The sequence below is a fragment of the Limanda limanda genome, chromosome 16 (assembly GCF_963576545.1).
Source record: "Limanda limanda chromosome 16, fLimLim1.1, whole genome shotgun sequence".
Lineage (NCBI taxonomy): Eukaryota > Metazoa > Chordata > Actinopteri > Pleuronectiformes > Pleuronectidae > Limanda > Limanda limanda.
The window spans coordinates 15601667-15744776 of record NC_083651.1 but is presented as its reverse complement, the minus strand read 5'-3'; the positions used below and the strand labels follow the sequence as shown (position 1 = coordinate 15744776).

Here is a 143110-nt window from a genome sequence, read left to right as displayed (position 1 = left end):
ATGATTTGCCTCATCACAGCCCTCGTGAACAACTACAATCTACAAAAGCATTGTTGAGCAAATGCACAAACATGTTTGTCAATACTTTATTCGGAAGATGACTTTGGTTTAGTTTAGATTAAATTTGGCATCTGCAGAGAAGCTGCCATGTTTGTTTGTTTTCAGTTTGAGAATCAGAAGAAGAAAAAAAAACCAGTGGTCAGACCCCAGTGGGTGCAGCGTAAATTGGGGCTCAGTGTAAACTGGGACTCACCCCATGGGCAGAGCACACCTGTCCATTAGGTCCACTGGGGCAGGTGCTCATGTTGAGTGACTGGATGGGCAGACACTTGTGGTCAAGGCACATCATTGACGGCCCACAGGGAGTCCCGTCCTCCACGTAGCCTAAATCAGTATCATCGTCCAAAAGGACGTGGCCACCACTGTGAGGAGAGGAGATGAGGGAAGGAAGGAAACGGGGAGAAGGATAGAGGAGAGGTGAGGAGGGAATTTCCAGTACATGAACATCTTAAGTGATAAAGTAAACATAAGTTTACCTGCAATCTATCTGCACATTTTTATGGTTATAGAAAATGGTGGTTAATTCCCCTTTCATACTTCCGATGCGTGGGTTGCGGCCAATGTTCGTACACAAAAGGTAACCGCAGAACACGTCACTGGAAAGACAAGAAGACATTCATCTGTACTGATAACGGTGAATTACTTAGTATAAACTATAACTGGTTAGGTTTTTATCCTTCTGTTGCCACTTAGAATTCTGTGTTAAGTCCCATCTTCTTACAACCAGCCCTCTAATTAAAAAACATCTAACTATACTATATTTGTATAGTTCTCTGTTTTTACTAAAATATTTCTTCTTTTTTTAAATTTTGTATCATTTGTTTTTATTAATAAAAAAAATTAACTTATTGACTTTTCATTATATATATATATATATATATTTATCCTTTCACAGTAAACCGAACTGGAATCACTTCTGCAGATGAAATTATAATATGGCAACATGAAAACTGAAATAAAGTTGTTGACAGGAAACTCATAATTGAAAACATAGTCGAATACTTCTCCAATAGTGTTCTAAAACAGCTGCAGTTTCATGTGTGGAAAGAAATAACAATGTTAACTCTGTGGTCCAGGCCTGTTGAAATTGAATTCAAAAATGTATTAGAGGATTGCAAGAAATAATAATGATAATCATATATTTTGTAATACAATAATATAAAATAATAATGCTCAATATAAGGACATAACAATACTGTACATAATACAGTACACATAAGACATAATAAGGACAAATAAATATGTAGTAACAGTAATAACACAGATTTTTTTTGTAAATATTGCACAGTGGCCTACTAACATTAAAACAAAACTGCAGGAGGAAAATATTTATGATGAACATCTTTCATTCTCTCTGTTGCCCTCTACTGGTTGAATTCAAAACTTCTCTCCTCACTTGTCACTAATAAAAGATCATAGGGATCAGCCTCCATGCAGAAACAGACAGTCCTACCTGTCTGACCTGTATGGGCGAAAAAAAACATTGTTAATGTAATTTGATCTTTCTTTAGAACTCACTGCTTGCTACACTGGGTCCATTTCTCTCCATCTCTCCCACAGTTGCCCTTCTCAGATCCCTCCGTGTTGAGCTTCTCGTAGCAGAACTTCTCCGAGCCTCCGGCCTCTGAGGAACAGAGAGCAGGGATGAACTGCTGCACGGCCCCCCGGCCACACCAGCAACACTCTGATACTGAGCTAATGTGAAGTGTTAATCTTACTTGACCCCCAGATGTATTTACACTGGTTCTCCCTGGTCTTGCACTCTCCATTGTAGCAGCGGCCCTTCAGACGGTTGGAGGAGAAACAAAATTAATTATTTACATTTTCTGTCTGCTGCTTCCAAACGGCTATTCTGGTACATGGGTGCTCTTGTTTGGAGAAGTAAAAAGATCCATCAGTCTGCGTACCTGGTTGACCTGGCAGAGGTACCCATCCTGTTTATGTAGGTTGGGAGGGCACTGGAATGAAAGTGATTAACATGTGACTTTATAACCATGCACATTAATGTAAAAAGGCAAAGAATGACAGAGATAAGCTCAAATAAAGAAATGTTGCAGTGCTACACAAGAACACCTGTCCAGAGTCTCCAGAGCAGGTCTCTGAGATATCACAGTCGTTCACAGCGTAGCGGCAACTGTAACCTCGTGGATAGAACTGGCGAGAAAAGAGAGGAGAAGTCTAAATTCGTGTTTCAGAAATGCTTATTTTGTGCTCTTGATCTTTAAGAAAATGCAAAGCTCATACCAGACATGTGTTATTGCAGCAGGGGCCGTCGCTGCAGTGCGCCCCGTTGGAGAGGGAACACTTCTTGCAGCATTCCTTGTAGCACTCCTGCAAACAAACAGGGAACAAGCTTCACCCATCTGAGCAAACACCACGACAGCAAACAGAAGTGAGTCGCTGAAGTGAAAACACACTCACCGCTCTCCCTCCGCAGTCACACTCCTCTCCCACCTCGACAAATCCATTCCCACACTCGGTTGTCTCGAACAGCTGCACAGGAGAGGACCAGAGCGTTTAGAGGATAAGGTGAAATTTATGACTTGGGACACGTGAGGAAAGGGGAAGAGTGGCGCAGCCTCTTACCTTGGTCGGCCTGTTAAACAGACAAGAGCCTCCTCCTTTCAAGAGGAACTCCTTGTAGTCCGAGATGCTGCATTTGGAGAATCTCCGTGGGTGTTGGACACTGAGGAGACAGAATATTAGGTGATAATTAACAAGAACTGGAAGCAGAGATAAACAGAACAGTGTGTGTGTGAACAGAGGAAACAAATTCATTAATGATACTGTACATATCATCTCACTGGTTGACATGTACTTTTGCTGACTCTGGATACCCAAACTACTTAAACTGCTTATAACACTGCAAAAACAACAAGAGTATAGTGTTTCTGATGAAAAATATGTCAGCACATCTATCTACCACATCTTCAGTTTAAAAGTCTGATAAAATCATTCCCACACTCCCTACTAAATTAATGAATGTATGTGTGTGTGTGTGTGTGTGCGTGTGTGTGTGTGTTTGCGTGTGTGCGTCTCAAAGGGACATGTTGGACATTACCCAGTATCCTCCATTATGCAGCCCGTCCACGTGTCAGCACAACCACATTCCTCTGCAAGAAGAACAAGAGAACAGTTAAAACCACAGAGATTAAGGGAGATGTAACACGGTGCAGGAAAAAGACATTACATTCCGGAGTGAATATTTAAATAAAGCATATTGAAATTGGTATATTTCCACTAATAGAGAATCAGAGCGAACTGAATTCAGCACTTGATTTGTACAGCTTTCTTTTCTCATACTTTCCAATCAAGAATCTCCTACATGGCATCTGTTTCACGACACCGCCTCAATAAGCTCTGTGATATTAAACGCTGACGGCACAAATCCTGACTCTGCATCATCTAACACTCGGACAACTTCTTCAAGGACAATCTGTGCGTCTCTCCATCTGTCACTCCTGGCAGTCGCCTGCGAAGAGGCACCTTTTATGTTTTACAGGCGCCATCTGCTGTTGTGAATGCTTAAAGAGATTGAAATGTTTGGACTTTAAATATCTATCAACCCCACAGTTTTCAAATATAATTAAGAGAAAAAGCTGCTTTCATCGAAGTGAGACGTTCAGCCCTTGCTAATGGTATGTATCTGACCACACCAGCAATTTGAGTTTATTTGCTGAAGTTGTGAGATATTTGCTGTCACACCGATACAATGGAAGTTAATCGAGTGAACAGACCAGAGCTGATAAATTCTGAAGAAACATTCCTCTTTGAACAACCATGTCCCCGATTAAACAGATCTAACCACAAACCTCTTGTGGACAATTAGACAAATACTTTATACTGGACATTTCAAAATATGGAGGGAAAAACAATAGATACCTCATTTATCTCAAAACCTCAGGAAACAGTCAATTGGCAGACAAATTTGTACAAAACAACTTAAAATAAGTGAATTCAAGAACTAGATGTTGTCAAGGAATAATAGAGGACTAGAGTTCATTCCACCACAGTGGATTTATGAGAAAGACGAGCATCGCCTAACCATGGCCCCTGAATGAAACATGGGTGAGGGGATTATTTGGGGAATGTGAAGGACCTGAACCTTGTTATTTTGGCTCTGAACATAACGCCCTCTCTGGCTTGCTATATCTAGATAAGAGTGTCTATTTCATGTATACTTCTCCTGGATGCTGGGTCCCACTGGATGCCCAGATTCTGCGCCAGGCTCTGGCACAGAGACACTGCCATGGACCCGGTGGTGCCGTACTGTGGACACACACAACAGAGACCTGGAGATTAGTCACTCGCAAACACACGCTGTGACACTTAGACGTTAAGACGGCAAATCTGACCTCATTGACGCCGACCCCGCGGCTCATAGAGCACGTGCCCCCGAAGTACGCCGCGCTGCTTCTGCGGTAGTGGAAAGTCACATTCCTGCAAGAATAACAGGAAACAAGGAAGAAGGTGTGAACAACAGATGAAAGATAGAAAAACATCAGAGAAAATCAGATCAGTTGAAAAAAGCCTAATCCAACATGTATCATAACTAAATGGGAACTTAGAGGGTGGCTATTTTATCACTATATTGTATATACATACATTATATATACCATGGACACAGACATTAAATGCAGAACAAATGTCCACTCTCTAATATAGTTGAGAGAAATATTTGTTACAGTAACTGAATAGAAATAATTCCCCTAAAAATACTAGTGGATCAACCAATTTCACCAGTTCATAGTTATTGACTGTTTTTTTCACATTAAAATCTCTGCATTATTGTCAGAGAAATTCACCAAAATGATGATGATGAAAGTAAAATTTGTTTTCCTGCATCCAGCCCCCTTAATCAACTCTGATTAAAATAAAACAGAAATTACATCAACAGAGGAAAAACATCAACCTCCATCATAACTAGGAGGTTCGAACCCTGGTAGGGCCTGGGTGTTATTGTGTGGAGTTTGCATTTTCTCCCCATGTCTGCGTGGATTTTCTGTATGGTCGGATGGATGGCTAGATGGATAGATGGATATCTGGATGGATAGATGGATGGACGGATGGATAGACGGCTTGAACAGTTCTTTGCCAAGTATGTTTTCCTATTATCCCATTTACGTCCCTTTTTTATAAGTAAACTAAATACACATCCAGAGAAAAATAAATGCAATGGAAATCGTAAAGTCTGCTAATGTTTTTTTTTAAGCACATGAAGAAATGAGAGTTTTGTTTTCGCTTACGAGAAAAGGTGCACAGAGTCTGCGTGATGCTTGATGCTCAGCTGCCGGTACTTGGAGAAATCACGCAGCATCTCCAGCGGCCTCACGCTGATGGGGATCTGATCCTTGTCGGTCCAGATCTCCACGGCAACCAGCACCACACGTGTATGTAGCTGCTCTTTGAAGATCTGCCAATGAAAGGAATAAAGACAGACAGAGAGGGAGGCAGAGAGAGACAGAGAAGTGACAGCAAGGAAGAGGATGAGAATTTGTATCTGAGCTGTCGGAGCAGGACAGATGGGGGATACAGGACTGAGTAGGGACTGTTCATTTGTACATTCTGAAATGGATCTAGATATGTAATAATGATCGGAAACACATTTCTCAAAATGTAACTTGAGCATTTACTCACAGCATCCACAAGATTCACCACAGACTTGGCAAAATTCCTCGTGTGCTGCTTGGTCTTGTGTCGTTTATACTGCAGACACAAACAACAAGAACAAAAGAGAAGATGAGGAAGAGAAAGTGAGTGATTTGTAAAGGCAAACATGACATCTTCACTGACACTGCTCCCTGTTGTAGGACAAAAGCAGGGATGATTTAAAATATGAAATCGTTTTGAGATATATATATATATAGAATCGAAGCAGGCATTTCTTATTGTTGTTATTCCATTTAATGGTTATACGTACCATACTGTGGTCACTGACAATCATGATCTCTAAATATTTCATCTCCTCAAACACACTGCGAGGCATCTGCAAGTCAAAACCAGAGACAATCAGCCATAATTAGTATATTTCAAGCATAAACCTACATATTGTAAAGTTTTTTTTATTGTTAATTCGCTGTACAGCAACTCAAGGGTGGTGGAACTAACATTTGCTGCATTAAGTGAGACAGAGACTTACAGCTCGCTTTTTCCTGCGCTTCAGCCAGGACAAGTCATCAAGCTCCGAGAAGAGCCGCCCCTCCTCATCTGTGAACACACACACACACACACACACCCACACACACAAAAGGAAAGAATGACAAAACACATATTAAAACAATTTTACAAGTTTGGACGTTCAAGCCGAGAGCAACCGGATTTCACTCCTGAGAATTAAAAAAAAATTGTTTCTCTGAATTTCCAATTGAGCACTACGGATGCTTAACGCGAGTAGAGATATGAAATTTGGTATAATAGTAAATGCAGGAGCAACATAACATCCAATGCTTAAATCACCTGGTCTGATTTTTAACAACATCAATTTCTAAAACTTTCAGGTGTTATCACTTTTGTACTATATATGGATGGTGAGTTTCTGACTGGTTTCTATACACCTACTGGTTCTGGGCATGTACGTGTGTTTGCCTAGTCACCGTATTGCCTCCTCTCCCTGTCAGTGCCCCATCTGCTAATCCACACCACCCCCGACTGCAGTATAGAACGTCTGGTCGGATCCCTACCCCCTTGCCAGAATATCGTGGTACTTGGTTCGTGTCTGAATAATTGGACAAATTAGTGCCAGACTGGAATAATTCCTGTGATCTGCATTTTAAGTTGGAACAACATCTCAGAGAGTCTGCAAAAATGTTGGCACATGAGTTGCTGTTTTCCTAACTTTAGAAACCAATTAACATAATTGTACTTAGTGCTTCAAATAGTAGATTCTCATGTGAACCATTGTCCCTGAAACTGCTCGTCCATCTCTCAAAAGCAACGTGACACGAGGCTTTTTAGACAATACAGACGTGTTTATGATTATGTGCGTAGGTTTTAAATTATTAATCAGGCGGTCACACCTGATCCTTTTTCTTTGTTCTTTGTTTTCATGCAATTATTTTTTTTAAATGTGTCAAGGTGTTGTTTAAACGCCCTAAACGTAAACTCAACACATTTAGTTTAAAGGAAACGTGTTTTTTTCACATTCCAGCTTCAAGGCACATGAGAGCACAAAAGGTCAGAACAACAATTTCTCAGCAAGGGAAATGGGACCTTTCGAGAAGCATGTGAACCATAGATGTGAATGCACAGTCACTATTTGGCAAACTCTGGCTTGCTAGTATGATAATTGAATGCACTGCCTTCTTTCTGTGCCTGCCTGCTTCGCGCGAAACCTGTCTTGTCCGTCTGCCAGGATGACCCAGTCACGCTCAGTTCCAGTCACGCTCAGCCACCACCTCAGCTACACCACCCTTCTGGGCACTGTGGAAATCCCCTGGATCCTCTCTGAACTCTCTCTCTCCCCTCGGTGCCCCCTGGACTCTCCCCGTTCCTTCCCCACCCTTGCTATGATAGTTTCCCTTTGTTATAGGTCAGCCCTTCCCAGTGCACATTTTTCTGTTCAGCACATTTGTCATTGTCATTGTCATTATTCAGTTTGTGTTTCTGAGTCCAGCCATACCACCATACCACTAATCATAACAGACTAGGATTACCGGCCTGAGATTGCACTGCTTCAGCCACCACTGTAGTTTCAGTCTACATACATTTTTGTCCAAAGTCATGAGGTCACCATGACCTTTGACCACTGAAATCTAATCTTTAATCTTTAAATCCATGTGACAACTCTTCAGAAAATCAACTCCCTACAGGCAAATGGGAGATATCATGTCCAAGTTGGGAAAAACATGTTTTGTCAGACCACATGACCCTGAACTTTGACCTTTGACCACCAAAATCATATCAGTCCATTTTTGCTTCCAATTGAACATTTGTACAAACCTAGAAAAACAATTAAACGCAAGGCATTGATTTTTTGAGGTTACAATGACCTTGACGTTTTACCTTCGACCAACAAAACCTAACCAGACTTTCCTGAGAAACCATATACACATGAATGCATGTTGTGTCCTGAACACTGACTTTCCAAGGGAAAGGTAATGACAGGATGGAGCAGAGGTGTGGTGATAGTTAAAGGGTGGATGATTAATGGTGAAGGTCATATGAGATCATGAAGGAGAGTGATGAAGACCCTACCCTGCTCCTCTGGATCATTATTCCAGTGAAGGGAGGCTGCTCTTCTTAAAGTGTGAGGCCTTGCAGCTGTATCCTGCAGGGGAGAGGCACACAAGTGTTAAAAGATTGAACAGGCTTCCTCCTGTTAGTGACACATTAATTTCCTTTTCTGATGATTTCTGTTATTTTACGTAGTTCCAATACATTTAGTATAATAGGTTTGGTCATTTGATGTGATAAAAACAGGGTGAAAAGTTATCATTGACAGCTGAGACTGAATTGCAATTGGTCATGTGTGTATGGACGGGACCCCGCTACCGCACCCCATTCCAGATTAGTAAGGTGTAGACTCTGACTGATAATATCCTCGTAAATACTGGAATTGATATGATTAGCACACAAAGAGGTTAAATCTCTTAAATGCATGATATGATATTCATTTAGCTTTAGAATCATATTATGTGAAAATAATTAAATAATTATGTTACAGAAATAATTCGGCAGGCTACAGATGAGCTAATGTTATACCTACACATTGGAAAGCAAGCTTCATTACCTCCAACAAGGTTACGTTTTCATCCCCGTTTGTTGGTTGGTTTTATTGTTAACAAGATAGACTACACAAAAACTATTAAACAGATTTCCACAAAACTTGCTGTGAGGATACTGTATGGGTCATGGAAGAATCCCCTTAAATTGTGGTGTGGATCAGGGGCGGATGCAGCAATTTTTAATCACTTTCTTTAACATTGCAAGATTTCACTGATTTACAAAGGAATAATTCATGGATATTAAGGGAACTGATATTTAGAGTGTGTGCAAGTTGGGGAAGCTTGATTGAATTTAAGATGGGCTGTTGGGCCTTGGCAGAGGTATGTGTTGTACTGAGTTCCACTCTGTACTTATCTCATGTGTCAGAGCTCCTTCCTTCAAAAAAAAAAAAGGAATGTCTTTGGAGTGTTGAGGATATCCTTAGATACAAATGTATAAAGCGGAGCGTGTTGTGCATTGTGTGCTGACGCTACATGAGCAGAAAGGAACAGAAAAACATCTGAGTGATACATATTTGGGTTCTAGGCGAAGGGAATAACTTACGATCAAATGAGTCTGTTCCAAGGGCTCAATTAGATACACATAGACTCCATCGTCAAACATCCCGCTGCCGGCCAGAGAGAGAAGAAAAGGGAGAGAAGCCATTCGATACTGAGTCAATAGGAGGCTGAGAAGAAGCGCATCCACAGATATTCTGACACACGCAGCGAGGAGTGCACACAACCCTGCTGTTCACTTACTGCAGCCCGTTGCAGGTAGACAAGGCCACGTGGGAGTTATCGTTCCCTCTCAACTGGCCGTGGTAGTAACAGTGCTCACCGCCCTGAGGGGAAGAAAACACACACAGCGCTGAAGAAACATCATAGCAAACCAGAGCTATAAATAAAGCATCAAAACAACGCACAAAACTGTGTGTACCGGTCATTCCATGGTGAATGTGTCACTTCTGTAATTAATTATCTTGAGCATTTCATGACGATGGAACAGCCTGTCTCACAGATGTTGGGTTTGGCTTTTTATGCGGTTCATTCCTGCATTTCCGTCGATGCTTGTTAAGACGTCAAGGTGGGTCCTGGTCCTATCTGTGACTCAGCTGTCAGACCCGGGGTGAACAGAGGACAGCTACCCCCACCCCGCCCGCCCACCCACCACCCCCAACCTCTCCCTCTCTCCTCCTCCTCTCGCACACTTCATGCATCCCACGCTGCACTGCTACTGCAGAGTGCTCTCTCTCTCCCTCGTCACATGACCAGCGCTCCAGCAGGAGGCTGCAGGGGAGCGAAACCCTGCTGATTCAGCGACAGTACGCCCAGCCCAGCCCTCCGCCTGAATCAGCAGCAGCAGCAGCAGCAGGAGCCAGCTCGCATTCCTAACCTGTTTTCTTCTCTACCTCTGTCTATATGCTCTTATCTATCTTTCAACTTTTTTTTTATCTTTCTAGCTACCTGTCTTTTATTTCTGTCTTGTTAAATATCTATTGATGTATTTATCTGTCTACCTGTCTATTCATTCTTTCTGTTTTATTAAATGATAAACTTCCACATTCCTCTGTCCATCTATTCATCCATCTATCCACTGTCCTTCGATTTTATAAACACCATGTACTCCCATGTTCCGCTATCTATTATCCATCCATCTATGTGCATCGATCCATTCATCCATCCACACGCTGTCCCTCTGTGTCATGTTCCAATATCTATCTATCTATCTATCTATCTATCTATCTATCTATCTATCTATCTATCTATCTATCTATCTATCTATCTATCTATCTATCTATCTATCTATCTATCTATCTATCTATCTATCTATCTATCTATCTATCTATCTATCTATCTATCTATCTATCTATCTATCTATCTATCTATCTATCTATCTATCTATCTATCTATCTATCTCAGTCTTCATCTTGTACATTTTGTTCTTTTCCTCAGTCTAAATATATCTGCAGATTTATGTTTGACGTGTGACAGTTGCAGTGTTAATTTAGTGACAGATTTGCAGAGGGATAAGTAATAAAAGACCAAAGCAAACTGATTCACAGGCCGTCAACACACATCTGTCTTTAATTTCAAAAAGTTGTGCCTTCAACTTTACCAACGATGTACAAGACTTCAAGAGGAAACAGAAAACCACACTCCAGCAACAAAAGAAGATATTTTAACATTTTGTGTTAAAGCTACAGAAGATGTTACCTTTGATAGAACAGGTTTGCCCTCTTCATAATGGATCTCAACATAATCTGAAGACAGCAAGTCGCTGAAAAAGGAAAAACAGGGTTTGAAGTTGGTTAAATCGAAAGGATATGATGCAGCGACAGTAAAAACAACACAACAGTCTGTCTGTGTTTGCTTTCTCTGACTCACATAGTAGTGTGGTTTCAAACGGGCGGTGAGCACTGCTTTGGTTGGAGTTTAAACAAGAACACTCATAACCACAGTGCCTGGATTAGTCTGCACAAACATGACATGGCTCATGGCCTCTCAAAAGAGCACCGCAGATGGTACAACGCCACCCCGCCCTCAGGAAAAAAATTGGATGCACTTTACTTGTGAGATGCTGCACAAACAAGACTTTATTGGAAAAAATTATAAATCTTTCAAAAACATGCACATTCTGTCATAATAAGATGCTAAATAGAGACTCACATACAGTTACACACTCACTCTAAAAGTAGATTTACAGTAATTCAAGTTATTTAAAAGAAATTGGAAACGTTCCTCTCAAACTTCTTTTTACCAAACTGCGTCTTCCTCAATCTCCCCAAACTTAGATCAGTGGTTGAGAAACAGCACGAGTAACAGGAACCGAAACAAGTCATGACGTCTGAAATCTGCCTCACGTAATAAATGATCGTGAGCCACCGGCTTCACCTTGAACACAGCGGTCGAGTTCCCTCTGTTTGAGTCAGCGTCCCTCACCGCTACACACACTCAATCTGTTAGCTGACAGCTGATTTCAAGAGGTGGCCATTTTTTGCCACTACTGCGTTTTTTTCTTCTGAGTAATCTTGCAAAAAAAAAAAAAAAACACACCCTCCTATCTATAGAGATGCGGAGGTGTTGCGGCAGAACATAAAATAAAATTGAAAATAAAAAAAGATGCAAGGGAGGAATTTGTCTTGTGACACAATGGCAGCGTGACGCCGTCGGTGAGTGATGCTCGGCAGCGTGTGAGCAGGAAGTGCACTCAGATAAGGGGAAGTGTCGAGGCAGGGGCAGTGTGTGAGAGAGATTCCTGAGTGAGGGGCCTATTTTTAGTTGGACATAAGAGAGTAAGAGTGTATACCGGTGTGTTAGTGTGTGTGTGTGTGGGTGGTGGGGTGCACCGCCAAGCATGGAGGGGTAAAGCATTAGTGTTACGAGATGTGTGTGGGTGTGTGTGTGTGTGTGTGAGAGAGAGATCTATGAATCTGTGTGTGGAGGCAGCACTGTCCTGCCCTGAGGTTACTCGTCCAGAGGCAACTGAGTGCCTCAATGCAGCAGCAGCAGCAGCAGCAGCAGCAGCAGCAGCAGAGGAAAGCGAGACAGAAGCAAGGCAGAGATACAAAATCAAAAAACTGCAAGGGGGGGTGTTCTCCTGTCTGGCTCCACATGAAATGAAGCTCTGAATCCTGTCACGACACACAACGCCGTCAAATCACAATGTTTAAACTCTTAACAAATAGAAATAATCGTATATTTTTAGGGCTGGGCAAGTTAACTCGTTTTAATCGAGTTAACTCAAGTGATGAGGTAACTCGATTGTTTATCCGCCAATTATTTTATTTTTTCCTGTTCTGCAGCAGTCAGCAACAGACTTTCACAAAATAAAAGCCTGACTTTCACAATAAAACAATAAATAATCAAACCTGAGTTAATGCGAGATAAAATAATTAATCGAGTTAACTCATCACTTGAGTTAACTCGATTAAAACGAGTTAACTTGCCCAGCCCTATATATTTTATATATTAAATTCCAAGGAAGAGTCAGCAGCGAAAAAGATATTTACAGCAGGATGTCTTAAAAAGAACTAAGGGTCCATTACATGGGAAGCTACTGGTCCCATTCATGTTACACTACATGAAACGGGATGTGCTTTCAATCAATATATACGTCCTCCAGTGGGAAAACCTGTTTCCTCAGTTAACAATCCCAGGTACAGTGAGAGGTGAGGAGATAAAGAAGCGTCCATTGGCAGGTTGCAGACCTGTCTATATTTAGAGCCGTACTGTCGCAGCTACAACACCAAGCAGAATTCAAACCCCTGTTCTCACATGAAAAGAGAGGAACACAGGAAGAGTAAGGTTGGCTCATGTATCTCACAGATGACCTACAGTGCAGGCACACAGCTGGGAATCAAGGTCACACTCCCGTCCCCCGTTGGGCCTCCAGCAGTAGCCGCTCCCTTCACTTATGTGGCTTCTACAAAACAAATTCGACATTGCTGGAGCCTGTACCACGTCCATTTTTATTTATAAAGAAATGTTCTAGTCTTCTCCAACCAATCGAAGCATTTTTAGTCACATGCCATATTCATCGATTCACACAAACATTCATACAGTGATACTTCATGCTGCGCTTTTTCTATCATACAGCATTCGTGCACTGCTGTGAATTTGGGGTTCAGCATCTTGCCCAAGTACAATTCAGAATGCAGACCTGAAAATCCCGGGATCGAACCACCGACCCTCTGGTTAGATGAGCCACTCTACCTCCTGAGCTACAGCCGCCCCATCAATGTCATTTAACCCAAAGAAAAAAAATATTTGATATAACACTAGTCAGAAAGCTGCGCGATACCAGCTTCTATATTGGCACTGAAAAATACTGTGTGTCAGCAGTTATCATACAAAATAAAAATGTAATAATTGAACGTGGAATGGCAGCATTTTAGCAATAACTAGACAGTAAGATCAACATCTAACGACACTCAGACGTACACAATATAAAATTACAACATTTCACTGCAGAATCCAGAATCCAGCTTCAAATTCAATAAAAGCGCCCGAAATCCAATCAGCATTTCTAAGTCCCTGTACACATGCACATTAAGCCTTCACATATGTAGACCAGCTACTTTGTGAGGGGGGTAAATCAATATCATTGAGTGTCCAGAGCCTTGTGTCTCTGAGTGGCACAGTGATCACAGAGCATAGCCGCTCTGCTCCGTTATGATGGAAACCAATTAAAGATATAGACTCTTTCCAAGTTCTTTTCCCAAAAAACAGTTTGTCCTTGTGTGAAAACTGGCAGCTGAACTAGGATTTCTCTTAACATTTGCAGGATTCTGGCAACCAGTACTCTGCCCTATTTAGTTACAGCTTCCCTGAATACATTCCCTTAGACTGACGCTGAAATAATGACTAATCTGACATATAATAACACATATCAGTTACAAACAGCAGTCAGCCACAGACAGGAATCCCATGCTTGCTCATAAGCATCCTGCCCAGAAACACCCAAGGACAATCTGGTGGTGTTGGCGCCCAAGGTCAGACAACCACTGTCTCTACGGGATTTGATCTTCACAATAAAACAAGTTTGTTGTTTAGTTAAACTTTTTAAAATCTCGCTGTGATTCTGTTTTGTGTCATGGGGTTCGTCCATGCACATGTCTGATTACAGATTAGTGCGCTGACTTTGAATTCTACTCTGAATTCAATGATATTTTTTCAGGATTATAAATCCAATATTTATTTTTAGTGTATTGGAGAATATTTAAAAGCCCTGAATTAAAAAAGAAGAAAATTCGATATCATAGATATATGTTTTCTATCACATCTACAGTATCAGTGTGGGTCTGCTGTAGAATGGATATTCAGGCGTTTGCTGTCTTAACACTAAGATGAATACAGCTGCTGATGTTGTGCAATTTTCTACCATCTGCACAATAAAACATTACACCACGACCCTAACAGATGACACTGCTGAACTACACGTCCAAATCCCTCTCACAGCAGGAAGCTAAACCACAGCCAAACAGTCTGTTACAATCAACGACCACAGCGGCCGGCTTTCAGCTCTCAAATCAATCGTTTTAGCTTTAATGAATTACTGTAGTTGGTTAGTTAGATGAGGCGAAGAAGGACCTACTTGTTCAACTTTAGATCCAGGACAAATCTGGAGCCAAACGCCTCTAACTGGAAACTGGCCTGGGCAAGGTGGACTGCCTGTTAATGGAGAAGAGAGTGGTCACTGCAGAGGATGATGGCGACTTCAGAGTAGAGGATCGATTAAGTCAGTCTACAGAGCTAAAGTCCCCATCATCTAAAGTACAGCGAGCAAAGAGCAGATGGTCAGGTACAGTGGGAGAAATGCTTCCTTCAGCATGGTCCCTCTGACGTGATGCACACAAAGCATGTTTGTGAATGTGCTGCGTTTGTCTGTGGCTATATTTGTTAGAACAGAAGCCGTGCAGCAAAATGGCTTCAAAGACAGAATTACACAGGCTATAATAAGACTTACAATACTTCAAAACCCTCAACCACACAGCAGGCTGTTAGGTGGCCGGACTTTTGATTTAAAATATCTTCCCACCACACCCCAGTATTACCTGCCCCGGCTTACCTGGCCCTCGGCAGCCTGGCTCTGGACTCGCGTGTCCAGGTCATGGTAGGTGCTCTCCGAGTCCTCGTTCAGGTAGTAGATCAGCCGGGAGGGGTAGGTGATCTCATGCTCTGCTGCATGGTGGGTTGTGTTGTCTGTGGCAGGTGCTGCAGTCGCCTGTTGCTTCAGCAGCACGGGCACCGCATCCCTCTCAACCTTGTCCTCTACTCCTTGAGAGTCTGCAAAGAGAAATCCCCATTGCACCGCCGTGAGAAAAGCACACACACACACACATGAGCACACACATAGAGTATTCAAAGAGCCAGCTGTCATCCTTTATTCATGAAACGCATTGATAACACTGAGGCTAGTGGCCACAGCTTCATTGCGATTCTTCAGGACCCACTTCGGCAAGGTTGCACATAGAATAATAACATACTGACAACCACAAACGGCTGTTAGGGCGACTGGGAATAAAGAAAATAAGATGCTTTCATTCGCTGAAATCTACTTTTGATGTGCTGATCGCTAGAAGTGGAAAAACTCTGCACCAGACAGATATGAATGCAGTTTCCTGTTATGCAATATGAATCCAAACAGCCCCAGACAGTAACAGCAGATTACATTATGCACGTCAGGAAAAATCAGGGTTTGCAGTGGTTGTTCGTCCAAATGTGGAGATCATACATAATGAAGAAGCACTGTTTCATATCAGGCTGAACAAAAGCTGCTGGGATGCTGTGGTGTGCCTCAATGCACCATCATGTTCCAGAACACCGCATATTCAACATAACACATCCCTGTGTTTTTATCGCGGAGAGGAAACACAAAGCGATGCACCTGCTGTCCACCGCCGGTCAGCCTTTAAGTCAAAGTGGAGGGTGGAGGCTATTTCCTGACATCAAAGTGACAAAAAGGCAGCAGGACGCGGCCAATACGTACCGGATGACGCTAGAGATGGATGAAGCCAGGGCGAGAGGACGCTGACGAGCAAAGTGGCCAGAAATATCAAATGCATGATTCATATTTGAATAAGTGGAATATCTCGATATCAACACAGCAACGCAGTGGAAGGCTTGCGGCCCATGGCGGCGGGGAGGGAGCCGTGCGGGAGGGAGTTCTTCATGGATCCGGGAGGCACCGGGATGCTGCTGCTGCAGTAGCTGCTGAGGAAGAGGAGGAGGAGGAGGAGGAGGAGGAGGAGGAGGAGGAGGAGGAGGATGGATGGATGATGGGTGGGGGAAGAGGCAGAGAGAAGGCGGCGGCCAGTCACAGCTACTGGAAGTCAAGCTGCAGGCTCCTCCTCGACCAGAGCAAACATGTCCTCCCTCCCCTCCAGGTGACTTCCACAGGCATGGGCTGCAGAACCGAACAACCCAACGGGAGCTCTCTCTCTCTCTCACACACACACACACACACTAGAATAACATATGACACTCAGGGATGATAAATAAATAAATAATTTAGATAATAAAAAAAACATTGTTTTTCATTGTTTTCATCATATAGCATTATATAGGCTTGGAGGGATATGGCCAAAGAATTATATAAAGACGTTATCGATAATTACCACAATAAATAGAAAATGTCACATTATTAGGGCCGAGCACTGACAGGCACTGACAGACAGTGAGGCCCTATTGAAATTGTAAGGATTATTATTATTTTTCAGGCAAATGAATTGGATTTTTGAGGGCTACCAAAATTTGCAGAAACTTAGAAAGTAAAAGTACTTTTCATTTATTTTCTTATTTATTTATTTGATTTAATTACATTTTTTTATTTACCTCCTGCGCAGAAGCGAACGGCGCACTTCCTGCGTTATATTTGTTTATCTAAAATTGAATGGGATAGTTCACCCAACAATGCAAATTCACTCATTATGTACTCACCACTAGGCCGATGGAGGTGGTGGGTGAAGGTGAAGTGCTTGAGTCCACAAAACACTTTTGGAGTGTCAGGGGTAAACGACGTTGCAGCCAAATTCAAAACAACTGCAGAAAATGGAGACCACTTCTTTAAACGTAAAGGAACAACAGAAAAAAAAACTTAAATTCCCTCAATACTGCTCCTGTGGTGTCATCCAAGTGTCCGTAAGCCCCGACATTCACATTTGACTCGAAACAAGGTAATTTACACATTACACATTAAATGAAAGCTATACGACATTTTACAATTTTATTAAATCCTTTTTAGTTGTAGAATCACTTTTAGCAAAACCATATTGTAAAAAAACTCTACAAATAAACTGCGGCAATCATTATTTGAATGCAGTAGATTAAAATAATATCTTTCAGACCTTCATGTATACCTGGTCAATGTGGACCTATTGACCTTACCTTTCAGGACGTCAGCCACCTCAGAATATGAGAATAGTGTTTTTTTGCTAAAAAACAGCAACTCCATACCAGAGTTTCTCCTATTATTGTGACGGTAAGGTAAGGTTCGTGAATGCTATGTGTGATCAGTTGTTCTATGAAGAATGGCAGTAACACAGTGTTCTACATTACAATTTCTTAACTGTTCAATTTTGAAAATAATGCCTTCATAAGGGGAACAGACATGTTACATTTTTGGTGATGTTGCCTTGGCACAAATCAGAGTGTCATATGGACGATGTGGACTTTTCTGGTGTTGACTGGAGCATCAGTAGTGGATAGAACTTAAAAGCATTGATTAAATAACTGATAAGTTGATAAGAAAAAAAATTGTAATGTCATTTTAAAAAGAAAACAATTGGTGACTAGTTTCAGCCTCCAGGTTTTGGGGGTCTTAGATAATCGTCCATTTAGTAAACTGAAATGTTTTTGGTTTTGAACAACTGGTGACACAAAGAAAACAAGTTTAACCTGTCAGGTGACTCCTCAGATACAGTGATAGGCATTCACAATTGAAAATGTGACAGTTAATGAAATTGATAAATTAATAAAATGACTGGCCGGGGAAATCTATGGAACAAAATTGCTAATAATGATAATTTCTTGCACAATCATTTAAAAAAAGTCATTCGAATTTTAGCAGCTGTGTGTGACTTCCAACACGTAGATTAGGTGATGTGACTAAGCGTAAAATAGAAAAAGGAAGTGAGTGGATTGGAAGACAGCGTGTTGAGACAGTAGTGTACGTTCGGAAAAGCATGAACTCTGTTGTGTCGGTGATGATGATTGCTCCCAGTAGTTTCCTGAAAAGTCCCAGTGGGGACTGACGGAAAACACTGTTTGTGTCATTTTGAAGAAGCAGCATATCTCTCCAAGGAAGACTGCATCACAGCGGCGACAGATAATAATCAGTGCTTGTCATGACTTGTCATCTTGATTATAAGGGTACGCAGATCACGCAGACAGACAATGTGCACACACAGCGGAGCTATTAAAGGATTTGACAGCCCCCCCAACCCCCCAGGGCTGAATGATCCACAGAAGGATAGGATGGTCACTATGGGGTCGCTGGAGATTGAGACGAGATGGAGACAAGATGAGTGAGCACCAGCGTCCACATGAGTATTTCTTTCATCAACCTGCATCAGTTTGAAAAAAAAAAAGCATCTGTTGTCATTCAAATTGATGGATTGAATATGAACACATAAAAAATGGCATGACAGGCCCCCAAAAGTGAAGCCAAAGTTCATTGTCAATGTAATGAACTTCTTGTTCGGGGTATAAAAAAGGGAACTCCAAAATGAACTGCAAAACAGAGAGTTGAAATGTTCAACCCATAAAGAGGATCAGGCTAAGTCTCCATCAGGGACGTGACAGCAAGAGTCTGGTGTTGAGTGGGGTGTGGTCAGAAGAGCAACACTAAATGTTCAAAATTACACCCAGAGAGAGCAGTGTGGCAACAATGATGACAGACTTATTCTTGAGTAACAATAAACCTGTTCATACACCTTTGGTTTGGACATTTAGCGGGTGGGGGGGTGTCTAATTTAGGAGTCAATTCAACTGCGTTATGGGACTAGTAGGATGAAGCATTTTGGATCAAGACTCATTCAATGGCCTAAAAGTCATCTTTTTGAAAATTGTTTGATATATCTGTGATGACAAGAAAGTCACTCACAGTTACATAATCTCTGTTTTAACCATACATTAAATGCTTTGTCAATGTTTTAATCTGCATTCGAAAAGTCAAGCAAGGTTATGGGAATTCACCGAGTAAATTCACTGGTGTTCCCCTTATTAAACTCTGCCCTGTGGCTTTAATGGTCCGGTATCTGGAGACATGGTGGAAATATGGTAAATCCAGCTAACCTTTTATAGTGTAATCAAGTTAGTCTGCACATCCACATTCAAAGCACGGAGGCCTGCCACGAGTTGACTGTGTTTTAATGAGCAGCAAAGTGCTGAATGAACGAGTTCAGAAAGTGGCTGGTGGGAAGGAAGCAGATGCAAAAGCAGTTTGCTGAACAGGAAGTTTCTGCGTTTCTGTTGTTTTTGGAGAAAAAAAACAAAATCCCTGCCTGTCAACAAGAAAACCGGCTACAATAAAAAAAACTTTCCCCTTTACTCACAGAGCGGTGAATTGGGTTTTTACTCGGCAGCTTCTTTGAATGAAAGCTCTCTTCTTCTGCTCCGAGCCGAGCACCAATAAGTTCTCTTCATTCCGTTGGTCCAGTGACGCGTCGGGCTGGCGCGCCCACTGCACCTCTCCGCTCCTCCAGCCCTGGAACCACAGTTCCCAGTTTAGTTTGGATGAGGACTGCACATGCAACACAGAGACCGAGAGGAGAAGTCACGGATCAGACCAGGCCCGGCACACCCGAGCTAACCGAGGCTAAGCAGCCGTGCCTTGATCCACAAAGGGGTTTTTTAGAAAAGGGGGACGCTTCGACTTTTAGGTGAGAAGCCTCTTCATGTTTATTCCATTAGTATTCAAACAGTGCCTATGTGGCACTGAGTGAATGGTGAACTATGACCGTTTCTGTCATGGTAACTGATGATTGTATATAGATGTTGTTGTTCCAATAGTGTAGGCTCTGCTTTTCTATTTGTGCATTAGTTTTTAAGTCTCTAAAGTTTTTCTGTCCAGTCTAATCTTTCCATTTACCATAAATGTGTTGTTGTTTACGTTCTCTTTTAAGATTGTTTCCTCCTATTGATGAATTTTACATTTTACAATATATTTCAATATAAGTAAATTTGATCTATATAGATCAATAGAAATTGAGTAGAGTACAACAGAATAGAAAGTCTTTATTGTCATTGTACAAAAGAAAGCAGTACAACAGATTTAGAGGTGCTACTTCAGAAAAATTGGGACAATAAATACTGTTGTCTTATTATATTTTAATCATATTCTTATTGTTGTTGTTCTAATAATTACTTATTGGTTCTCTATTGCTTAGTGCTTGTATTTTTTCCTTATTTACAGACATCTTCATTATTATTTGTGAATTGCACTGATTCTTGAATTTAGCATTTTGTCCATGTAGTCTTTAACAGTTTGTCAGTTTTTATCTTTTCACAAAAAATGTTGGGCAAAGTTGCAGCTACTCCTCTGCATTTGAAGACGGTCTCTTCATGACATTCCTTTTCAGTGTAATGTCAGAGTAGACTATAGATAGAAGATAAACACTGGAATCAAATTGTGGTGGTGATGAGCTCTGTTTTGGCCTTGATGTCGATACCAATATTTGAGATATGTGCAAAAGTATGACTCTTCTTGCAGTTTTTTTCTGATTTCCTCCCTCGAGAAGATAAACAATGACAAACATGTGTTTTTTTATTAGCCAGTCAGTAACATTGTGCCTCCACATTCATAAATTATGTCACAATACAGTATGTGTCAGCTCTTCCATGTTTACTTACAGAACAAACAACATGAATCACACTTCGAGGGATCTGTTGATCTAGATGGATGTTGACTCTGTGTTCCAGGGTTTCTCGGGACACACCCTGTCCCAGCCTCAACACGCAGGAGCTGAGTGATTGGAAAAGAGGGGCGGGATACACATTGGGTCCTTTTGAGGAGCATATATCATAAAGGGTGTGAGGTGAGAACAAACGGCTTCTTTACGATACTGCATCACCATATTGAAAATAAATCTTATCATGACATCTTTTTGTCTTCTCACAGAATAACAATCCTTCCAGTAATGGAGGAATCCGTCGAGGACTATGGGAACTACACTTATGATTATTACCTGGAGTATGGCGACTTGGAAGATCTTAAAGTAGAACACAGGCAAGGGGAGACTATGCACATCATCTCAGTGGTGATCTATATTATTTCCTTTGTGCTTGGCCTGATTGGAAACGGGACAGTTATTTGGGTGACGGCGTTCAAAAGCAAGAAGACGGTCAACAGTGTGTGGCTGCTCAATCTTGCCATTGCTGACTTTGTGTTTGTGCTTTTCCTGCCCTTCTACATCGATTACATTCTGCGGGACTTCCACTGGGACTTTGGTTTGGCCATGTGTAAGCTCAACTCATTTGTGTCCGTGATGAACATGTACGCCAGCGTGCTCTTCCTCACGGTGCTCAGCATAGACAGGTACGTGTCACTGGTCCACCTCAACTGGTCTCTGAGGCATCGAACTGTAGAGAGAGCCTGGGTCACGTGTGGCTGCATATGGGTGCTAGCCGGCGCCTTGAGCTGCCCTGCGCTGATCTTCCGTGAAACCCTGCGCTTGCACGACAAGGTGGTGTGCTTCAACAACTTCCACACACAGGATGCACACACAGCAGCCTTGAGACACATCATGATAGTGGTCATCCGCACCACTGTGGGCTTCTTCCTGCCGTTTACCGCTATTTGTGTGACAGGCACACTGCTCACAATCAAAGTGAATCGTTCTCAGGGCTCGGTTCGCCTGTCTAGCTTCTCCAAAACAGTTACTGCTGTAATCCTGGCCTTCTTTTTATGCTGGGCACCTTTTCACACCTTTAGCTTAATGGAGTTATCAATACATTCCTCATTTTACCTGCACAACATACTGAAAGCTGGGTTTCCCCTTGCCACCAGCTTAGGTTTTTTCAACAGCTGCATTAACCCCCTGCTGTATATGCTCTTGGGTAAAAAGGTCCGTCACATCCTGAAGCGTGCATGCCTGAACATAACCAAGAGTTCACTAAGAGAGCTCAGCCAGTCCGTGTCTGCCACTGAGATGGAGTCTGTGCCAGGACATTATCAGGACAGTGTCCCAGAGGAGCCTGTGGAGTCATCAACTCTATGATCGCAATCGTCCTCAGACTCTTGGAGCAGTCCATGAAAAACATGAGGGTGGCTGACTGTTGCTTAAGTGAAATGGGGGAGGATCACACACCCATTCTTTCCAGCTGTAATGCTCAGATTTTCCCTGTTGTGTTTCATTTGGATGGAGTTACACCTACTTCAGCTATTACTCCCAATGGAAAAACTGAGGGAAACGGTATAATGTGCACATAGCTAGTATCTTTGCATATATTTTTAATTTGCAAGTGATCTCTCAAGAAACAGGCAAAATCAAAATCTATAGCTGAAACTGTCCTGATCATTAATTTGTTTTGTTTACAAATACAAATCCCTGCTTTTCTCTGGGTCCAGCTTCTCTCTTGTCTTCTGTGATAATAAACTGCATATCTCTGGTTGTTGGACAGCTGGTCAGAAAAACAAGCAATTTGCAGATGTGTCTTCAGGCTGTGGAAATGTGACCGACATTTTTTGTTAAACTATTTTTGGGGGAAATCATGAGACATGCATCTTTCACATTTGGATTGTACTCCTTTGAATCAAGGGTTTCTGCTCAACCATGCTCCGTTGGCTGTCTAGATCGTTACAAATGTGCATATAGCTTAATATGATTATGTTTTTATACAGTTTGATACTACAGTCATCTATTAATGTATTGTTTTTTTAATTAGATGAGAGTTGTACAAATGTTTTATTTTAATATATTACGAGTAAATACCCTGTATGTTAATAAAATAACTCCTCCGAGCACACACTGACTGTACTGTTTTTTATTATTTGACTTGATGTCATCGTGGTTACCTCATGATGGGGAAGGCTTTTGAAGTTTAACAAACACACACCAGGTTTCCAGCAGGATTTACACACTCCTCACAACTATGCACAAGCCCGCCGAGCGTCCAGATGTTGCATTTCCTTCTCCCTTTTCCTGAGGGTCTGTTTACAAATCGAAGCCGCGTCCTGTTATTCATCTCCTGTGAACTCTGACTCGTGAGGATTACATCAGTGTTAGATTAGAGACACACCGATATCCTGCTGTGGAGACACATGTGGAAAATGACACAGGAAGCATATTTGACCCCGATCTTCAATATGGAAGCAAAGGTCATTCACACCTCTGAGTCTGAACCACTTTGTTGTTACTGTGAATAAATGGCACATGAAGAAGAGTGAGTATAATCCACCTTTGTATCCAAAGCAAATAGTGAATCAGAGGGAAAGTTGCTGCCACATCACTGCAGACTGTCACAGTTAGGGTGTAGATGAGATTCTACTATGGAGATGCTACATTACTTCACCTGCTCAGCACTGACAGTGGAGCAGTCAGAGTGACGCAGCCCTCCTGTGTGGTGGATTACAGCAACACTGGATTACTTAATCTGTGACGCAGCAGGACAGCGACACAGTCTCCCGAGGACACAGTGGCACGTAAGTGACACCGCAAAAATCTCTGTCTGCTGTATAACGTGAATAACCTGGATGCTACCACCGCAATGTGTTACACTGTATTTGTAGCATGCGTTAGCCACTGGGGTTAGCCTATTGACGTCTGTCCCTTTAGCTTGTTTTTAGCCACCATGCTAACTAGTGGGTTTAACGTCTGTATTGGTTATACCAGTGTCACGCACAGTCAATAACTAACGTTGGAATATGAAGCGGCTAAAGCAACATTTGATAACGTCAACACACAAGTTTGTTGATATTTAACGAAATGTACAAGCTTTTACGTGCTGTCAACATCCGACGTACTCATGTAAACATGTAGAGCATTTATATACAAAGCATAGTGGGTGGTGTCTATATGTTGTTATTAGTAATTAGCCGCTCCCTTAGCAGCCAACAGCTACAAGTAGCTAGCGTGCTAACAGCTATTCTGCTGTGTTTTGGTGCTGGAGCATGTGTGGGTGAGCAGCACGCTTCTCCACGTTTTACATCACTACGCACACACAACTTTGAATGTGTGGTGGACACTGGGACAAAGTGCCTGTCAGACCAGTAACACGTGATGTCGCCCCTCTCCCTCCAGCATGCTGCGTTTGCCTGCTGTGAGTCGGAGTCTCTTTCCAGCAGCTGCAGCCAAAGGGGGTGCGGCTGCAGCCCATAATGGTAAGTAACCTTGTTTATATACATGTGCTACTCCATCGTCTTATTAACTGATCAGTTTGTGGCACGTCTCTATCTACAGAATAAATCATTTTGTTTGTTTTGTGCCAGAATATCCATGTAACCTTGTTCCACTGGTGGATTATAGGCAGGATTACAGATTGGCCTGGTACTAGGTTTGGTGCCAGGCTGCTGCCTCTGATTAGCAAATAATGATCAGCGTCACTACTCTGCCACCACGATGAGATATCCGGATTTCCTTATTGTAGCATAACGGATTCATTGTGTGGGGAATTTCTCATTTAATGACAACAGTAATCGTCCCTGTCTTCTGTCCTTGCCTGAAGCTCGTACTGCAGCAACAGCAGCTGCCAGCAGCTCCCTGGAGGTGTTTGTGGATGGGAAGCCTTTCATGGTGGAGCCAGGAACCACCGTGCTGCAGGTAACATGATGGATTCCTGTTTACATTTACATACAGCAATTCCCTGACATTTTGAGTATTCATAATATTATATTTGAAACATTGTGGCTGTATTCTATCGCAGGCGTGTGAGAAGGCAGGCATGCAAATTCCTCGCTTCTGCTACCATGAACGTCTGTCAGTGGCGGGAAACTGTCGCATGTGTCTTGTGGAGATAGAGAAAGTTCCCAAGGTAAAGTTTTAATTTGCATGTTTGTTTTATTTCTACTCCAGAAGCCAATGCATATCTGTCAGTCTTGTGTTTCTTCTTCATCATTTTACAGGGACTAAGAGATGCTTTTTAAAGTAATAATATGTCATATTTTTGCATGTACCTACCTTCTAGCCTGTGGCAGCATGTGCTATGCCTGTTATGAAGGGCTGGAACATTTTAACCAACTCTGAAAAAACAAAGAAGGCAAGGTAGGATCAAAGTCTCAACTAGCATCATTGTAGACTTAGAGATGATATACATTTTATGTAAATAATGCTCTTTAATTATATCCAATTTGTGTTATTATTGGTTACCTATATTTATATTATATCAGCTTTCTCCCAAGGAAAAAACAACGTGTATATTCTCTTCTTCTTCTATATGAAAGTAACCCGACATTTTTAATTTTCACAGAGAGGGAGTGATGGAGTTTCTGCTGGCTAACCACCCATTAGATTGTCCAATCTGTGACCAAGGAGGGGAGTGTGATCTGCAGGTAAATAAAAGATGACTATGTTTACATTAGTCAGTAACTGAGCGTGTACTGTGTACATCAGACATTTTTTTGCACAGAGTCTTGCTGTTATTTGTAAGACTGATTAATCGAGTTGAATATGATGTTGTGTGAAGGACCAGTCCATGCAGTTTGGCAGTGACAGGAGTCGTTTCACAGAGGGCAAACGAGCTGTGGAAGACAAAAATATTGGTCCACTCATCAAAACCATTATGACTCGCTGTATCCAGTGCACCCGCTGTGTACGGTGAGTCACACCTGAATATCTTGAGTAAGCTGAGTTGTTGCCTAACTAAGAACATTCAAAATTAAACAACTTTTTACTTACTACAGCTTTGCCAGTGAGATCGCAGGGGTGGAGGACCTGGGCACCACCGGCAGAGGCAATGACCTGCAGATTGGGACCTATGTGGAGAAGATGTTCATGTCTGAGTTGTCTGGGAATGTGATTGATATATGCCCAGTGGGAGCCCTGACTTCTAAGCCATATGCATTCACTGCTCGTCCTTGGGAGACAAGGTTTATTGATTGTTCTCTATTTTTTTATCAACTTACTTAAGTCTAAATTTGTTCTCCTCTCATATATCCTCATTGTTTTTCTACAGGAAGACTGAATCCATTGACGTTCTGGATGCTGTGGGTAGTAACATTGTGGTGACCACTCGTGGTGGTGAGGTGATGAGAATCCTCCCTCGTCTTAATGAGGACATAAATGAGGAGTGGATCTCAGACAAAACCAGGTTCCTCTCATATCACACAACACAGACCTATATTTGTGTCTGATGTTGGCATGTTGTTGACCTGTTTTTTGCTTCCGTCCCGACAGGTTTGCTTATGATGGACTCAAGAGACAGAGGCTTACTCAGCCGATGGTGAAGAATGAGTCTGGGCAGTTGGTTCCCACAACCTGGGAAGATGCGCTTAGTCAAGTTGCAGGAGCAGTAAGTGATTTATGATGAAGCCTCCTTCTGTAACAGTGTATGAAGACTTGAACAGTCCTGAAAAACATCTGTTATTTGACAGTTGCAAGGAGTTCAGTCAAATGATGTTGCTGCTGTCGTTGGAGGGATGGTGGATGCAGAGGCTCTAATTTCACTGAAAGATTTGCTGAACTGTTTGAACAGTGACCACCTGTGCACTGAGGAAGTGTTCCCAATGAGTGGAGCTGGGTAAGACAAGACAGAGACAAACTAAGTACGTGACTAAACTAGTTGAACTAGAGCTGATAATAGGTTTCTGTTTTGAACTTGACTTAGATCTGACCTGCGTTCAAACTACCTTCTGAATACTGGGATTGCTGGTATTGAAGAAGCTGACCTGCTAGTTCTGGTCGGCACCAACCCACGCTACGAGGCTCCTCTTTTCAATGCACGAATCAGAAAAGGGTATGTTTGATGTTGTTAAAACAGTGTTTCTGTTTAACTAACGATGTTGAAGTTGGAAATCTGAGGGCTCTTAAATTTAAAAAGCATGTTTTTTTATATAAATGTGTTGACTCTTTTTTAGCTGGCTGCACAATGAGTTGCAAGTGGCTCTGGTCGGAAAGGAAGTGGACTTAGGTTACACCTATGACCATCTTGGGGATTCTGCCATGGTTCTTCAAGAAATTGCATCAGGAACTCACCCGTTCTCACAGGTAATTCTCACTGCTGTAATGCATGTTATCAGTCAACTCAAATGTCTCTCTCTTATTTGTGTATTCTATCTCCTCTTGCAGGCCTTGGCTGAAGCAAAACATCCTGTTGTTGTGATTGGTAGCAGTTGCCTGCAGAGAGAGGATGGCGCTGCTATAATGGCGGCTGTTTCAACCATTGCTCAGAACGCTCGTGTGAGTAGTGGAGTGGAGGAAACCTGGAAGGTTCTCAATGTGCTGCACAGGTAATTGTCTCGGAAAATTTGAGGAAACGCTTTCCGTAGCAGGGCAGTGTTCCCGAGGGATATATTGATTGTAAAACATTCTGTTTTGCCTGTGTCCTCAGGTTTGCCAGTCAAGTGGCTGCACTTGATCTTGGGTACAAGCCGGGAGTGGAAACTATCAGGAAGAATCCGCCCAAAGTACTGTTCCTCCTTGGGGCTGATGCAGGCTGCATTACTCGCCAAGACCTCCCTAAGGATAGTTTCATAATTTATCAAGGTCAGCTGTCTTACTGCACAGCAGCAGAAGGCTCTTTCACAGCACCTCTCATTTACATCAATGCATGTAGTGAAGCAGTCTTAATTCCTGACACACAATTATTCGCAGGCAGAGAAGAGTTACAGAGAAAAACCCTGCGTAAATAAGAAACACATTGAATGCAGAGTGCACAAGGGTGTACTGTAAGGTTGATGAGTAATCACAACAGATAAGCTTTAAACACAAGCAGTAGACGGTGGAGGTTTACTTGAGAATACCTCTCCAAGATAGTTAATGTCAAATTTTCATTAAATTTGTCAACACTCTGTATATATTCATGTGAGGGTTACATTTCAATTCTCTGTGCCCTAACTGCTCAGGTCACCATGGCGATGTTGGTGCGCCCATTGCTGATGTCATTCTCCCTGGAGCTGCATACACTGAGAAATGTGGCACCTATGTGAACACTGAGGGCCGTGCCCAGCAGACCAAGGTGGCAGTGACGGCTCCGGGCATGGCCAGGGAGGACTGGAGGATCATCAGAGCAATTTCTGAGGTGAACTTCAACACAAGATTTATGTAATATAAAGCAGTAAGAAATAAGATTAAATGCTGTGAAATCTCTTTTCTCATATAGCTTGCTGGAGTGTCTCTGCCCTATGATACTCTTGATGAAGTGCGTGAGAGACTGGCAGATGTTTCCCCAAATTTGGTGCGATATGATATCGTTGAGGAGGCCAACTATTTCAAGCAGGCAAATGAACTGTCTAAGGTCAGCTGTTTTTTTTTAGTGTGGGTTTAATTAATCGTAGAGAATTGCCTAATTAAATGTGTTCTTGCACAGTTGACCTCAGTTTATTTCCAGCTGTCTTGTTGATGTTAATGTCTGCCTTATTTATTTCAGGCAGGGAACCTGGCTTTCCTAACGGAACCATTAGTCTCTCCACAGGTTACAGTCAAGGACTTTTATATGACCGGTGAGTCACTGATACTTCAAGTGTTTCTTCTCTCACAAAACAAAATCTCCATCTTCCTCATCTCTTTTATTTTTTTTCAACTTCAATATCATCCATTCTCCTTACTATATCAATATTTGTAAGTAGATATTATTATGTAACAACACTTATAATGCCACATTAGGTATTTATAGTCTTAAGCTCATTTGCAATGTGCCCGTCTTTGCATTTGTTTACTAATGTTGATTTTTTTTTTTACCAAATCAATTAAAAATTCTTGCAAAACAAATCATTATTGCTAAATTAAGTAACAATTTGATAAGTCATTTTTTATAGTCGCAAGGAAGGATAGTATAGTAACCCTAACCCTGACCCATTTTAATTATTCCTAATTTTCAGATTGGCAGAAGTACTTTGACATCATACACTTAATCTATAGTTGGAGAAAACAAAGACATCTGGTCATTTTGCTATTCTCAGAGCACCACAAATAAATCCTGCTGTGTTGTGGGGTAACGTGGTCCCTAAATCAATAATTTACTTCATGTGGATTTTAATTTGTGGTCAGCACTTTTAGTTGCATGATACACTGTATTTTGACAAAGAAGCAAAACCACAAATTACAGAAAAAAACAATTACTTTTAAGGAAATATTTAATATTAATAAAATAATGTGATCATAGAGGCTTTTTTGTAGAGGGAAATAAAAGCTTTATTTTGTGGTTAGACATCATTTCATATATGGTTTTAAATGAATATTCTTATGTTTAATTTAAATGTGTAAATAATACTTATTTTTAACAAACACCCAGTAATTTCATTGCAAATTTGAAACCTGCTTTCCGTCTTCCCCCACAGATCCAATAAGCAGAGCCTCGCAGACGATGGCCAAGTGTGTGAAAGCCGTCACAGAGGGAGCACAAGCTGTCGACGAGCCATCCATATGCTAATGCACACAATGGATAGACATCCAGTTCTTTAAAAGAATATATACGCACAACTTCTCTATTTGCACAATGCCAGGAACATATTTATTTGCACTTGTGGTTTACTGTAGCAGATGTATCACTATAGTTTATCCTGCACTTTACTTACCTGCAGTATCATGTGTAATGCCTAGTGAAAATGTAAGCTTATGTTTGACAAATCTCCAGATATGCAGTTTATGTTTGCACATGTGTGGACATTCTCTCTTAAGTAGTTGCGACCAAAGGTTCAAAATATTTATCTTCCAAAGATAAATCTAGAGAAAATTTAAAAGTGTTACATTTATATTTTTCTAAAAGGTACAATGGGTTTTAGTATTGCAAATGTAGCTATTTGTAAAAGTGATATTTAATAAATCGGTTTTCTGTAGTAAGCCTTAACTAATCTTTGCAAACCCCCTATTTAACTGTATGTTCTGTGTTTAAAATGAATGTAAAAAGTATTAAAAATGTTGCACCGCTCCCATAGGTGATATTCTCATGTTTTGACACTGAGCTCCGGGATGTGAGTGACACGTGGTCCATCACCAGTGAACAGCAACAGTGTGGCAGCAGCAGCGGGGCTGATAAGTCGTTCCTATGGAGGATGATAGCCGGGGTCCAGGTGGATTTCACACCGCCACACATCCCTGGACCTCTCCCTCAATGTGTCACCCCCAGCGGCTCAAAGTGTGGCTCCTCCAAACAACAGCACCCTTCACACAAACTGCCTTTTCCTCCCGCAACACCACGAACGGGACTCTTGTAGTCTGCGGAGGCGTTTAACAAAGTTGAAATTTCCAATATGGTAGGAGAGGTTGTTGTTGTCGAGCGGCTTGTTGTCATGTCCCCGCGGTGCCTGTAGTGGTGCTGTGAGGAGTCTGCTGTGGCTCCAGCTAAAATCCTCAGCAGCCTACCTACTGCTTGTAATTCGCTCTGGATAGCTTCGATTTCCATGCATCCTTATTTCAAGATACACCGAGCTCGATGAAGATTACGGTTCCTCTCCTGTCGCGAATATCGATGCACGGAATAGCCTAGCTGATCCGAGTAGACCTTTCGGCCGTCTATCTGGAGCGAATCCCTTACACAGCCCATAGCAATTCAAGGTAAGCGACATCCTATCCAGCCTCGGCCTCGATTTCTGCTGCTGCCGTTTCGCAGAGGCCTCAGTCGGCCAGCGGTTTTTACGAGAGGTCGCTGGGCTGTCCAAGCTAACAGGCCTCTCGCATATGACTTCATTATTTTACAAGTTGTGGCCTAACCAAGCGACCCAGTCCCTTAATAGGATGCGTGGAGTGGCGCCATGGTGGCAGTTTTAAGTATTTTAGCCTATTAATGTAATAATATGTGGCTATACCTGATATCGATTATTACCGAGGCCTTCGATGTCAGGCCTGAAGCCGATGTAGACCCTTTGTTTGAAAGTATTTTACTATAATTTTTGCCTACATTAAAATCCCACGACTTGCGGCGACAGTGTATTGTTTCCATCTGATGATTCCACCCGCAGATTTTAAATAAATCGTGACAGATACTTGTCCTTTACAGTGTTACTATTTGCTTATGTTTCCGTTTCCTGGTTAGCTACCGCCTACTAATTTATGTTTTTAGCTTCGCTAGCCTGTTAGCTAACAGGGATCATTTGGCTTTTATCGAATGTTGTGTGTCGACAAAAACTGATTTCTGCCCCGAGATGGATCCAGCTGTGTTTTATGAAGTCCTGTATGTGTTGCACGTAGATGTGTTTATCTTATTATACTACTAAATTGAGTATGTCTATCGGCTCGAGGCTAAAGCTAGCAAGCTAGCTCCCCAGACTCAATCGGTAGTCACGCTAGCGGGCGTTAGTCACCGTATGCTACCCGTCCGGTTCTCCTTATTTAACCAAAGATGTTCATTTAAGTTGATCGGGTCAATATGATCGACTGAAATGTGACTAACATGCAGCTGTTTGGGAACCAACGTAAAAACACAAAGTTCTGAGGCAGCAGCAGCAACTAAGCTACAACTGGAGCCGAGCAGCTACAGCTACTGTGATCACGGTGTGTTGTGATAAAGCAGCAGCAGTCGGACTGTACGGCTGTTTATTATGACGTGTAAACAGATAGTGGGTTCCTCGTTGGCTCACTGGAGGAAGGAGACTTTTCAAATAGAGGAACGCTTGTGTTCCGCTGAGCTGCAGTGAAGCCTGAACACCAGCCAGTGGTTTGTTTCTGGTTCCTAACTTTGTCCGGCAGACTGATGTCATTCAAACAGTTTCCACCGGGACATGTTGTCCTGTAGGTGCGAGAATCCAGACCCTCTCTGTTTACTAGCAGTTTCACAATAAGAGACTTTGACACGGGGAAGTTACACAGTCTGGGAGCAACTATGCTTTGCTGTCAAACGAGTATCTTTATTCATTCACTTTGTCAGAGTTTACTGAACTAGCAACAATGAATTAACTCTTTGATTGTCAACGAAGTTCTGACTTTACACAACATGTTTAAGCAGCAACTAATATTTCACAACTTTCTTTGTTTTCTTAACTTTTAATCTGATAAAGAACTGTATTAATTAGCAGTTTATTGAGACAGCAATCACCTGCAGAGGTGATGACATCCCTGCCTCATAACCTCGTAACAATGCAAGCACCGTTACCTCTTTGTTAAATGTGTGAAATGTTTGTGATGTAATTCTTGTTTTTTCTCTGACTTTATCCCGTCAGCTGATGTTGTCAAGGACAAGAGTCACGTGATGTACGAAGGCAAACACATACACTTCTCAGAGGTGGACAATAAGCCGTTGTGCTCGTACAGCCCGAAGCTCTGCAAGCAGCGCCGACTCAACGGCTATGCTTTCTGTATACGGCACGTTCTGGAGGACAAGACCGCCCCCTTCAAGCAATGTGAATATGTGGCTAAGTACAATAGCCAGCGATGTACCAACCCCATCCCCAAGTCCGAGGACCGCAGGTCTGTAGGATTGTCTGTATGTGTGAGAGATTCCATATGTTACATGCGTGTGCTGAGAACCATGTGTTGTTGTTTTCCAGGTACTGCAACAGTCACCTGCAGGTCCTCGGTTTTATCCCCAAGAAGGAGCGGAAAAAGAAACACGATGCTTTGGAGGACATGCGCTCGCGGGCTCACCTGGAGTCCGTGGCTCTCAACATCACCGTGCCCTCTCTAGCTCTGAAAGCTCCCAACGGCCTCGATGAACTTCCACCGTCTCCCCCCTGTGCACGTCTGTTACCCCTCCCTGACGGGGAGCTCCCGGACCCTTTTGCCTTTTATGAGGACGACACCGACGGGGAGGAGGTGGGCACTCCTCGGAGGGCCAACGCCATCAAGAAGAAACTACAGAGTCGGCTGGCGCTCAACCAGAAGCTCTGCCACGACACGGACCTTTTCCAGCCACCTCCTGAGCACTTTAGCCCCTCCCCCGCCCCCCGGGTCCACCCCTCCTCACCGCTCAACGCTCATCTCCCACGGCAGCCGGCAGGTCTCCTCCAGCCGGCCCAGCACTCCAGCGCAGCATCCTTCATCTTCCCAGGACAGCAGCAGGGTTTATTATGCAATCCACCACCACCTCAGTCAGTCAACTTTCTGCCTCCAGGGATGCCCGCAAATGCAGCACCCAGTCCAGTGCAACTGTCTGGGCCATCACTTAGCAGGAAAACGCCTTTCGCTGCTACCCACTTGCCGGTCGGTTGTAAGGACAGTGGCAGTAGCAATCAGCGGCAAGTGGTTGTCATGCGTCCCACTGCCTTCTCACCGTCTGCCAGCTGTTTAGCCAGGTTGCAACATCTGGTGCAGCTCTGTGCCAAGAGACACCGGGAGCATGGAGACCTCTTTCCACATCTAGGTACACATTTGAATGTATTCAAACTCTGTCTGTTCGTCCTTATAAAACAAATGGATGAGTTGCTCTAACAAGTTGCTCCTTCAGGTTTGGACTGGTCAGAAGATAGTGCGGATGAAGATGATGATGAGGAAGAGGAGGCGGAGAGATTTGTTCCTTTTCAGACCTCATGGAGACCACAGAACAGGTCGATGTCAATACTTCACCTCGCAGCATGAACTTTAACCTGGCATCTCTTTTTTTGTACTGACTGCTTTCAATCCTTTCCCACACAGGTTGGAAGACGACTGCGGTTCCTCTCGGAGAACACGGTTACTTAGGCTTTGCTCGTACCTCCGGGAGAAATACAAGCACATGTGCAGGCAGGAGCGGGCGAGTATCCGCCAGAAGAGATACCGCTATGCCTTCCGCAAAGCCTTGCTGCATGCCGCCAGCAACAACCCAGACTGTGCTGGGCAGCTGATCCAGGACTTTGGTGGTGCCTCTCGATGCTCTCCAAGGTATTGATATCAGTCATGTTTAGGGTTGCAAAATTCTGGAAATATTCAAAGTTGGAAACTTTCCATGGGAATAAACGGGAATTAACAGGAATAAACTGGAAATGTTATGGGTAATTTATACTAACTGTATTTACCTTGTCATATACAGACATGAATATAAACATTTTGTTTTGTCATAGGCTGATTTGAGCCCTGAGGAAACTTTGGGCACTTGACTATATGCTTCTGCATCGTTGTGTCATTCTTAACATAGGTCTTTGCACAGTATTTGAAAATGTACACAGCCTTTCCTTCTACATTGGATGAAGTGAAATGTCTCCACACATGAGATCGTGCACGTGGCATTGTTCTGTAGAATAAGATGAGAAAAAAGTTTGTAAAAAAAAACTAATGCAATGCCAGAGATATAAATAGTTAGCCAAACAATTGGAATCGTCTGTAAACATATTTTACAATTGATTGATAAATGAATGGAAATAGGCTAGATGAACAGATGAACAATCCTCAATCAGCATGCTCATATATTTTCCCGAGTAATATCATTGAAACTTACCTGACTAGTCCTGCACACTACAGCAGGCCTCAATAACCCTGCTGTAGTGTGAAGGATGCTGGGAGTTATCTGTGCATGTGATGGAAGAATGCACAGTGAAGGGTTAAAATTCAACGTGCAGTGTGTGCTGCATTCCATACATCTTGAAAATAGAGTTTTGAATGATGTTTTTATTGCTCAGCAATTTTATTAATTTGCGTATTTTTTTTCAAAATTCCCGAGCTAAACTTCCTTTGGAAAGTTTCCGGAAAGCTTCCGCCCCTTTGCAACCCTAGTCATGTTGCTATCTCTAATAAGAATACTGTCACTATTTGTTTCCACCTTGATTTCCTTATCTGAAAAGCACAAATCACGACAAATGTGGAGTCTTTTTGTCAGTGCTGCTGTTTGTCTTCACAGTGAGGCTCCAGTAAAGCAGGAGAACACAAACACAGGGACCTGCACGGGCAGCACCAAGGGCCAGGCCTGCAGCAACAGAGCGCTGCCTTTCACTCAACACTGCTTTCAGCGTATCCTTCCATCAGCCACAGCTGGTCCCTACAAGTGCAGCACCATGGCTGTTATCTCTCTTGTTTTAAATGTCTTTATGTCTCTTTTTTGGTGTAAACTGTTATGTACAAAATCCAGGCTTGATGGAGCGGCACGATCAGATCTATGGTATATTATTTAATTTCCTTCACCGTTCCCTGCAGACATTCTACTGAATCGTTCCCAGCAGCTCTTTGCTAGCTGCACAGCCAAATTTGCCGACGGTCAGCAGTGCTCCATCCCAGTGTTCGATATCACGCACCAGACGCCCCTCTGTGAAGAACATGCCAAAAAGATGGTGAGTTCAGTGTTTACAGGAAATATTCAGCACTTTGGGCCTTTTCAGTTAATTAGCTGAAAGTTAGATGAGAAGATTAATGGATTTCACTAACCTAGCTCAGTATTAAGACTGGAAACAGGGGGAAACAGATGGCAATGTCCAAAGGTAACACAATCTGTCAACCAGCATATGTAAAGCTCACTGATTAACACCTTTCTAGTATTCAGTAGTTCAGCAAACAGCTGAGACTCCAGGAAGTTACTGGTCCTGAACCAGAAATAGTCTGACCCATAACCCTGTGTAGAAACTAGGGTTGGGAATTGGCAAAAATGTGCCGATTCAATAGTATTGCGATATTTGGGCCACGATTCAATAGTATTGCGATACTGCGATATATTGCGATACTGCAAGTATTGCGATTCAATTCTGCGATATATTGCGATTCATGTCCCCCATATTATTCAAAGGCATTACAAAAAATGAGGAAAATAAGACTGCTCAACTCACTTCAAATGTCACATTTAATTCTGTGAACAACATTGTCTTCTACACATTCACTGAAGTGCAAAAACTCAGAAAGGGTAGTGCAAGAACTTTGTCCTTGAACATTCAGGACACAGGAGCTTTGCTATTATTTTCTGAATAGGAGACCTCTCACATGAACGCTGAGCTCCCAGCACATAACTTACAATTATTTAAATACAATACAGTAACATCAAGCAGACATAATAGAGTAACATAAACCTGAGAATAATCATATAAATAAGAGTAACCTAGAGCTTCAATCAAATTGAGAAAAAAAAAACAAATGTGTACTACTAGAGTCCAGTCCAGTTGGCTGCAAGGTCATGACCCAAAATGTTAAATTCATTTGGGAATATTGGCATTTTTGTTCAGAAAAAGGAGTTGGTCAACATGCTCAGATGTTAAAGTGCTCCTCTGGGCCGTTACTATATCTCCTGCATGATTTGCCAGTCAGAGGCTGTTACATATATAATTGTAACTCAAGTATTTAAAAAAAAAAAAAATTAAAATATTGCAATACTTTGTGCTACAGTATCGATATAATCGCGGGCGCAAAATATCGCGTACTGAACAGAATCGATTTTTTCCCCCCACCACTTTTTAGTTTTTATACACAAGTTTTTGTTTAGATTAAACTAAAGATATACATGAACTTAATCTGGGAGGAGCTAATAGGCTAAAGGCACCTGCTAAAACAATGTAATTACACTACATACATGAGAGGGATTTAGGTCGTCTCATCTAACTCTGGATTGAAAACGAGTGAGCATATACCCCTTTATGTTATGTTTTTTTTTTCTTGATTATGGTTTTGATTTGATAATGTCTCCTGTGGAGATGACTCACCGTGCCCCTCCGTTCCTTCCACACAGGATAACTTCCTGCGTGGAGATGGGAACCGACGGGTGCAGCACCACGCGCAGCAACAGCGAAAGCCACGCAAAAAGACCAAACCCGCGGCGCTCACCAAAAAGCACAAGAAGAAGAGGAGGAGAGGACCGCGGCGGCCTCAGAAGCCCATCCCTCCGGCGCTGCCACAGGGGAACCTGGGAATGCCTTCCACGAGCCTAGCGATGCACTCCCAGGCCAGCATCAGGTGGGCCTCAGCTGTTGAGTCAAAGATTCAGATCCACATTCCACTAGGGATGGGGGGAAAAATCGATTCAGTTACAAATCGCGATTCTTGTGAATGACGATTTTAAATCGCCATGCTGCCTCCCAAATCAATTTTTTTTAAATTAAAAAAAATGAAAAAGACTTTTTTTTTTTTTTTTTTTATACATATTTATTGGTTTATACAGGGGGGGATATATGGGGGGAGCAACATCACCCCAGAGCATGTTGACCAGCTCTTGTTTTTGCACAAGAATCTAAACACACCCAAGCACTAGCTTTGTATCGCCTACTTGCAAACAACAATAGCCTACTTTTTGTTTCTTTTTTGTTTATTTCATTCTATTTAATTTACCTTTTATTTATTATTTAAAAGTAGCCTAGGTGGCTTACATTTCTTAATCTGTCAGTTTGTGTGCAGTTGACAGGGGCTATACAATAATAGGGCACATTTTTATTTATTTTCTCTATTGGCTGCCTGGCAGTCATTAAGTTAATGTTAATATTTGAAATAAAACTTGTAAAGCTCGAAGTGAATTTGACTGTTGTATTTGAATGTATGATTCAACATTTTTCCATGGTCCAGTATTTAAAGAAAAAAAATAACCAAAAGAAATCCCAGGAAATCGTAATATCGAATCGCAATACCCACAGAAATCGCAATACATATCGTATCGCCACTTAAGTATCGTGATAGTATCGTATCGGGAGGTCCCTGCAGATTCCCGTCCCTACATTCCACTAGAATATATATTTCATCCCCCTCTCCTTGTTGTTGCAGGAGCCCTTCCACTCCAGACCTGAGTGCAGAGGAGCTTCCTGACGACATCACCAATGAAATGGCCGACATTCCAAACGACCTCGAGCTGAACCAGGAGGATTTCTCCGACGTGTTGCCCCGACTACCTGAAGACCTGCAGGACTTTGACCTGTTTGAAGGTTCCTACAGATTATACTTGTGCACCACTCTGCTTATTATGTGCGTAATAACACGTCGCCTTCTCTGTGATTTCAAATCATAATTGCAGCATGTGTGTTTGTGTGCAGGTAAGAACGGAGAGCTCCTGCCCACCACGGAGGAGGCTGAGGAGCTGGTGCGTGCACTGCAGGCCATGGGCTCCTATCCCGACTCATTAGTGTGCCTGACCTCCCTGGGAGACCTGGCCCCGTCTGAAGGAGTGGACCACCGAGCCATGGCCGTGTTCCCGGGTGCGGTGCCCACCGGGACCATCGGGGATCTGCTCAGCAGCCGCATCCCCACAGAGAACTTCACCAGTCTGGAGCTGGAGGAAAACCTACTGCAGTCGACCGGGGGACACTTCCCGCCCTCGCCGCCGTCTCAGCCTGCTAACCAGCCCCCGAGGTCGTGCTCCAGCCTGACCTCCTCTTCCTCCACCGTAGCCCCCCCCACCACCTCACTGCTCACTCAGACCTCCATAGCAGAGCGAACGTTTCCTCGGACACACACATCCCACGTCCTGGCCAAGTCGGACCTGCCCACGTCGTCTCCCCACGGCAGCCACTACAGCAGTGAGCATGTGCCCTCCCCATACAGTGACCACATGTCCTCCCCCCACACCGCCTCTTATCAGACTGACTCCCCCCTGCTGCTGGAAGTCCCTCTCAGCGGGGTCCCGGGACCCCCACGCTCATCATGGAATAATCTCCCTCTTCCGCTCACCGACCCCACACAGTTTGGCAATCTCATAGGTTCGGAGACTCATCTCATATCCACGTCCCTGTCCACTCCCCCCGCCACCACCACCCACTCTGTGACGCTGCAGCCAATGGCTGCACTCTCAGCGATGCCTCAGAGCGGCCTGACAGGTCTGACCACGCCCCCCGGCCCCTCCTCCTCCCTCCCCTCGTCCTCGCACGATCTTCTGACCTCCACACAGCCCAAGCAGCAGCTCCCTCAGTTCAGCGCGGCCTTCGGTCATCAACTGGCCTCCCACAGTGGCATCCCGAAAGACGTGCAGCCCAGCCACAGCTCCACAGCGCCTCCTGCTGGCTTCTCCATAGTTAGTGCCACCGCTGCAAGTGCCAACAGCGCCACACCCCCCTTCACGCAAAGTAAATGAGAGCAGGCGGCCCGCAGCTGCAGGACGATGGTCTGTGGACTCAGTCACTTACAATCCAGCCGACTGGCTTCAGATTGACCCCCCCCCCTATTCATCTGCTACATGTGTACAATGTGGTTCTAGTGCACTATTTGAAAGTGAATTTGCACAACCTCAGATTTTTCTCTATTCTCATTCTTTTGCGGTTCCTTGGGATTTGAAGTTGGCGTGAGTCCGCTGGTTTGATGCCTTGTGGTCTCGTCAGCAGCAGGTCAGAGTCAGATTTAGTGATTAATATAAACGGGTGAAACTTGGCAGACGGACCTGAGGAGAGATTATGTCCCAGTGCTCAGAATCACTGAAGCTTCGGTCGGTGGTCCGTTTGGTTTTGCTTTGCCAGTTTAAGTCCTGTCTTAAGATGATAATGGACTGTACCCTGCCTTGCTCAGATGGCCATTGCTTTGTTTTTAATTTCTCCACCTTTTTCATACACTGCCCCCCCCTTCCCCCGAGGAACAGTACAAGTTGTGACATTTGTGACCCATTAAGTTTCAAGCTATTTAACTGTTATCATGATATAGAATCTTACCGAGTCAGATTTCACAGTCGTGTGAATTTACCAAAAATACTTTTAAACAGCTGTTTTTATATTGTGTATACTATATATGTGCTCATTTATTTGTTTGCTCAGACGTCAAAATCTCTGACCTCACCGTCGGCTGTGGGACTCCGAGTGGCCTAGTAGACACTTGAAGAAAAAACATAGTTTCTTAAAGCAATAAACACATTAACATAACTCTAGCATTGTAAGATATTTTATTGGTCTCATTACACGTAGCTTCACTCGCTGAGTCCGGACTGCACCGAGAACCTTTGGCCTCTGGACACAGACCCACGATCAGGTCGGCCTAACGTCGTGTGGATTTGTGAGGCTAATAAATGAGTTTCAGTGTTACAGCATGGGTAATGACGGGTAATCCAGGGATTTAAGTGTCTACTATCGAAGGTGCTCTCTGATCCACACACACACACACACAGTGGTCTTTAGTGACTTGCATGTCTCGTAAAAGGACTCCCACCATAAGACGTCGAGGCCGCGAATTGGCACTGGAAATTGACATTTCACCCATTAGCTCGGTGTAGTGGGATATACACAGATGTGTGGTCGAGCAAATCCGGAGCAAAGCACCGTCTGTTTTACTCATACAAGGATTTTTAAACTAAATGATGCAAACCCACAGTCTGGATTAGATGTTTGGAGAATCACAAGGACACAGCAGTACAACCATGGCGTTTGATGGTATATTAGACATTTGACAGACCTGTCAGACATTGTTGAGTATTAAGTATATAGAGTAGCAGTCTCTATCTTCGGGTTTGTCGGTGAATTATTGAGTAGCAATGGATTGAAATTGTATTTTTGCAACGTATCCAGTGGAATCTGTCTTGTAGAATGAGTCTCTTGTTGTTTAATGGCTATCAAAACGGCGGTAAGTTCAGTTTTAAGTCCGAGGGATCAACGTTTCTATGCTGTGTACGCCGTCATTATGTTTCTAAATAATGTTCCGATGGAGACTATGTGTTTTTGATAGCTATTAAACTCCAGGATGAAGTTTGAGATTGCACGGGGCTGTGACATTTTGTGTGAGAGGATTATAATATCAATATTGGATCATGGTCATTTGGTTGTATGAAACATTGGAATATATGCATCGCCTTTTCATGTCGTTATGTGGACATCAACGTACAATATGTTGCTTTTTTCTAAATAGATTTGCACAGGAGTGGATGAGGCCGCTGGTTGTTTCACATGTCCCGTGTTCGTCTTGTCGTCTTTTTTCCCCTTTTCTTCCTCCTCCGCTTGGACGCTCATTAAACAAACAGGTGCCATCATTACCAGCTTTTAGCCTGCACCACACCGCCCCCCCTTCCCCCCCACCTGTTTCCAGCTGTGAGAAGGCCCAGTTCTGTCTCTTCCCTTCCAAAGAGAAAAACACACGTTACCAAGTGTAAACCTGTAGCTTCACCAGAGACGACAGGGCTTCTCAGTGACTGCAGTGTTTCTCACAATCAGGTTGGAAGGAAACAAACGAAATCTTTGCAAGGCAATACTGTTGTATCCACATGACATGAGATTAGTCGCTCCACCAGTTTACTCTCCCAACAACCACGTAGAACAAAATTCACAGGGCTCATAGGCACATGTAACTGCTTGAATTCAGAGATGGCTGACAAATTCCTATACTCATTGAATGTACTGTATTACTGTTTTTAAAGATAGGATGAGCTAATCTAGTCACCTTTTGTTATTGGTCCTTGTTTAATTTGTCTAAGGTATTTTTTGTATACAAAGGTTTACATTTTTATGTATATTTTTCTTGTGTACAAATTATGTAATATGTGTACAAACACTGTATGTAATATCTGTATATAGTGTGAGAAATTTGATCTTTTGTTTTTGGATGTATAAATAAAACTTGCTGTGAGGTATTTGCTGACACAGTTTAAGGTGTTTGCTTTTTCTTACCAGACACAAATCATTTCCACCATACGTCGACAATGTTGATTCCCAGTGTCCCACAAAACTCCAAACCCGGTTTTAACTTCACAACTGTTACGCTGCAATATTTAATCAGTTACTTTTTCATAACCTTATCTGATGAGTTATTTTCACTAGCTGATATTTCAGACAAAACAAGATGACTGAGAAAATAATCTGCAGATGAATTAATAATTTAAATAATTGTTAGATCCAAGACAACCACTGAACATCAACACCTTAATGAACGTAGAAGAGAGGTAAGTTTTAGGTGCTCAGAAATAAATTGAAAATTCCATCTGATTCAATGGCTACCATCAAATTCTGCTGATGAAAATCCTGTCATCAAAAGCTCCTAAATAGACCTTGCTGTAAGATCAGTTAGTTCCAGCTAGCTTGTTGTAGTCTACAGCAAAACAAGAATTTCAACTAACTAAATGCAAACAAATATTTTGGCATCAATCCCTGGTGTAAAGAGGAAATTAAACAGATTACGTCCCACAGAAATACAAAACTTCCTGGACTAAACCTTACAAATCATGTTTGTTGTTGTGATGTATGTGAGGAATGTTCACATGGAATATAAGACTGTTGTCTGAGCTTCAAATATAACACCCTCTAAAAAAAACATTGAGCTGTAAGATAATTCGTAATTTTAACACCTCAGAATTCATGTTAAATACAAAATATACTTTTCAGCAATTGTTCCCTCTGAACTACAATTTGTATTCTGTCCACTAAATGATAATCCAGAAATTATTTTGGTTATTCTACTGATTTAGCACATCATAGAAAGAACTGACAGCTGTTAAAATCTTGCTGTTTTTCTACTCGACTTGAAGCTGTTTGGTTTTCTGCTCCTTTGTTGTACTTGAAGATGGTTGCATGTTTTTTCTGATAGCTGTTACATCTGTCCTTAAATCCAAAGAGACGAGAACTCATACATTCGAAAAGAGTTTGCAGTGTTCACTTTGTGCAGTGTCACTGGGATTAGACTAAATCATTTACTCACTAGGTAATATATCTCTAAATATGTAATAATAAATAAACTAAATAACCTTGATTAACTTGTGCATTTCAAAAGCATACCATCACCACAGGCTACAAGTTAATAACTAAAAGTGTAATATAGAGGAATCAGTGAGAGTGATATTTCCACATTAACATACATTAACATTTAACCTGCTCTGAATCACAGGCAAACACTTTTTAAATAAGGTCATGTGAAGATGTAGGACTTGGTCAAATAAAGGCAAAACTGTTCAAATTTGTATTGAATTTTTATTTTCCTTAACCATTTGACAACTTCCAATAAAACCCAACAGCACTGGCCTGATTAGCATGAACACGTATACTGGATTATAAACGGTCAGCAGAGTCACACAGAATGAAATGTACCTTTTAAGTGATTGCTATCCAGTGTTTAGTGAAACTTGATCACATCACAGAACCTAACGTTGACTCCCTCTATTACATAATACTGCTTCTCTTGGGTTATAAAAATAGTTCAATAGAATATATGCCTACTTGTGCTAAGAAGAAATGACTTCTCGCCATCACACTGCTTTCAAACTGGCATACGACAAACAAGGAGGAGGAGGAGGGGGAGGTGTTACTGAGACGTACTGAAGCCTTGTTAAGTACCATTATAAAGAAGAGGTGTACAAAGTGCAACACATAGAAGATAAGAGACATTTCAGAAGGTGCAAATGAAGGTGATTTTGTCTCACAGTTTTGGGAGGAGGGCAAACGTGGTTCACTCCATATGAGAAGTTTGAATAAAAGAGTAATTTAACAGTGAAATACAGAACAGGTATGAAAATAATCGAGTCTGGTACCTTTTCTTGATTTTATTTTTACTTTTAAAAATATTGTTTTATTTTTTATTGTTGACCGTCACTCATTCAACTGTAATCCCATAATAAGCAGACAGAACAGAAAGACGTATATGTACTTGGACATTCATAGGAAGAATTGCTATCAATGCTGATTCGCACGTTTTTGGGGGCTGAGAGTGAGATGAGACGGACTTCACAGTAAATATCAAACTAAAGAGAGCAGCCAGTTATCTGAACTTAGCATAATACTGGAATGGAGGAAAGAGCGAGTCTTACTCTGTCCAATCAGCTGCCAGGCCACCAGCAGAAAGTCAGTCATGTTAATGGTTACAACAGCACTGCCATAAAATCTTCAGGGTTTGCTGACGTGATTGGAAATTCAATTATACGTTTATCATTATTATTATTATATACAACATCAGGACTGTTGTACCCATGATCCCACAAGATGAATCTCTCTTCTGAGAAGTTTTGATCTTTTTAAGTATCGCCACATGTGCATTTTAATACCAGAGGGAAGGGAGGGGGGGCTAATCACAACAAAAACATTTGCTCTAACATTTGTAAGCTGACCCTATTCATTCCATTCACAACAAATACTCTAAGGCTGCGTCAACTCTGTTCAGGAATCAACATTACTCCAGTGCTGTAGAAGTATGCTACAACGCATACTGCTCAGGCCGGCCAACGGGCTCCGTCATGCACATTCATTTTTAACGAGTCAGAAGTAGTAGCAGTGCCGCTGGTCTCTGAGCACCTCCTGGCTTTAATATGTACATCTGAGAGCAGTGTGGTCTACTGTGTGAGAAGTCTGCGTCTATATGCATCTACTGTACAGCTGGAAAAACTCTCACACGTCCCAAATGGAAAGATACAGCCAGGCAAATGTTACACTGCATCACCAACTCCAGAGTCCAAGCTGTGGGACTTCAGGTGGACCTTTTTGTCCCAGGTAGTTTGGTGCATACCTGCAAAATACTCTAAGTCTCCTGCTACTGTTTGTATGGCTACTTTGTTTATAGTAAAAGGCATTTTATACTTGAAGTGCAATTAAAGATGTAGGTACGCTGAGGAGATAGTACCACTGCAGCTCCTAGGAAGACCAACAGAGTCTTTATGAGTGATGAAACACATGATGGCGTCGCCCTGTAAATGGAATGAATGGACGAAACCTCAGTCTATCTGATCAATCAAAAACGCACAGCAAAAAAGATGGGAATGAGGCAAAGTCCAAAAAAAAACAACACCAACTCAAGGCCTTGTGGAATCAGGACTGGAAACAGAGCATCCAGTGTTAGGAACTGGTGTGGACTTACATGATCCAGCCACTTACATTCTCATACATCATTACAGCCACAGACAGAGTGTGAAACCAAAAAATTAAAGAGAATTAAGAAATATATAATAAATCTAAACATGATAGAGGGCAGCCACTTTCATTCACTGGATGAGTACTTAGAAATCAAAGATCGATACACAAATGAACAAGTACAAAGGCAAGGCAATCTCAATTATGGCCATTTTAGTCTCTCAAAATATTTACCTCACAACCATTATCTACAGTCGCATTTGGCCATTTGTACACAGTGGTTCCATTACAAACGCTCCATTGTTTTTTCATGAATCTGTAGAAATTTGCTTATATACAAGTTTGTACAACCACCCTATTAGAGCTCTTTCCATCTCCCAGAGGACCCAATCCACTTAAAGCAGGATACCTGAGTTTTCAATAGAACGCGTCAGCCCACTCCACACTCTTCACTGCAGGATATCTCGCACAGCCACACACACATGCACAAGATTAATTAAGCAAGGAACTTTCTCCAGAGTGTAAACCTTTGTGAAAAAAAACAAAACTCACCAAAAACCCAAGTCCTTGCAGAAAAGATATGGAACACCACCCTTAAAATAAAGCCTTCGCGAAGGAGGTATTGAGACGGGACATCTTACAGCAGTTGGCAGTCATGGTGGCAGCTCACAGGCTGGCCCCTGACTGTCTTGAATGGGACCCACTGGTGGTGCGCTAGCCTAAAAACAGACATTAAGTAGGGCCAGGATTTGCTTCAAGCAAATGAGCGATGGAGACCTTCCTGGGAGACTTCATCCTGGCTGTGGAGGTCAGAGGAAAAGATCTGACTGCGGCCACCAGGGTGGAGAAACAGAGCGGAGCTGGATGTAGCTCCTCTCACTGAGCGGCAGCGGCATGTGGCACAGAAAACCTGACAAAAAAGAAAGAAAATATTTAATTACTGAAACGGCCACAGGTTAAAACAAGAATAAACATATATGGTAACAGCCAGTCACTGCTGGGTGGATAATGGACTTATCACTATTCCTTTGTCCATGTGGCAAAACATATGATCCTGTACTGAAGGTGGAAGAAAGTGCATCTCCTATACAGTTCCCATTTAAAAACTTTTGCTGGTGAGGCTCAAATCTATATGGCTCGACCTGACTAAACTTCTATCTGCCCGAGATTAGCTTCCTACTGAAAGACCACATTAGCATGCAATTTCGAATTCGACATCTGATTCAAACAGGACTATGATCACTTCGCTGTTGCATCAACACACTTGCAGTTTAATCAGGACAAACTTTTAATCTGACGTTCCCATCAGCCTCTGTTTTAAATAGGGCTCATTTGCTGAACATCAGCACCGTGAGCATGTTCGCATACAGAAGTTAGCATTAAGTTTACCACTGTGCTCCTCACAGAGCCACAAACCTTGGCTGTGCAAAGGTTTGACAGGTAATCAATGCATCCACTTAATTCTGAGGAGACCTTTCCTGTGGAACAAAGTCTCAGACTGATGGACCAATAGACTATGGACATCCCTTGATGCCGTTAAATATGGCTTTAAATGGGGAATTAAACCTTAACAACCTCACCTTAAAAACCTGTTTCAATCTCAAACCATTCTTTAACTTATCCATGAGAAATAACAGTATAATGTGATGTAATGATATGAACTTGAATTACCTCTGAAGTCTCTGCACTAGTTCAGCCACCAGCGAGTCACAGATGCCAGGGTGTGTTTCTTCTGCCAGGAAAATAGCCTTCCGTAGCTCCTCTGCAACCTCTGGCTTCCCATTACTTGTCTCACTCTTTTCTTTCAGCTGTAACCATGACAACTTTTAGATCACATTGTAATGGGATGGTCTACTCAAATATTGCATCTGTTGAGTATTTTTCAACAACGATTGGATAGATTTAATACTGGCAGAGCAGCAAATAAGTTATTAACATGTACTTTGAAAGTTTTGTTTGCAGCAAAGAATAGTTAGTAACATTACCTCAGAAAACAATGGAGAAAATATTGATGCTAAGCTTTGTGACAAAGGCCTCTTTGGACTCTCCTCCACCTGCAGAGGAAGATGGGTGAAAAGGGAAATCTGAGCGAGGTTCCGACACAAAGGAAACTAACCAAGTAGAGATGCTCCACTACAAATAAATTATATTCTTCCTCTACAATGTTGTCGAATCTCACCTCTGTCATCTCTGGCTCAGAAAACTGTGCTGCCCCATTCAGAATCTTTTTCCGGTCCTTCTCCGTGATGGTGTTGAAAATCCAGTTTTCACTGTTGGCGTCGCTGCCTCCGGATGCTTGGTCATCTGGCTCGCTATAGTGACACATGATTTTAGGAATCTCATTAATGCAAGCAGCTGCTAGTTTTTCCTTCAGGCTGTAAACTTGCTGTGTCCTGATATTCACTGAGCTGGATAATGACGGTCCGGACAACTTACTCATCAGATCCGTCAGAGCTGGATTCATCTCGAGACTGCTCCGATTTCCACCTCTTGTATCGGTCGATCAGCTCTGTCAGATAGGAGTTTTTTTTGGCGTGCCTTACTATGTACTTGTGCTTTAACAGCTCTTTGGCAGTTGGCCTCTGAAGAAAACACATGACACAGACATGGCCGTGAATATCAAAATAAGAGTTTTCTTTGCATTGTGTAACAGAGTGTACAAGAGACTTTTTAACTTACAAAACTAGGCTCCTTATTTAAACAGGCTTCGATAAATTCTTTCAGTGGTTTACTGAAGCTTCCTTCCAGTGTCGGGGGATTGTTCTTTGGGATGAGGAATAAAACCTTCATAGGGTGAAGCTCAGAGTGGGGCGGCTCTCCTTTAGCCATCTCTATTGCTGTTATTCCTAATGACCAGATATCGGCCTATAAAACAAAGAGAAAAAAAAACAATGCTTTTATCAGTGCAACAGAATCTCACACACTCTTTCACAAACACACCCACATAATGCTGTGTCAAGTGACATTTAAACGGGCTGACTTTAGCTGCATTGGTGTGTTTGAGGAAGCTCAAACTGAAGATGGTGACATTGTGGTTGTGTTGACGAGCCACACTGACTCATTTTGTGGCTATTCCAAAAACATGTTCAGTCATTTAGGACCAATCATCTTGAAAATGGTCCACACAGCCAGTACATTTCTCAAATCTCATATTGATACTAAGAGTCAGAACAGTTGATCTATCACCTGGGTATTTTCCTATGACCATCAGTCAACATAACCTCATTCATACAGAAAATATAAGCATATTATCTCAACTGATTTGCAGTATCCTGTACTCAAATGTTTCTCCACTGTGTTAACGTTTGAAATACTTTTATGGGATTGGTATGAATAGTGAATAATACCATTTTCCTGATAACAACCAGTCTAACAGTTCTTGATTACAAAATAAAACGATTCCTGGTTTCTTTCTTGTTGACACTGGTACACCGGAGCCTGTTTGATAGACCTCACTATGCTGATCTTAAATGGGCATAAAACATGTTGCAAGCATAACAAATTGCGAAAGCCAGGCTGGCTCACAGGGCACCTATCCAAGTAGATAAGCTCCCACTACTCCCCTATGTTCAGTCCAACTCAGTTGATGTGCAGGAAGCTTTGAAAACCAAGCTGACCACAGAGATACTCAGCTGTCAGCTTCATAGTCACCTTACAGCTTTAGCCTAAGCAATAAAGTGTATAACCTTCACTGACACAACATTACTCACAGATGACATCATACATTTGAACATGTTCAGACCACATCATTAATAAAGCACTGAACTTGACTGTGATCACAGGAAACATTGGGAGAATTTTGAACCTTTGAATCGTAGGCAGATTGCTTTATAACTTCAGGTGCCATCCAAAAAGGTGTTCCGACAAATGTGTTCCTCTTTATCTGTGTGTCTGTCAACTGGCCGGCGACTCCGAAGTCTGCCAGCTTCACTTCGCCTTGTTCTGACAGCAAGACGTTGGCAGCTGAAATCAAGACACACCAGAAGATGACATGATTTTAGTGCATATATGAACATTCAGAACTTTAAAAAGACAAAGCACCAACCACTTTGGTAATATAATAATAGTTCCTAACATCTGGCAGTAACCTTGTTGCTAGAATGGAAGATCAATGTTGTAAACTTTATTATCTGGCAAACTAAAGTGTTAACCATGTTGCCTAGTGTTTTTATTTGCAACACAAAGAGGACATTGAAAATAGAGAAGAGAACTGTAGTGGGCTAGATGATGACAGTTAAGAGGGTGCTCCATCAATGAAGCCCAGGACGCATTTGTGTTCACAAAGCTAAAAATGTGAAGCAACATGCATCCCAGACCACCTTCTGATGTGGTCTGAATGGTCGGATCTCAAATGCTTTCACACAAGTCTAAACAGAGCTGATGATGCATTGCACAAAAAAAGCTGTATAAACTAAACTTCTATCGACACAACTTTTAACACAGCAACATGTTTGCTTCAGTGCTGTAAATGTAAACTGTCAACGAATCAAATGTCTCCATTACCTATCACTGTAATACATCTTTATCTGATCCTACCAAAAGACACATGCAAGCCAGACTGCTGAATTTACACACAATATAAATTTAAAAGTGAATTGTAGGAAAACGTTATTCAAATTTCTGTTTGGATCTGATGAAAAATAATGCACTGAAACCAGGTTTATTAATTATCAGACATTCTCAAAAATTTAGAAAAAAACAACCTAAGATGCCAGAGCACAAAAAGTTGTACCAGCTTGTGGCTTAGACAAGGTTACCTTTGATATCTCTGTGGATTTTCTTTTCAGAGTGAAGATACTCAAGACCCTTGAGGATTTCTCTCAGGATCGTGGCAATCTGCGTCTCATCCAGGGCACCTGGTTCCAGCTAGAAGATATGACAACAGGTAAATGTGGGCTTAACTCCAAAAGATGGCACAAATGTGACATTGTATTTGTAATTACACTGTAATAATTGTCAAAAAATGAAACAAATCAAATTGGTCATTTTGAGATCGACTTACCAAATCAAGTGCTGATCCTCCACCCAAGTATTCCATAATAATCCATAATTTTGTACCCTGAAAAGTAAAACAGATATTAGTAACTAGATTGTCTTCATAGCTTCAGCTGAAATTACGACAGATTGAAATTTTATATTCACCATTTTCACTATCACAAAACTATATTAGAATAAATTAAGGCCAAATTCCCGTGTGTCATTCATTTGCACAGTTTTGGAGTAGCTTAAGGTTGCACTAGCCTTGTTTTGTGGTCATATAAACTTCACCGCTAACATAAAGGAAATATGACAAATATTACATTTTTGGTCATGCATTAGAAAAATGCATGTATGTGAATATGATAGCAACTAGGCATAATGACATTCAACATATGCTATATGGCAATTTGCTAAATTATGTATGCAGTAACATAGCAGAGCACTTGTTCTGTACATGACTAAATTGGCAATGAATACTCCAACGTGTTCTGCCTGTAAGAGAAACGGTTGACAATTGACCAACATTAGTCTTCTTTTTGACTCATCAGTCATTGAAGCACCTTGTACTGCACTGTATGAAAGGTGCTGTATAAAATAAAGTTTGATTGATTGACGTCGTTATCCGTTTATCGACCAACACTCCCATTATTAATAATTAAATATCTCATTAGAACAGTCTGGTGTAATCTTTTCCAGCAGCTGAGTCTACTCCTCATTAATCTGTCACATGCATTTACACTGAACAGGCAAAGCAGGTAGGTTAAAATTCAACCTCATGACAAAAGGAAACTATAACAGGAAACCAGATGTACAAACAATCTTTCGTCTCAATCTCTATGCAGAAAATGAACAATCCAGATATATTAGCAAATACTTTTTTCAAAGCCTTAACTTCAGTGGGCAGAGCACTGAGGTAAAATCCTCAGTAGTTTATGATTATACATTATGAAAAAGGTTTTTAAAACTGAGAGTACATCCTCTCTCTGTACTAGATCCTGCATGTTTCTGAAACACCAGATGCATCTCAGCTCTCTGATCCAGTTGTGCTCAGGAGTCTTGTCTAACACCATGACTGCAACTATACATCCATGGATACGACATCTGAGTTTATGTGCTGTGATTTCCAGGTGCACTCTGTCGACTTAGGATGTCAAACTTACTCAGACTCTCTCGGCTGCTGCTGCCCACACTGACAGGAGCAGTGACATCTTTTTGAGCCTTCCACAGATATACCGGTATCTATTTTTGTTTCTTGATATAAAAAAACTTCAATTTTACAGAATAAACCATGCAGAAAAGATTGTTTTAATGTTACATTCAGAAATGTGTTTGTTTTCATAATTCAAATGTCTTATTTGGTTGTATTTGGTTTTCTTTTTATTTATTTATATATAATAAAGTTTAGGTTAAACTATAAAATATCATGGCTAAATTAGATGGAATTGTAATTCGGGATGATAAGACCATCTTAGGAATCCCAGCCTATTTTTATATATGTAATACATATCAGTTTCTGAAATTTGTAAATCTCTAACATGTCTTGTATCTTTTCAGGGACAATTAATGATCTGTGTTTGGGAATAACTGCTTCTGGGAGAAGGAATTTCAAGCTGCTGTGGATTCAGTGAGGAATATGTTGTTGGCTACCACTTTTTTAGCCTTAAACACAAAAACAGATATATGAACTTTATAGTGGACATTAGAAATACAAGTCTAGATTGATGTTAAAATATTTGTATTGTGTATGTGTTGAGATGTGGCTGAGAACACGACTTTGGACACAAATTGCAAGACTCAGGCACTAAAACTTTTAAAGCATCTTAATTGCCTCCATGAGCAGTGTTACCAACCACTGCTGCTCCAACTGCTTTAGTAGAGAGTAAGCTGAGGAAAATCAGCAGGTCAAACTAAAGTAACCAACTTGTTGTTGTTTTAGAGGGCCAGCATGCACTTTGTTGTTAAGAGTTTCTTTGGGGAATAAATGAAACTTCCATTAACATGATCAATGGTTGCCACCACTACTACTAACCAGGCAAGACAAATCTGATCTAAACCCCCACAGAAATCTCCTATGGATCAAATGGCTACCATCATGTACTAATGTCTGTTTAATAAACATATACATAACACACAAAACAAATGCCAACTTAAGTACACACAAATAAACCTAATTCTCTGTTTCAGCCAGCAGCAACTAATGGACCACCACGTCTCCTTACTGCTGCCAAGTACCACAGTAAATTATGTGAGAGGCTTTTTTAGCACCATGTGAAGTGAAAATCTACTGTAATTAGAAAACATGTTTTACCACAGAGTGATGCTGTTAATACATTTCTCACAGACACTGACCTGAGACATTTACATTTTCTTTTTTTGTCCTATGCTGACTTGAGTTGTGTACAGAGCAGCTGTTAGGCTCTAAGGGTTGTTAAGGTAGTTTGCATTCACAGCAGATGAATATTGCAGGGCCTGTACAATTGTAGGCCATGCTGCACTTTTCTATGCAATAAAGAGCTGGAATTCATTCATTGTTCTCTCTATATGCCAGGGGTTTTCCTGCATCGGGCGGTTTGGCTTGATTTGGACACAGTAGGGGTGCAACGATTAGTCGACGTCATCGACAAAAATCGATGACAAGAATAGTCGCCGACGAATTTACTAGTCGATGATTCGTTGGTTACGTCATAGCACGTGTTTTTCGTGCCGTGCAGTTGAACTAAACGTCGTTTTACCGGAGGTGCTGATGAAAGCAGCTGAGGAGTGAGCCATCTCGCTCCCTTCCTATCTCTGAAAGTCGCCCATGTGCAATAGCGTCAAAACACGGAGCAATGCCGGCCTCCGCTGCAGCAGCATCGCGCACCAGAAAGTAAAAAGTTCGGGAGAACTTCACCCGTAACAGCCCGAAAAAAACGACCTGCAGTATCTGTGCGGCGGACCTGTTCTCCATGGAAGCAGGACACGTGCATGTGAGGAGGAGTCACTTGTGACATCGTAACGGAGACGATTGCCTGACAAACGTCTTTTTTTAATCACAATTATTTAGTCAGAAGAAGACTGTAGTTTCGTTTGTTGATGTTTTTATTGCTGTTTCTTTCCCTGTCATTTTTGTTAACAGGAAAAATTAATACTTGATTTTTTATTTATTTGTTTTATTAGCACTTTGCCTGTCCTTGCTTTTAAATGGACAAAAACTTGATTTTTCGTTGCTTTTGTGTCAGCAGTACCCTAATATGCAACAAGGTTTATTTAAAGACATTTTTTTGGAATGAAGTAACAATCTTTTGTGCCTTTATTTTCAGTCATCACATGCCTCGACCAACCTCAAGCTAAATTTAAAAGCTGTTTGCTAAATAAGAGCAATTGAGAATTTGTGTCATTCATAATCCGATTAGTCGTTTCAATAATCGGTGACTAATCGAATCAGAATAGTCGTTAGTTGCAGCCCTAGGACACAGAGAGGAGCAGTGAATTACTGACAGAGCTCGTAAAAACTATTAAAAGTTCAACTTTTCAACAGTCCAAATTAATGAAAAGACCCAAAATGAATGCTGTAAGCGGACTTAGTGGAGCTGTGCACGGCTCCCTGGGTGTCTGCCCTGGGCTTGGGGGCGCCAGTAAAAACCCTTTATGCATGTGATACCTGATATTTAAGCTGAAAGTCAGCACATGGACCTCATAGTCATTGCAAATCCAATCTCCTCGAGTACAGAGCAAAACATTTCAACAGGTATATGTCAGCAAATTAAAGCATTATGTCAATTTCACAAAATGATGTTCTCCTGAAGGTTAAAGCTTACCTTGAGATAAGATCCAAAATACTTGGTGATAAATGGACTGTCACACTGGCTGAGAACAGTGATTTCCTGTTGAATGTCCTCTATGTCGTCCTCTGCTTCTTCCAGATCAATAATTTTAATAGCTATAACTTTCTGAGTCCGATTGTCTATGCCTTTAAAAACTTCTCCAAAAGAGCCTTTTCCTATTCTCTCCAGCTTGGTAAACAGCTCCTCCGGGTTGGCTTTGAAATTCTGTGTGACAGGGAGATAAGGCATTTTAGTGCTTTTTAAATAATGCAGAACACATCCTGTTTGCTTGGTTTGTCCAACCAACAGTCTAGAATTGTAATATACAGTACTCAATTACATGACAAGGAGAAGCAGCATTATATTCTTATATTGGTGATGCTGGACCCAGAGAATGTTTAGCATTTTTGCTTATAAAAATTATCAAAACAATTAAGCTTTTATCAGAATAGTTCCCAATTAATTTTAATTATCTTAGCTACACTCACCATAGCAGTTTTTGATAAGGTTAATAAACCTCATAGTCTGGCAGCTGCTTACTTTGCCTCCATAATATAAAAAGTCAATGCAAACACAGATAGTGGGTTAATACATCAGCACACGTATATAATGTTTTGCCAAAAATGTAGCATGGTTGTGTTGCAAAACCCTGTCAGCAACATTCTCCTGACTTGTACATTACAACTTCTGTACTTTGCAGTTTATCTCAGACCAATTTTGAGAGTTAGAGTAACACTTAAATCATTAGACAGCAAAACACAGACATAAATAAGGCTTGATGACCTCTCCCATAAAAGGCCAAACAGAATCTGAAGCACTACACCCTGACTTATTGACTGAACTAAATGGCTTATTTCCCTGTGGAACACCAAGGAGGGAATAATGGTCTTCTAGTTGGCCACTTCAATTTCCCTTTGTGAGTCATTAGCCTAAACTGTCTGAGTAGTGTTTGCAGTGCCATAAATGTTATGATAAACGTTGGGCAAAAATGAGTCTATCTTGAAAAAGTAGCCTTTTTATACACCATTTCCCCAAAAATTTGAAATGCAACAATTGCTTTTTTGCATTATATTTAATAAGAAAGAATTGAGGGAATTTAGCTTGATGCCTAAGTTACCAGGTAACCCTGCCATTAGAGGATGATCTGTTGGCTCAGGCTGCACATTGCTTTAGAGTCCCCTCAGAGAATCGTTTCCTGTAAAAGAGCTAATGCATGGTGTGGTCAAGCCAATATGGAAGGGGAGAGATGAGCAGCTGCACTTTGAAAAACTCGCAAAGAGGGGGCTGCAGAATAATCGGACAGCAAAGGGAATTTACATCAAAGACAAAGAGGCAGAGCAGTGCAGAATAAAGCAGAGTAGAAACAACACGGCCAAATTACTATCATAACACTGGTGTGGTCAGTCATCCAGGTGAAAATTAAAATGTCGAGGCCGACCTCTGTAAAAACAATGGGAAAATCAACAAGGGCACTGTGACCACAGACTACACAAGATGGGAATGTACTTGCCATAGCCACAGTCAGCAGGTTTACAGCAACAAACTAAAGCTGCCTGAACCTCGCTCTAAAAGCATGTGTTTGATGCTCTCCCATCTGCAGCACACAACTGTGTAGTCTAGTGTCAACCACACACCACAACCCTGAAAACTGAAGGCTTGCTGCCAGGTCTCCATCTGCTTACGCCGCTCTGCAGAGTAACCTGTGGTTTCAGATATGCTGCTTTCCCTCTAAGCCTGTATTTGACTGTGAAAATACTAATTCATAGTTCAAGAAAAATGCACTTCACTGATAATGAAATATGACAAAAAATGTGTCAACATAGCTGAAGTCATTGATATTGTTGTTGGAAGAAAGATTTTGATGAAAGTGCTAAAACAATTAGTAACCTCATTATCTCTGGTCTAAGCTTTCAATATCTAAAGACTGACTGCCTTTCTCAATTTGAATTTAAAATATTTTGAATATTTTTTCCGGTTGCTCACAAAATGAACACCTTAAAGACTGATCCGAAAATTCTTACAAGGATTTGAACTCTTCTGGATTTTCTGACATTTTATAGTGACCCATCAAATATATAATTGAACGATTGACAACATATTTGCCATTTTATTTGCTTGGCTAAGTGACTGCCGAGCCAATTTTAGCAAAAACGAGAAATATGAGACATGTTTCCATCTTGTCACATGTGAGAACTGGCAGCTTCTTCCTATTTGACAGCGCATTACAGTGAGTATCTCTGAGTTGGTCACTGTTTGACACATAACACGGCAACTTGTGAATGATTGTGAGCAAACTGTGACGTGCATTTTGTGTCTATAATGGCTGCATGGATGTCTATGAATTATGATCAGTCTCAGTCAGAAAAAGGGCATAGTGGTTACACAGGCCGTCTGTCATTTAGAGGCATTATATTCCACAACAGACAGACACAATAAGATGACAGCAGAGTTTATTGAAAGCTTAGATCGCAGTCATTCTGGACTTTGACAAATAAGAGCCTTTATCACTGCGAAGCAAAGGTTGGTAGCGACGCAGTGGCCCTTGTGAGGTCAAGATAAAGTTATTAACAGGCTGATCCTTCAGGTTCCGAGCTACAGGCGAGACGACACATTCAAGTTAACAAGTGTTGTGGCTCTAAAGTAAAGCAACTCGCCTCTGAAAGTTGGCTTTTCGAGTGATAACATGTATTTACCTGAATCCCCGTTAGTCCAATCTGAATAGGAGAGTGAGCCATGGCGTCAGGTCGGCAAAGATGACGCCTTTCCTCGGCTCTTCAGTTTGTCTTATCAGCTGTTAAACGATGATTCCCCCGCGGGCCGCCGCTTCGCAGGACCCGGTCCGTGTTACAAGCTGGTGACTGTCTCGAACGCAGATGTCGGCAGCTTCTAAAAAAGATAAGCTCGACTTGTCAGCTCGCACTTTGAGCTGCCTGCCCTCTCCCCACTCGCCTTCCGCAGTTAGCTAGCCGTAGCGGTGCTAGCTACTTTAGCAGCTAGTTAGCAAACAGTTAGCTGAAGGGTTTTATCTCCCGCTGCGGCCTCTCTCGGCGGGGGGTCCCCGGTTTCCCGACGCTGGGCTGGAGGTCTGGTCTGAAGTAGTTCCACGCGGAAGACGAATGCGCACTGTTGTGTGGTTTATATCGCTTGTTGTTCTATTATCTTCTTACTTTTCTCCGTCGTCCGCCGCCATCTTGGCTAATGTTATTTTCATTTTGCGCAGGGCCAATCACAGGAGGACGTGCTCGTTTCGTCATCCGTAAACTGACACACGTCACAGGAAGAAGGACGATCTCACAGGTGCCAGACGCACGCGGTCTAACAATGTTCAAGCTGAATTAGCTGTTTTGCAAAGTAACTAAGTACATTTACTAAACTAAAAAGCTGAAGCAAACCGTATTTTTGCTACGCATTTGGTCTCCACCATTCAGAGGAAAACAGTGCATGCTTTTTATGTGCACATTAAAACAACATGGCAGTTAAGTTTCATTTTACTGCTTCAGTTTCATGTTCCAGTTGACTCCCTGTCATGGCTTCCTATAACTGCGGGTGGTTAAACTTGCACTACGTTTATATAGCAGCACCAAGTGGCCCGAATCTGATCTGATTGTTTAATGACAATGCGAACAGCAGAAATCACATTCTTTTCAAATCAAATTTAAGACCACTTTCATATGTGGTTATAAATCAGATAAAGAATCTGATTCTTTGAAAGTCTGAACAGCCATGTGACCTGTATCAGAATTCAATGAGACTTTTACATCACTCTATATCTCACAATGTTGCGCAGTAGAAGGGGTGGGTGTCACCAGGGGAAAAAACAAAATCATCCGCGACAGATGAAGTCAGTGAAAGGACAGTGAGGTGAACTATTTGGGGTGACATGTCTGTATAAGCAAAACTTGAGGGGTCGTATCTTGACCGGTCAGTGTCTGAAAGCATCAAGAGACAAATGAAACCGTAAACGCTCACATCTGTAGCCTCCATTTATCACAGACTTCTTCTTCTTGTTTACATCCGTCAGGCGTGCTGCGGTCACATTGGAGTCTGATATTGGTCACATTTCACTAGGTAGTGCATTTTCAAAATTTTTTGTTAATTTCTCAAGAAACAATGCTGAGATCTTGATTTAAAAACAAATCAGGTCTACGAAGAGAACTGATATCTATGTTAACAGTTTTGGTGTGTCTTGATTGAATTTAATTATATTCACATTCATATGCTATTTTGCAGGAAGATATCAAGAAAAGCCTCATTAACGTTAAAAAACACCCAAAAATTTGTTTTATTTTTTACTTTGGTACAACTTACACATAAATATAAAAGAGGAGTTACATTCAATGGTATGTTAATGTTAGGAAACAATAGCATTTACCTGCTCTTGTCCTAATTTACAGCATATTATAGCATACAACATTTTATTTACTCATTTTTAATACAAAGAGCTCAGTGTGCATTATCATTTTACTATTTGAATATAAAATATTTTACACACACACACAATAGTGGCAAAATAACTCTACCATTTCCCTCGTGTTGATGTCAAACGTTGAATGTAAGCCAATTATGGACATATGGATAACTTGACCGTTCATATTTTGGTCTGTCTTTCTTCATCGCTGTCATCATCGCTATCATTATGACTGGCATCCGAGTCTCTCTTGACCATCTCAACCTCTGTCTTTTTTTTATCGTCATCGTCATCTTCATCTTCATCGTCGTCATCGGTCTTCTTGAACTGGGCCTCAATTTCTGTGGGGTCGATGTAGGTGTAGAAATAGGCCATGATGGAGAAGATGATGCACACTGCAACCAGGAGGGAGGCAAAGAGGACGTACTCTGCCCACTTAAAAAGGGCAGGCAAGAGACAAAGGGAAATATGAATGCATCATCATGTGTAATTGTCATTAAATGACACTAAAATACACACATGTCTGATATATTTATATAAAAAAAAAAAATAGTGAGTCACTGATGATTAGTTTAATAAGTGAAAGTATTTTTTGTTTACCTGTTTGGGAAGCTTTGCAAGCTCGGCCACAATCAGTACGATGAAGTTACCGATAGCAACAGTGAACAACCAGCCGGCTTGCAGCACGGCTTTCATGTTACTGGGGGCCTTTCAAATAGAAACGTAAATAAAATAAATCAAGACAACAAACAAAGTACATTAACAGGAACAATTATTTGGAAATAGATAAGAACATTTAATATTCTAATCGATGTGTCCTTGTCTCTCTGTAGGAAGTTGCAGTGTTGAAATCAATTTGTGAAAACCGCTCTAACACAATTACCTGTGAGTAGGAGAACGCCAGACCAGTAACAGAAAACATCACTTCACCAACAGTGATGAAGAAGTACTGTGGGATCTGCAGGGCCATGGAAATCGAGTTGGGCTTGATGTCTTCTGCTGCAGTAATGGACTCCTGGCACTAAAATAAGAAATAATCTTAATAACAGTAGTTATAATAACTGGCGGAGCACACACATTTCTCAATACGTTGCCTGATGGTACAATTAAAGTCTGTGTTAGACCTTTTCTGTCACTTTAAGAAAACAATGATTTGACATTTTCCCTCCCACTTCAAGCTGTGATTGTCCAGCTGTGCAGAGGTGAGAGAGCTGCCTTTGCACTCCATTATCCTCATATTTAAATTATTATACGCCTCTCCCCACCTTTGTCAACAAGCTTTTAACCCTGTTTTCCAGTATGGGAGTTATCAACAGCTATGAACCTTTTGGATTTTGATTTGATGTGAATGGGTTTAGTCAACATTTCATACAAACTTGACTTTTAGAGCTAATACTAAATGCCTTCTCAACACTGCCCATGGCAACCCCAACCCCATTCATACCCTCATGAGATTAGATCTTGAAAAATGGGTCAAAACATTGAAGCTATAGGTTTTATGACCGGCTAAAACAACTGGGCATTGAACTTGTTTTAATCAAATTATACTTAAATATAGGAGTAAAGATCACATTTGTTGGTGACAATTTTCAGCATTGGATTAATGCTCATTAAGGAATATCTATCAAACCAGGACAGTATATGGGAGTGACTCATAATAAACTGCAGTTCCCTTGTTTATTAAGTTACACATTGGAGAAAACCGAATGTGTTCTTAAAGGCATTTGAACAACGATGGAGCTTTGGGGTGCAGAGGAATACTGAGTAAAAATACAACACATAGGTAAAAAATGGAAAATCAGCATAATGGTTTTTTTTACCTATATTAATTCAGTTTTCTAAAATATTACCGGTAAAATTTATGAATAAAGTACGATTTAACTCAACTGTTCTTAATAAATTGGCGAAAATAATAAATCGAATACGCAAGAAGGATTTTGCATGAAGGTTTAGCAAACTATGTTGCAATGACATTCCACAAAGGAGGATGTCACTGTACAGCCGACTGTAATTCATGATATCAGGAATCATATGCAACACTTACAGTGGGTCCAAAGTCCAAAGTGCTGGGGATAAAGAAAGTGTATGAACTTCCATATCCAAACTCTTTGCTATATTCACACGACTGTGAACCATTCAATATCGATATTTCGAACAGGATCCTGAAATAAGGAAAAGATAATTTGTCTAGTAAAATGTTTTTTTTTTTTTTTTTTTAAAACAATGATTTTTTGGGAAATCAGTGAATATGAAAAAAACGATCCTTACTTTCCGTTTTTTATATTGGAGTAGTTTGAGTAGTATGATGGCTCAATTAGTCCAAAGTTGGCCGCCGATGTCGATACATTCACTGTTGTATTCATTCCATTTATAAATCTACAATTTTGAGACAACAAAAATATTTTAAAAACAGGACATTTTAGAAAAAACCTGGAACACAATACTTGTAATCCTTTTCAACAAGTTTCTGTCGGTCAACTGATCAATTCATTGTTCATTTATTTAAGATTAAATACTTTACCGAATTGCATTGTTGCCCTCTTGTGGTTTGGAAGTCAAACCATCAGACTGAAAAAAAGCACGATTTTGATTTATTTCATCATTATTAAAAGATATCCTTGTGTCTTTATTTTCATTGTTTTGTGAGTCACACTAACCAGTATCCATTCCTCAGAGATGTTTGAGGGAATAAGAAGAGTTTGTCGTGCTCCATATGCCAAGGAAATATTTTTTGCCACATTTCCAATTGAAACACTGATGTTTTCTGCTTCAAATGTGAAGAATTCCGCACTGGCCTACAAAACAAAGAGCTTACTGTAAATGTGCAAACACCAGGGACACTGTCCAGTGGGGATTTGGGTTCATGCGACTGATTTTCTTTAAGTTTAAACCCCGCTTTTAATCAAAGTTTCATGTTACAGGAAATGATAAGAAGACATACCTGAGCTGCGGGAAGAGTCAGTGCATCGTTGCCAGGCAACTTAACTGAGACTGGATTAGAGCCCATGTTGAGTAACTTCACCTGACTCTGAGAGGATGATGGGAAGGTGGGTAACGTTGTCTGAAAACGAGTAAAGAAGTCCTTGTTATAATCTCGAGGAGTAATACTTGTTAGTTGTAATACTAATTATAAGGTAAAAAAAATAATTATTGCTGAGCTGGTGTGTATTTTACATTACATATAGAGATGAGTAGTAATTGGTATGTACTTACATCGATTTGAATCTGAACCAGAGCAGCGCAGACAAAAGCTATAGCTGCCATAAGCATCCCCACTGTCATTCTCTTCAGAGGTCTGTTGAGTTAACATGAAGTTTTCTCTTTGGTCATTAGATAATCACTGTGAAATCCGCATTTTCAACATTGATGTGGCTGTTAAAACTCGGCTTGACTTTATAGTTTTATTGGTTAGTTCAAGGGATAGTGTGACACACTTATTTACCTTCTTTCTGCAAATTTGCATATCTTAATGATAAGACTGAAAAATGGGAAAACAGCCAGCCTTTTTTTTTTTTTTTTATTCATCAAAAGAGTAAAAGTGACAATTTGCTGTAACGTGGAGAAATCAAATCAAATTTTCACAAGTTGTTGAACTAAAAGTAAATGCTATCAAATAATCCCATCAATGTTAAATAATCCCTATGACATAATGAAGAGCACTGTATTGTGACTTGTGCCTGTCTGACTCAGTTTCAGGAAAACTTACGTGAAGTCCAGGCCACATTTTTTGATCAGAGGGTAGATGAGACTGTCCATGATGGGCACCAGAGTCAGGATCAGGATGGGGTTGACAGTCTTTTAAACACATACATCACACAATGACAATTTTCTCCGATAAAATCCAGCACCTCAGCTTAAGCAAACGTGATAAAGACTCTTAACTTACCTGCATCTGATCAGGCTGTATCACCAGTAACCCCTGCAGACACAACAAAATCATTAGAACAGGATCACTTTGCTATAGTTTATAAAAATATATTAAGATTTGGGTTCATCTCCATACGTACAAAGTTCCCATCCATGTTGGTGGCTTGCAGAGTCCACCTGGAACCCTTTAAGAAAGATGCAAAATTAAGCATAGTTTCCACAATGACATGGCCTTTTAGGACGTAAAATAACTGAGGTACCTTTTGGTCAAACAGGGTCCAGAACATTGGAAGTGGGATGTATAAAAACAGGACCCTCAGCACCATTTTGATTTGAGCGATAAGGAGTTTCTACATCACAGAAAGACAGAATATGAACAGTTATTTCTTTTTAACACAGCGTTTTAGTCACTTCATAGAATTAACTTAAATAAAACATACGCTATATTTAGCCTCAGCCCAGTCCATCCAGTGCTGCTTCTTTGGGTATCGTTTGCTTCTGTGCCTGTAGCGGTTTTTAATGGCAAACTGCTCAGGAATAAGTGAAAGAAAAAAATGTTTTTAGAAATGCTGATGGTTCACGCTAATATAAATGTGTTGGTGTAAACCAGACTCACCCCAATGCATTTACACACATCCAGCATGATGTTTCCCTCTGGTTCAGCTTTGTAGTACATACCGCTCCCACTGATAAACACCACTGTTAGGGGCATGACAGGCAAAACATTGGTATTAATGTAGAGTATTTGTTCCAAACCTTTATATTTTTGAATTATGAAAAGAATTCCAGTGTCTACATGTGTTAAAGCGTACACAGTGCAACCACCATCAGTGCTGCAGGGACGCCGAAGGCCAGAGAGTAACACTTCTCCTGCGCGAAGATACCACAGGTCTGAGCTGCAGATGGAGACATTGGTAACTCAGTCACAATCTCAATTTCACTCACATTCAAGCACTGATATCAACGATAATTACATACACGCGTGATTATGGCACTGTTTGTTGTCAACTTTATATCCTGCTTATATCTACCTCTGAGGATTGGAGTGATAATGGTCGACAGGAGACTTCCACCATTGATGCACAGGTAGAAAACGGAAAAGAAAGTTCTCCTTTGCTTTTCCTGCACATAGACATAGGTCAGTGAACTGTCATGTGCAAACATGTAATGCAATGCAATGCTGGATATTATGTCCATCTGAACTACTTTGGTCCCATAACATAGGTAAGCTATTCATGGTTCCCAGAGGATGAATTTATACCTTTTATACACCACACTGTCACTGTCATTGTGAGCATGCAGAGGTTTTTGAGACTATTTCTATAGATTAGGTATTATAGCATTCCTGCCTATGTTTGGACGGTGGAATAAGCGTCAGCTCAAGATTGGAGTAATCTTCTAACCTGGTTGTCATTGAATTGGTCTCCACCAAAGGCAGCCACACAAGGTTTGATGCCACCTGTGCCCAGAGCGATGAGGAAGAGACCCAACATAGACAACGCACTGAATGGAAAGAGGAACATCTGTATGAGCATTGAAGTTGATAAAAATACGTGAAGAAAACTGCTTATCCAAATGCTATGTCCTTGTTATCACAGCAACTCACACGTGAAAGGTCATGTTGTTTGGTGTCCCATCTCTGTCTGTGTCAGTGATGTCATGGACCGCGCTGACAGCCATCGTAACCTGACCGATCGCATAGACAACGGACAAGTAGATGATAGTCCTGAGGGAGAGAGAGGAAAAATATAGCAATGGTGGATGAAGTACTATCTTATTCTTATGCCAAAGTACCACTATACTAATGAAGTATTGCAGCTTTTTGAAAAAGGCACTACTTGGACTGTCTGAGGAACCTGGAGTCCTGGGTCACAGACACAAGGAGAACATGTAAACTCCTTCCACTTTAACCAGGAAACGTCTCCATGTGAGGCAACAGTGCTAACCACTGCATCAATAGCGTCTCATACTCTAATTTGCAAGAAAAAAAGCCCAGAGTGAAACCTGAATATCCTATTAAGCTTGCAAATCTGCTTAAAGCACTTGGTGAGAGGTTAAGGACATGAAAAGTAAAAAAATAAAAAGGAACTAAAGATATTTGCTAAACTGCTTAATAGGGAGAAAGCTAATGTTTCTGACAACCCACAATATGAAATCGTTGAGCTGCAAAGCAAAAACAAGCTTCAACCGGATTTTCCATTCTGAGGAGTCATGCTCTGAGGTTTGGGACAAATACTACTGCATTCAGTTCTTTACAAATCTGACTCTTGCAAAGACTTGGTGCCACTCAAAACTGACCGACCCAAACCTGGAATATCAAGTGTGAGTAGAATCATCATCATCATCACTACCATTTGACATCAGATGTCTCGTCCCAGCCATCACCTTAGAACGATTAGTGTAATATATGTGTTCAATAATTTAGTTTGACCCTCAAAGGTTGTTACTGAAATTAAAATGGCCGTTGAATGTAAAGCGAGCATTCATTTCAATTTTGAAAGAACATGAGACAAAAACTCACTTGAACTTTCCCAGCCAGGAGTCGGCCACAATGGCCCCGAGGATTGGGGTGAGGTAGCAGAGAGCCACAAAGACGTGGTAGATGGAAGTGGCCAGGTCATCGTCCCATTTCAAGAAGTACTTGAAGTACAGCACAAGCACAGCTGTGGACAGGCAGAGAAGAAGTAGGTTTCATCTAGTTTTTATGAATACAATTATCAATCTAACGCACACTATCAACTCTCAAAAGATTTAGTGTTGTACGTAAAATATCAAACAAGCTTTACAAACCAGACAACAAAATTCTCTTTTTTTTCCAGTAAATGTAGTTCATTTTACCTTCATTGAAATTATAATCTTCATTTAATTTTGAAACAGGTTAGAGTAGTTAATATAACTATGATACAAGTATATATACTGTATATTGGTATGACTATGATCATCTTGGACGCTGCAGTTTGTTAAAGGATGTGTATTATACACGTATTTCACGAGAGGTATTTCTGTTATTTACCCTTCATTGTGGCCAAACTAATAGAAACTAATAGAAACACCTGCCAGTATAACACAATAAAATTCGAAAGTGCCATAAACAGTCCCAAAAAAGATAAAGTTAAACGACTCCAAAATGTAACCATATGACCTTGGAGGTAGCTTAGTACAGTAATGTTGAGTTAGATTGAGTTCTAGTTGGGTCTAATATATACTGTGTGGGTCTTTGTTTCCTCTTGGATTGTCATTTTCCCACAATAACCTGAACTTGAACTTGTTCCCCGGCCCAGCCTTATCTCTGCCTTCTTTCCAACCTTTGCATATATTGTTTCCTGTGTCTTTGACAACACATAGAGACATTTCCTTATCTAGTGCCCCTATCTGCAGGATGACATGTTTTGTCCTTGCCTTGCAAAACTATTAATTCCCTTTATCATGTCACTTTGCCATATTTATCTAGGGATCATGAAACTGTTGTTAATAAATGCGAGAGACGACAGCTATGTTGTCATGGTTACATAATAAATCAGATGGTTTAGTTTGTAGAAAGAAATATTCTCACCTCGCATTCCATAGTATGAGAACCTCTCACAGAACTCATTCACAACGATAAAGAAGATGCTGAGCGGGTAGCCGCACACCTCTTTGCTCTGGTGGACAAATCAAACGGCAGCATTGTGTTAGATGGTGTTAAAGTAGAAATAGTAAATAAGTACAAATATAAAGTGAATTGTCTTGAATCCACACCAAAATTCAAAAATTGTCAATTTCAGAATAATGTATATAATATGAATCAGTGGTGAGTAATGCTACATTCATTTGGAACTCAAATGCTGCAGTTGGTAAAGTTGTTATGACTTGAATTAGGTATATTTTACTGCTTACCGTAGTTTGTGAGTCCTCAGATCAATAAAGTTTTATTGTGACTCATTTTATTACATTGTTAATTATTATTGATTATATTTTTATAACTTATTAAATAATTGTAGTGGCTTAACCTAAAAAAAGTACACCACCTCTCAGTAAAACATCCTGTTTTATATAATTAACATATTTTTGATTTAAAATCTTTATCTGCAAAGTAAACAGTAACCATAGCTGTAAGATATTGAGGCTGGTTGCTTAATTCTTACGATAATCATTTCATGTCACTGAGCAAATAAAAACGACGTAGACATCATTAGACTAATCGGTACTTTACCTTTCCTCTGCTCTGCCTCCCCTTCTTGGGATCCTCCTCATTATCTGCGCACAAGATTAAACCAATTTAAATAATAAAAAAAGAGACGATATGTGTATATTTTCCTCATTCTCAAGCTGCTTAGTATTTGTACACACAAACTCACCTGCCATGGTGTCTTAGTGAGAATTCAGCTGCTCTACGCTGCAGTTGTAGTAGATATTCCTTTGAGACTCCTTCAGGGAGCAGCTGATAGTTTATCCTTCACTCTTCACCAGTGGCAGTGGGAGTGTTTCTTGTAATATTGCTTCTTATTAGCACCTTGATCCGTCTTTCACACTGCTGACTGTGTTGCTTTTACGATGGGTGGGGACACGTGATACAGCAGATAGGAAGTTTGCTCTGTTCTGCCCCTGACATCTCATTAAAAGAAAGTATGAATTCCCAAGAACTTTAGACCTGGAGCAGATGTAAGAGTGAGCTCAAGAACAACACATTTAATAAAGCAGTACATCAATAAGGACTCATGAGTACAAGTGCAGAGAAATGAGTGCATTTTATTTAAAAGAAAAGCATAAAGGAACATCTGTTTACAGCAGAACAGTGAATTTGTGTTAAATAAAATCTTTATAAAACCATCGTCGCCCAAATATAAAACAATTTATTGAACATGTGAACACTCCAATGGTAAAAGCTTCATATCCTTCCCACAGTAGGCAAAGTTTTTGGTTCCACACCTCATTGCTTTGGCAAGAAGGTGAACATGTCTTTACAGTGTATAAGCCCCACACAGCAAGAAACTTTGCAAATATTGCACACACTCCTTTTTTTATATACATTAATAACAACTTGGAATATACTTTTTTTGTATGCAATGGCTTTAAATATTTAAAAACTCTTCCGCTCTAAGACATTGTAGTGATTTAAGGTTGAATACTAAACACAGGAGGCCCTTTTTCAAACTTGCACACCGGTAGAAACAGAGCTTCATGTGCAGGTGGATGAGCATCGATGTATGCAGCGTATACTGTTCATCAAGACATCAATACAGTGGCTTATAAAAGTGGAATACTGCACATAAAAAACACAATGTGTAACATTATCAAAATAAACAAAACTATGGGCTGTTGAGAGGGTGTATTGTAATGACATGCATATGAAAGAGCCCAACGTGAATTTCTCTGTAGAAAAAACTGCCCAGTGTTCTGATGTGAAGGAGACAACAGGTTTGTGATGTGTGGCAATGACGCGGGGTTTCCTGCTCAGCCGCCTCAGGGCTCTTGCCTCAACCTCAATGTTTGTCGAGGAAAATAAAATTGGCCACACCGAGCACATCCAGTTTCCACACATACTGTATTAATTAGAAAGGTCCAGTGCCTTGGTCATGGTCCACTGATAAGAGTTGGATTTGTCTGTGCCCTTGTCGGGTCCTTTTTTGAGCCGAGAGAAGAAAAGCAGGATTCAGGTTTAGAAGTGACCACATGGATTCACAGGCATGTCTGGTGTGGAGGGGGCGCTGAGGTCAAGGGTAACCCAGCTCAGCATCACACCACAGAGGAAGAGCTGGGGATGCCCTGGATGGTGGCGCTGGTTGGCGTGCCACTGATAGCGTTAAAGATGTGAAGGGAGTCTGGAAGAACGCTCTTCATGCCATCCTCCACAGGACTGATCTGAAAGAAAGAGGAGGAGGAATGAGAGATTTGTTTGGATCCACGAGAACGTTAATTACTGTAAAGCCAGGCCCATATTTAAAGGACTAGTCTGACATTTTTTGATTTCTTGCAGAAAGTTAGATGAGAAGATCAATACTTCTTTTACATTTTAAGACTAAAAAATAAACGAAGACTCATTTACATTTAATGTTTTGATTTTCTGTACAAATAATTTGTCTATGACTTGCCTGTGTTGGCTGGGATTACTAGCTTGCCTGGTAAATTGTCATTTCTGTTAATTGCTTCCAGCCAAAAAATACACAATCCCCACCCCTGGTAAAACCACTCTTTGTTGTTCTTTCTCTCCACCTGAAAATGTGCCAGTAGGCTATTTTCGTCACCTTTGGACAGTCAGCCAAGCTCTTCCCCCTGCTGTCATTACTTGTGCTAAGCTAAGTCACAGCAGGCTGTACCCTTCACATTAACACACACAGATACAGTTTAAGAGTAGTATCAACGTTCTCTGACTCTCTGCAAGAAAGTGAAGAATCTGAATAAGTTTGGCATTTAGAAACCCTAAAAACTGAAAACAAATAAATAAACCACGTATAGAAAACCATAAATACATCTGTGTAAGTCACATACACAAAAAACAAAAGTAATTGCTCAAACACACACATTCAGATGCAAGTACATACAGTTTCTGTCCATACAAGTACACATGTACTATATGCACATGCACACATAGAGTGAACACTGTAAACACATGCAAAAACACACATTAATGCAAAGAGATAAGTGCAGGAGTAAATGTTGGTCTAGCCAGTTAGATTCTGATTGTTAGTGGTAGAGAAAGGTACAGTTTTCCTGACAGAGAGTGGACATGTCGGCTATGACGTGTCAGAATATGTTGCTGATCTCTTATTTATTGCTGCTGTGAAAAGATAAGGCCGGTGATCGCTGATCTAATCTGGTAACTGTCATATATTTTCAGTCTTATTTCAGGTCAAGGGAGGGACTTTAGAATTAGCTTGAGATCAAGTTTTTTTTTTTTATTATTTTGTTTTGTTATAATAGGCAGGATAGATTAGAGGGCATTACTATTACCCAGTTTTCAATACAACAATCAATGAAAGTATTAAGGTTTCTGCTTTAGCCAGGTACAAAAGGGTCAGACTAAAGGTATGTTTTGCAGAAAGATATGTTTTGCAGATATGTTTTGCAGATCTGTTTGAAATGAAAAGTCCGCTGTCGTTAGTGTATCAATTAATATCTGAGATCATGTGTCTGGCTGGACCAACAATCAACAGTTCAGTTTTTATTTCATTCTAATGCTTCTGGTATTACCATTCAATCTGCTCATGTCAGCAAAGGGGAAAAACAGAGAACGTGAGATATCTCATTATCAAACAGCCGTCTCAGAGGCAGAATACAGCTGTGACATTAGTGATGCAGACAGTAATTACAGCTGAACTTGTGCTAAGTAACAGTGGCCAGAGCAATTGTGTACTTACTTGCTCATGCATGATGATGGACAGCTCTCTGGCAAGGTCTCTGTAGTTGGCTTTCATCTCATCATGATACTCCTGTTGGTCCTCTTTGATTAGGCGCTCGTTAATGCCTAAGCCATGGCCACACGCCTCCACAAAATGCCTGCTCGGGAATTCATGTAAACAGGTGTTTAAAGGAACCAGGAAATTCACACCAACCTGATCAAACTTTGCACACACACACAAAAACAAGAAACCATTGACATCTCACCTGAAGACCTCTTTCAACTGTTTGACCTTGTTTTCAGGATTTTTTTTGGCGCTCGCATCATCCAGGAAAGCTCGGGCGTATGCGAGTGGTCCTGCATTTACCTGAACGAGGATGTAGTAGCCATGTTAGATATTTGTTTGTCATGATCATTTCATAAGGTGTTTCCTGTTTGTGTAAGTGTTTTTCCAAGCAGGCACCTGAACACTGATGCTGCCCTGCAGTTTGAGCTGCAGGCGGATCATGTCCACGTCACTTGAGGAGCAGAGCTGCTCGATCTCAGCCACCTTCTTGCTCATCTCATCGATGGCCACCTCGATGGGGCTCAGGTCAGTGTGGTGTTGATACATCACTGCAATACGTTTCTTTACGTATGGGAAGCAATGTGTGGCTGCAGGACAGAAACACGATGAGGAGAGGAGTTAACAGTTTGCTTCTCAGCTCTGGAATCTTTTTGCATGTTTTACGACTCAGGATCCACTCAAATGTCCTGGACATCCTTTCAAAGCTCTCCGATAATGCCGATAAGAAGATAAGGTTCAACCTTTGGAAGTGTTGCACCGTAAAACAATAAAGCTGTGATTAGAAAGGTCCTTGACAAATGGCTGACACGTTGAGAATCTAATCAAGATCCACTCATGCACAGGATGGAGAGAACTGTTATGTGTGACAACTGATGCACATGTGACAGGATTCTACATATGTGCTCTTTTGAGAGGAAACACTACGGTAAATAATGTTTTTCACTTTTAGGATTAGTGACATTATTTGATGAAGAAGTTATCAACATGTTGTTTTACAGCTATGTTTTATTAAAAGGGTTAAAGAGTTTCATAATGACATGAGTTTATGAACTCTGATAAAAAAAAAACTAATAACCTAAACAATAATCTTAGCTGTAGTAATGGAAAGACGTTGCCACAGGAAAGGTAAGGCAAACAAAATCTTAGCAGCAAAATAATAAAATACATATTTCCCTGGCAAGTCTACAATTTCCACTGCCACACCTACACATAGGGTACTGGTACGTACTGGTTAGTATGGTCCTGCGTTTGCACTGCTCCTCCACACCGCCTTGCTTTTTGCCCGATATGGTGAAAGGCATCTCAAACACGAAGCGACGGATGTTGTGGCTCTTTTCAAAGTCAGTCTTCCTGTCCACCAGCTCCTTCTCCTCCAGGTAAGGGGTCACGTGTGTCACTTGGATGTATGCATACTTTGAATCCAAGTCTTTGGGATTAATCTGCGAAATTACACATATGTCATTACAAGAGATCCATACCAGGTTGTGGAAACGTCCGCGGCGCAAATTAAATATCGATAAAGTCTCACCCTTCCAGAGTCCTGAATCATCTTTACGTTCTCCTGACCGAACTTGTCAGAGTAGAGTTTGAGCAGCCGCTGAGATGTTTCAGCCAGGGGCGTGAATTTGGGCTCTTTGTAGATGTACTCTTTACCGTCTTCATCCTCAAAGAAGCCCTGAAAAAACATCGAACAGACCATGAATGCATAAACAATTATCTGTGTGTTTATCTAAAAAGAAGCAAACACTGCCACGTCAAACCACACAAGGGTTGTGAGCGGGCGTCATTATGATAGTTTGTTAAATAAAATGGTAAAAAGTTCTGGGCTGAAAAGTTCTGTCAGACTCCACAAATACACAAGCCTTTATCTAAGGGCCAAGCACAAAGAAAACAGAAAACGACAACTAGTGTCAGTTCAATGAGATGTGAAACAAAACCAGAGGACAGAGAGAGGGGGGGCATGGACTTCACATTGTCAGTGGGAACACTTGAGATTAATTCTTGTACTTGAACGGTAAAAAGTCCCATGAACCAATGAGGGGAAGCCATGCATCCCCCCCAGTGGGAGATGAATCCTGCTATTAGCCCGTTAGAGGGGTTTCATCCTATGATTAGGAACAGCACTGACGCTAGAGTAGAGGAGGAGTCAAAGGGCTGGACGATAAGCAACACACCAACTGCATTAGCGAAGGAGCACACACATCGAAGGCTAAAACATCACTGCAGACTGTCCGGCTGCTTTCACACTGATTTACCTCAGCCTCTGAGTCAGTAAACTGGTACTGCTACAAGGTGTGTGGACAACAGAGAGTAAAATCATTATTTCATGCATAAATTATAAATGTGACACTTAGACTATCCTTTTAAGACAGACATTGATATGTTGATTCTCTATAGCTGCTTTCAGACATGCACTGAAGGGGCTGTATGTGAAAACACACACGTCCGGGTGAGGAGGCTCCAGATTTTCTGTGAATTTTCTTATGCCAGCCCTTTAATGGGAACTTCGAAGAATGTACAAATGAGCCAATGTGAGAACACAGCAGGAGATCCGGAGGAGGAGTCACTGCAAGCAAGCGGGCGTGTTGATGACGGTTCTAACACACGAGACACATACAAATAATAAAAGAATGTAAAGAAAACAAATTATCTCAGAATGAAAAGCGAAGACTAAATGTCAAGAGAGCTTTTGATAAGGGTCGATAAGGATGTAGTGCAAAAACAAAACACGTGATCTCCACATGTGTGAATGTGAAACTCCAGAGAATGCCTTGACACAATAATGTGGACATCCTCCGGAGTTCATGTCTGAAACGGCTGACCAGAGTACACAAGAAGAGGTAACCACACCCAATGAATCCTTTCTATAATTTCTAATAAAAATAAGAGTCACTACTAAACTGTTACACACTTAGGTGTCTAACACGAAAGCAGAAACACCGATATGAGTGGAGAAGTGGACAGGTGCCATGCAACGCAGTCCCAAAAACATCAAGCGGAAGAAGGGACTCAATTGTTACTGTAACTGGAAGCAGCAAACTACGATCGAGGAGACAAAGTGCAATGGATTACAGCAGCGACGACACCACACACAGACTCAGGCTGCTGGAGGAAAGCAAGCGAGGGCTACTGCACAACTTACCGCTGCCTTCAAAGAGGATGGGAAGCAGAGAGGGGGAATTAGAAAAGCCACAGCATGTGGTCATGCTCTTAAAGATAAATACAGCCCCTGTGTGGAGCGTGAATTACTTTGCCAAACCAGCGACAGCAATTTAATGGCTGTGCTCTTTTGCTAACACATAAATTAGATAAAAGTGAGGCTTAGGAAAATGTATTTATCTAACACATACACATTCTAGTGAAGCTTGAGATTTAAACTCACCTGTCCGAAGAAGGCCACTCTGAAATAGGTGCCCAGTAGCCTCTTGCCAGTGTGCATGACCTCTGTTACTTTGCTGTATGCACGATGCAGCGTGTCATACAGGTGCGCCAGTTTCTGTGTAAAAATAACCCGGTTAGAATCTGAACATGCTAATGGTGATGGGCCGAGGGGACATTAGAGGGGAAAATATCATTTCCAGATGACACAATTTCACACCTCAAAGTCTCTGCGCTTCTCATAAATGGGAATTATAAGCTTGTAGATGTCGGAGATGAGCTCGTAACGCTCGGCTTTCCACAGTCCGTCCGCACACTCCTCCAGAAGCTCCATTAGGACATCCTAAGGGAACAAGAGCAGGGACCAATGGGAATTTAGAATGGCTGACTTAATTTTCTTATGATGAAAATATTGATAATTTTTTTGAGGACAGCAATAAGTGCTTAAACACTGATTCAAACAAGTTAAACAACTACATCATACTTAAAAATAAATCATTACATTGACGGCCTCTCCTCAGGATTTTTATTTTTATTTACAATAAATATACTTAAAATATGTCCTATTTCAAAATTAAGTACTTCATTGAAATGGACGTCCTGCATGCCGACGTCCTCCATCATCGCTGCTTCTTCATCGATGTTTGGAGTCACCACACGGAAAGCTGAGCAGCCCTGCTTGAACATGCCTGCACACAGCACAAGACGAGACAGGGTTTGAACGTACGAGCTCAAAAACGTTCTCAGGACAAAATAAGACAACATTTGTACGATTTCTGTTTGGCATTTAAGAGAAATGGATTATTACCGCACCTTTTCTCCGCAGGTATTCTGCCACGAGCGCTGCAACGTGCACGTAGCACATAGCCGCCTGAGGACAAAAGGAGCATTTAGGGTCAGATAAGCAAAGTGATGTTGATATTACTAATCATGCAACATGACAGTATCAACCACAACATCAATGCATAATAAACCGGATTCAAATTAAGTCAGTACTTGATATTTGAAAACAGAGAAACAGAACATTAGACACAAATCAAAAACTGCACAGACCGAGCAGCGTCTCTCGTCACTCACCTCTGACAGGTCTCCATTCTTCACGTGGATTCGGGCCATGCTGTCCAGCCAGGTCTTGCGTAGCTCGGGCGTGCTGGCGTAGGACTTGGCCAGGCTGTACTGCAGGTCCACCAGCATCTCCGGGTCCCTCTCGTGCTCCTTCATCTGAGCTGTGGCCATCAGAACTGTCCTGATGCGCTTGGTCAGGTCCTTCACATCCGACGGGAACGCCGTGTTCTGTTGTCGGAGCAATTAGAGCAGCCAGTTGTGGTGTTGCTTGATGAAGCACGTATTTATTAGGTATTTATTTAAGAATATGTGGTAGAATCATTATGAACACAAATGACTCGCTGACCTTAATAGTCTTGTCACTGTTGGCGCAGGTGTTGATGACTGACAGAGACTGCTGGAAGCGGGTACTTCCAATCCCAATTACGTCAGCAATCAGCTGACTGACAGCGATCACCACCTACAGAAAAGGAAAGAAGAATCATCAAATATTCATTTCTAATTCATCTTTAATCTCTACATCCAACCATGAAGCCTAGTTGTTTTGAATGTGTGGTTTAATTCTTCTATCTTACCTGCAAGTGCGTCCGGACGAAGGATTTGCGACCCGTGTAGTCAAAGTTGCTCTTCATGAGGAAGTACAGCAGATGGGCTGCGTCGCTGCGGATGGAGCTCAGCTTGGAGTTACAACACTTCAAGATCTCGTAGCAGAACGCGGCACACATGTCAGAGCGGCCTTCGAAGAATGTGCAGGGAAACTAGAGGGTAGAAGAAGACAAGGTAAGTCAGAGGCTACTGTGTAGGGCTGCTAGAGTTTTGTTAAATAAGACATCAAAGGTGTGTTTAACCTTGTAGATGAAGGTGCGCAGGGAGGTGAAGACCTGCTTGAGGGCCGTTTCTGATTGGTTGATTCGCAGGAAACAGAGATGGACTTCAAACACCTTCTTCATCAGTGGACTGTGGCCGTGGTCCGAGCACAGCTGAGTCTGAAGAGACAGAGAGCATCATCTTGAAAACACAGTCTCATTTAGAAACCGATGGAGGATAATTCATATTAACTTGCCCTGAAATTATCATCACATAGCCTAGATATAGTATTTTTGGGGCATTTCGCCCTTTATTGAAAGGCGATTCAAGGGGAGAGAATGGGGGAAGGAGCAAAAGGCAGAGTCAGAACCGAACCTGAAGGGGGCCTCAAGCCTTCTTATGCAGAGTACTCACAAAAAAGTTTAGTAATAACATTAGTAATATTCTATATATCAGAAAGTTACCTTGAAACCCATGATGAAGATACTGAGGGTGTCCAGGACAGTCAGGCAGACCTCAGTGGCGATGTTGGCCTCCAGCAACGACTGATTCAACACGTCAGCATCCGAGTGACTGTAGGCTGAGAAGAGACATCATAACATATTACATCACATCATATAAAATATGACACCTTAGTGTTGAAGGAAAAGCTGTTGCTAGAAGGATGAACATTTTCATTAAGTTGAAATGATAAAGTTTTATTCCAAACTTTTTTTGCCGAGGTGTTAATTTTTTTTAAATTTTCTTGAACATTGCTAGATTTAGTAGCATTTTCCTGGGAAAATTATGTGTGGATCTTCAGAAATATTAAGCGGGGGTTGTTGATGAGTGTTTGCAACCTCAAATAAAAATCTGGATCTAGTGATTTTAAATGTAGTTTCCTGGAGGTGTACACTATTTTCAGCCGCTGTACGTTAACAGATAGGGTTAGAAACCCACCTAGGCGGAAGTTAAGTGCCATTCCAATACTTGAATTGTAAGCTCGAAATTGTCTGAAATACAGATTTTGTATTTTGGAATAAAACCTTTATTATTTTACACAGATCTTTCTCAAATGTAAAATGTGGTTCAGAGCAGATGAGCCGAGCAGAGGGATGAGAAGGTTTTAGAGGCCGATGTTCAGTTAAAACAGTCATGCTCTCAATTCCACCAAATGAACAGAGCTCAGTCGGACTATAGAACTGACGCTGCACATTCTTACCAGGTTCTACAGATATTCCAAGAATACTTGAAATCTTTCTTACACTGAAAACACAAAGAAACTTTATTAAAAAAGATGCCGTTAACAGACTCATCACACAGTTTAGGTTAAACCAGTGTAAAGCGACCCACAGCAACTTTGGCCTCAATGTTATTCAATTAACTGATGACGCCCTTGTGTCTCCTGCAGCACTTCCTGCTTTAAAGTGGGCTGGGTTTAAACAGAGGAGGAGGATGATGCTGATGATGATGTTGAAAAGCATGAGGAGTCAAGACTACACAGGGGGAGGCGGAGGAGGACGGGTTGGGGGTCCTCTGGTAGAGGAGGTTTGCTGATGCCGTACAGCATGGGGGCACTTACTGTGGTTAAAAGTGTATGCGTTATCCAGGCTGCTGAGCTGCTGTAAGCGGGCATGCATCATTCCTGCCCTGTTACGGGACACGGGCAGAGTCTGAGACTTCCGCTCATGAGCTACGGGTCCTGCCCCTTCCTGGTTCCTGACGAGGAAACGGGACAATGTTAGATGAACGGCTGATGACCAGCGGAGCCAGAGTTAGTGAAGCGCAGGTGAATAACACACTGTTCTATCTACACATGTGTTTCACCACACACACAGAAACACACACACACATACAAATGTCCTTAGAGCTACAGTAGATTTATAATAATTGAGGTAAAACAGAAATATCAACTGGAAAATATAATGCATGAACATTTTGGGATTTATGTACCTACTGTATGTAGCAGAGTAAAGATTGAAATTGCAATTAATGCAGATTGCTTGTTTGGCATGCAACTTGATATTAAACTATAAAAGTGGCACAGCAGCATCAAAGCAGTGAGTTACAGCCCAAGCCATGCATGTCAGAAAGAGGCTGCATGGGAGTTTAGAGAGAATTATTTCATGCAGCTGGTTTGACAAAGTCAGTTCCACCTTCAGGCTTACCCAAGCAGGAGGGGGCAGGAGCCAGGTTTTATGTCATTATGTTAAACTTGCCAGCATTTTGGTGAATAGAGATAGAAACAGTGGTGAGAAGTTAGAGTGAGAGAACACCCAAAGGCCCCTGGGAGCCGAGGCCAGAGCTCCCAACACATTAGAGAGAGACTAAACTATGAGTGTTGGGATACGTTTTAATTACTAAAATGAATAACTGTGCTGAAACTACAATCCAATTCAACAATCACAGATCATATTTTACTCTCGACAAAAAGTCAACAAGTAGCTACAGTCCTGTCATATAGAGCTTTAAGTTGAATCGACAATTAATGTACAGTGGGAAAAAAAACGTAGTCTTTCATGTTTATATAATTGACAACACTGTGAGAACATTTGTGGTGTCATTAGAGTGTTACTTGTGTTCATCTGTTACGGGGAGTTTGGACAAATTAGTTTGGAAACCACTGAACCAGCGGTCGGAAATCTCTGATCAAAAAATTCAACCACATATAAACTAAAAGTAAAAAGAGTATAAACAATTGTAACCATGCAACACCAGAATTACCTTGCGATGTATCTCTTCCCCATGTATCTGAACTGATGGAGGCAAACTCTGAGAGGGAAGACAAGTTGGGAATTGGTCAGGATACATTTTTCATCGTCACTCACGATGTCACTGTGCACGATGGAAATGTCAAGACGTCTTACTCGACTAGAGTGAAGAAGTCCATTAGCTCGGCAGATGAGGCCTTGTTCCAGTAAGTGAACAGAGCATCTGGAGGAGACAGTGGTTGACATTGTGAGGACAGTGAGGTTTCCTTGGCTGGGAGTGAACACAGTGTTTAAGTCTCACGCAGACAGCTGAGAGAAAGATGGTGGTTTTTTTTTACCCTCAGACATGCTTTTAAGCACATGTAAGAAACACATGAGGAGGCTCTTGATCTCCGCCTGGTCCAGTTTGTCACATCGCAGCAGGGGGCTGCCCAGGGTGGAGGGAGTCTGGTTCTGACGGACAGAGAGGGACAGAGACATGATCAAATATACATAATGCTGTCAAGCTCATTCTGCCTTGAAACAAACCCAAGTACAGTAAAGACAAGGGGCATTTAGCACAACGATTTCTGTGTGCTAAACTTTATCATGTTCAGATTACGTTCCTTTTAATGCACTATAGGCACTTAAATACTATTCTCTCTCTATTTCATTTTTGTATATACATCTTTCTATTTATTTCTCGTCTCTTCATTTTAATTCTGGTCTTTTTAAAAACATTTTCTGTTACTTTTTGTTCCTATGAAAAGTGCTATATTAATAAAGTCGGCTTGATTGATATGTGTTAGTGGTCATTGATCAAAGCCCCCATTCAGACCTGCTATTAAAATCCATCCTGAGTGATCAGATTAGAAGTGGTCAGCGCTAAGTACAGGTCTGAACAAGTGGTCACAGGAGACACAATCAGGAGTGAACAGACTTAACACTGTCCACTTGTGATCGGATCTCTCAGGACGGACGATAATACCAGGTCTGAACAGGGTCTAAATCAAGAAAACTGAGTCTTTATATGTGTTGGAGACGCTTTGTTAGGTTAAAAAACACATAGAAAAAAACTGCATACTTTGCTGATTTACAGTACAATGACGTGATTAGCGTGAGATCTATGAAGATCTGAAATTACAGCGGCGAAGCCACGCGAGCCACACACGTTCTATTTGTGGTGCACGGACTGCAAGTGGTAATTCCTCTGCAGTGGAGTAACACCACAGCAAAGGGGTTGGCTATATACCAAGCATCTTCCCCTGCCAGCACTTAGTCTAGACCATGAAAGTTGCTTGGGATGACTTCATGGAAATCACAAGGCTCTGGCTTAGGCTTTTTATTGGGTGTTTTAAATGTAGAATGAGGCCTTGAGGCTAAAGTTAGTTTTTCCCAAAAAGCTGGACAGAAATTGTGAAGCTGTAGTTCAATTAATTTTTGTATTTTCATGTGTGTCTTTTTAACATCTTAAATAGAGAGATTGTACCATGTGTCATTTACACCACTTTACATTCCCTATTTCTTGTTCTACACGTATATGTTGTGATAAATGCCATCTCACCTCACAAGTCAAAACAGAAGATGAAACAAACGGCAGCAGGGACAGAGAAAATACAATCCTTGTGTTAATGGGCTTCTTCACAGAAGCTGTTTATCTGTGGAGGTGAAAAATGACACTGCACACATGAGAGGAGCTGAAAAGCGAGAAGTCCCGTACGCATGCATGCTCGACATTAACATCTGGAAACTGAGCAGAGACAAACCCTGTGCGGCCCTGTGGTGCAGCGCGCCTGATTTACGGCACCAGAGAACAAGCAAAAAGCCTGAGAACCATCGGGTAGAGACAGGGCTCAGAGTCAAGGACACACTCTCACACACACACACACACTTTCACAAGCCCAGAGGAGAGAATCCGAGGAGGGAGCGCGACTGGGTGAAGGAAGGTGGCGTTTTTGTACTTGGAGTGAAACGTTGGGGTGCAGGGTGCTGTGTAAAACACAGGGGACAGAGAGCAGGGAGAAGTCCACGGTGACACGCTTTGTCTGCAGGGAGAGCTCCTCCGTAAAGAAACGCAGGAGGTTGACAGAGCGTCTCCGTACGAGCTTCTCCGTCTGCCACGACCAGCCGTACGGGGAAGGTGGAGGGAGTTAATGGTACATGTTAACAAGGAGTGACTTTCTGTGGCACAGGGGGAGGTGTGGTGTAAGCCTCAGGCATGGTCAAATGTAAAATTATAAATGCATGTTACAGGAAGTTTAATATTCAGGCACCTTGCAGCTCTTTCTGGGATGTACCTTTTCCAGAGAGTTTCCCTTTTCCATGCTCTTCTCATGCAGGCTGCTGGTGGAGTCGGTGCTGATGAGGGAGCCGCGGGAGTCCGCGTGGCGCACAGAGCTGATGTTGGGGGTAGATGACGTGTGAGGGGAAGCTGTAAAAAAAAAAAGAGGTAAATAAATAAAAAATATAATTTTATATTAATATGAAAACAAAAGTATATTTATTTTCAGCCCCATTTCTCCTCCTCCCTCACCGGTGCCTGAGATGACTCCAAACACATCTTTGTGTAAGCTGGTGTCCAGGAAGGTGCTGGACCTGGGAGGCGTCATCAACACGTTGGTGTAGATTGAATCTTCTCTTCCGTTCTGAATGAAAAACAGGGAAAGATATCAATAGACACAGATCCCCATTAAACACTGAATGTTTTTATAAAAAGTCCTTTATGTTATGTGTGTTTAAAAGTCCTGATCAAAGGTTTTCCAGTGTTATTGGGACATTTACGATGGAATTAACCCGTAATCCATAACTTGCTATCTTAGGTTGGTAAATGTTTAAGTGTTATACTTTATACAAACATGTATGGGTAAATGCTAAAACGTGTTATTATTTTTTTAAAGATATTTTTTGGGCTTCAGGCCTTTATTTGACAGGACAGAATTGAGCTTGAAAGGGGGAGAGGACCAGGGGACGACATGAAGCGGAGGGCCGGTGCAGGATGAAGCCTTCGTTAAAACTTTAACAGTTTGCGTTGTGATGTTTGTCTGGGGCACTGTGTAGGTTTGGGTCTGGGCCTTGTGAAGCTTGGATGGTTTTCAGGAGAAGCCACTAGATGGCGCCCTTACATTGTTGGAGTGGTTGATGGTGAAGGGAGTTACTTCCTTCACATTCAGCCTGTTCACGTTCTCTTGGAGAAGACCAAACAAGGGCAAGTACAAGGTGGCCATCCTGGCCTGTTGGCTCTGGAAAACAAACCAAACCAGTCAGCATAATAGCTCAAGATCGCACACGCACACCCACACCCACACACACACACACAGACAGACACACACAGACAGAGAGACAGAGCTACAGTACGAAGACACCACTAACCTTGGAGGTGTAGCGGTCGTCAAACGTGTGTTTGACCATCAGGTTCTTCAACACCTGGATGGAAACCTGACGAATCTCCCTGAACTCCTGCAGAGCTGCACCGACCTCTCTGAGCAGCAGCCCGACCAGGAAGTGGTTCTTACAGAAGTCGTCTGTCAGCGAGTAATCCAGCTGAAGGTCTGAGGAAGAGGAGGAAGAAGAGATAAGAACGAGAATGAGTTGTTGTGTTAGAGGAATCACAGATGGTATTAAATAATGAGAGCACTGTAAATTGATAACTTATTATAACCCCCACGAGAAAAGTAGCCAGGATTAAAAATCGATTCTTCAAAAACATGTCCATGATTGTTTTTTTAGTTAAATTTCCTGAAGAGTTTGATTAATTTTGTATAAAGTAAAAGTACACACTTCTTTGAAAAATGTTTTTATAAATTCACTGCAGCTTTAATCAATTTATAATGTTTTCAGAGTAAATAATCTATGTAAACAATCATTGGAAATAAGTGATTTTCACGTCACCACTTGTTTCACTGTTTTGATTTCAGTGTAACTATATGAGGGAAAATAAAAGCAGAAATACAGAGAAGCTTAGAGTCTCGTGTGGAACACATGAAGGCTGCTCCTCCACATCACAAGTGATCAGTGTGGAGAAAGACAAACAGGATTAAAGCGAGTGATTGAACGGCAGCAGCTGTTCACAGATGGTTTCCAACTGCATCGAGACCAGTAAGGCAATCCCATAAGCACACACATGCACACGCGCGCACACACACACACACACACACGCACACCAAATCAAAGGCTTTTTCAAACCTTCATTCCAAGCATGTACTGAGAAGAATCTCATCACTAGTCGCAGACTTCACACTCAGAAATCTGCACAAATAGCCAAGTCTTATCTAACGGTATAATGTTTCTGTGCCATGTAAATCATTTCACATCAACCAGTTCACATTAGAGATGGAAGACGACTGATTCAATCTGATTTCAGAAGGGATTTTCCACTTTCTGCTGGTGGCTTATTGGTCTGGTTGAAATTGGTTCTTTTTGGAGAAGACATACAAGCAGCACAACTTGCACCTACCTACTGGAGTATCGTATGGAGATAATAAATCTAGTTGAGGAACACACAACAAAAGAAGCAGTACCTTCTGTAAATTCAAAGACAGCAACAATAGACTCTGTACTTGACTCTCAGATAAATGGGATCTTCTTCTCACCTTGAAATCTGAGTATCCTTCCCTTTCCAAACGGCATGGGCAGGTTTAAGGGGACGTAGTGCTCATGGTTGCACACGACACGCAGGAACTCAAACTTGAACTCAAACAGCGTCTGCGTTGACAAACGGCAGAAACAAGTGAGGCAGCTTTAACACAACATTTCCTGCACTGGGATGCAGGCGGATTTTTCAGTTTTGTTTCAATGAATTTTGTAACTGGTTGTGTTGACGTACTTTTGGGTCTCCAGGCATGAAACCGTTGATGTAGTTGTTGATCTGCTTGAACACAAAGCCTCTGTCCATCAGGTTGATACAACGCTGCAGAGGGAAGGAGAAGGATTCTTTCATTATTTATAGCAAACAAGAAACAAATCTATACATTTACATTAACCAGGACTGACTGCACTGGAAAAAAACATCTCTAGCTTTAACTGGAATTCACTCTGTTTTCCTGAAGACGTAACTGTGGATCCTGACCTTGATGAAGACGGCCAGACTGTGGTTGGCGTTCCTGGCGGCATCAAGGTTGTCTTTGTACTTCTGTGTGATGTGCGGCATCATCATGTTGACCAATGTCTCCACCGTGTGATGGAAAGATGCAGAGAAGCGCTGATTCCTGGACAACTGAGAGATATAACCAGAATGTTGGTATTAAACACACGACTTAAACCTTACCTTTAGGATAGGGTTGATGATATTATCTATTTTTATTATTAAAAAGAGTTGATCTTTGCCAGTGTCCTTCACTAATATGGACCTGGGCACTGTAGTTTATTTTCAGTCAGTGGCACACACAGTCCTGCTGCTGTACATCCGATAATAGGCACAAACACATATGCACTATTACCTCAATGTTAAAAAAAAATGATTTCATGTCGTTTCAAATTGATACTATAAAATAACCTCTCACCCCTGTCCACTTATTTGTTTGTTGTTTGTTTGATTGTAGGCAGGATAAGGCAAAAATGGATCCAGACAAAGCGGCAAATCTACCACTTTCACTTGTATGATAAGGTGTTCGTCTGATTATTTTTACCTATCAATATATGGGATTTAAAATGGGATCTGGGGAATTTAAATGTGGTTTCATTAGGGGTTGTGCCCTATTTTTTTAAAGATTTACATCTTCGGTAGAAATGAATGGGCTTGGTGCTCAGAGCCAGTGCATTGAATTTGTGGAGTAGAGACAGACTAAAGTATAATATTAAGTGTTTGCTCTTTCCATGGAATTTGTTGATATTGACAGAACATGATAAAGAATATCACCAGCCTAGTAATGAAACTAGAACCTCAAAGGAAACAGAGGTTCATGGAGTTTTTTCAGACTGGTGTGAGCGACTCATCTGGAGCTTCCGCTGTGGCCTCCACATGATGCCAGTGGAGGTTAAACACAGGGATGTGGTTGTTTATGGGGTACGAACAAATGCAGCCAATTAAACTGCACAGCTGTGTGGGACAGGCCGCGGATACACGATACTCTGACTGTGGTGCTGTGGCTGTCCACAAGACTTGGCATGTCGGGAGCCACAAGTGAGGAAGCTAAGCTGTGATGAAGCAGACACTTGTGAGTCAAACGCACATGTTGGGGCAGACGTACCTTCACTTTACAGCTCTCAATCAGGTACTGAGCCATGGACTTCCCCAAGGCTTCAAAGAAATACCAGGAGTACTGCAGGGCACACAAACATCAATCAGAGAACGAAACAGACGATATACACGTCAGATATAATTACACACCGTGTCGTCCTTTAACACTGTACAAAGATGTTACCTTCAGCAGTTTGTTGCTCGTGAGGAAGTCAGTGGAAGGCTTCAGGATGGCGGTCATGGCTTTGGCCAGCTCCTCGTGCACTAACCGGGTGGTGGACGACGTGTACGGCTCAGTCTTGAATACAAACTGGAAGAGACGCAGCGAGAGACGTGTTTATCTTCCAATTGGCAAACATGACACATATAATCTATATAAAGATGGACGACTTGACAGCTCCGAAAAGGGAAGCTCAAGTGTAAATGGGAGACGGACCAAACAAAGAACAGGTCAAATACATTTTTCTCAAAGATGGTGTCTCATTTTCGTAGGAGCATGAGAATTTTACCTTCACGTATGATCTCAGATAATGTTCCAATCCCTCCTCATGGCACTGGGCAACAATGTGAATCATGACTCTAAGGAAACAACAGCAAAGGAAAGCACGAGTGAGGACTTAGTCATGAATGGACTAAATTAGAGCTTTGCACTTATATTCTCAGGTAAAACCACTATCCACGTTTTGGTTTATATTAAGATCATTATTACAAAGATTGTGTGCACCAGAAAATCTAATTGAAAGATGTGTTGGATCAACTGAACTGTGAAAAAAAATAAAATATCTGTAACCGTAAGAAAACTATTTTTTTGTTATTCGATACTGACCGGGGTGTTTTCCTATATAAATGTCCTTTTTTTCCTTTCTATTCATGCACACGTTACAGCACACATACAACATACAAAGTACAGGATATAAAAAACAGCTAAACAACTAAATAAATATTATAATTGGATATTTCTAATTCTTTATCAATTTGTTTATCAATATTTACATGAAATTACTCATTTGAAGTGGTGGTTGGTTTCAGAGACACTTGCCTGGTGACGTTGACTGCCACGTCCTCTTGGGTGGCGCTGGTGAGCACCCTGAACAGCTGATTCAGGGTGGTGGGCAGGAACTTGATCATCACATGACTCTCCATGGCGTGCAGACTCTGACGACGCAAACATCAAAAGCACAAGTTTACGAAGAGTTCAGTGACACAGGTAATGCACAGTTAGAAGCATAAATGTGTCTTTTATCGCCTTAAAGAAGAGAACAGAAGTTGGATAATAAATTACATGAGAGGAAACTAATCAGGACACGAGTGAACCACATTGTGTTAATCTCCCTCACTATCTGCTCCAGTGTCTGGAACATGGCAGAGAGTCGGTACCCGTGCATCCCTGCCTGTGAGCAGGAAACTAACAAAAGCCCAGCCAAAGTCATTTGGCGAGCGTCCATTCGACACGGCTGACCTGCGGTTTCACCCTCCAGCTATTGTTCATGTTCACTGCTGTGTTTTTACTAGAACCCAAGAGATACACTGGAAGTGTGGCTTTCCATGTCAAAGTCCACCATGGGAACAGTGAAGCGAGTTTCCCATGGACTGGAGAGAAGGCAAGAGGCGGAAAAAGTAATAACCGAGCTACTGCTGCAGCAGAATACAAAATAAATGGAAAAGCAATCACGCCAGCTATGAAAAGACTTCTGACAGACTTACTGGTATCAAACTAATATTGGCTGGTAAGCTATAAATACGTTGTGTATCATTGGCAATGGAAAAAAGCCCTGCACAGACTGTCCAGAAGAATGGGCTGTTGGCAAAATGCAGCACAAAGTGGTGAACGTGAATCAGCATCAACCAAGTGTGACTGGGAGTATGAACTACTTTTAGCTGGAAATTTAAAACTGTGAAGTTGAACAGGCCTACACTTTCCCTTCAGTTATCCAGAAAAGTTTCAGATGTCATTGTGTTTGGACTGAGCTCCAGATCCTCGGTTTATACATTAGTCATTCAGTATATATAGACTTTGTGTTATGCACTCCTATTACTACACAGTTAGTAAACCTAAAAGACACCAACCAAGGGTAAAGAAAAGACTACACATTTGTCAGAAATCAAGAATATCAAGCAAATGTATATAAATCCCATACAATTAATGAATATATGACACTGAAACACTGAACTGTATATAAATCAAATCCCTACAAAAAATTCAATAGATAGAATAATTTATGATATGTCATCAATGTTATCAACGTGTTTATAAGCGGACAGAAATCATCATCATGAAGTTTCCTTTAGCCGTTTCCATAAAAAACATTCCTCATTCTATATAGATAGATAGATACTTTATTGATCCTGAGGGAAATATAATCTTATTCTCATTGTTTTACCTTCAGGTATTTGACCAGCTCTCCTCCTGGCACCTGCGCTTCAGACGTGACGCTCTGACAGTGATGAAAGAAGTTGTGTAAATGTTGATCCTGAAACGTTGAGACACAAAAAAATAAAATGTTAAAAACGCAGTAGGTTATTCATAATGAAATCACAGCACAAGTTCAGATGTGACGCATTCGATTTCATAGGACGTACACAAATCAAGAGACTTTTACAGCGTGTATGTTAAAACCAACCTGAGTGTAGACAGTGGAAACAAGGTGAGCAGACACCTTGAACAAAGGCTTCCCTCCATCCACCCACTTGACTTCAGGACCTGAACCATGCTGTGAGAAAACAGATAAACAATACTTGGGTGAGCAAAAGGGGAAATATGAGGCACTACATCCATTAAACCATAATCTCGGAAGATGTTTTCGGTATAATATTTTATCAAGTTTATATGATGTTGCCCTGACATGTTTTTTCACCTAAACTTGTCACCTCCTGTTTGAATTTAAGCATGAATACACAATTACTACTGGACACATTACCATGTAACTTGGAGGGAGAATGCATTAAACTGTGCAGATCTGGATCAGAGGGGGAATCTATCACATACTTTAATGTGAGAGAGGGTGTTGTTTTCCCAAAGAGTAGTTCATTGATATTGAGGAAAAAACAATTAGGTTTATTCAGGGGCCAGATATCTATGTGAGGGTGTAATTTGGTGCAGCTTGATTTAATTTGAGGGGAGTATAGGGCCTTGGAGGAGGTATGCGCTCTACTGTACTGGGAGAGATTCAAAAAGAAAGAGACACTTAAACTCTGAATAGATGAAGCCAAGTCATTACTGCTCCACAACTCGACGATGCACTCTACCTTGCCAGCTCCCTCCTGACTGCTGAGGTATCCAGCCGGCAGGTTGGCAGCCACAGGGATCTGACTCTCGTTCATGATCACCCGGCCGTCCTTCAGCAAGGGGAGCCAGGCGTAACCCACTGAGAGGAGTCAGAGGAGAGGCTAGTCAGCAAACAGTCTGACGCTTCAAGCCAGAAACATCAATAACACACCCAACTGTCTACGCAGCAGTCAAATGGAAAAAACAGATGAATTTTAAAAAAGAGGTTGTGAACTGTGTAGACTCGGTGCTGCAGTTTTTTTTACCTTGTGTCTCAACCAGTTCTCTCTTTTTGGTGCTGGCCTTGCTGTTGTTCTCACAGCTGACGTGGTAGAGGGTAAAGAGCAGGTGGTGTTTCTCATGGAGCTGCGTTGGCAGCTCAATCTTGAACTAATGGATATGAGGCAAAGCAAGATTAATTTATTTATATAACACATTAACCAACAGAGGTCATTCAATGTGCGTAACAGGAATAAAGGATGCAAAAAAAAGACACATAAACACACAGATAGTAAAAGTTTAAACCGCACAAATAAACATCCCAATAACATCCTGCACACAGTGTCCTACCTCATCATAAAATTCAGGGTTGTGCTGGTGATGCAGGACGGCAGCAAAGGCATTCTTGGTAAACAATGGTCCTCCAGGTCGACCGTAGATGCACTGTAGAAAACAATAGCTGATTAGTTCCTGTAGCGGGTGGGGTTTTCCTTCTGGGACTTTAGAGCTCCTCCAGGACACATTTGTGTGTTTACCTTCAGTGAAACAGCCTCTTCTTCATCGGAGTCCTTGAACTCAATGCAGACAGCGATGTTTCGAGCCTAAAGACACAGAGTTGATCCAGTTAGTCACACTGAGGAAAATTAGAAATACCATGCCTCGGCAAACAAGTGCAGGTTAGGTCTACGCATTCTACTACTACAAAAAAATTATTAATCTGTGAGTCTTAGTGAACATTTGTGCTAAATTTGAAAGGATCCTGAAGATAACAGGTTCACAGGGCTGTTTTGTGAGGTCACAGTGACCTTGACCTCCAATTGCTAACCATCAGAAACTACTATGAGTTTCTAATATATATCAATGTTCACAAGAACATAAGGTCACCATGACCTTTGACCTTCAATCAGTTAATCTTTGAGTCCAAGTGAACGTTTGAACCAAATTTGAAAAAATAATATGATATTCACAAGAATGGGACTGACGGATAACCCGCAAACATGCGTCTGGCCACCGGGTGTCGCCAACGTGGGAGTATAAAAAATGAAAAACAAATGAAACAATCATTAAAATTCCTGCTCTGATGATAACGTGCAGCAGTCATGTGATTTACCTTTGCGAATGACTTCTGGCCGTCATACTTCAAGTGCTTCGGGTAGACGTAGAGGTGATTGTTGTAGATGGTGAAAGGCTGAGAACATTTGGCTATATACGGCACAAACTCCTCCACTTCAAAGAAGACGCTGTTCTTCTCGCCGACTTCAAACTGCTTCACAGGAATGTAGGATGAGGTAACACAATCTACACACAGAAGCAGGAGGGAGAGAGACCAAATAAACAGCCTGCTGCAGACAACTGGACGGTCGGGTCTGATTGGCTGCTTGGAGCGAGCTTAGACGACTTACTTGTCAAGTCAGGGGCTACGCTGTCGATGGTAACATCAAGATTTCCGAGGATAACAGGCAGCTTGGCCATCTTCTCTGGCCTGAGGGAAGGAAAAATAAACCCTGGTTAAGCCTTTGTGATCATCTACCAAAGCCTGAATAAGAAACAGGCAGACAGCCTGGACGTGGACAAATGGTATATGACCACATTCACAGCTGTGAGCAAAACGTCTTTACTTTCAAAAAATGACAGGCGGTTTCCAAGCTATAGGAACAAATTTTCCATACTTTAATTTCCAGGAAATCTGCAAGATTACTCAAGCTATTTATAACAGAGTGCACTCATAGAAACATTACTAACTTTCTGAAGTCAGCCAGCAGCTTGAGCATATCGTCATTGGACAGCTTGTTGCTGTCCTGTCGGTACAGAGCTGAGAAACGGGCACTTTTGTCAAGTGTCCCTGAAGCGTCTTTGAACAAAGGCCTGTGAGGAAAAAAATGACAATTCAGGAACATTTCTCTTTAGCAGCACACAAATACACCAAAGATTATGTTTTATCCGACGAAAGAAAGAATATTCACAGTCGAGTGCTACAACTCACAAATGTTTCATTACTGTACTCAAAATAATCATTAAATTACTTTATAAATACAACTTATTTAATGTAAACTGATAGTTGTAAAAACACAGAAAATATTTGATGAAGAACATTACAGGTTAATAGAATATTAAAGTTATTGTGAGAATAATTGTGAGAGAATATGGAATATACTAATTAGGAAGTAAACTTCAATAGGTTGCAATGTTGAAATTAAACACTGTGAAAAGTCACATGGTAAATGTGACTTTTCATCATCGCACAATGACACCTGCTATTTCTGGGACAGAACACAATTAATGTCAATGCCTCGTTACCTTGCTGCCCAGGCAAAAGGCATCTTGTACTGGCCTAACCGGCTACATGCCAGCTTGGCATTTTTCAGGACCTTCTGTGCAACCTGGTGAAAAACAGGAGCACACACTTGGAGCATAAAAAGAGACACTTGTAACATTGAGTATTCAGCATGTTCTCAGACTTAACACAGTTACACACACACTTGAAATTTACACAGAGATACTCCTAAAATCCCTCAGTCCTGCAATCGCTCTGTTCGTTTGCAAGCGATGATAATTCTTAGGTTGGTCAGTACCTTGGTGGAGTCTGAACTCTTCATGTACGGCTCAGCACAGTGGTTGATTCCCCCCTGAAGCACCTTCTCTATACGAGCCACCAGGAAGATATCTGGGTGAGGACATGTTACTGAGAACACCCCCTGCAGACAGATTTAAATGTTTTGGTTCAAATTTACAAGTGCTGTTGTGGAACTGCAAAAAAAGCAAACAATTTATTATGTCTATGTTTTAGTGACGTGAAAAACATAGTTCACCTGTTTGGGATACTGCATGGCTGCCTCCGGCACCCCATGGACCAACCGGGGCCCCTCAGGGTGGGCGTCCCCTCCTCCGTTCATGTACTGGCTGATGTTACTGGGCACCAAGCCCCGCACAGACGGGTGGTTCAAGTCCACCTGGAAGTCAGAGGATATCTTCCTCCCATTCTGGATATCAAACAGTGAGAGAGTGACGTAGAAGGGCTCCACCTAGAGAGGAAATAGAAGAATAATTCTGTATTAAGAAGGATGAAGATGAGGAGGATTATTGAGACTTGTGCATTTAATAAAATAAAAAAATTGACAGTGTGTTTTCTTGATCCCGGTTTAAACAAAACTACATTAGATGTAAAACTTGTAACTAAACTTGTTTTGTGGATATTTTACTTTACACAAAAAGGACTCAAATTATTTCCACACAGTGAGGTATAAAGTTTTTTTCTTTGAATCAGTTGACAGAATCCGGATCCCCCATCTGCAGTGGAAAAAGTTGGATCGGTGCACGACAGTTTTCTGCATAACGAGAGGCAGTTGCAAGTAAATTGTGGTGAAAGAAACTGAGTGAACAGTCACAGTATCTGCTCTGTGTGTGTGTGTGTGTGTGTGTGTGTGTGTGTGTGTGTTTGTGTGTGTGTGTGTGTGTGTTTGTGTGTGTGTGTGGAGACAGAGCATATTTAGCCTTTAACAGACAGCTTCTGCTGGGAGGGACAGCAGGACATCGGACTCCATTATAGAGATTCTTCACCATTACTGAGTCTGTAGAGGGTTGCTATGTCAACAGGATTCCTCCTGCATCTCAAATAATGAGACCATCCGGTCTGCACTTTACAAACGTTTCCTCCGTGCTTAATCCTGCAGATAATGATATTTCTGTTATTCAGGGCCAGAAATAGATTTAGTCTTACGTTGGTCGTCGGCCCTTCTTCGTTTTCGGCCACGCAGCTTTGCAGATTGAACGAGAGGTCGTTGCAGTTCACCAGAATCCGTTTGCCAAACTTCTCCTCAAAAGTCTTCACATCCAGTTCTATTCCTGAGAAATCTAGCTTCTAACAGAAAGCACAAAAGATTTTATTATGCGGTGGTAAGTTGGCTCCTGCTACCACCTGGGAATGAGTGAACTTTAGGTTTAATTACCTGTGTGTCAGGGTCCAGGGTGAACAGCTTCAATCTGGTCTCGTTCCTCATCCTGGACTCTATCTCTCTGGTGCTCTGCGGAGAGGAAAGGCATTTCCTAAATCCATTTAAACCAAAAACCCGTCTGAAGGCCAGAGGCGCTGTGTGAGAGATTTGCACTCGGTTGGTTTTATCATTAGGACATTTTTGTCTTTTGCGCCCATCTGGAAATGAAGCTTGATATTTTATTGGCTCGGTGGGGAGAGTCAGGTGGTACCAGTATCCATTTCTGCACACTGGAACCTGTCAAGCGGTTTTCCAGCATACAGTTACCACCAGTTTCCATCCACATATGGCTTTACTATATTGCGTACCACTCAGCGCTAAGAGCTATTTTCCTGAAACATCAAATATCCATTCAGGGAGGAGGGAAAACTCCTCTGGAGCTTGTAAGTCAACAGATTGTAAATAAAGAAACACAGATTATATATGACAGTTTCGATCATCAAGTTTCATTACTCTTGATGCAGGTGTTGTTATGCATGTATATTAGGGCCATATTGAAGTTCTTGAGAATGTGAGAATAGTGCATTTTGTAACTTGTGAAACAAAACCAAAGTATAATCGAACAAGATGCTCCACATACCTAATTCTAACACAGGAGACAGGCTGATCCTCTAATATGACACATAATCAAATATTCAGACTTTATTCTCTTCACGTCAAATTACGACTTCTTTCTTATTAACTTTTTTTTCGAAATGTCAGAATCTTTTTTCCCTTTAACTGGCCCTAATACTCCATTGTAGTTATGTAAAAGTAAGTGTCAGCTTTTTCCACTTCTTACTTTTCTTTGGATGTTGTTGGATGAATGTTTAGCAGCCAGATGTTTAATTTGCTGGGTCGGTTTCTTGGATGAAACCCAAAGTAAAACTCAATGAACAACGTCATATTGTAGAAATGCATTTTAGCTTTAGTTAATTGCATGACGACAGGTCTGTGTTCAATTTCAGATCTGAGCTGCAATAACAAATGGATGCCGGAGAAATTAGGTGTGTAACCAGTGATTTTGAAACCCAAATTCAAGCCAAATGTTGGTGGGAAAGAGGCCGTCGTACTTACAGCCTCAGTGAGGAAGAGGGGTTTAGTGCTTCAGCTCCGTGTGATGATGTAATGAATGCATGAACGTGATCGTGCAGAAAGAGCCGGACCTACCTGAAAGCTGTCCATGCTGCCAGAGGAGCTGTCTGACTTTCCAAGATCATCATCTGAAAGAAAAATCGTAAGAAATCATGGGATCCGGGCCACAAACTATGAATTTTAAACTCAACCACCTTTTGTTGTAAAACCTCTTTAATCACTTACTGACACGTGAAAGTTCAGTAAACACTAATTCACCCGTGCAGGACTCAGTCAGGATTGAGAGACACACACGGCAGGTCTCTGCGGTACATTTTCAGAAATCTACCACATCTCCTCAAGCAGAATCAGTTATTTTCTTTTCACATTCACGGCTTGATGAATACAAACTGGAGGGAGCTGGAAAGATTAGTGGAGAGGTATTCAGCCTCTTTCCTCCTCAGCTAAGCCCCCTATGAGACAGTAGGTGAGTATTAAAAGCCTGGGTGGTCCAGTATCAGGTTAACCACAGAGAGAGAGAGAGACAGGAAGCAGTAACAGAGACCTGGGAGGAGACGTTGTTGTGAATGAGCAGCGTCTCTTTAAAAACATCCTCAAGTGCAGAGGGAATCCCAGAATAAATAAACTCATAACGAGTGGATTTACTAGATCTTATAAGTAGTTGATTATTATTATGGATAAAATAACTGAGGGAAATCTTCAACTTAGAGACTAAGCTTAAATAATGGCATAATTGTTGCCTCTATTATCAGATATATTAATGAAATACTTTCTAGGTAACAAATTCAGTTTAAGTTAAATACAAGTATATCAAAGGTTTATTTAACTTCTTGGGTTAAAAATTGTTTCAACCTATGTAAACTGTCTTAAAGTAAAATTGATTAATAGAATTGTTATTATACATTTGCTATAATTTCTTTAGGCTATCTATTGTTCACATCATTTGTTCAGACATCTTTCAGTCTGCCAAAGATATATTGAATGAATCATGGATATTTCTGCAAGAGAAAAATGATTTCTTATCAGTAAATGGATAATAACATTTTGACAGGACTAACTCAACAATACATCATTTCACATTAATGTGTCCTTAAAGGGCTGAACACACATTGATTCTCACGCACCATCGTGAACGTCTCCATTCCGCTTCTCCTGCATGGCGATTTCAAAGCTGCTGTGCAGTATCTTGTTGAAGGTGTTCATCCAGTCCTCCATCTCTCCCTCGCTGTCCGAAGCCAGCAGGTAGGTGCTCTTATCCTGCATCTTCAGCTCGAATGCAAACTTCCGAACCTTGGTGTTCTGCAGAAGAGAGAAGAGAGCGAGGGGAGGAATATGTTAATATACAAAACAAAAGTTACAGATGGACTACGTTTAATTCTTTAAAAATTGTTTATATCTACTATATTTCTGTGGAAAAGTGGCAGGACAAAGGAAATGTCACTGGATCATCGCCAGCTGACCAGGAGGCAGCTGATGTAAGGTTTTATGATTTTTTATTTTAATAATGTCTATTTATTTGTATTCCTCCCTCATACATGCGTCCTTGAATTATGCTGTTTGAGCCTGTAAACACAAGATTTACAGGTATTCAAAATATATATTAAATTCTAAACTCTAAACGTACACTGACACCACTTGGCAACGAATGGGAGTCATTTCCAAAAGACCGAAAGTTAAACTCAGATTCAATTCAACTGCAGCAGAAAGCGACTGGACAGTGAGTGAAGGCTGGGCCGAGTGTTTCCATCTGTGTAACGAAGCCTCCAGCTCTGCCAGGACCACAGCGGAGACTTTATAAAGTGAGATGAAGTCACAGAGAATGAGCTGGATCTGCAGGGATGAACTTTGATCTCCAAAAACCTCCAAAAAGAGCGACGTCACCCTCCTGTTTGGGCTTCAGCTACTTCAGCTCATTCAGAACCCGAAGGTGCTGAATCAGTGCCGTCGATGATTTCCCCACTGACTATCCAGTTTAATAAAATATTCAAACATTATTTCTTATCGTGCAACAGTGAAGTCGACTCATTATTGTCAGCAGTGAGTAGATTGCGGTGCTGTGGTTATCACAGTGTCCTGCTGGCAGTGTTGAGCCAGCAGAGTGGGAGTGGTGGGGAGGGAGAGTGATTATCAGCAGACTGGATGAGTAAACATGGAGAGGGATGGTCAGGACAGAAATAAAACGGGAGTCAGGATAAACCGACTTAATCACCTTAAAGTCCAACAGTTTTCCAGACAACACTTTGCACTAATCCCCAGGAAAACACCCTCAAAATAGTTTTTCATACTGTTAGTATCTGTGCTCATGTTTCAGACAATGAGTAAAGAGAAGAGAAAATAAGAGATGAAAAAAAAAAAATCACATTTTACAGCCGTTTTGATCCATTTTAACTTAATTGGATTATGCTCTGTATGTTTAAGGAAACAATATGACGCCATCTTCTTACAGGTCGTGGCCCAGTGTGATGTCACTGCACAGCTGCAGAGTTAAACATCTGCCGCTCTGCTCATAAAACCCTCACAACCTTAGACTGTATATAAAAATGGACGACATGACGGTTTCTCAAAAGTGAAGCCAAAGCATCTCACCTGGTGGTTGGCTGTAGTATAGGTCATAAATCCCGCCTCCTCAATGTTAGTGGATGGGACATGAGCCAAACTAAAACATCAGAGTACACGTCAAATACATTTTCTCAAAGATGTTTTTTGTCTTTTCAGATAGTTCTCATGAGAATCATATTTGTTCAAGACTGACTCATGATGTGTATCAGCGGGACCTTGACACCGATCCCCCTACAAGACGGAAGCATTCATATCTGGGATAGTTTAGCTTCATTCCTGGAAAGTGGGAGGAAGGGAAGACGTGCTGTCCATCTTTATATACAGTCTATGCTTTATATTATCAAATTATATTGTATATATCAGGGGTTGTGCAATGCAATCAAGTGACTTTAATACTATGTTGCTGCCCAGAATACAACTGGAAGCTCAGTTCTGACCAAGCCTTTTGCTGCATTGTCTCCCTCACTCTCTCTACCCCCTCACTTTCCTATCAATAAAGGCACAACTGGTAAATGTATCTAATGCTTTTCTAGTCTTATCTTACACTTCAAGAGGCACTCATACACAGTGCTTTTTCTATCACACACCTTTCCTCCACTGTCTGAGCAAGGGGCAATTAGGGGTTCAGTATCTTGCCCAAGGACACTGTTGGATGACTGAAGGTACCGGGGATCGAATAACCAACCTTCTGGTAAGTTGACAACCCGCTCTACCTCCTGAGCCACAGCCACCTTTCCTAGCTATCCCTTTGTAAACATAAAAGTGTTAAAAAAGAAGACAGAAGATCTTGCTCTGTGTCTTCCACCACTTAGGAATGAAACAGAGGGAAGATCTGTGGTTGAAAAGCTGGGTGTGGTGTAGGTCGGGGATCTCAACGGACGGCACTGCATTAAAATGTTAGTGCACCTCAATCCTCCTCCACATGATAAGAATCAGGCAGTGCTGTCAAACTTCATGATTCCTGCTCTACGTCAGCTGGACGCCTCCTCACTAACACCAGGTTCTTTCCCTCTACTGACGTGATGGACACATAATAATGCACCCTGTGAGTCCCGGCCTGCATTCAGACACGTGGCATCGATTGTGGGGTTGACGCAAAGTACATGGAAGTGAGGCTTCAGCATTCACCTCGATTCACCAGATGAGAGTCAGCAGTAAAATGTGACCTCGGGGAGGAGAGAGAGCTCAGGTTTCAGGGAAATGCACCAGAGATGGTCTCACGGAGGCTTTTCAGCAGCCGTCCATCACAGTCAGAGCAATTTGTGTAGAAGCTGTGCCTGTTATAGTTTACGCTTAAGCCTGCATGTTGGGAAATTCATTTATAGACACAGGAATTGTAAAGAGGAAGTGACTTTGTCTATAGTCATATCCATATTCCTGGTTAATAGCGCTTTAATTTGCACTGGGGACCTGGCTACACCCTGTGCTAACGCCAACAGGGATATCCCGTCTGGCAAAGCAGGTGACGGATCATCTGGAGTCATTGTAGTTTAAACAATCACTGCGTTTGTGCCAGACATAGCTGGAATAGTTTGGAGCGTACCTGAACCACACCCATGCAGGAGTCCAAGAAGATGGTTCCTTTGGGCTCTTTGGAGATCTTCTCATCCTTGTAGAAGTTTAAATTGTACGAGCTGTCCCCGAGCTGGGTCAGGTGGAAATACCTCCTCTTGAAGGACTGGAACAAAGAGAAGAAATAATATTTAATTGTAATCATCTACACCCTTAATCTTATATATGCACTGCTTACAATGTTAATAAAGGCTTTTTGATAAATGAAAAATGCCCATCACAAGTTTCTAGAGGCCAAGGTGACACCATGTGTTTGTAAGTCATCATATAAAACATAGAAAAGCAGCAAATTCTCATATTTGAAGAGCTGGAACAGAAGAATGTCAGAGACTTAAATGATTCATCCCCAATATCTCACCCTCATGGTGACGCTGATGGCACTGTTCATGTTGCCTTTATACAGCCAGCCATGTTTGGTGATCCCACCTTTCTGGGACCCTAGGGAGGCCGTGTCCTGCAGGAGACACAAAGACACAAGATCAGGTGATTGTAAGACACTGCAATTCAGGAGACGATGCACAACAAATAATGGATCAAATCATGAGGACAAGATCACATCACCTGTTACAAAGGAGAAAAACAATATACAGTATTTTGGCAGATTCTATGTTGAGACGCCTCAGAATGTGCATGAAGCCTTTGATGCTGTGGTTTGAGACGACACAGAGGCCGACACCGTGTAGGTCCGTCTCCGTCCAAACAAGCAGATGGAAGAAAATTACACAAACTGAGACTGAAAACCCAAATAAACACCTGGATCTTCACAGCAGATCCAGGACACATGGAGCGCATCATCTCGCACTTGCGAGGTGGGTGAGCATGATATCACGCACTGGCCTTTGCACGTATGGCTAAGCTACAATGATCCAGCAGCGATCACGATTTATTCAAATAAACCAATTAGGGAGTGTAATGAAGGAAGAGGATCTGGGGACGAACTCTGCAGCCCTGCTCTGGTTTGGATCAGCGCTGAATGAACAGAGGACTCGTCGTCTGCAGTTACACGTCCCGACTGTGAAAGTCGACAGAAAGAAACCGTTTCGCACAACGAAAACAGTGAATGGCCTTTCAAGATGTCATCATACTGATCCTGTATCACTTGTCCTTCTTCTTCCCTCAGTCTAATAACGCAAAGGGACTTTTCGAAGCGCTGGCAAGAATATAAAAGACATTCAATGTGCCTTGCGGAGGGATCTAAAAAGCATCTGGAAAGATTCAGTGCCTGTTTCTCCTCATCAGTGTCTAGACAACATTCACTGGTCCCCAGAGGCAGAGAAATCACAGAGTTCATTCTATGTAAACTCCAGGGTGCGCTAGAAAACTTTTTCAAGGATAAAATAAAAAAAAAAAAAGCCATACAAAGAGAAGATGAAGCAAATCACACGACAAATGTTAGATGTGTTCAAAATAATAAAAATGAAAAACAAAAATGATTTATCCTGGATATTATAGAGAAGTTAAATTCCTTTAATTTTAATCTTTAAAAGCATCCTCCCTGTTTGAAAACCCCCTAATAGCAGCTGCTGTGGATAGATGGAGGACAGAGGGATCGGTGGGAGATGAATGAGGGGTCATTTGGATCTTCTCATTAGTTGCTCCTGCACTGTCAGGGGTGAAGTTGACTGAGAGGCTGAGAAGGACGGACCCTCACCCCCGACCTCCTGGAACCGCCTCAGTCTGAAGAATGTGTTTCGCTCAGTCAGGAATAAAACACAGTCTTGTGCAATCTTTTTCTGGGGAGGTTGATATTAATACAACATAATCTAAAAACAGGGTCACTTTTCACACTGTTAAAGTCTTTTGACAGAGAAGAAGAAAACGAACTCACCTCATCTTTGTCAACATCCTCGTCCACTTCAAACACATGGACCGCCAGCTTGTCAGGCCGCGATACTTTGCTGGGAAAATATGATCAATACAAATTAGCCAGCATCGACAGTGTTAATGAGACATTGTACAAGAGATTATCACAGGTGGAGGTTAATAAACACCCTGAAATGGCTGCATAATTATTACATACTGACACTTTAACGTCTGCATCCTAAAATGTCAATCTCCTAAATTTAATAAAGATAAAGATAGCTCCAACAGTTGATCCAACGACAATAGCTACAAAGAAGATTAGGATTTTACATGTAAACATACAAGCTCATATCATTTTATGCATTTAAACTTTTGACATTTTAAAAGAGACTTTTGATATTGCAATATTTTTAATGCTAATGTAGGACTTTACTTTATCTTATCTGCTCTGTCTGTCACCGATGTCCGTGGCAGGTTTGAGTTAAGCTAACGCACTTTGTGAATTTCTATGTTGTGATTATTTCCTTATGTTTTGTCAATTTTTTGCGAGTAATTTTTACCAGCTAAGTCAGCATGGCGTGTATGTGTGTGTGTGTGTGTGCGTCACGACCTCGCAAGATGCAGTCATGAGTGTTAACAGGTGTTCAGTTGGGTCTGAGCCAACCCGTCAGAACGGTGCTCTCGCTCGTAATGACCACCGCTAGTGATAGGTTGGATGGACAATATGTCGACGGACATCATGACTGGCGTGATCGCATCATGAAATGGTCTCTTGTGCGTATTTGCAATTTTTTCAAAGGAGTGATACGGGAACAACATCAGGTTCAAAGCAGATTCCAGCAGTGATGAAAAGCAGCACTCGGCTGCTCATGGAAACACATTACTGTGCCAATTGTAAGAAACACTTGAAATACGTTTAAAAACTTTTAACAGAGCAATCCACGTCACGGTGTATTGTTTCAACTTCCCCAGATTCACTGTCAAGGTCACAGTCAACTCCTATTCGGACATATTGTCAGTAAAGCAGATGGTTTCCAGGGAGCAGGCTGGAGCTGATGACACAACCTGCAGACAATGAGGGTGGTTTCCACTCTGGCTGCAGTCGGGAATTATCCAGTGCATCGTGAAAAAAGGAAACAATCTTTTGTTGGAAGGAAATACGACTTATTCCTCTGCTGTGTGTTTCCTCTTCCTTGTTATTAAGTCACAACAACATCGTGTCCGAGGGAGGACACGAAAAGTTCAAACTGCGTGTGACTGTGAGCGTACCGTGTGTTTTAGTTTAAATCTGTGGAGTCTGTGTATTATGTAGAGCCGCTGTGTTGTTACTTGCCCATCATAAGAATGTCTTGGCACACGACCACATTACCTCTGTTAACACAGTGGTGCGGAGGTTTTGAACTACAGACTTACTGTGGAAGCTGTCGAAAGTCTCCTGAATAATCCTCATATTTGTAGTTGACCACGTGCCAGTCAGACTTGTAGGTCTTGATGCACTGAGGAGGACACAAGGCAAGAGAATTACAAACCACCATGACAAGTCAACACAGTACAATATACAGATCAGTTGTACACAAGGGGTTTTGGAAAAGTATCTGGATGTTTGAAACTAACTGGCTCCTAAGATGAGTCACAATTAATGTAATTTAGAAGAAACGAAAGTACAATCCTCCCAGAGAAGAAGAGTGCACTGTGTGGTGACCTCAGTCTGCCCATGCACCGACTCCAACTCAGAGGGAGTGAATCTCTATCAGCCTTTACTGGGAAAGCAGACATCTGTTCATTGTTAGAGTCGGTGATAGGAGCAGCTCCCCTGTATCTTTCTACAGAAGTCCGTGCCTTTTACAGTAACAGCCCTGACAGGAAGACGAGATGCAACCTGATCAGGAGAGCGATCGGAAACAGAGATGGCTCTCGCTGGGCTAATCTCCACAGCTGTCCTGGTGATGTCACACAACACTGCACTGGGAGGTTTTGTATCTTTATGACTTCAGATGGAGGCTTGATAAATGCTCACCTTTGACCTAGAAGGTGAACTGTCAGCAGCCAGTTGTTCTCTGGCTTAGGGAGACAGTGTGAGCAGTGTGCCTCGGCTGGAGGGTAAAACCACTGCGCTGGGTTAGAGGAAATAAACACTCTTCCCCCCTTCACAGTCATAATTCATAATTTTATCAGCACCAACTGAAAATATTAAACTTTATTATCTGTCCAACTGCAATTAAATTCTAAAAAAAGATGAACGAACTGCAGCTGAACCACTGGACAGTCGACATGCTCATGACTCAGCTGACAGATAATAACCAGAAGTTTGATAAACTTGTGGGTTGTAGAAATTAATTGCACTTTATCATTTCAGAGCCCCCTGGTGTAAATAGACTCTCCGGTGAAAATACATACAACATTGTCCAGTTGCCTCCTGCAAATAGACATAATGAGCCAATTTACTATTCACACAACAGTTTCTGGAAGCAACACAAAGCTACATGAATCCTGTGTGGAGCTTCACACATGAAATAAAGAGGTTTCCTAATCCACTGTGAACGTCTTTAGACTCACTGAAGCAAAAAAGAACTGCATGGTAGATATTACCCATGATCCCCAGCTTCCTGAGCCTGTAGGGCTGCCGCTGTAACAAATACAGCAGTAATTCTTGATATTTTATATACATTTTGCTCGCTGAAGATTAGAGAAAAAACTTGACTTCTAAGTCATTTTAACTGATCTAAGGCTCAGTATTACTCTTGAACTTACTGGATGTGTTTCACACTTCTCACAGCAGGCCGTACCTACTAACTTCTAACATATAAGAGCAGATGTTCACGGTGGGGAGCAGGAATGAAAAATATCAGGTATCCTTGTTATATAAATGTACAAAGCCCCTTAAAACTATTTTTGTTGGAATCAAATACTCAAAAATATTGTTCAGCATCCTTTGTTTAGAGATTAATACTTAAATTCAACGGTGTGTGTGTCTGTGTTGGCGTTAGCCTGGTATCAGATTTTGACTCAAATGTTTCTTAAAATGACCCAAACTTTTCGAACTTTGGAAGGAAACTGTGTGGTCATGACTCCATTGCTCAAACTAAAATGTTGATTAAGATAACCACATTTTTTCAGGCTGTTTAAATCAGCTCACCTCTTGGACAAACAAACTCTGGGCTCCTCTTTCTGCATTTTCAGGCACTGTGGGGTAGAGCGTTCTCCCCTGCCTCCTCAGAGTCGAAATCTGCAAAATAAAGAAAGATTTTTACTCAGCATGAGAAACAAAGACTTTACAACCATAAGAAAACAAAACACACAGTAAAAGAGAAATTGAAACAAAATGTGGAGGACATTCTCTTTTTTTCAGTTTAACAGTTTGTGGTCACAGCTGGACACAGTTGCCCTGGGTGTTCAGTTAAATATTGTTCTGTGCTCGGGAATGAGCTGATGTCTTCCTGAGAGTTCAAAGAGGCAGAGTGTGAGGGAGGCAGGATGCGTATCCATGCTGTTCAGCTCCAGGACCCAGGGACACACCCCGAGTCTGGCTCCCTGCCGCTGTACAGACACTGTGGGGAAACAGCGTCCCAGCAACTCTAATGTTTTGTTGAACCCTTTCAAAAGTGACTAACAAGAATTTCAAGGCAGAAACAGCAAACAAGGCTCCGCAGCGTCAATCCCCATGATCATATTCAGACGCAATTCAACATATACAGCGAAAAACATCAAAGACAAACGATCAATGCGTTTACTTTTTACCTTCGCTAAGCAGAGTATGTTTTCACCCCTGTCTGTTGGGTTGTTTGTTTGTTAGATAGTAGAATTATGCAAAAAAAAGATTTCGACAAAACTTGTTGGAAGAATTCAGTATGGGTCACAGAAGAACCCATTAAATTTTGGTGTGGATCTGGATCGGGGGGGGTCTGGGATTCATATCATTTTGAGATTTTTCCACCTTTTCGCTGTTTTCTCAGGGAACAATTCATGGATCTTGATGAAAAACATCAGGCATACTTTTAAGTAACTGATATCTATGAGTGTGTGAAATTTGGTTATTCATTTCCTCAAAGTTTTCTTAACAAATCTCAAAGTAATAACATCCAGTCCAACTAACTGTAACTAACCTATAAGGAGGAATAATACTGTTTGTGCTCTTATGGATGATGTGAAATTCTCCAGATATAAATGCAACCCACTTTTGAACTTTTAGATGTAGACCCCCCCAAGACAAAAAATGGTTTAGAGATGTGTTCTGTTCTTTTTCATTTACAGAACAAGACACAGATACAAACAGTGTCTTGGAAACCACAATAAATAAATCCAAACACTAATAATCTTTACACTCCCTTCTTACTTATTACATTTGTTATAATTCAGGACCTCTTTAAAGAAAATGTACTTGCGGTGACTAATGCCAAAATAGATTTTGAGATAACAGCCGTACTTCAAAACTGAAATAAGCTTTTTAAGTACATAAAATATTACACCGCAGTGTGAAAGCTGGATCTCATTTTAAACTCTGAATGCCCCGAGTTGAAAAACTGCAACCAGCACCATCATCAGGCCTTGGCAGCAGGAATAGGTCCGACTGTTAAAATAAAGAGCATCTGATCGCACGTTAATCCCTGCCAGTGAAATATAAATACAACCATTAAGTGATCGCAGTGCGGCTGACCGGGTTAGGGGGAAACAACAGAGTTCTGGTTTTGTGCAAGTCAAATGCTCGTCAGCTGTAAGTGTGAGCTGCGTTTTTATACGACTGTGGGGGATTTCATACAATACCTCCATTATCTTTAATAGATCCTATTTTTTTTTTTAACCAAAAGGTGCTCAGAGCGCCATGTTATGTGCCATGTTATTAGTTTACAGTAGAGTCCACTACAGATTTAATCAAGTGAACAGTTTAAACTCTTTGTTTATAATTTGTTTACAATTTCCAAAACAAAATGACATCTTTACTACTACTAAACTTCTACTAAAGGGAAAAATTGCACGGGAATCTAGAAACATAGCATAGGATACGATGACATAGTATGATAACGTAACAAAACACACTACTGAGTAACACGACAAAACATAAACATAACTTGGCGTAGCATCATGTATCATAACACAATGTAGCATAACATAATTTAACGTAGCATAGCACAGCCTAACAAAACATGACTATATAATATAGCATAACATAAACCATAGCACAGCACAACCTAACATAGCATAGCATAGCAACATAACATTACATAGCACAGCACCTCACATCATCACTTGATAAAATCATATTCAAATTAATAAAATGTTGCCATTTTCATGAATAAATATATTGTGCAGTAAATTGTCAGAGTTCGTGTATGTTTCCATCTCTTCCCCCAAGGAAGTGATAACTTGTTTGCCTTTGTCAACCCTGTGTCACCATGCAGGTGGATAGAGTGGGGTCAGAGAGCTATAATGTGTGTATAAGTGTGTTTGTGTGTGTGTTGAACTCCCCCAGGCAGCACAGCTGAGTGTAGGAGGGGCCACCTAAGTAAATAGTAAATAACAATATTTACCTAGTCTTTCTAGTTTGTGCTGATGTATCAATACTGAACATAAAGGAGCTTATATAACTGAGGTAAGAAGAAACAACTGTAGTTTATACAATAAATCTGTCTTTCCTTGAGTGACACAAATATAAAAATGCTAAGTTGCTGCCATTATCCCCTGCTCACAATTTGGTGCTGTAAACTTATACTTGTATAATGGTTGTGTCTCGACACATTCCAGCGTGTATTTGTGAGCCAGAGGTCCTCTTCTTCCTCTCTACCAGGTTTCCTGTAGGGACGATGCTAATCTTTACAGTCCAAGCAGGCGAAATAAACAGCCATGGAGGTGAGAGGGAGCCGGGGAGTGGGAAACAGGAAGTGTTTAATTGGGCTTAAAGTCACCGGGGAGATTCTTTCGTGAAATAAGTCTTTATTTAGCTTTGATTATAGCGGCACTCAGCACAGCTCCATCAACATCATTTCGGGATCTATTTTAACAATCTATGCACATGGACTACAGTGCATAGAGCAAGTGCATTTAGGGTGTGTCCAAATCCACTTTTGCTGCTTTAATGGTGGGAAAACAGGTTGACGGGTCCACTGCAAATGGGTTGTACTTAGTCTTAATGTTTATTTCGAGTAAGGAGCATAAGTGGAAAGGGCTTCGCCAAAGTCATTAAGATACATTACGTGCATCTAATAGTCTTTAAGATATAAGACTGGACCAAAACAATGGAGCCGTACGAGCATTGCCAATATATATATTTTTGGGACCCATTTTTTATTTTTAGGTTTATTGCGCCAGTAGGAGCCAACAGATCCCTGGGCTGAGAGTCACAGACATCAACATGTTTTGATAGATTCAAAAATACAGAACATTACCACCCTAATATGTTCAAGACTCACAGCATGTGGTGTATTTCAAAACTCTTTGGAAACCGTGAATTGGTTCAAGAAAAGCAAAAGAAATACTGTTCTGATCTGTGGTATTCTGTTGCAGGGATGGGCCTTCACCTCGATTCCACCTCCAAATCGTGGAGAGAAAGGAAATTGGGGCCCCCTCCTGGAAATCCAGGACAAATTTCTCCAGGACTCTTGCACAGAAAGCACACACAGACCTCCGAGTACCTTGTGCCAACAGCTCCCAGATCCAAAACAGATGGAGATGAACACTGGCTCCACTAAAGAACAGTACCAACACATGACTTTAGATGTGCCAGTGGGGAAGAGACCTGATAGTTGTTTTTACTACTGAGGAACAGCCAAGGATTCATACAAAAATAACACAGACAAAGACGCTCTCTCAGTCTATTTTGGCCTTGAATCAGCACCAACTCTTTTCTGTATGAACAGCACCCACTGAAAGCTCCTTGACTGATTAAGCACTTGCTTAAACAGGAGCCTGGCGAGGCAGAACCAGATGTTATGTTCGATCACTGTGCCTGTTGTGAGTGTTTCTCAGGCAGAATCACCTGTCCACCCCTGACAACCCACCGTCTTTGTTTGACGCTGGTATGTTGTGTTCATAGCAGCGGGCTGGAGGAGTGTGATACCAGAGAAGACAAAGTCAAGGCTGCCCTCGCTGTCACTGAGCACCCAGCTGCCAGGCAGGCCCTACACACTGTTAACAACCTCCGACTTGGAAACAAACTTTGTTCTTATCATTTCCCCCTTTACTCTATTCCACACTGCCACTGTTATGTCTCATTAAGGAGAGTTTGTACACGTTACTATGGAAAATCGAAAATTGACTGCACTAAAGACAAGATACACAATTAAACAGCATCACTGCCAGGTTTAGTCATCTGGGTTGGATCGTTGTTTTGGTCAACAAACATCCCTTTTACGTTATAAGACCATCTGATATACTTTAATTCAAATTAGCCTCAAATGCGTTTACAAAATTCTGTTCTATTTTTGTAAAAGTGGTGACATGGAAATACATGAAAAGGCAGCCTGAATATTTCCATATACTCCATAAATAAACATAAAGCTCTTTAAAGCCAGCAACTCACAAAATAACCATAATACTTTATTGTCCTATAAATATATATATATATATATATATATATATATATAAACCCTATTCTAGAAAGTCGTAATGTCATTATGAAACACGTATGACAAAGTAAGGTAATTGAGGCTTGCTATTATACCCGCATAAATATTAGTATAAATATCTTTTATGTTAAACTTAGACATGAAGACAGAATTGTTTATTCTGTAAAATAAAAGTTGTCTGTCAAAGGCTTCAGTTTATTTTTATCTGCCAACAGATGAACCAATCAGGCTCTAGCCCACACATGTATGATAAACAAGTTATGAGTAACAGTTTTAAAAAGAAAAGTGTATTACCACTGTGTTTTGGGGAATATTTTGTCCAAATTTGAAAGAAAAGACAAAGAAGTAGATGACAGTCCTGAGCGGATGTTGTAGATGCTGTGGTTACTACTATCTTTACCTCGCAGGGGTGTCTAATCCCAAGGTTGTAAACATTCAGACAAAGGATGTTAAAGTGATGATGGTTGGTGAAACAAAGACTTCTCTTCCTACAAAGGCAATAATAACAATAAAAGACAAAAAGACCAGACTCAATAAAAGTTCCAGTGGAGCGTGAGACAAGTTGGCAGGGTCAGATCTGAGGATGCACTCTATGTCTCATAGAGTGCATCCTCATGTCGGTACAAACATGTTTCAAAGAGACGTTGTTTCCTGGAGAACCCGCACTGTGGCCAGATTTCCATTCTGGACTTTCCACCCTCAGTGTTGGAGGGAGCGTTCAATGCGACCCCAGCTAACATTTGCTCAATCACAACATAGGAGACAGAAGTAGCCAATTAAACAGATGGCCCCTGACTCATGTCTCGCTATAGCATGCGAGGACGTAAACAATAGGAAAGCCTATGTGAGCGACCCCACCCAGTTTTCACAACAGCGGCCACGCCTGGGACGAAAGGAAAAGACTGCGAAGTCCAAACAAACACAACAAAAGAAAACACGCAAGTGGGTGGGAAAACAATGATGTGGGACAGATAACAATAAATACTTTGACCTTGTATGGTTAAATAGCATAGTCTCAAAAAACTTAAATGAGTTACTGTATAGGCAGTTGAACTGATTTCTACCATTATTTATGGGATGACTTTCTCCCAGCTACATCATCCATAGCCACATTTACAGTAGTATCAGTTTTTGAGGATGGATGACCGGAGATAATCGGGTGTGTAACTCACCTCGAAGTCCTCCAGGGGGAACTGCAGCATGTCTCGGAGGACATCGCTGAGGATCTGTGTCTTTCTTTGCACCAGCACACTTTCATAGTCCAGCGGCTCGATCACCTTGGGTTTCACCTGGAAAATAAAACACAGAGGAAGCACTCAGTTAATAAAGTAATTGGTTGTAAGTCGGTAAAGGATTTCCAGTCTAAAATTAACTAATAATACAGATTTTAAGGGGAAAGATATTGGCTCTTTTTAAGCCTTTCTTATCTACATGAGAGGAAATAAAGGGATAGAATGATGGGTAATGAAAGGCAACAGACTACAATCCTTCATAATCTACTGAATGAGACTAAAATTGGACTTGATCTATGTTGTCAGACCATTGATCTCTTTAGTCATCTCATCACACACTGAGTGACATACACTTAATGCTGCAAAAAACACATACTATAATAATATAAAAATATGCCCTAATATTATAATATTCTTAGTGCAAGCATATACCCATGCATAGAAACAGTGCACAGACTTGACTCTACATTGAGCCTGAGTGACCTAATTGTGCTGTCATAATGGGTGATAGCACAAACACGCCTTCTGTTAGATACAATGTGATACATCTATCAGTGTGAATACATCAGACTGAGCAGTGAGAAGGTCTGGACGAGCTAATGTCTCCATGAGAACAAACACGCACGACAAGAAAACAATAAAACGCCACGCTTCACTTTAAACATACTTGTTTATCCTCTAGAGTTTCCAACAAACCCTCATCATCCTCTTTTGCTTTAGTGTACTCACAATAATTCATAATCAGATGATAGTTTGAGTTCATGAACTCTATGTTGTTTTTATTGCCGACTCTCGAGAGCAGATGTGGCTATACGATCCAAGGTGATTATGGATTTCTGGTAAATCAACTCATAGGATCTGCATAATGTTACAGTGTTAACCCACTAAACTCCAGTGGCCAAGTAAGCTGCGCAGATACTGTGGCCATGGAAAATAAGCTGTCAACACTTGCAGCTGATGGGACAGGAGGATACATGTCACAGCCGGGGAGTGAGCAAAGTAAAGAATAAAAAATCGACAGTGACACATCGCTAAACGTGAGGGCTGAGCGACAGCACGGCTCGTGGGCTGCGTCCACATCTGGGAGTGATAACACGAGCATGATCTCAGAGGGAGGGTTACGGATATTGACCTGCTTAAATACATGTTTCTAGCAACCTCTGATCATAACAGAGCTCAGCCCACGCCGAGGCCGACACAGGGGGCAGGAGCTGCTTGTATCAGCTTCAAGGACAAGGAAGAGGATCGCTGAGTGGAGATGGTGCCACCGTGTCTGCCAGCTGAAGCAGGTCATCACATTATCAGTCGACGGCTCATGTGGGTACACCACACATGTAGTTACAATTAAATGCAGTCGCACTTCAGTAAAATATTTCACCTCAACCACAGGAGAGATGAGTGCAGACAGGACAAGTCAATCAGGAAGATGTTAAAGATGAGATAGGGTGCATGTTAGTGTCTATGTCATCCTGGAAAAACATATGACACACACACAACAGCTTTTTCATATTGAGTAATTCCCAAGAAACTAGAAGAGAGTGCATACCTCTGTCAATAGTCTCCTTATGAAACCACACTGAAATTCACTAGATCCAGATTTCTATTTGGATCAGCATCAAATTGCTCACACTCATAAATATTTCCATATATTTTTCATCAAGATCCGGGAAATAAGTGCAATAACAACTTTGAAAACACCCTATCTCACAATGTGAAATAAAGTGAAACTAAATTTTTGAATTGTCAGCAAACTCTAATTAGCTCCTTCCTTGTGTCTTGTCCATAGACTGTAAACAAAAAAAAGTGTTTATATATAAAAAGTCATGTCCCATCACTCATCAAGATTTCATGGAATTCAGTAGAGCCGTTTTTGCGTAATCCTGAAAACTAACCAACAAATGCAGATGAAAACGAAACCTCTCAGGGCGGATGTAAAACCTAAATAAACCAGGGGAGTTACCAAACACCTTCTACAAGTGAGAGTGAGTTTCTGTTAAGGAAGTGACAGGAGTTAATAATGAGCAGCCTCGGGGGGTTCGACACCCATCACCACAACAATGAGGAGGAGAAAGTAAGGAAACTCCAAATACGTGGAGCTGAAGCTGCAGAACTAAGACCCTCTGCAATTAAAGGGCTTTCACAATTCAGATCTTTTAAGACTGCAGCTGGTGTAAGATCTGACCTCACTGCAGGGACGGTGCCCTCATCTCACCAGTGATGGAGTGTGTCGTCACAGACTATTGTCCCTTTTCGAGCCCTCTAGGCTCCTCCACTTTGCTTTGTCAGGGGCTCAAGGTGGTCAACCACACAGTAAACTCAGCACTGAGTAAGAAACACAAACATTTACAAGCAAAAGCTCCGTCATTCCCCTCAGACCACAGTGCTGACACAGTGTAGTCCCTGTTTTATATTGTTTTGCTGTCATGGGAATGTTTTTTATCTTTGTCACTTTGGTCAGAAAATATTGCAACCGTGAATGCAGTAGAGCACGAACCTCCACCGCACCAACATTCCCCTTGAATTTAATCAAGCAGCCCCAAATTTCATACACCCCTAGATATCAGTCTCCTTAATGTGCTTGATTTGTTTCCATCAGGATCCATGAGTTTAGTTGTCAGGGCCATCTTTCATGTCACTGCTCAAAACTTGTTTTTACAATTGTTTTTATCTTGACTATGTGTTATTTCTGACATTGTGTTGCTTTTATATCAAGTGTGAGCTCTGTTTGATTTTGTTCTGAAAAGCACTTTGTAACTGTGTTTTGAAAAGTGTTTATAATTATAAATTACTTCCTTGGAGATTTGTGAAAATGTGAAAAAAAGGCCTTGTAATGTTATAGAAATAAATAATGTCAAGACCCGCCCCTGAACTGGATCTGCACCAAGATTTAATGCTCTCTTCCCTGACTCCTATTACATCCTTCCACTAAGTTTTGTGGTCATCTGTTGAGTAGTTTTTGCACAATCTTGTTCACAAACAAACTGGGGCGACAGCATAACCTCCTTGGTAAAGGTAATAAATCCAACCAAAACAATAGAAACTGCATGTTTCACTCCTGTATCACTACACTCTGTCATCCCAGGAGGGAGCATAAAACAGAAACTCATGAAACCATCTCCTCCACTCCTTCTTCTCCACAGCAAAGCAGCTGTTAAGCTGCAGCTCCCACTCCTCCCATCACTGCCTGAAACAATGGAGCTGTGTAAAGTTCCTCCCTGAGAACTGATACATCAAATCTGCTGCTGCTGACTGTCCAGAAGACTCTGTAAAAACACTGGGCTGACGTTTGAGCCCTATAAAAATGTTTTACAAGCCGAGGTACCCTTTCAGAATAAAGTTGAGGAAATGTGTGCTGCTTCCCAAGTGCTGGTAGAGTTCAACATTCCTCTTTGCCGGTGCTCACGCTGCAGATTTCTAATGAGCTGCCACTGTTGTAAAGAGATGACAAACCACCTGACACCTGCGTCAGGACTTTATGACTCAGTTTATGCAATTACAGCACAGTGTAAGATGTACTTGTTCAGCAGAACAGCCAAAGCCAAAGCAGATACATCAAATAAATTGTATAGATCTATCCTAAGTGTATAGGAAGTCCATGAATGACTTACCACCACCTGTGGCACCGAGTCTACTTCAGCCTCGGCCGCAGTCAAATTCTTGTACTGCTGCGGACTCTCAATGACCAGCTCCTTCTTTGGAGCTTTACCAGCCCTTCCTTGCATTTTCAACGGCCACAGTGAAATATCTCAGAGCTGGATCCCAAAGAGAAGTGGACAGCCAGCATATCCCAAAAGTTTCTCCCCTTTCTCAGACTCACTCTCCCCTCCTCACACCGCTCCCTGCTCTGACTGAGAGCAGAGGACTCACTCACACACCCAGGCTGAGGAGGTGGCCCCTCCTACACTCAGCTGTGCTGCCTGGGGGAGTTCAACACACACACACACACACACACAAACACACTAATACACACATTATAGCTCTCTGACCCCACTCTATCCACCTGCATGGTGACACAGGGTTGACAAAGGCAAACAAAAGACACACATTCCTCAAGTATTACAGTCTGGTCAGGGACCGTCCACACCTTGTTCAGGGCAGCTGAAATAAGAGCTGGATTTAATTTCACCATCAGCAACGAGCTAGGACGGAGCGAGAAAACAATGGGATAGTTCAATCGCACGCTTGCAGCCGTGTGTCCGAAAATGAAACGGTCAAAGCATCTGCGGAATACACACAGTATGAGGGCGCCTTCTGAATTCCACCTACAGATAAGACCAAGCACATCAGATCAGACGACATGGAGACATCAACCTCAAAGTTTAAGATCTCTAATCTATGAGTCAGTGAGGAGTGCACAGTCACAAATTAGCCCCAAACTGTGACGAGCGTGATTCACTACAGATTTTATTGCTGGCATGACTGCAGCCGAGACAGGAACAAGGCCAATTCTGTGATTAGCATCAGTTAGAGGCTCGCGCCTTGTTGATGCAACTGCTTGAGGGGCATTCCAACATGACGCAGCCCCAGTCAACCCACCTGGGAGTGGGCCCGACCTACAGATTCCTCGGTGGGCCACAGCAGGGGAGGATGTTATTTCTTCTCGCCTGCTTCTGCGCTACAGGCAAAAGGGGGGAGGGCAGCTGCTCCTCCTCCCACTGTCACATGCATCTACGGGCCCCACACAGGGAGCTGTTATCAATACACTGGTCATTAATAACAAGGTTTTCTCATATCATCATATATGATATGAATATCAAAATGAAGCTTATTTAAGTACAATTACATCAATAATCAAATGGATGGTTGGAAACATTTCTGTATTCAGCAGGATTTGTTTATATGTTAACAGCAGGCTTTATGATGATTGTAGATCGATTGTACAGATCCATTGAAAGTCACTACATTTTGATATATCGGCTACATATATGTATTAATCCCAATATGTTGACAAAATGTATTAAAGAGTAGACGACCTGAATAAAAACTAGACAAAAAAAGCTGAGTAATCAATATTAATAATATTAGTCGCAGCCCTAATTACAATCAGCCCTTAGTCCAGGATGTTTATAAGACCTCAACCACTTTCCATGGTCCAAATACCACAGCTGACTTGTTACACAACACAGTGGCCTCAGGACATATGAAATATTTAAATACTTAATTTTTGATGTTGGCTTCAATCTATTATAAACATGGACAATATGAACAGTGAAGCAGTACAGGGTTTCAGTGGCCTCTGACTCTCATTGTTAACAACTTATTTCAGTATAAATAATATTTCTGATCACACTTAAATATGTCCAAATGGATTTTAATCAGTTATTTGATGCTATAACAACTGGGTTAAACATAATGATTGACAGCCGAGACTGACTCGCGATTGGTTGAGCTTGCGTATCCGTGGGACCTTGATATCAGGCTCTACTCCATAATCAGCAATGAGCAGAATCTGGCTCCAAATTACGCCAATAGTAGAAGATTGCAGCTACTGTATAAGGGAAAGACAGTAGCTGCATCCATCTTTATATAAAGTCTATTGACAGCACTTATGGCAAAGTTGAAGTTAGATGAAAGCCCAGCTCTAATACTCACACTCCACCACTGGTGTTAATATGGTATGCGACTTGAAAACTAAGCTACCACTACATTTCACCTTATCTTAACCTGAACCCTGTGCTACGTGGAAAATGTGGATACTTTGACACACGACCAGGTCAGTTGTGTCGTAAAGCCACATCCTGACGACTAAATAAAGCTGCCAGAGCACTGCCCTCCGTCATAGACCATGATCAGACTGTCTATGTGTGTTTAAGAGAGAGATCAGGTGACACAGGCTCCATGGTGGGAATGAACAGCAGGGAGGTGATCATACATTTCCTGCGTCAGTCGGATTCAAGAGCAAATCTTGTAAACAGCAAGCAGATGACTTCTAGAAAACCCCAAAAAGCAAGACAAAACATGAATAAAGGATAACATTTACTGTTATTTCAACTTGATATTAGAGTGGGTGTTTACCAGAACCATATTTCCAGTTTGGATGCTCCCTTCAGTCAATGCTGTGCAATACTCCCCCACCCCACCCTCCCCCAACCACAATCCTGGGGCCACTTTTTATCATCTTTGTAAAAACACACGCTGGTTTACTTTATGACGCTCCCTGATGTTGTGGTTAAACACTGTTTTGATCTCTGTATGTACAGCTGGACTTTCTCCACTGGACATTTCATTTCAGCAGCAATACGAGATAAATACATGTATAAATACACGTACAAATCCTCTCTACACAGCAGCCCTGGTACTTTAAGCCCAAGTACCAACCTGGAGCTGGGGACTGCGCTTGAGGCAGATCTTATGTTGAATTTATCCAGATTGTTCAGCGGAAACCAATACAAATATATCTGTTTGTGGCCAGCTGGCACTTTGGTGTAAGCAGACCCACTGAGTCCCTTTAAGTGACAGAACAAACGTGTGTTGAGCAACAACTGGCTTCATTCAGCAGCAGACCAACCGGATGCATTGGACAAACGTGTATTGTCAAATGGTCAAATGCAGTTTGATTTGCTCAGTGGAAATGAATGTGCAAGACATAAGTACAATCCGTTGATAACCAGCTAAAGAAAAGTGTAGAATTCCAATATATAAACATTTATTTTTGGCAACATTATAAATGAGAGAATAAAGTTATTTCAATTCAATGACATGTCCCAATTTTAGGCTACAGTTATAGGCTTCTAAAGGCAGGTGTAAACCAATAAGGAAAATCTGTATATATATTTAGATAAAGTTAATTAAAAGGTTTTGCTGTTGCTCTCTTGAGCCCTTTAACTTCTATTGGCCATCACTGACTCATTATATTACAGTAATCAGAAGGGAGTTTATTAAAGTTTAGATGATGTTGCACATGACTCACATTATATAAGTCATCCATCCAGCACCAACCCAAAGCTGACGAGAGTTGTCAGCGTATCACAGGGCCAACATAAAAACAAAAACAACATTCACATTGACACCTACGGACAATTTAGTGTCTCTGAATAATCTAACCCCTTTCTGTATGTCTGGACTGTGAACGGTAGCTGGAGAAAACCCAGGTAGACACCAGGAGAACATGCAAACTCCACACTGAAAGACACTGGCCTGAACTGGGAGCTGAACCAGGAACCTTGTTGTTGTTAGTGCTAACCTTTGCCTTCTGCCACCCTATATGTATATATAATTAATTTATCATGACACAAAAGATTGATTATATCATTGTAAATGTTGTATTGTCAAAGAGCCTAAAGATAATTTAACCTCTCTGATGCAATGCTGACCAAACTTACTTTGGAGTTGCATTTGTCATAGCTGTATACTACTGTTACGAGTCAATTGTAGTTCACATCAGTACTATATGGACATTTTGTTCACTTTTGGAAAAGTGAAAGGTCCGTTTTTTCTCCCCATCTCAATTTGTCTGTTGTCTCTGCCGTCATTGTGTAACTTGACGTGTTTTTATCTTGTGTAAAGTTGTGTTTGTCCACTGTGATTTTGTTGTAGTTGCTTGATAAAAAATACAATAGTTAAAACAACCTATACCGAGCAAGAAAAGCTATGAACCACATTTATCAAGTGGCCAGCACAAGACTTTGACTGGACTTCTCAGTTGCATAACAAGGCTTGATGCAATCAGACGACTTTCCCAGCATGAGCCACAGACAAAAAAAAGGGTGTAACGTGGAATGTAACACAAACACGGCCCCCCCGCCTCGCCACCCTGCTACAGCAGCAGCTCCGGGACCCGCCGTCCTGCAGCCTGATTTCATGTTCACCTCCCTAGAGAGTTTTGAGACTAACACTTTAACATGGAGGTGATTATGACACTATGCTATGGCTACACTCGCTTATAATAACGTCATAGTAGGATGTGGGATACAATGGCATCAAAAATAACAGGATGTAAACACGCAGCACAGACAGTTGTCTCCCACAGCAGAGGTAGAACATTTAAAAAAGTAATGCACTCAGTATTTACATCTGAATGTATCATTGGCAAATACTAAAGCCGATTACAGGTCATGACCAAGACAGTTTTATCAATCAATACAGGCCTTAAGTGTAACTAACAGTATTGAATGTGAAAAATGCCGCCCTGCAATCTGTGGGAAAAATCAAACCCCTGTTGCCAGATTGTCTTTTAAGCACAAGGGCCTGAGTGCTGGAGATAATGGTCCCATGTATCATTCAGCAAGTAAGCCCACACACGCACAAACACACACACAAGTGCATGCGCAAATGCAACACATCAATGCTGTGATGTCCGAAACCCAGAGAGCAACTTCAGGTTGTTTGAAATATCTCACAAGTAGGGAGAGCAAAGTGTCCTGTTGTTTTAAATCCATCAGGCAAAGAGACAGGAGCTGTAGGTGATAACATTAGTTATCTCACATTCTCAAAGATGTGAGGGGGAATGTGGAGTGTACGTAACACTTGTTTAATGCAAAGTGTGCCAGGTTTAGAGAGAGAGATATCAATACATGTTAGCAAGCTGCAAGACCTTATGCGTTGGTAATAAATAGTCCAAATGTAAAATATATATATATATTAGGGCTGCTCAATTAATCGAAATATAATCGTGATTACGATCTACAAACTACTATAATCGAGTTGAAACGATTATTTGGCATTTTTTTCTAAAGAGACGCGCATTCGCTATTCAGTCCCTCCCCTAAAGCATTTAGCGCGGCCCCGCTCTCAAGCAGCTGTGAAGTGAAGGAGGCGAGTTGTGTGTGTGGGGACCGCAGGTATTCAAAAAACAGCGTGAGTGGAAAATGAGAGAGGGAGGGAAGCCCCGTCTGATCGACAAAAAGTGTAGAAAAAGTTATGTTGTATGGGAACACATCAGATTCTTCAAATCCGACGAGCAGCAGCACCACACAGTGTAGCGGCCGCGCCGCGTCCATTCTCCAGCGCGCAGCCGCCGGCTGTTCACACCGGACCCGCGCCGGTCAGCTCGCGATTCTCCCCTTGTTGTTGTATGGAACCCGTTCATTGTCGGGGTTCGGGGGTAAATGATTATGTTCCTCATAGCCCCCCCCCCACCCCTCTCTTTCTCTCTCTCTCTGTGTGCTTGTAGTGGGGGGGGGGGGGGGGGGGGGGGGGGGGCAGATGGGGACATTTAATATTGAGAGGAAATTTCAAAGTTCTCAGTTCCAAAGTGTTTTTATGGAGAGTGTTAATGTTGCCATCATTAAGGGTTTGAATAACCAGGCACCGATATCCTGAATAGTTTCACGGAGGGATAAGACACGCAGCCGTAATCGGTGTTTACCGGAACCAGAAGTGACTGGTACTTCCGGTTAGTCTTTTAAAAAAATAAATAAATAAGGGCACATATTAATAATCGTTTGAATAATCGTGATTTCTTTTTTGTCCAAAATAATCGTGATTATGATTTTTTCCATAATCGAGCAGCCCTAATATATATATATATATTTTTTAAAGGTAAATATATACAAATACATGTATCAATAAAATCTAGATGGGAATACATGTAAAAGTAAATCTTTATATTTATCTTGTTTGTGAATTCATGGGTCCAAGTTAGAAGCATAACTCCCAAAACATCAATGGATAAAAGTCACTTTCATCTTTGCGCTGCAGGCTGACGTCATCACTTTCTATCTTTCCATGTAACACAATTCCTCTGATAAAACAAAGTTGTCAGATCGGCACTTCTGTTCCAGCATCATCGGAGACATTTAATGAAAATAATGGAGGGAAGGTGAACCTCTGAGAAAGCAAAGAATGATGACACATGAACATTTGATAGCGTTTTTGTCAGAAGAAGAAAGAAACATGACACTGAAGAACTACAACAGTGTGGGACTTGCTGTATTATCTCATATCTGGGACTCTTATTTTTAAAGGCAGATCCCCTCCTGAGGAAAATCATGTGTGAGTTCCCATGAGGAAGGAAAAGGCAGAGCTGTAATAATCAGTGAGTAAAGTAACAGAGCAGCCAGAGCAGGACATTTAATTACTCTCTCCATGCCTTGATCAGTGAGCGTGGGTCTGACCTACGACCTCATTCTGTTTTCCAGCAATAATGACCTGCTGCAATCAGAAGGAATTAAAAGGGCAGACACAATGGGTTGTATCTATTTATAACAGCAGGACTTACGGATTAAAAAGGTGAACATAGTGATAAATAATGAGAAAGACAGAACTATTTCATCCAGTAATTATACATTAGACGCTCTTTAAATAATAAATCTTGTACAAACTAGGGTTGGTGTCCACAAATCAAGATGTTGGATTCCTGACACCAACAATACAAAAGCAATGAATGTTTTCAGACGAGTCAAAAAATAAATAAATTAATTTTTTTTTAAAAACATATAAGCATCAGGCTGTAAACTTCAATGAAGCCTCAGCAAGACAACTGAAGCGAAATGAATCATGGGATATGTTGGGCTGTGAAGGAACCATCCGGTGGAGCCTCCGTTGTTACGGGATGGAAGGACACATTTGTTGGTCGCAATCGGAGGAGCCTTCCAATTGGGACTGGGTCTAGTCGCGCCGCTTTGACGCAATTGGTTTACGAATTCAGCTGATGAAGGATGCGGACCCTCAATTGAGACACTGGTAATAAATCTTGTAGGAAATCTAAAACTAGCGTAACTGTTGTAACAATAGGTGAATTCTTTTAGGTAGAAGCTAAAGCTAATCTAAAGTAAATCAAAACTTACTCTGACGCTATTGAGTTAAACAATACGAGTTTGTGGTTACGATGTGGTTGTGTTGTATACATGACATTCGAGGGGTTATGTCGTGAGAACATTGCTGCTGGGTAACAGCGAAATGGACGGCAATATTAATAAGGACCATTTGGAATATCAACATTTTCCAGATGTATACATTTCTGAAGAAAAACTGAAAATGTTGGCAAACACATTACAACTGGTAAAGTTTGGAGCTTTCAAAAAATGACTCTCCAGGGAACTTGGTGGGAAATCAAACATTGCTCATCTAAGTTCCCATTTAACCGATTGAATTACTTGTTGTTTAGTTATACTTGAAGATATAACCTTTTTCTTCCTTATGTCAGTTTCAAAGATCCACACACTTGCACTCCTGCAGAAATGTGTCAAGCAAACGACCGGCAGCTCACAGTTAACAATTGATTTTGCAAGACTGCTAAATGCTGACAGAGGATTAATTGATCCTGCCTGAATTAAGAGACCATGCCTGAGCCAAGAGAAGCAACCGTGCCCTTGACCCAATTCCCTGCTCTCAGCCTGGACCACTGTCACTCAGCTCTGATGAAGCAGCGACAGGATGGAGAAACCACACACGCACGCACGCACGCACGCACGCACGCACGACTGTTAGTGACATGCAAGACACAGCGCTCCCACTGCCCTACATTTTATACTGCCGCCACTCTTGGAAACATATTCACAGGTCTGAAATGAGAACGCAGATGATTCTTATTGCTCCCGTTGATTTTGCTGAATAAACGAATCTGACAAAACCAGTGCAAAGAAATTCCAGCAGCAGTTGTAGTTTAATGTAAAAATAAGGACGATTCTTCGATATACTCAGAGAACCTGCACTCACATGTTCTAATATTACTATTATCTGAATAATTTACTATGACCATGTCCTGTATTTTACACCATTTAACAGAATAAATCATGGAGGGAATGCAGTGTAAACATTAAATTAAATGCCCCACATAAGACAGCATATGTGTATGTTTCAGGAATTTAATACAGGTCTCCGCACACTGCTCGTTACTATGTGGTAGTGCTAAAGTAACAACACAACGGAAAATAAATCCACAACAATTTGACCATTCATGCATGAAGCAAAAATGAAAAACACTAGCAGCTTCCAGCTTCTCGTATAAGAGGATTTGCTGCTTTTCTGTTTTCTAATATGCTGTTACCTTCACCAGAAGTACTTAATACGATTCAGCAGCATTATTCAGCATAAATCAGCCTTTTCTCCCACAGCTTCGGTTTTACAGAAAAATTATGAATTGATTTCACACAAGAATAAAAGATTGATCAGTAAATGAGTGTACAGTATAGATCATTTTGTCTATTTGAATGAAATATTTGAATGAAATATAAACACATAAAAAGACATTTTCTCAGCACACACGTGCACACACACACACCTTAAGTAGTCTCGGTGTTGGCAGTGCACGCGACTCTCTCCGACTCAGCGCTCGCTCAGCCTCAGATGGCCCGATGGACTCGGCTGCTCCCTTACAGATGTAGCCACTACAATTCCTCTCTAACACCGTGCGCAGCCCGTCATACACCACCGTGCTGGTGGTGCACCCCATTCCTCCAGGTCCAAGCGGGCATCAGTCAGGAGAGCCTGCCCGTGACCCAGTTTCCTCGATCGTCCCCTGCTCGTCCCCCGTCCATGATTTAACTCTGACCCACAAATCCACCGCTTCTGACCCGAGGAGAGAGTGCCAGTCTCCGGGCAAAAAAGAGAGGAGAGCCAAGGAGGACACTTTGAGAGTGAAATTTATTCACACACACACACACACACACACACACAGGAAAAAAAGTCACTGTAATTCCAAGCTGCCCCTGTCTGAATACCTCATTCAGCAGAAGATAGAGTGAGTGAGTGAGTAAGGTGGAGCAGAGAACGAGGGATGGGGGGGATGAAGGATGCTGTGCGAGCTCTGCTGCAGCTCCAGCCAATGCTGAGCTTCGCTGCAGCGCAGGCTTGTGTGTGCGCATCTGTCTCTCTCACTCATTCAGTTCACTCCTCTGAGCCCCCACGAGCATTTACAAATTCCATCCTTTCTTTTATGCTTTTCATTTCCACATTTGCACTCTGTTTTTTTTGACTACACATGAAAGGAATCCCCCTCTTTCATTTTAGCTCTGCAAAACGAGACTCATTTCAGGAGCCGGATGAATAATTGTGCAAAATATGGGTTACAGTAAATGCAGTCTTATATCCAGAGGGAGACTGTGATTCCATGTGTCAGGCAAACAGCAATATGGCTGAATGCTTATTTAGTTCAGCAGAGAAACCAAGGCCAGTGGCAGAATAAACGGATGAATCATTTTGAGGAGATGCCATGGAATATGCAGCAGTCTGCAGCCATGTGTTCTAATAAAGATGTAAGATCTGAGAGTGTCTATTAAATCAAATCAAATACACAGAGAAAGAAATTTTCTGAAAAAAAAATGAAATGCCCAAATCTCCCTGGAAACCCAGTGACCTGACTCCAGCGTCAAAGAAATCTCTATTTACAAAACACACCAAGGACACGGGAGGATTTAAACCTTTTAGGTCAAGACATCAAATAGGGAGGGTTTTTTTTCTTCTATAAAAGATTAGCTGCTGCTTGATCACAGCCTGGCTGCTCTGCCAAGTACACGGATAGAGATGGGAGGGGAACGACAAAATGTGATCATACACAGGCTCTTAGAAATCCCAGGGAATTATTCATCCGCTCGTATGGCCTTTGGTAAAAATGTCTCCGGTCTGCGATCACGAAGAGAAAAGCAGGGAAAACGTTAAATATCATAAATCCTGTTCCTGCTCCTTCATTTGCAAAGGCCGTCAATTTAATTCAGACAAAGTCCTTCTTGGAATAAATTTCCCCGGTTGGTAAAAATTGTGATAAATCATTTACCAGACCAACACAGACACACACATTCTGGTCATGAGGAGGAGAAAAGGAAACAGAGCCGCGTACAGTTTGGTTTATTTATCACCGTCTCTTCCTGCAGCTGCAAGTTTGACATTAAAAAAAGACTTCAGAGGGAAATATCCCCAAAAAGACTTCTTGAGAGTAGCCTGTAGCTGCCCCCCTGGCATCAGCTGTGTTTGTATGCAACCTGCATACTGGCATCCGTCTGGAAACTTCCACTCAGAGATCTACCTTTCTTTAAGATACATTAAAAGGGGCACACACGTACACCAATGCAAACACATTACCACACACGCACGTCTGGAGAAAGCCGAGTGCTCCCTTACATCATGATGGTGCACTAAGCCATAAACGCTTGCACACATTCCTGCTTGCTTGCCTTGTTAATATTTCAGCGGTGCTTGACACACTGAACTACATTCGAGTGTGTGATGAGAAAGAAGAGGAGCTGCAGAGGAGAGCAGCTGAGCCCGTGGATGAGGGGGATTCCGGGGGGAAAAGAGGAAAAGGGAAAGACTGGGCGAAGGAGGGAGAAGTCTCTTATTTTGCCTATTGATCTGTTTGGAAATAGACATCCTCAATCTCCCCCTTCTCCCACCTCTGATCCACTCTGCATCCCTCCGACACTGCAAAGAGGGATTTTAGGCTTAGACTAGAAGAACAAGAAGCAATCTGGAGTGAAACTGCAAAGTCATAATTCCACTTTTTGAGGATCTGTAAGCCAGAAGCAGCAACACAGATCTTACACTTCAGCATCTTCTCTTTTATAAGTCACATAGTGCAATTCTACCATGAGGCTTTTTGAGTTATTGCTGCAACTTAAAATAAAATGAGTACCAACATAAACAGCAGAATGACCACAAGCTGACACTGTTTGAAGTACCACAGTTGGTGATTGTAAATCTTCAGCCATGAGGACACAAATTCTTCTTGTGCATGTAAAGACGTGTGTGCAGCGATGTGATGAGGCAGCAGACTGTGTTGTATGGGATTTCCCCAAATGTGGGGAAAATGATGGTGGTAATTTATGCTTGCAGCAGTAGAAGTGCATTACAAATTAGGTTTTACACAATATGTTTTTTATGTTAAATGTTAGTATAGTCGGCATTTAACAACTAATGCAGTATAACCCCCAATACAGGTGACTTGTTAGCGTGCATGTGTCCCAATGTCAAGGGTCTAACATAAGAAGTGAGGGAGAAAGAGATCAAACCAGCTCAAAAACAACACAAACTAGATTCATGTCAAGTGAAATATTTAGTATTCTGTGTAACCCAATTCAAATTAAGCCTCCTGGGGCAAATCTTTGGGCAGTATAAATTGAAACGCCCACGAGGAGCTACAGCAGATTTACTGCATCTTGAGATCAGTCCCTTATTCATTGTATATACATATTTTTTGTACATATCCTATTCTAATATTTCTTATAGTTTCTATTTAACGATTTATCCTTTACTTTAACGTCTCAATTAGTGTGTGTAATTATGCATCTACAGGCCTGCTCCACAAAATGTCTTTGTACCTGCACACTAACAATGAAGATCTCTTAAGTCTTTTGAATCTTTAATGTTGGATTTGTTACCCATGTAATGAGCACATCCCAGGTTTGAACCACTGCCATATTCAATGGAGAAAGAAGAGGCACAATGCTAAGAAAAGGTTAAATGCCCCAGGTTTCCCTGAGTAGTACTGTACCCTGCACTGTGTATGAATTATTAAGATTACATGGAGAGATTGCTGAATCATTAACTGTAGCGGTGTGACTTTCTACTGGCTTCGTGTCAAACAGCACAATCTGCAACAAGCCGCCTCACAACTATTAATATTGTTAGAAAAGTGAAAAATATCCTTTACATCAGAAGCTATACATTGACACACTGCCTTGTTATGAGCAATATGAAATAAAATATACGAGTGCCTGACATGGAACACATTCCAGTGGCCATGTTCATCTTGAGGACGTCTATTCTGTGCATGTCTGACAGATGAAGTGGCGCTGCAGCCTCCAACACTACACAGTCGGACTGTGTCAGCCATGCTAAATCATAAGCTGGAGCTGCAGGCATTGCTGTGCAGTGGCGGGTAGAGGGGAGAAGGGGGGGTAAAGTGTTCAAGGAACAGCAAGGATCAATCTGTGGAAATTCATGTGTGAGCATCCTCTGTGGGACGTGGAAGCTGCACAGCTCTGCTCCAATCTGCAGCAGCTGCACAGGAGATAAGAGGCGGCCGGGGAACAGCGTCGCGTCCGTGGAGCGGCACGGATTAATGTTGCTCTTGTTAGTGGACAGCAAGGCTTCATTCTCTGCAGCGGGCTACGCTTCCTGGCATGGTATTAAGCATGACCCCTATAAAGTGCGGATAATGCTGTTGAATGTTGAACTCTTCAGATTACACATCAAGTATCCAGCACATATCAATATATGACTAAAGGTTTCTGCATTTTTAAATTGTTGTTTTATTTTAGCAGTTGATATTGAAGGAACTATTTTTGAAAGTGGATTAAACTGTGGCACCACCCAGTGCATGAAGGGAGGCCTGCCAGAGGGGCATCTCAGCAGTAAAGATGGGGGATGACCATGGCATGCACTATATATATACATATATATATAATGCATATAAATATGGACAACATGACAGCTCCTGAAAAGTGAAGCCAAAGCATCTCCATCTCTACCTGGTGGCCTGATGCAGAAAAGGTCATAAAGTTCTTCATGTTAATGGAAGGGGACAAGGGCCAAACTAAAAAGCCAAAGTACCCTTCAAATGGGTCTTTTGTCAAGGATGGTTTTGATGCAATAAAAACGGGTTGAAACACACGGCTGAGATTACTCAAGAATCAGCAGGACCTTGCTACCGCGTCTCCATCTGCTTCCTGCAAAAAGCTCTGTTCCACTAACGTTGACATTACTGTATGAACAATGTGACCACAGACCCAGAGACACTGATGTGTTTGTATGTCACACAGCAGTGATGTCAGGTCACCACACCGACTCTCTCTCTTAGTGGTTTTATCTTCTCCACCTGGTCTCACCGACCCCGATTACAACATCTCCACATATGGACGCCATCACTAGCCTGCAGTGTCCCGCAGAATAACACCACTTGTAATAATGCGGTAGTTTCAAGCTGTTAACAGCAAGTGAAGGTTGGAGTCAAATTAAAAGACATCAAAGCCGGCACATGTGGATACGGAGGGGTCAACATGTCATGAGTTATGTGCCGAGTGGAGGACAATCCGACAAAGCCAGAAATGTCCCTGCGTGGCTCGGAGGAGTGAAGCGGAGTTCAGGAGGAGTTGGAATCTCATCTGAGAAGCCCCCGCTACGATGAAGGTCGGGTCCACAGCTGTTCGGGTTTCCATGCTGTGGCGCTCCGCGGGGAGACGTATGTGTGTTTCTGCAGAGAGAAGCCACAACGTGGTGCACTGCAGTGACATCAGGCCCGATAAAACCGGCTGGCTCCCATGTGGAGCTCTCTGGGGACACCAAAAAGGAAGTGGCTGTTTCCTGCTGATGTGTGTAAACCCTGTCATAACAAAGCCGCCTCCCGCTGCCCACTTTCCTTCAAACTCAATCCAAACTCCGGAGCCGCGGAGAGTTTTGTGGGCATTTGCGGTGAGCGTCATGCTGACCTCCTCCAAGTATCAAAAACACAAATGAGAGGAATAAAACTTTTATTATAGGTGCACAAAGCCAGGAGAACCATTAACCCTGTGACAGGTTGGAGTAAGAATTTGAACTGGTTTCTCAGGGGTTCTTGTTTAAGAGAAAGAGTAAAGAGAATAGTTATTTTGGGGCTGTCATACCCTTACACGTGTAGGTGGGCTACACATATAGATCTGGAATTTCAATAAGCCAAGTACCTCACATTCTAGATACCAGGTTTACATCACAAGCCCAAAATACTTGACACACGAGACAAAGGAGTGAGTGTGGAGTCAAATCATTGTCCAAACAGTCTGTTGCATGGACTGCACTGATTAAACTCCAGTCTCTGTTTGACCTGGAGCTGAAACCCAGGTTATCCTGTCCGTCTTTAAATGGTACAAAACAAATACAACAGAGGCCACATCCTCTTCCTTTTCACTTGGTATTTTTGGTTTGGTTTATTTATCCCAGGAGGAGAAAATGGCTCATTTTCCCTGAGAGGCACCACTTCCTTTGCTTTGTAGTGGTGCAGAATAAGTATATGTTGCACGGAAGACACATGCGCAAATCAGAAAGTATGTACACAAAAATGTGCCAACCATGAATCTGCATCGGTAGGCAGTTTTGTGGGAAGTGCATGGATCGAGTAAAGTTGCTGGAGTGGATTCAGGTTGTCGTTAATAGATGCTGCTTATCAAATTGTGTCTTTCCTCCGCCGCAGCACCAGCTCAGAGGCAGTGCCAAGCCCACAGGGCCGGCAGTCACACTCAGACTTACCGCTGCCAACTGGGCCTTGGCCTCACTAAACACAACAAAAAGGTATCTCATTAAAAAAACAAAACCTGCTTACTCAAACAAGCCAGTTCACCACAAAATGATCTCGCTGCAAAATTACCTATGGGCAAAAACACGCAGCTGCCTTGACTTCAGGTTTGTTTTCTTATTGGAAAATAAATGAATAACTGCTGGTCTCTGCAGATCACACAATAAAACAACCACAGGGGAGAATTTGAAATGTAAACAATGATTGAAACAACTTCATTTCTAATCGTGTTTCATCTGAAAGCTTAAAATAGAGCACTGCAGACCCCTCCTGAGAAGTGAAAGGTGGGAAAACACGAGTGTATGAATGATGTTACTGCCACCTGCAGGCAGAGTATGCACACAGGTTTTTACAGAATCTAAATCAGCTTGAAATAAGACTTGATATTGAGGAATAAAAACATCTCATGATTGTGGATTATTCAGTAAAACTACTTGGATTCACTGCAGATTGAGAAAGTGATGGTTCTCCCTGCAGTGTCTACACCGCTGCTGTGTGACACCAGAGTCTATAGAAACACCCGGCATCACTTTCCTTCCTGCTCTCATTAGTATAATGCGGACATTGTTTTGTCACATGCGTGATATTTCAAGCAGCTCAGTGTGGAAACAATCACTCCACACACTGGAGACACTATAGTGGAAGAAGAGGTGACCGTATACAAATTGGACTGTAAAGGAAGAGAGAGTTACAAGAGGCCAGCCACACACACACACACACACACACACACACACACACACACACACACACACACACACACACACACACACACACACACACACACACACACACACACACACACACACACACACACACACACACACACACACACACACACACACACACACACACACACACACACACACACACACACACACACACACACACACACACACACACACACACACACACACACACGAGGCAGAGATGATGAGGCCGACCCTTTTAATCCACCATGTGGCAGGAAAACTAAATATCCAGGTAGCAGGGTTTGCACAGAGAGAAAAAATGTTGCCTTCATGACTAGGCCTGTCGCGATATGCAATAAATCAATTAATTGCGCGATAAATTAAAATGAGCGGTAATTTTTTGCCGTCTGCAATAAATTCAGGGATCAACTCCGCTCGCATAAGGCTAAAAATGAGATCGATGCAGATCCCATCCGGCAGTCGGCCGCGGCTGCCGGTGGACAGACTCTCGTCTCCGCGCTGCCCGCGCCCCGCGTGCGTCAGGGCTCCCGTGCAGGTGTGGGAGGATCTCCTCGCGAGCCCTCTCCCAAGCGCTGGCTGGCCCCCGCCGGGCGCATTTCCTCCGTGGTGCGCCGCGCGGCTCCGGGTCGGCTTGGAAAGGCTCGGGGCGGGAGGAACGGAGACCACGGCGAGAAAGGTTTCACAAAAGCGTTCGGGGGGACGAAGGCGGGCGGAAGCCTGTCTGCGACAGCCCCAGCCGCGGAGACACGGGGGTCTCCGAGCGGTCTGACACGGGGGTCTCAATTGGCTCAGGCACCGAAGTCAGAGTCACGAGTCAGAGTGTGTCTGTTTTGTATTTATTTTTATTTATTTAAGTATAGTGTAAACTTTTGTTAACAGTTCATATATTATTCATAGTTTTAAGTTAAAAAGTTTTTGTATTTATTTATATTTATAATCTACTTTAAACAGTTCATATATTTGGCAATAAAAAAGTCTTTCTTAAATATCTTCCAGATGTCAAGTTCCAGTGTTCTTTAAAAATAAAAGTTTATTGATCTTCGAAAGGGTGTACTTGCATTATTATGCCATTATCATTATATAAGTTGAAAATGGTGTCAAAACGGCAATATTATCGCTTATCGCAATAATTTCTGGGGCAATTAATCGCACAGAAAAATGTGTTATTGTGACAGGCCTATTCATGACAAGCTGTCATCACTCCTGTATGTGTGTGTCATCGCACATTGTGGTGACAACCGTTCGGTCTAAACAACCCTCACTGGGTCAGTGGCTGGTGCCCAGGTGTGAAGCGTTTTTTGGAGTCAGTGTGTCATGGTGGTCAGGCTCCGACACGCAGCCAGGAAGCTGAGAGCTTAGAGATGGTGAAACAAGCCCACACTGGCTTGACATGAGGCCATCAGCTATATTCTGTTAGTCACAACTGCCGGTCCAGCAGTTTAAAAAACAGTGAATGAACCACAGATGTACAGCACTCAGTGAGTTCACTGTATTCTCATTGCGGTCCGTGTGCTACTGAAACATACTGAGGTTCAACTTCATAAATGTAACATTATGTAGGTCTCAGACATTATTCTGTCTATTTCCTAAACTAATAAGTAATCGATTAAATATGAACGATTAATTAGTAACTCATTAAGTTGAACTGTACATGTCTCATGACAGCACACTGCTTTTTACAAAGACTTGGGATGAAATATTATTATGCTGTGTCATAAATGAAATACCTGTCTTCATGAACATGTATTTAAACTGCAGACCATGTTTTTGCAACTAATCTAAAACCACTACTTTAGACGCACAGAGTTATGCCTATACTTCAGAAAAATGAATACCCAGCAATCTTTGCAAGACCCAGACGGTTACTCTACATATTTACAAATCATCTAATGTTCTGGATCAAAATATATTCCATTCTAACCGCTTTTCAATTTGTGCGTTATCCAGATAAACAGAAATAACGATAGAAAATCACAGACAAATTATTTCTCTATCAATACAAAATAAAGTGGGAAGTAATATAAAATCACTTTATGAATTATGAATCATGCTCCATAGATGTTTGTCTCTGAATGTGGAAGGAATATTGTTTAATTCACACAGTTAAACAAGCTGTTGATTTGAATGGAAACAGCCTCAGAACAAAGACAATTACTGTTAAACAACCTTCTTGGCAACTGGGTGTTTATTATTCAGAAAACTGCAACTTAACTGGACTGAGAGGCACAAACTGGGTCTGATGAGTCACTCAACATTTACTGCAGGATGTCAGGTGTCATTGTTGAAAAACACGTTAATAATAAATACTTCTTATCAGTCATCAACAGGGAGATAACACAATAAGTGACTTCTTAATAACAAATGGAAGCAATAAGAAGTTAACGATTAATCCAGGTGCTTTGCTTTCGGTTTGGAGCAGATTTAAGATTATATCAATCAGCCTTAGAAGAAAATCTTGTCCAACAGATGGTCCACACCGAGATTTACTCGAAAATCCCACAATGAAAGCCAGTTAGACTGAGCTGATTAAACTGCAGCTCCCTCACTTTCAACACGGCCACACAGGAGCATGATACTGAGCATCTCACTGCTGGAGTGTGGAGAAAGAGTCAGGTGAGGGAAACACAGCAGAACGCTGGGAACTTATTGTTATCCAACCTATAGAGGGTACACATAGAGGGAAGTGTAAACACAGTCTGAGATGTATAGAGAAGAGAGATTAATCTTTACAGCTTCTAAATCGCAGATCAGCATGAAACTGGATTTGATGTGAAAGTGGAACCTAAGACAAATAGGGGTGCGGCACTAGAAGAGCACAACAAAGCAGGTAATTTAAATAAAAGGTTAGATTAACGCAAGCTAACTCAAGACTAACAGAGTTTTCTCTCTAGCTTGGTAGCGGCTCGTCGATGGCACGCTGCAGGGAGAAGCGAGTGGGGGATAACTGGGTGGGGAGGCAGGACTTTGGGAACCCTTGAGGATCAGCTAATCTCACTATAGGCTCTTTGTTTGTAATCAGTGGAAATCCTCCTGAGCCTGGTTCAATGAGCGCTGCTGACAATCAAGGGAAGCGGAGGACGGAGGACGGAGATGAACGCATGTCCGTGCACCTGCACCAGTAGAGTGGCAGCGGGTTTAGCTGTAACACGGTGCCACACAGCTCCCCAGAGAGAGAGGCCAAGGACAGCTGCTACAAGAGGAGGTCACACACGGCGGCTCCGGTGGACACAGATCATGTTTGCATTGTGCACAAAGAGGAAGATGTTTTATAATCCAAACAGCATCAATATTAGATGTAGAGATAGATAATATAGAAAAGATATTGATAAAATCTTAATAGAAGGGGATATTGCAGAGAAAATCAATAACCAGGATGGTGTTACAGCAGTACAGTTATGTGATAAATACTAAATATGAATTTTGGATTGTGTTTTGACTTAATTTGGTAGATAAGCCCAAAAAGACATTCTTATCAGGTTATTTAATCCATAAACATTCATTATCCATAATTATCTCAGGATAGAGATTCCGGATTCAGATTGCAGATCCCCACAGACAAATGATATGGTATCAATATTGCCTTGATTTTGATTGGCTGTGATTTGCTCCAGTGCTATGGATAATGGATGGTTACCAATTTGTACCACAAATACCAGTGGCATCAATTAAATCAGGGAATTTTAGTTATGCATAATACACTGACGCAATAAATGTGCTCTTTAGTTTTTAGGATGAATTTCGTCAAACAATGAAAAACTAAATCTGTTGTCATTAGTGTTTTATCAGCCATGTGGTTATTTTTCTTTGCTTGACCCACGTGGGTCCGGCTTTAAAAAAATCCAGGAGTGGTTCACCGCCTTCTTCCTGTCGGAGCCACATTTGCTGGTACTGACCGAGCCACAAGCTGCACCCCCCTCTCAGAGGTCCCCACCCTTCCTGACGGAGGAAACACATGCTATGGGATACATCCCTGTTTTAGAACAGCTCCACTCGGGCAGTCAATATTGAACTGCACGCTTTGTCTCCGTCACTTTTCACTTTTTTCACAACAGTCCCTCACACACGGTGCAGCAGACCTCTCTCATGGCAGGAAGAGGAAAAATATCTCATTATTTGCTGCTGATCCTGCCCCTGTTGTTGGCATATTGTGAGATTGAACTTGCCTCAGGGATCAGGCTAATACCTCAATGAGCAGGGTGGCTGCTATGGCAACTAAGATGGATTTGACATTTCTACGAGTCTTAAGTGAGTCGCTTGACAAAGTGTCAAGACAAGGAAAAAATGAATAATCGCTACAAATAGAATCCATCAATCCAAGTTCAAAAATGGCTCAGGAAGTTAATTTGTCGTATGAAATATTTTTGAAACAACGCAGAAGGATTGTCAATGCACTTTCTCGTGTTTTCTCAGATTTCGTAACACTCAAAAGTTGATCGCAGCTAATCAGATGGTTGTAGTAGATTCAGCACACTGCTCTGTGAGTGGGGGTTGGCGTCGTCGACCTCGAACGACTGACTGGAGTCTCTAATTGGAGATTAAGTCAAGTCAGGGACATTGGGGCTGTTTATCTGCAAGGCGGTGTGCACGATGAAGAACAGGGATGTGATCCTGCGTCTTCAAAGCGCTCACCATCCTGCAGGGAGCCTGTTTTTAGCCACGAGGCTGAGTGTCAGCGTTGCACTGTTCAGGCTCCACGATCGCTTTGTTTACCGCCATCACAAACAAGTGGGATTCAAAACAGGTCTTCAGGCGCACGGCCGCGACGCTGCCGTTCCATCAACACCACAGCGCTAACTTTATTTATCCCTCCAGGCGAGGGACCTTACGGTAGCACAGCAGCACACTCAGTACAACCCTGCCTGCTCATGTTAAATCCCTGCAAAACAAACAGGGAGCAAACATAAACAGTGTGGAGGAGAGCTCCATCTCTGCTGTAGCTACAGACTCTGACAGAAAAACCAAACAGTCATCACCGAGGTCACATGACTTCCTCCTGCGTAACACTCCCATTGATGTCTTCAAGCTATTGTCTGGGTGTTTCTTCGTCTTGTTTTTCTGAATGTCAGCTAACACAACAGCAGGCGAACTGAATTTGTATGTATAAAAGGCCTCAAACCTCAGTGAAGTTGTCACTCTGTACAGAGCTCAGTTGTTTATCGTGGGCTGAGAGCGCACAATGGGCTCGTTTCGGCTTTCAAAAGAAAATAAGAGGGAGCTCAGTGTTTCATGTTAATGTTTCTTGAATGGGCAACTCATGAAAATTCATTTTGCATTGAGTAACTTGTCTGAATGTTGTACTGTAACCAATATAATATATTTAACCAATCTGTGCAGCAATATTGTGTTATGTCTTCTTTCCAGTCTCATCAAGCATTTCACAACCGACTTTTTGAAGGAAACAGATGGAAACCTTTAGACTGAGGAGCTTATAAATACGTCAGAAGTAGCTAAACTTGCTTAACCCTAACCTTTTTATATTTATTAGTATTATTTATACATATGTATTAGAATTTTATCTTTGTTGAATTTAATTGCCGGAGGAGAGGCCTTGGAGGTCGGGAGAATTTCTTATCAGAACTAAGTTTATATAGAAATTCATAAGGTGGGATGAAAACCCCGCCTCCAAAACCAGGCTCTCCTCAGCCCCACCCTCTGTAGGTTGTGCCCCTCCCGCTCCCGCCCTCTCCGGCCTACGGCGTGTGAGAGATTGGAATGTCAACTATGCGGCCGGCACTGGTGAAAAGTCATTACAGTTTATCCCCTCGGGCTGCGGCAGGTCCCATCCACAGGCTGCACAGAGAGCGAGTGCTGAGGAGTGCAGAGGTTTAAACTTCGGTTTAATTAAGCAAACAGCAGGCACTGTGGGAAACATCACGGGGCAGGGTTAACGCCACGCTGAGGAAACCTCTGACTTCGCTCTGTTTACATAACACTGCATTTAACCCGCCTCCGCTCGGCTGCCCCGGTGGACTGAAATAAGTGGCCTGAACTTTCAGGGAAATCCCAGATGAACGATAACAGCGTCAATAGTAACTTTCATTTTCATCTGTGCAGTGTGATAGCGGTCAGATCACAGCACGGAGCGGGAATGTTAAGTAGTTCCCGACAGAAGCCCTCCATCTTAAATGAAGAGGAAAGAAACACTTAACAATCGTTTCTCCTCCAGTTAAAAACAAACCTAATATCTGCCTCTCCTCTGCCTCCAGTGGTATTTTAACTATAAAACTTTTAATCGGGTCAGTTTTCATGCTATTCATGAATCCTTTATACAGGTATTAGCTCCAAATCTCAATGGGGAATTGGCTTTTGTGTGGGCTAATTGTATGCTAATCCATCCCTCTGTGTTTCGCCACATCCGACAGCAGCTGATCCTGGTGTGTTCTGCATGGAGAGTGTGAGAGGGAGGTCAGCGCGATGTCGGAGGGAACAGAAGGAGAGATATAGTGTCCAAAGCAGATCAACCTACAGAGAGTGGGCCTTCAGCCTGACACTAAACCCAGTCACATTAGTCACACAGAAGAGACTAAAGAACAAAAGGAGGAAATGTGTTGTTCATTAACAGTTATCCCTTTATTCCTTTTAAGCAAAGTGTGTGTTTGTGTATATGCTTTTGAGATATTTCACAAATATTAACTGTTTCTGAAAAATATCTGGAAAATTTGGTCCGAAAACTTTCTGCAGATTGTCTTTGACCTATGAAGAACGCAGCAGTAGATTGAGACGAGGGTGCAGTGTTTTTGTTTTACAGCAAAACGACACAGGCACTAATTGCCAAAGTTCTCGAATGTCATTGTCTTTCAAATTGTCTTTTGCAAGTTGAGGAAGTATGGCACCATTTTTTCATCCTGCAAAAGTTCTATTCTTCCAGTTTTATATCTGAATCTGAATTTCTGTATGTTCCGGGGGGCTGCCAGGAAAAGTTTAAAAAAATGTGTGGAGCAACCGGCTCACACTTTTGCCTTCTCACATATGTAACATTTCAGGAAAATGTCCCGACTCCAGAGCATGGCTATATTCATCCCTAGGAACATTAACGTCTGTACAAAGTCCCATGACAATATATTCAGCAGTTGCTTGGATATTTATAGTGAACCGACAGAATAATGGACTGACATTGCTACACCTATAGCGCTACGCCACTGGCATGGCTAAAAATAAAACTTTCATACAAGAACTCATGTTCATCAAGGGTATCAGAGTTCAAACAACGCTGGAGTGTAGCATACGGTTACAGCACATCAAAGGATCACGTCAACCCCACACTCATCCAGTAGAAGAGCGATGCTCCACGTGGAGCAGAGAGCAAATCCTATTATTGGCACCGACTCAAAAATGGAGAAAATGCCATCCGTCAAGCGAGGGAAAAAAATAATGACAAGGTTACGTGTGTTATCCGGCAGCGCACCCTTCAATCTCCTGTTATGGTAGCAGCATATCCCGCCAATTACACGTTAATGGTCAGTTGCAGTGAAGAATGGGAGGAAAACATTACTTTTATAGACAAATTGAGGAGGCACTTCCGAAAAAATAACGCACAGACACATAAGAACTTAAAAGTAAATGTGCAAGTCGTTAGTCTGCTCTTTCTAGACATTTCTCCAGCAGCCAACGTGGATGTGTTGCTCGGCTTCAGTCAGGAGTGCTGTAGTGCTTTTCAGGGCTTTAATCCGATGAGCTTAATCTGTGGATCGGGTGCTTGTGGTGCCTTAGGCCGGTGTCACCTCATGGTTTATACTCTGGGTGACCGCTCGCAAAATGAATGAATCAGTGATCGCAGGCGGAGCAGTGTCAACCTTCAATTTACAAACTGCATTTCTCTTTCATTGAACAGGTTTTTTTTAATGACGCCACAATTATTCCCTGGGAAAATTTGGAAAAGATTTAAAAATGCCCTAACTCACAATTGAAGGAAGGTGAAAGATATTTCCTGGATCTTTTCCCCTGATCCAGATATGTACCAAAATGTTATGGACTCTTTCCTGACCCATAGCTCATCCTTCCACCAAGTTTCATGGAAATCTGTTCAGATGTTTTTGGGCAATCTTGCTCATAAACAAACAAAGGGACAGGGCTAAGTAAACAGCAATTAACTGGGTCTAATTCAGTTTCAAGACTTTCCATAAAGTAAGATATTTAGCACTGATGAAAAGTCATGTGATCATCAACATCTGTCTGATTGATCTGTAAATATACGTCTCTTATATTACTGCAATCTATTAGTTATCCAGATATTTAGCTCTGATAAGGAGGTTATGTTGTTACCCCTGTCAGCGCCAGTTTGTTTGTTGGTTTGTTTCTGTTTGGAGGATTATGCAAAGACTACTCAACAGGTTGGAAAGTATATGGACGGGACATGGCCCAAGAAAGAACCCATTGAATTTAGTTCTGGATCCAGACAAAGGGGCAGATTTGAAATGTAAGGGGACAAATGGGCCTTGGCGGAGTTAGGCGTCCTGCATCGATTGTGGTGGCTACAAACTCTTCTTCAGCCGGACTTCAAAGATACCCAACAGATATCTTGAAGTCATTTGTGCAACATGTAAACTTCAATCTCTATCCTATTCATTCAAATCCTCTGTTGCTTATTGCATCAGAGATGATGATGATGGCGGAGCTGTTATCAGTTTACAGAGAAAGACAAACGAGATTAACCACATAACAGTCAGAGGAGAATAAAAGCCAGAGGGGTTGAGGATCAGTACGTCTTGCACGTATGCACGTAGGTGTGTGTGTGTGTGTGTGCCCTGCTGACTCAAAAATAGCAACGTTAATGGCCTCAAGGATGGAAGCAACCCAATGCCCCACTTTATTGCTAATTTGTTGATGATAATGTACTGCATCCATGGCTCCATAGTTCCTGTCCAAGTGTGACAGGAACTTGGATTCGCAGTGATGTGCTAAATGTATGAAGGGAGCTTATTAAAAGGAACACTGGGATGCTTCTGTAACAGCGACCACCCAGTGGCGCCGCACTAGTCTCCATTTGGATGAACGAGAGCGTGCCAAAGACAAACAAGCCGTCGGAGGTGCAGAGAAATGATTCCTGCTTTCATCAAAACAAACTGCTCCTCAGCAACAAGCCATGACGGGACACAGAGAAACACCTTCATTGTCCTCATTATTTTATGAATAATTGAAAACTGGAACAGGCAAGTTAAGTCCTGTTGGATTTGGGGAATTTGTGGAATTCACTTGTTCTGTGTAGGTGAGTGTAGAACACGTCCAGAGCGCTGCCGCACATACACTCGCTGACAGGAAAACACCCACCGGCCACGCTCCTCGGCAGTCACTTTGTTATGTTAACCTCTCCTAACTCCAAAACAGCCGTGCTCCATCAGGCAGAGCGCTCAGACGGAGTGGGCGGTTCGAGAGCGAGCCCTGCCCGAAACTTCTGCTCAGCCCAAATACAGCCGACAGGAAACCTGCTCTATCTAGGAAAAGACAGGCCCCTGCTCTCCCACACGCAGATGAAAGACAGGAAGTTATGGGCACTTCCCGCTCGGGCAGGATGGAAAGAGTTTGGAGACTTAACTCGGGGTGCCAGTGACTATTCCTCTATTCTGTGAAATGAAAAACAAATGTAAAACAACTCTGACATCCATCTTTACATACAATACTCTACCAGAGCACAGCTGCAGAGTGGAAATGCCAATAAAACATGAGAACATTATGTAACAAGCATGAAATCAGAGCACAGACATGGATGTCAGCGTGAAGCCACTGAACCAGATTATTCATATTTAAGGTTATTATCATCCACCTATAGTTGGTCAAATAAGCCTCAATAACTTGATGATGCCACATTATGAGAATTGTGAGTTTTTGTAAAAAGGTGTGTTGCCATGGTAGCAAGTGAGTTTAGATTGTTTGCCATGTACCAGGAAGTACGTTGTAACTCAAGCATATATCATCCAGGCTGCTCCAAACTTTGTGTGTTTGATAAAAGACTGCCTGAAATCATCTAAATAGCAATATTCAGTTATAGCGCCGCCCACTGGCTACAAGAATAATTTGGATTCAGCCTTTGATTGACGTTCACATTTAACTCCCTTTATTTTGAATGTGATGAAATATATTTCTGGCACAATGAGGAAAATAGACCAACAGCTGTCCCACAGAGATAAGCTGAGTGCTCTTCATGTCCATGATGTTTAATCAGTTTTCATTTGCACTGGAACCAAATCTGTCTGTCTGGCCAGCGGATAATTTGCGTTGGCTTGGTTACCGCAGGATTTATGTGCACCAACCAGACTCGGCCCGAGCCGGACGGAGGAAATCTTTTTCGGTTTCTGACAGACTGCTCTATATTATCCTGATACATGCTCAGCTGAGGAGTTCTCTCCGGTTTCCCACTCTGACTGAGAGAGTGGCGAATCTGGTTTATATTAAAACCACAACTGCCAAGAGGCATGCCCAAACCCAAGCAGACAAATTTTATAGTGAGTTTGATGGGTGTGTTTCATTTCTCACTTTCCTTGAAGCCTTCGCCCCGCAAACAATGTGTCACTGCTCAGTGCTCTGGTCTCGCAGAGTTGAAACTTTTCCACTTCGGTTACTGTGGGATGCATTTACACATTCGGAGCATTCACTTAAAAACATTTAGAGACCATAAACTCTCTAACAGCTGGTGTGTCTCGTCTCCTTGGTTGTTAGGTAGAAGGGACTCTGCCCAAGTTTCCACATGACAACAAGTCATCTGAATATACCACACCAGGACTTGTCTCTCTCCGAAAACCGAAAATAACTAATCTTTCAGTTGTCATTATTAAAATCCCAGAAATCTGTGTCTGTGGCTCTAATATCTTGAGAATCGTTTAATAATCGGGTTCACAGGCAGCATGTGTATTTATAAAGGGCCTGAGGAAGTACAGCGTTGAATGTTCTGATTTGGACACTTTGAATAAACAGGAGACGAGACCTCTAAAGCAGCAGCGTCTGGGACTGGGACTGATCGATAGCATTAGTCGAGCACTTTAACTGGTGCGTTCACGACAACTGAATTACCAGTTCGGAGTTCTGCATACTGAGTGGACTTGCAGGTTGGGATCTGCCGACTTCAGCAACTCTTCACTTACTGTAATTCCTTTTCTGCAGGTTACTTTGACAGTTTCACAAAGCTGCCACCAATGGGCCAAACAACCTGTTCCAACCAGGCAGGTTTGGAACAGGCATTGCTCGAGTTTTCAATGGTTTAGCAATCAAAATTTTGAAAAAACAGTAAAAACATATATAGGAAGTGAACTTTGCTGCTGTTACTGCAATCGTGTTGAAAAGTAACATTCCAATTTTTGAACGAGGAGATTTGCACCAGACACATTGAGAGGCTGGGAAAGTTTAGTTTGGAATTGAATACCCAGTGGTCTCAAAGTTTTGTGCTCGTGCAATCCTCAGCAGAGGAAAGATAGAGCGTTTTAATGGGTGCACTGGTTACAAGAGCAGCCTCATGTATTATTGACCCGTTCGGGGAACTCGCTCCCATCTCTACCCCCCTGGGTTTGTTGCTCAGCATTTACTGTCACACTAACAAAGGCAACTTATGCAGCCTGTTAGTCTGATACCAACATACTGAGACCGAGGAGCACAGAGGGTGATCGAGCTGCTTCAGCCTCACACCATCGACAGGCCCGCAATCTTATGGCCGCTTCGATATGACATCTGCTTTAGTTTCTTGCAATTTGGTAGAACCAGTGATACACGATGAGAGTTCACTCAGCTAATTCCGGTTCTTCAAGGTGAATCTTGAAATCCTCCAAACAAGTTTTTTGTTGAGTGACATGAGGAACAAACCCAAGCTTTCAGGTCATGCGAGAACATGACTTTATCTCTGCCAATGATCAGCACAGACATGTTCAGGCAGAACTAGGAGTTGAAAAAAGTCTGTGACACACTCAGCACACAAAACGAGGTAATCCTGGGGGAATAAAAGTGTGCACTGTATTTTAACTTGCAAAGCAGCAGACAAGGCCGTGATTTGTGATGTTGAAATCAGAAAATCTAACACTCTCTTCTAATCACTGCAGCAATGTTTGACTGGAGTAAACAAAATGTAACGTCACGCAATGCAGGAACTGGAAGACGACCAGATTGGAAATGGGGCGTTTAAAGGCATCAAGTGAGGATGAACGACCTCGGCTTCTCAACGTTTTGATTGGGAGGAAACAAATAAGACGGGAAATGCTGTTCACCTGCCAAACAGATTAAAAAGCATCTAAATTGTTCATCGGCCATCTAGAGAAACACAAAACGCTCCCATGAGGCACAGAGAATCCTGTCAGAGCAGCTCAGCCTACAAATGGGACTTTTCCCACAAACTTTTAATGCCTAACAACGAGGCTAAGTAGCAACATGTGTATACTCTGTTGATAGTTTGTCTGCATTGCCAACATTGTAATGTTTGTTTCTCTCACACACACACATACACACACCAGAGCTCCAATTTCCCTCACGGTCGCAAAGTGTGTCAGTTATGTATGTGTGTTGCCGTGGACACTTAATGGCATCTCTCCTAAATAATAACACCCATCTGGTGGGTCAGGCACACGGCAGCACCGCTCAGGATCTCAGTGCGTCACCAGTAGGTGGGAAGGCAGTTAGGACTATCGATTACAATTACACAACTGCTCCCCCCCGGCTGCTTCATACACTGTGCACACAACATAAACATCCACCAACTGTCATTGATTTGTTATATGACCATACAGCCAATACATTAGTGACGTCTGAAGGCCGTGGAGAGCGAACAGTTGAAGAAAGTCCCAACAAAACACGTCACGCTGGGGCCGGTAATCCTGGAAAAGCTACGAGGGGCAGGCTACACTTAGAAATGCAACCGATACATCTTCACAAGCTGCAAACTGATAAACACACAAAGCTACACTGCCTGGCAACTGCTAGAAGACGACTTTTCCGTGTCTCGCTCTATTATTACAGCACTGTGAAGGCCACAGACATCTACTTTCTTTTCTTCTTTTAAAGACAACTTAATTTACTAATTGTTATCGGGACGTGAAGAGGATTTTAACAAATGAGTGTTTCAGGAAGAAATTACCTTTGACACGTTACTCTAAATAATGTAGAGGTGGCAGGGAAGTGTCTTGTGTTGCAACTAAGCGCCGAAAACAAATTCAAAGCCGATGACAGCTGTCATGGAGCTGACAGTGTTCTCAGGCTGAAGTGGGGGGGACACAGAGGGACGGCTCAGCTGAGCGCTCTGGCCTGTTACACGTCTCCCTGCTCTCCACTCAAACAATAAACAAAGAGGCTCTGGCCAGTGTGAGTCTTGGTGAAAACGCACAAGCAACACAGTGCACTTGACTCACAATTTCTTCATGATACATAGACATAGATGTCTGTATGATCATCTGAAGTTACTTTTCTCTGGATGCTTTCAAAGACAGAAACATTTGTGTTTCAAGACAAACAAAGATTATCATAGGAATCAGACCGGGTGACGATGGCCACAATCTTCCCTTTATTGTCCCTGCATCCCTCCACTGCTGTGTACACTTTTCATGCAGGAATTCATTATACACTGCATGGACAGAGGTCTTGTGTGTGCAGAAACATTCTTGTCCAACTGAGAAGCTTCAGCAAACACTTGAACTCAACAACACGTCCGTCCATATGCTCCATCCCTATAGCTCACATATCCAGGGGCGGGGCCAGCCAAATGACGAAAAGGTGGCCCGGGCCCCACGGACCTGAACCGGTGGATGGGAGTGTGGATACTTCTGGTTGGAACGTCACAAAGACAAAGAAAATGGACAGATTGTCGCACAATATAATTACAGAGAGAGACAACAAAACCACCACCACCACAAAGAAATGTGAAACGATCTCAGAGACAGGAAACTACAACAAAGTGATGAAAAACAAACAGTGAGACATGAACAAGAATCCCAAAACACAACCAAGGGACGAAAAACGACAACAACTATTTGCCAGAAGACCACTATGCAAAATGAACACTTTTTCAATCCCCCATTCAAAAGTTTCTGCCCGCAAGTTTACCAAACCAATGAACTGCTGAACTCCTGCTGATACAAACACAAGGAAAGTCCCAGAACTTCAAGTTTGCTCAGCGCTCCTTCAGCCTGCTGATTTCTCAACATGCATACTTGTATCCATCCCTGCTCTCTTCCCCCGGGCGTCTGGCAGTGCACCAGGGACAGAATGAATAAATAATACGAAGGTGTGGTTGGATGTCTGGGATCCTGACTCAGGATTCCATTTCCCTGACAGAGGCGCCTGGACGGTGTACGTTTCAGTCACCTAGCAACTTCTTCCTGAAAATACTGGAGCAATCAGACGGAGAAGGGGCAAACACCCAAACACACTCGGACACAACAAAGGCCTCGACTCCTCTCTTCCTCTTGGGAAAGCTGATACCCAGGAGGTACGGTGCAGGTCCTCGTCCCCCTGATGTTCTTAAAGTGGACCGGTCCACTTCAGCATTATGTCAATGTCACTGGACACGGCCTGGAGCGTGAAATCCAAGACACACGCTTTCGCTTGTGAAGAGGTAATGTGGCATCTCAGTGCCTCCAGGAGACACAGAGGACAAAACACCTTGATCATGCACTGATTCTTGAGGGCCTCTGAGGGGAAATAAGACACTTGGGATGAATGGAAGAGGTGAGGATGAAAGTGAAGGTGTGGAGTGACTTTGTGGCTTCGGATCAAAGTTTGCAGAGAGTATCAAATGTTCTCTGTATACGCTACAAAGAAAAGTATTTTGAAAATGTGCCACTGCCCGGATTGGACTTAACTCACTGCCAGAGTGGTAGAGAGTATCAACAATTTCTTTATTTTGAATTGAACTAAATAAGGATTTGAAACGGAACTTTATTTTGAAAAGACTATCACAACAAACAAGAGAATACAGGGAAGAAGAGTTTAGAGCTCCACTCGTCTAACCCCTCCTTTATTGTTTGAATTATGTGTGTATTTTCTTAAGTTTATAATATATACTTTATTCATTGTGTTTTTTGTTAAGTGTGTTTAGTAAAGTACCTGGTCTCTGGCTTATTATTTATGCTTTCACTTCACTCCTCATAACCCAGAACCTAGAACTAGTCCAGTATTTGGCCCATTAGAGGTAAATGCTACATAAGCAAAATTCCACATGGAAAACTCCACTAACTCCATGCTTTAGTCCCAGACAAACACTAGTCTCACATGTGCAGGTCACTCACTCATACTTTGACCTGAACTTGTCCACCCATGAACTCCACATGTGTCCAAACTCAGCTGGCTCTCCAATGTGCGTGAGAACTCAGGTGACCTCCTGCACCACAGCGGGTTAGGCAGACATTAAAACACAGTATTAAGGAGGAGGAAGAGGAGGAAGGGGAGGAGGAGGTGTGGACTTACGATCAGCACGGACGTCCTCACCACCTCGGAGACACTCTGCCGGAGCCCGGCCGCGGTGCCAGGTTTACCCAGACCACGCGTAAACCTCCTGGTCTCCGGCTGCACAGGAGTCGTCGCCATAATTCAACACTTTGCATCAATGACACGTCCGATCACCCGAGTTGAAGGAAGCAGGTCTTCACAGGAGGTTCATCCCCGGTTTGTGACCCGTCTCTCGGATCCACACGAGTGGTGATCACCGCTAGTTTGAAGCTGAGTCATGTTGTGTTGCGGCGGGTCGCCTCGCTCCCCCCTCCGGGTCTCATCATGGTTGTGTCGTCTTTAAACGAGTCCTCGGATCGGTCTCCTCCCGCAAGTTGTCATGTTACACGTCTCCCTCTACACAAGAGTTTGCTCCTTCAGCGCCAAACACACACACACAGGAGGTGTGTAATCTGCTGGTTGCTCCGCCCCTTACCGGCGAAGAGGCCCGCCCACTGGCGTGCTTGTGTGTGTCTGTGTGTGGGTGTGTGGGTGCGTGCGTGCGTGCTGAAGCTGGACTTTGGACAGTGAGTATTTCACCGCATGAAAGACTGAATCAATATTTTCCTATGACAACAACAAATCCGCACTCTGGAGAACAGGGTCATTGTTATAACATGTTTAGTTGAGTTTCAGGTGGCGTCTCTGGATAGAACCAACCGCTTGTCACTTACACCAGAGAATATTTTCACTGAATAACCACAGATTAAAAGTGGGTAAATGTCATCTGATCAAGCTGGTTGTTAGAAGCAGAACAGGTCAGATTTACCATACAAGACTTGTATGAGATTGATTAACACCAAATATGTGCTTTAGTGCTATAAGTTGTAAGTTGGAGGAAAACATGTTTCAATTATTTCTGGGAAGATTGCATTGATTTGCATTGATTTACTGGAGACTAACTCCAGCTTTAAACATAGATACTAAGTGCCTAACCCTGGTTAACATTACAGAGAACTTGCCCCCCCCCCCCCCCCCCCCCCCCTAGGAAGACAAGTCCCCATAATGTGACTTTGTAAACAGGGGTAGATCCCCACTACATGAGTAATGCCCAGGCCAGACCACACACACACACACACCATATATTTCTATCTTGGTGAGGACACTCACTGGTATAATTTATCCCCTAGCTCCGAACCCTAACCTCAACCTTATTGTAACCGCATAGAATGACACGGACACACACACACGATAATTTGTCCATCTTCTTAGTGTGCTTGGTTCCTCATGATACAGCAGGCGGTTTGGCCTAGTGGGTAGAGTGGTCTTTCTTCTACATGCAGGTCGCGAGTTAGATCTCCGATCTTTCTTATCTTCGTGCCGGCAATATACTGAACTCTTAAAATTGGCAGGATTTCAACCACCTATTAATTGCAAAATATATTACACTATGTTAATTTAAATTATTTAAATAAAAAAGAAAAGAAAAATTACATTAAATTAAATGGAAAAAAAACAAACCTGCCCGCGCAATTCCTGCGCATTGGGCTTCTGCGCAGGATGTGCGCGCGCACTTTTCTTTTTTTTAATTTAATTTAATTTAATTTAAATTTTTTATTTTTTTTTTTATGTCCTGGTTCCACCCATGGCAGCGTAGTGGCGTGGGGCTGGCTCATCCCTGCGGCCCAGGGAGCGAATTTCTCGCGCTGGTTCAGGGGTAAATGATGCTGGTCTTCACAGGTGACTGACCTATGCAAGCCTGTAGCCGCCCCCCACCCCCACAGGAGATTATGTGCTTGTGTGTGTGTGTGTGCGTGCCGGTGCGAACATGGGCGAGGAAATGAGGCGGACCGCTTTTCGCGGCGCTTCTACCTCCGGTGCGTCCCGGGGTTAAAGGATGATGGTGTGACGTTAATACATTGTTTTACATTGCATGTGTCACGTCATGATAATTCAGTCTCTTGTGCCGCCCTCTCGGCATCTTTCACCCTATGCAACCGCCTATGTCGCCTGTACCAGGAGCCGCCCCTGACGTACACATGGGTACACACACACAGGCAGTAGATTAGAGGATATTGTGCCTAAAACCGCTTTGGAATATTGTATGTTGCTAAAAAGATTAGCTTTTGAAATGACCATATTCCTTTAACAAAACATCTTTATGTCATCTAGAGTTATATGGTTATGCACACACACTGGTACTTCATCAAGATTTCAT

The 143110-nt window shown here is 41.9% G+C and overlaps 7 protein-coding genes across 9 annotated transcripts in view; 3 read left to right on the top strand and 4 right to left on the bottom strand.

Annotated features, from left to right (window-relative positions):
- LOC133021680 (disintegrin and metalloproteinase domain-containing protein 23) overlaps positions 1 to 16393 on the bottom strand; it is a 20922-nt gene extending 4529 nt beyond the window's left edge. Inside the window, exons 1-23 of the mRNA XM_061088632.1 lie at positions 16255 to 16393; positions 15334 to 15551; positions 14860 to 14936; positions 10980 to 11043; positions 9525 to 9607; positions 9328 to 9391; positions 8254 to 8326; positions 6200 to 6267; positions 5981 to 6046; positions 5698 to 5766; positions 5307 to 5473; positions 4416 to 4500; positions 4242 to 4329; positions 3122 to 3173; positions 2647 to 2746; positions 2482 to 2553; positions 2305 to 2391; positions 2134 to 2214; positions 1968 to 2018; positions 1779 to 1842; positions 1579 to 1684; positions 537 to 656; positions 254 to 422 (exon numbers count right to left, since the gene is read on the bottom strand). Coding sequence (XP_060944615.1) covers positions 254 to 422; positions 537 to 656; positions 1579 to 1684; positions 1779 to 1842; positions 1968 to 2018; positions 2134 to 2214; positions 2305 to 2391; positions 2482 to 2553; positions 2647 to 2746; positions 3122 to 3173; positions 4242 to 4329; positions 4416 to 4500; positions 5307 to 5473; positions 5698 to 5766; positions 5981 to 6046; positions 6200 to 6267; positions 8254 to 8326; positions 9328 to 9391; positions 9525 to 9607; positions 10980 to 11043; positions 14860 to 14936; positions 15334 to 15551; positions 16255 to 16330 — 2100 coding nt within the window. The 5' untranslated portion in view covers positions 16331 to 16393. The remainder of the gene's footprint in view (positions 1 to 253; positions 423 to 536; positions 657 to 1578; positions 1685 to 1778; positions 1843 to 1967; positions 2019 to 2133; positions 2215 to 2304; positions 2392 to 2481; positions 2554 to 2646; positions 2747 to 3121; positions 3174 to 4241; positions 4330 to 4415; positions 4501 to 5306; positions 5474 to 5697; positions 5767 to 5980; positions 6047 to 6199; positions 6268 to 8253; positions 8327 to 9327; positions 9392 to 9524; positions 9608 to 10979; positions 11044 to 14859; positions 14937 to 15333; positions 15552 to 16254) is intronic.
- Positions 16394 to 20035: 3642 nt separating this feature from the next.
- cmklr2 (chemerin chemokine-like receptor 2) lies at positions 20036 to 23146 on the top strand. The gene is made up of 3 exons (XM_061088926.1): positions 20036 to 20146; positions 21186 to 21301; positions 21385 to 23146. Exon 3 carries the CDS (start codon positions 21404 to 21406, stop codon positions 22481 to 22483), a length of 1080 nt encoding a protein of 359 aa, XP_060944909.1. The 5' UTR covers positions 20036 to 20146; positions 21186 to 21301; positions 21385 to 21403; the 3' UTR covers positions 22484 to 23146.
- A 597-nt stretch (positions 23147 to 23743) lies between these two features.
- Positions 23744 to 30287, top strand: LOC133021406 (NADH-ubiquinone oxidoreductase 75 kDa subunit, mitochondrial-like). The gene is made up of 19 exons (XM_061088242.1): positions 23744 to 23907; positions 24506 to 24585; positions 24930 to 25024; positions 25128 to 25235; positions 25389 to 25465; positions 25671 to 25752; positions 25887 to 26017; positions 26104 to 26289; positions 26376 to 26510; positions 26597 to 26711; positions 26794 to 26939; positions 27027 to 27155; positions 27277 to 27406; positions 27488 to 27648; positions 27750 to 27904; positions 28264 to 28439; positions 28521 to 28655; positions 28788 to 28860; positions 29698 to 30287. Exons 2-19 carry the CDS (start codon positions 24507 to 24509, stop codon positions 29787 to 29789), a joined length of 2205 nt encoding a protein of 734 aa, XP_060944225.1. The 5' UTR covers positions 23744 to 23907; position 24506; the 3' UTR covers positions 29790 to 30287.
- Positions 30288 to 30412: 125 nt separating this feature from the next.
- On the top strand, positions 30413 to 41711 carry ino80da (INO80 complex subunit Da). 2 transcript variants are annotated; one of them, XM_061088875.1, is made up of 10 exons: positions 30413 to 30494; positions 32515 to 32761; positions 32842 to 33653; positions 33738 to 33837; positions 33926 to 34150; positions 35103 to 35212; positions 35396 to 35529; positions 36909 to 37132; positions 37931 to 38088; positions 38197 to 41711. In XM_061088875.1, the coding sequence occupies exons 2-10, from the start codon at positions 32544 to 32546 to the stop codon at positions 39228 to 39230; spliced, it is 3015 nt and encodes a 1004-aa protein (XP_060944858.1). In that variant the 5' UTR covers positions 30413 to 30494; positions 32515 to 32543; the 3' UTR covers positions 39231 to 41711. The 2 variants fall into 2 exon arrangements, with proteins under 2 accessions (XP_060944858.1, XP_060944857.1); XM_061088874.1 differs by having other exon boundaries at positions 30413 to 30913.
- A 1298-nt stretch (positions 41712 to 43009) lies between these two features.
- Positions 43010 to 56873, bottom strand: stk24a (serine/threonine kinase 24a (STE20 homolog, yeast)). Its single transcript, XM_061088156.1, has 11 exons — positions 56372 to 56873; positions 53673 to 53903; positions 49898 to 49954; positions 49653 to 49761; positions 48701 to 48858; positions 47575 to 47760; positions 47332 to 47477; positions 47075 to 47207; positions 46881 to 46949; positions 46567 to 46703; positions 43010 to 45805 (listed from the first exon to the last, which is right to left on the bottom strand). Exons 1-11 carry the CDS (start codon positions 56411 to 56413, stop codon positions 45772 to 45774), a joined length of 1302 nt encoding a protein of 433 aa, XP_060944139.1. The 5' UTR covers positions 56414 to 56873; the 3' UTR covers positions 43010 to 45771.
- Positions 56874 to 58209: 1336 nt separating this feature from the next.
- slc15a1a (solute carrier family 15 member 1a) lies at positions 58210 to 65528 on the bottom strand. The gene is made up of 21 exons (XM_061088506.1): positions 65507 to 65528; positions 64475 to 64616; positions 63560 to 63679; positions 63357 to 63456; positions 62985 to 63075; positions 62766 to 62849; positions 62570 to 62652; positions 62394 to 62480; positions 62214 to 62303; positions 62094 to 62138; positions 61973 to 62005; positions 61793 to 61881; positions 61300 to 61381; positions 61028 to 61147; positions 60744 to 60881; positions 60608 to 60654; positions 60355 to 60462; positions 60131 to 60248; positions 58970 to 59107; positions 58687 to 58794; positions 58210 to 58521 (listed from the first exon to the last, which is right to left on the bottom strand). Exons 1-21 carry the CDS (start codon positions 65511 to 65513, stop codon positions 58267 to 58269), a joined length of 2085 nt encoding a protein of 694 aa, XP_060944489.1. The 5' UTR covers positions 65514 to 65528; the 3' UTR covers positions 58210 to 58266.
- A 1133-nt stretch (positions 65529 to 66661) lies between these two features.
- Positions 66662 to 141322, bottom strand: zmp:0000001200 (dedicator of cytokinesis protein 9). Of its 2 annotated transcripts, none has more exons than XM_061089293.1 (53): positions 140932 to 141322; positions 106648 to 106764; positions 101053 to 101142; positions 99330 to 99412; positions 97942 to 98011; positions 96472 to 96567; positions 96085 to 96219; positions 93107 to 93281; positions 92058 to 92110; positions 90864 to 90938; positions 90635 to 90775; positions 89727 to 89939; positions 89490 to 89612; positions 89215 to 89297; positions 88660 to 88782; positions 88320 to 88399; positions 88028 to 88215; positions 87453 to 87518; positions 87268 to 87360; positions 86964 to 87087; positions 86679 to 86797; positions 86054 to 86143; positions 85814 to 85903; positions 84472 to 84587; positions 83942 to 84011; positions 83617 to 83742; positions 83443 to 83514; positions 82323 to 82469; positions 82080 to 82163; positions 81847 to 81958; positions 80627 to 80805; positions 80380 to 80496; positions 79791 to 79902; positions 79555 to 79688; positions 77617 to 77731; positions 77435 to 77501; positions 77292 to 77339; positions 76150 to 76286; positions 75053 to 75168; positions 74630 to 74767; positions 74357 to 74539; positions 74128 to 74241; positions 73794 to 74009; positions 73530 to 73587; positions 73299 to 73405; positions 72937 to 73059; positions 72721 to 72834; positions 70867 to 71013; positions 70567 to 70777; positions 69735 to 69925; positions 69538 to 69638; positions 69291 to 69429; positions 66662 to 67794 (listed from the first exon to the last, which is right to left on the bottom strand). In XM_061089293.1, exons 1-53 carry the CDS (start codon positions 141049 to 141051, stop codon positions 67669 to 67671), a joined length of 6267 nt encoding a protein of 2088 aa, XP_060945276.1. In that variant the 5' UTR covers positions 141052 to 141322; the 3' UTR covers positions 66662 to 67668. The 2 variants fall into 2 exon arrangements, with proteins under 2 accessions (XP_060945276.1, XP_060945278.1); XM_061089295.1 differs by lacking the exon at positions 140932 to 141322 and adding an exon at positions 110316 to 110429.
- Positions 141323 to 143110: the final 1788 nt, after the last annotated feature.

Excerpts from the sequence above, each read along its gene's own strand:
- zmp:0000001200 (XM_061089293.1), bottom strand. The coding sequence starts at position 141,051 with ATGGCGACGACTCCTGTGCAGCCGGAGACCAGGAGGTTTACGCGTGGT. Across the intron at positions 85,904-86,053 it reads TTTCCACTGTCTACACTCAG|GATCAACATTTACACAACTT; the intron begins GTTGGTTTTAAC and ends TCAACGTTTCAG. Across the intron at positions 77,340-77,434 it reads GACTTCTTCACTCTAGTCGA|AGTTTGCCTCCATCAGTTCA; the intron begins GTAAGACGTCTT and ends CTTCCCTCTCAG.
- ino80da (XM_061088875.1), top strand. The coding sequence starts at position 32,544 with ATGTACGAAGGCAAACACATACACTTCTCAGAGGTGGACAATAAGCCG. Across the intron at positions 32,762-32,841 it reads CCCAAGTCCGAGGACCGCAG|GTACTGCAACAGTCACCTGC; the intron begins GTCTGTAGGATT and ends GTTGTTTTCCAG. Across the intron at positions 34,151-35,102 it reads GCCTCTCGATGCTCTCCAAG|TGAGGCTCCAGTAAAGCAGG; the intron begins GTATTGATATCA and ends TTGTCTTCACAG.
- LOC133021406 (XM_061088242.1), top strand. The coding sequence starts at position 24,507 with ATGCTGCGTTTGCCTGCTGTGAGTCGGAGTCTCTTTCCAGCAGCTGCA. Across the intron at positions 25,025-25,127 it reads CAGGAACCACCGTGCTGCAG|GCGTGTGAGAAGGCAGGCAT; the intron begins GTAACATGATGG and ends ATTCTATCGCAG. Across the intron at positions 26,940-27,026 it reads TTCCCAATGAGTGGAGCTGG|ATCTGACCTGCGTTCAAACT; the intron begins GTAAGACAAGAC and ends AACTTGACTTAG.
- slc15a1a (XM_061088506.1), bottom strand. Across the intron at positions 63,457-63,559 it reads AACAACATGACCTTTCACGT|TGCGTTGTCTATGTTGGGTC; the intron begins GTGAGTTGCTGT and ends CTTTCCATTCAG. Across the intron at positions 60,882-61,027 it reads TGACTCTTCCCGCAGCTCAG|GCCAGTGCGGAATTCTTCAC; the intron begins GTATGTCTTCTT and ends TTTGTTTTGTAG.
- cmklr2 (XM_061088926.1), top strand. The coding sequence starts at position 21,404 with ATGGAGGAATCCGTCGAGGACTATGGGAACTACACTTATGATTATTAC.
- stk24a (XM_061088156.1), bottom strand. The coding sequence starts at position 56,413 with ATGGCTCACTCTCCTATTCAGATTGGACTAACGGGGATTCAG. Across the intron at positions 48,859-49,652 it reads AATCCACAGAGATATCAAAG|CTGCCAACGTCTTGCTGTCA; the intron begins GTAACCTTGTCT and ends TCTTGATTTCAG. Across the intron at positions 47,478-47,574 it reads TAAATAAGGAGCCTAGTTTT|AGGCCAACTGCCAAAGAGCT; the intron begins GTAAGTTAAAAA and ends TGTTTTCTTCAG.